The sequence below is a fragment of the Akebia trifoliata genome, chromosome 4 (assembly GCF_017979445.1).
Source record: "Akebia trifoliata isolate Shusen 1 chromosome 4, ASM1797944v1, whole genome shotgun sequence".
NCBI classification, from domain to species: domain Eukaryota; kingdom Viridiplantae; phylum Streptophyta; class Magnoliopsida; order Ranunculales; family Lardizabalaceae; genus Akebia; species Akebia trifoliata.
The window spans coordinates 158,801-274,019 of record NC_141378.1 but is presented as its reverse complement, the minus strand read 5'-3'; the positions used below and the strand labels follow the sequence as shown (position 1 = coordinate 274,019).

The window sequence follows — 115,219 nt, the reverse complement described above, 5'->3', positions numbered from 1 at the left end:
TAAGAAGAGTCAAAGATAAGGTCGAGTAAGGTTAAAAGTGATGTGAAAAATCTTCATTCTCTCTCCTCTATCTTCCCTCTACTATCTTTCATACTGCTCTTATTTTATTTTCATTTAGAATAGTTATAAGATGTATTTCTAACCATCCCCATCCAAAGTGGATGCTCCCATCATTGGCCAAATGGGCATCAAATGAGCCGACAAGGAACCTAACAATTTTCAGATAGGATAACTAGTAGGATCAAGTAATTGATTTAGGATGACTTCAAGTGGTTGTTCCAATAGGTTTTAAATTCAAATGATTCATCCAATGGTTAAGCTCCTAATTAGTTTCCCAATCCATTTATTAATAGACATATCCTTTTGGATGATTTTTCCTCTCTTTTAACTCTATCTATCCCTATTTAGCAGGAGCAGAGCCAGAATTTAACTCATGTGAGGGCAATGTAAGAATGTAAGTTTTTTTGTGAGGTCAACGAAGTTTGTAATTTTTTTTGTGGGGGCAATATAACAATGGAAACTGTTTTGTGGGGGCAATTAAGAGTGTAAAACAAATTGGGATACAATAGTTCATTATTCCAAAGAAGGTTTGAAAATTCTTATGGGGGCAAGTGCCCCCATTGCCCCCACTCTAAATCCGCCCCTGCTATTTAGTGTGATGTTTCTTTTAATTTAATTTGAATCTAAGACGCATTATGTATCTTCAAATAAATTGAATAACTCTTAAGAGAATATACAATTTTTTTATTGATCAAAATTAGATTATGTTGTAGTTGTATGATAAGGTTAAATTGAGTATAAATCTAATTATGCATTTAGTTTTTTTCCTCATGTAAACTGGGGAAGGTTGGGGTTGCTATGTATAAGGCAACATAATTATCTGTGTGCCATGGTAGTCCTAATTCATAATTCTAACCTCTCATATTTAATTATCTTCTGCACTTTCCCCCATGGTTTTCATCAATGCCAATTTATTTTACTTTAATATTATCAACCAATCAGATAAATTAATGAGCTTAATATGTTGGGGGGACCCATTAACTAGACGTTATGAAGGATGATATGGTATACTTCTTTTTGCTAAGCAGTAAGTAAGCACGAGCAGCACTACTATCTCGTGTATTTCAAATTACAAACCAAGTGCTTAGATGGAAATATTTCAATCGATTAACCAGACGAGAAAACGCCAAATTAAATGATCTCTCAGTCTCAGGCGCTGCAGGTCGGTGACCATAACGTGGCATGGCTGTTGACCTGCTAGTATTTTGTACTAACTGCCACCTGCCGGTCACCAAGTTAGCTTTTAGGTTACCTTTTCAAAATATATAATATAAATATAGTTCATCGAAACCTTTCTCAGATAGATGATATAGAGTCCAAGTGGAGTGTGGAGAGGAAAGACTCGAAACGCTAGATCCCAAGAGAAAGAGAAAGAGAGAGAACTTTCTTCTCTTTTAATTATTTTTTTCTTGCAGAAGCAGAACTGAGCTTTCGTTTGCAGTAATCTTTTGGGGCTATCCTATCGACAGAGAAAAAAGAGACAGTGAGTGAGAGAGAGAGAGAGAAAGAGGAGAGAGGGATCCATATTTTCCTTCTCGTTCAAACCTGATTCTTCCCTTTTGTCTTCTGTGGGAGCAGAGAGAAAGAGAATCAAAACGAGAGAGAGAAGAAGAAGAAGAAGAAGAAAGCGAAGAAACAGTAGAGTTTTTCGTTGTCTCTGAAAATGGGTACGGGTTGGAGGAGAGCCTTCTGTACGTCGATCCCTAGAGACCCAGAAACCACACTAACAGAGAAGCAGCAACACGAACAACCAAGTCCAAGCCCAAGCCCCAGAAGCTTTACCAAAATTGGATTTTTCTCTGGAAGCAGTAACCCTTCAACGCCAAGGTTGCAGTCTCAATCAATCTGTAGCCCTAGCTTACGGTGCAGAACGACAGCAACTGCGCCCACAACACCTTCAGCGCACGACAGCGTAAAACTCCATTGCAGCACCATAAGCCCCAGATTGTTCCAGAGTTCGAACCCATCTTCGCCCAAATCACCTTCCAGATTTTCTCTCTTCAAATCCGGTTTATGCTTATCCAGGGTAAGAATCCGAATTCATCTCTCTCAGTACGGTCTGAATTCATGAACTATTTGTTCCTCTTTTGCTGTGTTTTTCGCTTTATTGTACGCATTGGGTCGTTGGTAAGCGTTCGTGCGTGTAGATTACAAGAATGATGAAAGAATTTGACTTTATCGCTTATTTTCTTCGCTTTTTTTTTTTTTAATTTTTTGCAGAGTAGCTGTGGACTCTGTTTACAGAGCGTGAAAACGGGTCAGGGAACCGCCATTTTCACGGCTGAGTGTTCTCACTCGTTTCACTTCCCCTGCATAGCTGCGCACGTTAGAAAGCCTGGTAGCCTCATTTGCCCTGTTTGTGGCACCAACTGGAGAGAAGTACCTTTGCTTTCCGTTAACAAGAATCAGCAATCAAACCCGGGAATTGAAAATTCCAAATCGGACGGTTGGAAGAAAGAGATAGAAAACAAGAGAGAATCATCTCTTAGAGATGTTAAATCCAAGCAGGAGAAGAAATCAAAGCCGTCCGATCCAAGAGTCTATGATGATGATGAACCTCTTTTGTCTCCTACAGCAAGAGCTAGGTTCAATCCAATACCGGAAGCCGATGAGAATGGAGAGGAAGAGGAGATTGAAGAGTTTCAAGGGTTCTTTGTAAACCAAAATTCTTCATCATCGATCAAATCTGATGATCCATCCGAAATCAACTACCAGGATTCAAGAAATGTTCAAGTGAGAATAGTTCCAGAAGTTGCTGTAGTCTCTGTTGGACGAAGCCATGAGATCTACGCAGTGGCACTGAAGGTGAAGGCTCCTCCGCCACCAGCGCGTAATAGCACAACGTCGCCACTACTCGATCCGGCGCGCCGTGCTCCGATCGATCTCGTTACTGTGCTTGACGTTAGTGGGAGCATGACCGGCGCGAAGCTACATATGTTAAAACGAGCCATGCGGCTTGTGATATCTTCTCTTGGCTCCTCCGATCGACTCTCCATTGTTGCCTTCTCTGCGAATCCAAAGAGGTTGCTACCTTTAAGAAGAATGTCAGCTCACGGCCAGCGCTTGGCTCGGCGTATCATCGATCGGCTCGTTTGTGGCCAAGGAACTAGTGTTGGCGACGCATTGAGAAAGGCAACTAAAATTCTTGAAGATCGACGAGAGAGAAACCCTGTTGCTAGCATCATGCTTCTATCTGACGGTCAGGATGAGCGGGTCTCGAACAAATCAGATAATCGAAGGCGTCCATCGTCCCATGTGTCCTCTACTCGTTTCGCTCACCTCGAGATCCCTGTACATGCATTTGGCTTCAGCGAAAACGGCGGCTACAGCCACGAGCCAGTTGAAGATGCATTCGCCAAGTGCGTTGGAGGTTTATTGAGTGTGGTCGTCCAAGATCTTCGGCTACAAATCGTTGTTTCTTCCGGCTCAGCTTCAGCTGAGATCTCAGCCGTTTATTCTTGTAACGGGCGACCCACAGTGCTAGGATCCGGCCCGGTCAAGCTAGGCGATCTCTACGCGGAGGAGGAGAGAGAATTACTTATCGAGTTGAGAGTTCCTGCGTCTGCCATTGGAGCCCACCATCTCATGACCGTTGGATCCTGCTACAAAGATCCTGCAAGTCAAGAGCTTATTTACGGGAAGGAACAAACACTTCTCGTACCTCGTCCACAGTCCGTTCGATCATCTATACCGAAAATCGAACGGTTGAGGAACCTCTTTGTTACGACTCGAGCCATAGCCGAGTCTCGCCGATTGATGGAGCACAACGACCTAACCAGCGCGTTCAATTTGCTCTCTTCAGCTCGCGCGCTGTTGTTGCAATCAAGCTCAATTTCGGCTGATGAATACCTCTACCGCTTAGAAACTGAGTTAGCTGAACTTAATAGGCGCAGACAACATGAACAGCAGCCGAATTTACGAAGAAGAGCACCTGATCGTGAATCGACTTTTCTAGACGAGAATGTAGAGCCGCTTACGCCAACTTCGGCTTGGAGAGCAGCTGAGCAGCTCGCTAAAGTTGCCATCATGAGGAAGTCGTTGAATAGAGTCAGCGATTTGCACGGCTTCGAGAACGCGAGATTCTAATGTTTATTTTATTATTTTTTTTAACAGTAAAAAAAATGGAAAGGTTATACAGTGGCCCCAGCGCATAATAGCGACAAGCAGTACTCGACGCTTGGGACCTTTCCGCAGAGGAAAAATGACGGAAGGAGCAAAATAATTGAGAGATCTCATGATCAGGAGGGGGGGCTTTTCCTGTCTTTTTTCCAGTCCCCACATTTAATCTTTCAATTATAGTTTTATTTATTAAAAAAAAAAAAAAATTAAGAGGGGATTTGAAATCTGTAAATGGGTGTTATTGGAGAGTGGATAATAGAGTTTTCTTGTGTTTATTATACTTCTATCTTTTTTTGTTTCCACATTCGTGGGTTTGTTTTATATATAGATAGAGATAGAGCTTAAAGAGAGGGGAAAAGTAGATTGTGACGAGTGATGCTTTCTCTCACTTTCTTCTCTCTTCGTTAATTTTTTTTTTCTTCATCAAAACTGTCTCTTTCTTATCTCATTCCATTTGGGGATAGTTTGGTGCCATTTATCACTTAGTCTCTTATTTTCATCAAAATTTTATTCTAAAAATCTATAGTATTAAATAACAAATCTTATTTAATTCAATTCTATTTAATATAAACTTCAAATCCGTTCACATTCACACTACTTAAATTCACATTTTTTTAGGATGAATTACTATTTCATGAGCTGAAAACGATTTTGGCGTGTTGCTCATTTTTAATTATCAAAACGTGAACAATCACATTTTTATTTTTAAAAAAATCAGAAGGAAGTGACTATTTTGCAGGTTTAAAGTGAAAATTTCATTTTAAACCTACAAAGTAGTTACTTTAAAAACCTCTAAAGTTGTTATTGTTCGTGTTTAGGTAATTGTAATGAACATTGAGTCAAAATCGTAAATTTATCAAGAGTTGATCAATTTTTTGTAAATACCTTTTTTTTTAATCTTCTATTGAAAAATGCAGATGCAAAAATATACAATCAACTCATTATTTATTTACATATCAATTCAACATCAAGGTTATAAGAAGAGGAGAGAAATCCTTTTAAAATATTTTATAATGCCAACTATAACCCTAGATCTCTTTTAAGACATTTTAAAATTTCAAAGTTATCCAAGTTCTCCCTTGTCAATTCAAATATTATGAAGAGAAATTGAGTTTCTCTTCTCTTTCTCTTAAGCTTGAAGAGAAACTCAATTTCTCTCCACCATGTTTGGATAGACATGAGAGAACTTGGGACAATTTTGAAAATTTAAAATATCTTAAAAGAGATTTAGGGGTAGAGTTGAAATTATAAAATATTTTCTCTCCTTTTCCCTCCACTTTTGGAGAGAAAGAAAACTTACATTTTTATCTCTCATTTTTCCCTCCAATTCTTTTCTCTTTTCTCCTCACTTAACAATCCAAACAAGAGAAATAAATAGAAACTCATTTATTTTCTCTTCTCTCCACTTCTCTCAATCTAAACATAGCCTAAGGGCTTCAACCATAATTTATGAGTGAGACGATGGGATTTTGATCCATTTGTGATATTATCACATACAAACTTTATTGAAAACTAGGTATTGATTTCTATGAAAGATAGAGAAGAAGGTTGAAAAAGTTCCTGACTTCGAAATTAGATGTAGTAGAAAATATTTAACCATAAATTAGAGGTTGAGGAATGCAAGAAGTATTGTCTTAAAATGAATTTCGCCCTTGCTACGGTACCACAGTTTGTAGGTGTTCGCTCTCCAAGATACAACAACCCATGTTCCAAGGGGGTACTCCAATCGGAACGTAACTTCAAATTCTTTATGTAAGATCATCTTGGTGAGATGAATAAAATCATGCCTAAGGAAGCAAAGGTCTTGAGTTTGACTTCTCATCAAGTACATCATAAGGGAAATAAACGTGCCTCGAGGATTAGTTGAGTGCTCTAAGAGGACCATATACCTCAACAGTAGGGATCTAGAATGATGTTTCGTTTCTAACCAAGGTCAAGTGGCACTCCATTTTATGCCACATGGCATTTTTGGTAATTCACTAAGCGTATGGATATGTGGTCCACCCCTTGTTTAATCTACACACAAAAGATCGGTTTCATTGGTGATGTGCATCCATTGATTAGAGCATTGACTTAAGAATGATTTCTAATCGTTGGATTTAATTTCTTTTTCAAGAGATTAGATCTATTGGATACAAATTATCAAACACTATGATTTTTGGTATGTAAGCTCACTAAGGGATGGATCACATATCTATACGATCAGTGAGTCCTCAAAAATTCCACATGGCTTAAAATGGGGTGCCACCTAACCTTGGTCAGGAACGGGACACCTGACTGGATCCCAACTCCACCCCCTTCCCCCTTCCAAAAAAAAAAAAAAGGTTATATTAAGAGGAGCATATTGGGATTGGATTCCTTTTAAATTTCAGATTCATGCATATCATCCACAACAAAATATCATGAAGTCGGGTTGCGATTTGAGCGGTCAGGAGACTTTTTCTCTTTTTGGCTAGATGTTTCTTAGGCTTTTCCTTGAGTGCCTGCACCAATAATATTGTCTAAGTTGAGATAAGACATATCCTTGTTCACTACTAAATCAGTAAATGGAACTCATGTTTCAGTAATCAATTCGGTCTTCGAGGGTAGGGCCTATTTTCCCTTTCACTTTTGGTGCTAATGATTCCCTTAAAATGGGCATTATTAGGCTCTACTGGTCCTTTGGTGTTATTTAAATGGTACTCTTACTTAGAACCTTCTCATAGGTTTTGGTGACAAAAAAAAAAAGAAGACAAGATAATTACTAAACATGTTATATGTTTTGGAGGAAGTGAAAGTGATTTTTCATCTGAAAGCAAAGGCAGGAATGTAAGAAAAAAGTGAAGTAATTGCTATCCTTATGTAAAATAGGGGTCCACATAACGAAAATCACCTCATTTTAAATTTGATACATTTTACATTAATAATTGGCTAAATGATGACAAAAAGAATTATTAAACTGATTTTTTTTACAAGAAGGATTAATTTCATGAAGAAACTAACTTAACTTGTTTCAAATATTATCTTTAAATGAATAGACTTGTTGTGCCTAATGAAAAATAGATAGAGGTGTTTTGATTACATTTAGTATTAAGTTTAGATAGAAATTAAGGAAACAGATCTCAACTTTCCCAAAAGAGTTGTGATAATATGACTTGCCTGGTGGCATACACAAATGACTCCATGATGTGACAAGTTTGGGTATTGGAGATTTGAACACCTTAGGATACATGATTACACTTTCCTATATATAAAAAATGTATCCCAAGACGTACAGATCTTTGGTTTTCGAACTTGTCCACGTCATGGAGTCATTTGAGTATGCCACCTGACGAGTCATATTATCAAGACTCTTCCCAAAAATATGAAAATAACATTTTTAAGTCTTTTTTTCTGATATCACATTTATTTAACTCATTATCTCTAATCGAAAAATATTAAACAAACACCCAATGCAAAGCTAGATGAATGAAGGAGAATACTAGCTAAAGACTTTAGATATTGGGGATGTCTCCGATGGCAAGAACTTTGCTTTTTTTTTTTTTGTCTTCTCTAGGTCTATATATGGATGGTCCAAACATTGCTTTGAAATAACATATAATACCTTAACTAAATTAAGAGAGGTATAAACCAAATCGAGAGTGTCATTGACAAATTAAAGATGGGAGAGATCATTAGACTACATCAACTTTCCCAAAGCCTCCATCAATATTTAGAAAGATAAAGGAGATAGATTCCACAAAACTTTCTATTTGCATGGCCATAAGTGTTTTTCCATGAGTTTAGATCGTATGCACCCAATGTGGAGGATTGGAATTTGGAACCCTCCTCCCACACCTCAAGACATGTCACATAAGCCATAACTCAAGGAAATATTAAAAAGGAGATATTTTAGGCATTGATTCCTTGTATTGTAACTTACATGGCATGTATTGACGTGTGGAAGGATGTTTTCAATCATCCACTCAGGGTGCATAAGCTCCGGACTCTCAATTTTTGCACACTATCCTTGGATTGTCGATCCATATCTTTGAATTGATACATCTGTTAACTACTAAGGCACCATCAAGAAGTTGCTTCCCTTTTACAGAACTCTTTGATATAGAGCAATGATTGAAAGAAGAGCCGCCTAAAACTAATGTGTTGATGCTTTGACATAGACTAAGGATAAACTAACTCGAAAAAGCCACTCGAAATGCACTTGTTGATGTGGATGTGTGTATGGAACCATAAATCTTTTTTCTTGTATATCTCGGAGAAAAAATATCTATGGTTCTATGCACATGCCACGTCAACAAGTGAATTTCAAGCATTTTTTTTTTTTGAGACAGTTTATCACAACTCTTTGACATATTCTCTACATGAGTCCGACTTTGAAGCGGGCAGCCCGCTTCAACATTTTGAAGAAACCTTCTTTGCACTGTGACATGTGATTTTTTGTATTTAATTCATATCTCTACTTTTTCATCAATATTTGGGATACCTCCTTTAAGATGCCATGTGTCGTAGTGCGAAAAGAGTTCTTTCAAAATTTTGAAGCGGGCTGCCTGTCTCAAAGTTTTTTCCTCCTCCACGTGCAACTTCTTGGGAATCATAATTAAAAAGCACTTTTAATTAAGAAAAAAAGTCTTGACAATCTGACTCTCCTTTTTGTACGCTCCCTTTAAAGAATCATAGATCCTTTGCTTCGAGATACACACAAACAAAAATTTATGATTATGTGATTTGACATGTCAAATAGTGTATGAAAAAGAACGTCAGATTATTATGATTCTAAAAAAAATTTAAAATAAGGATTTCTCAAAAATGCTAAATTACCCTCATGAAATCCTCATTAATAGTTCTCAACATGATTAACCTCTCAAAAGATGTTTCGACTAGGGCTTTGCTCCCGCAACTGTCCCTTTGAGGCTCCCATACCTCTTTTCCATCAAAAGGTCTTTTGAAAGGGAGCGGATCCTATGTAGTACGTGTTTCATGTAATTCTCTGTAAGGATAAATATTTATATGTTGAAAAGAAAATCTAAGGCCTAGCTCTGTAAGGATCAAAGTGTAGGCGAGGTTTAAAAAAAATAGAAAAGATAATGATTTTTTAAGCCCAATAAAGGCTTTGAAATTGGACGATCCTTGAACTCCAGTTTTCTAACGAATGAGATTTTGAGTATATGTGACGTGGAGCTCCCTCAACCGTTAAATGCCACTACAAACAACTGTAAGTAACACAAACTACAGAGGATCTGCTCCCCTCTTGAAACATGTCCCTCCAATCGGGTCAAGATTACAACTTATGAGTTGACTTGGAGGGGGTCATATAAAAATATATTAAATTTAGAGAGCTGCTATTGGCGTCCCAACTTTTACTTATTATACCCCAATTTATTAACTTATTTATCCCACGCATATTAATTATTAAAACACACCATTCGAAACATCAACATTATAAAACATTAAACAATTTCAGTAGTTGGCTACAAGTGTGATTAGGCTAAAACAAAATCTAACAGAGAGAGAGAGAGAGAGATTTTATTGGCACCCCAACTTATTCTTTATTTTTAATTGGGGTGTAATAATTAAAAGTTTGGATGCCAATAGCAACTATATAAATTTATAATAATTATATATATTTTTAAAGGGAATGCTAACTTGCGATAAATGATTTGGCAATCGATGCATACAAGCATTTATTGTATAAAAGACCAAAATACCCTTATTTAATTTTACTAAAATATAAAATGAATAGGAGTGTTATTAGAAAAATAAAGTATTGGAGAATGTTAAGGTCCTCGTAAGGTCTTGAACATTAGCATTCCTCATTTTTAAATAGTTTAAAATTTTAATTTTTTTATAAAAACAACTTTTTTAGTTGAATAACTCTTGCCTATTATCTGACCCTACTTAACGCATTAAGTTGATGAATAGGCTCAATGATTTGCCAAATATACTCAGTTAAATAGTTTCATCAAGTTTGAGGGCTTGACTTCAAAATCCAACAAGGCCTAACAACTATTGAAATTATAACTTGGGCCCAAAATTAGTGCTAAAAATTTGGACCATCAACGGCTGAGATGAAAAATACTTGATTCTCAAATATAACGTGAAAATACTTGATTCTCAAATATAATGTGAAAATGCTTGATTCTCAAGCTTCTAGATCAATCTAACGTTTGGGCAGAAAAAATCGGAGGATTAGTAATATATATTGGATCCACCGTCCAAAGCAAATATTTCTTTAGACTTCGAGTGAGAAAGGTAACTATGTATTTCAGTTATTTATTTTTATTTTTAATTTAGTAATAGTAATTAGTATTTGCTTAAGGTTGAGAAAAAAAAGATTTCAATAAAATTATTTTTTATTGAACAATGGATATTAACCCCTAATAAACCAATATTGATCTCGAGAAAATCAAAAGGTTGAGAAGATAGAAATTAGGGTTGCCAATGATCCGAAATATATACCAGATGTCCGAATCAAATCGATCTAGAAAAATATGAAAAGTTGGAAATATTAGATCCAAAATAATTTTTATTATTATTCTTAATTTCATATACATACAAATAGATAAAATGTTGTTAATATTTTATATTTTGATAGGAAAGTAGATTTTTTTAAAATTTTATATATATTTTTAATTTTTTGAACATTGATAATTTGAAAATAAGGCATGTGTTCATATTGGATCACAGATCAGATTTGGTTAAGAACCGGGTACATCTTAAAAAAAAAAAAAAAAACATTGGATCGGGTACCATATCAATCTATTGGCAGCACCCACCCTAATTGAGATTTCAAAGAAAATAATATTTCTGGAACAATCGGTATTAATTCCTATAAAGTTTATACTGATCTGGAGGAAGATAGGGATTTCAAAGAAAATTAAAAATTAATCCCTAGTGAAGAAATATTGATACGGAGGAAATTTGTACAGGGTGTTTAGAGTTTGGCAAAATGGAGGGAAAAAGAAGGGAAATGATTGAGAATCCAGAGAGTTGTAAGGTTTCTGGTTCTAAACCACCGGTTCTAGATTGCATTAATGCTCCCACTCGGATTCGGATAAGATTGAGAAGGATTACATTTTAGGCTCTGAAATAGGACGTGGTTATTTCGGTTCAGTTCGAGTTTGTCGAAATAGAATTAGTGGAGAGGAATTTGCTTGCAAAACTTTGAGCAAAACGGATAATCAAGAGATAAAGATAATGCAATATTGGTATGGTTAATCTCAAAGCGGTTTATGAAGATTTTAAATGTTCCCATCTTGTCATGGAATTGTGTTCTGGTGGATCTTTGATAGATCATATGATTAAGAAGGGACAATATTCAGAGTTTGAAGCAGCTAATATAATTAAGGAATTGATGTTGGTAATTAGATACTGTCATGTAATGGGAGTGGTTCATCTAGACATAAAACCTGACAACATCCTTCTCACCAAATCAGGCAACATCAAATTGGCGGATTTTGGATTGTCCAAGAGAATTTCAAATGGTAATGATATAGTTTTTTTTTTATTATCTTGAATTAATTTATTTTAGAAATTTTCTTTTAGAAGAAATTTTTTTTTTATGCATTCATTCAAATCATGCATATTTTATGATAGCTTTTAGTTTCTAATACATTTGCTTTTGGTTTTAGGCTTTTTTTTTTTGTACGAAAAATAAAAATAAAAAGTCAGTTATGATAGCTATTAGTTTCTAATGCATTTTCTTTTGGTTTTAGTCTTTTTACCAAAAAGAAAAAAAGGAAAAAAAAAAGGTCTGTTATGACAGCTTTTAGTTTCGAATGCATTTGCTTTTGGTTTTAGATTTTTTACAAAAAAAAAAAAAAGTCTGTCTGTTTTGGTTTGCATATTAGGATCTCTGATTATATTTCACACACCTTCATCCCAAAATTCAACCTTAAGACTCTAGATGATCTATGGTTTAGAGCTCTTTGAATTTCAATTGATAGTCTATTTATTAATCTTCAGTTAGAGGTTGATTCTTGCAATTATTCCTTGATGAATTCTTGTGCACCCCTGACTATAACTAGAAAAGAGAAGATTGTGACAATGATGCAATTTACTAGAACTTGGACTATCTTGTGTTTGATAAATCCTACCTTATTCCTTATAGGTCAGGTCATGTGAAAATGGCTACCAATGATTGGTGTGAAGCTGCTTAGTATGTGCTAGAGCGAAGGCTGCCCGATCCATGAAAGTTGCATGAAAGCCGTCACTTGATAGTGGCTGAGAAGTCAAAATTCTAATCCCTTAAAAAAAAAAAAAAAAAAAAAAAAAAAAGGAAGAAAAAAACCAAAAGGCACAAAGTAAAAAAATCTAGAAGATCAAGGAGAAAAAGGCTGTCAATGATTAATGATTGGTGTGAAGCTGCTTTGGTATGTTCTGAAGAGAAGGCTGCCCAATCCTTGAAAGCTTGTGTGTTACATCTTTATCGAGGATTTTAATATCATTTTCCTAAGTCATTGTTTGGGGGGGGGGGGGGGGGGAGTTCTTTTAGAAAAAGAAAAAATTGAGTCTAGGGTAAGGGTAGAATAGGGTAACTCCGCCTATGTAATGTTTTCTTTACACTACATTGCCGGTTCCAAGGCCGGATAAAGGAGGAGGGCCTGTTGCATTAGGGGGTAACCTTAGAAGATGCGTTTGATGTTTAATTTACATGCATTAGAAATGCTTGCATAATTTAGATGTTTCTTCATCATCTTACTTGAAGATAATGAATCTGCTTGTCCTTGTCCATTTCTGTCAGAAATTTTACTCATCATTCTTGCCCGATAGAACTGCTCTGTTATTTTATTTCATGGTGATCTTCACTGCTGATGACAATGGTGGCTTAGTTGTCTTAGGATTAGATAGGAACTATTCTCAAGACATCAATTGACCTGTTAAGTAATCAAGTGATCGTTAAACTGGTATTCTGTCTCTGTATGATACATATCTGTATGTTAACATATTTAACAATTAACAATGTTGTTATAATGGGGGTGTTGTGAGTAGTTGACTGGTAGTGGTAGATGAGAAAATTTTAGAAAACAGATAACTAAAACATGTATAAATATGATTTTTTTTAAATCAAATGTAATGGCATTTCATTCAATCTCGGAAGAAAAATGTAGGCTATGAAGACCTAACAGGAAAGAAAATTACTTAGGAAGCCTTCAAACACGACCCCATTAAGGACCCTTGAAATGCTTGTGAGCTCAAGCCAAATAAACAAGTTAGTTTTAGTTTCCACAATTCCCTTAAGACTCTTATATTTTATTCTTTTAAGTGGTAGAACAAATTGTAAAAGTAAGCATCCCTAAAGAATCTTAGCTTTCTCACAAAAGGAAAAATGAGTTCAACTTTGAAACATGCACAAAGTTAATTTTTTTGCTTCTCACAATGGTTGGGCATCTTATCTAGCTATAAGCGATGCAAAAGTGGTTGTTGTCAAAAATAATTTGTAAAAGAAAAACACAGGTTTACAATGGATCGATACAAGTTTCTTTGGGATCCTTTTTGTGAGGGGATTTCTAGAAAGTATCTTCACAAATAATGTTGTAGACTAGAATTTTCCTGTAATATTTTGGGTTTGTGAAGTTTAACTTGCTATTCCTTTTCCAACATGTTGTGAAATTAAGAAGGAAAATAGACACTTGAGATGTTAAAAGGGAAAAGTAAAGACTGTTTTTGCTCTCAAGGAAACTGTTTAAGAAGGAAAGTTGAAGTTAAAGAAAAGAAAACATTTTGATTTAAGAAAATATTTTTTTTCTGAAAATAATCAATGGCAGCAACTTTTTTTTTATTTGCTTTTTTAAGTTCTTTTCACCTCTTAGATATGTAAGGGAAGTGAAACTAAGATGCATCATAAACTAGAAAACAAGTATGGAGGTAATGGAGAGTGAGCATGTCAAATTAGCACATTGTGGAGTACAGAATGACTCAAAATATAATAGTTACTAGTTAGAGATCACCAATCAAGCTTATTTGTCGGTATCGACACCACTAATGGTGGGCTAAGTTCATGGATTAATAGGTTAAAAGATTTTGCTATATGAAACTTTTGGTTTGCTTTCATGCCCAGGCTTGTGAGTGGCATCATCAACCCACAAATGCTTGGAAATCTGACCTCCTGTACTCAAATTCTAGCCATTAAATCATTTTTAGATGGGGCTTGGAACCTATTCATCCTAGTGGTCATAAAAGCCTGTATAAAGAAAAAAAACATTCATACATCCAGTAAGATCAATATTTACATCTACTACCTTGTATCCAAAGGTAGAATCATCAAATTCTCAAAAATACTTTTCAAGCAAGGTGGGGATGCTTACTATCTAATTCAGTTTAGTAATCTATTGTACCTCTTTTCCTTCTTTTTTTTTGAACTGTGGTATCCGAGCGTCAAACTTGGAGCATGTGCAGTCCCCTTACCCCAGTTACCCCACACATTAGATAATTTATGGTCTTGGCCATCTCAATGAAGTCTCCCTCTTCATCAATTTCTCATCTACATCTTTCCATTTACTTCACAAAAGCCCAGAGATAAAAAATGATTATAGGCAATTTTTTAATTATGATTTTTGCTACAATCCAGAAGTACAACGTGACAAACAAGATCTTGATACCCATAAGTGCTTTTTATGGATGAGAAGCTCAAATCTGCCGCACCAAAATAATAATAAAAACTGTCAATGAGATATTTGTAACTTATAGTTCTAAAGTAAAAGAAGATAAAAGAAAATCAGAATGAATACTAAAAGGCCAAATAAATCGAGGTCGTAAGAAATGATCTTAAAAAAGAAAAGAAGAACCATTATAAAACACATAGGGAAGAAATATATAATTTCATGCTAGCAATTTCTCCCAAATCACGAGATAGCTGTAATTAAACTATCATAAATGAGTCGTGTTGGGGTAACACAAACGGAGACACAAAAGTGACAAAATGATGTGGTGTCGCACACATTACCGTAGATGCTTTTCTGCGATATACAAGTAATAAGCATCTAAATTATGTGTGCGCCACCACATCATTTTTGCCACCTTTGTGTCTCCATTTATATCATTCCAGCATTTTCCGTCATAAATATCAAAGGAAAATACATTACTAGAATCAAAAAGAGGTTAGACACTCTCCATCAAATCAAATGTTGATACAGGGGATACTTCCTAGGGATTTCCAACAGTAATGAATCTTGACTCTTTAGAAACCAGGAAACACCTGTTTTATCGTCCATCTCTATCTATGAGTGTGGGATTAATTCGTTAACCCACGTTAAAAAAAAAAAGTGGTCAAATTGTAAGAAAAATTTGATTCTTGATGACAACGCGACCAATAGATTAGAGAAAGTACAGCTACTCAACAACCATTCGGACGAAGACTTCTTATATGCAGAAGAAGAACCGCCAAAGCCTCATCCTGCCTTCTGGTGTACGTTCTATCTATGCACACTGAAATGGCGATCGCAGACTCAACTTCGAGTCCCTCGTGGTTCACGCCGAAGAGGTGCTGTTCTTCCTCCTTTCTATATTCCCCATATGTCTCAAGGAAATCTTCGACACAATTCGAGATCCTAGCTTGTCAGCTACTGGTCAATTTCTAGGGTTCCATGGATGTGTGCTATTCTGGCTTGTTTGTTTCTGATTTGATGCAGCATCCACTGTTTGAGATAGAGGAGAGTAATCGGTTTTAGATGACTATGATTGTAGATTTTTGTAATTTTTTAGTTTTAGGTGTTTTTTTTCGAAGTTTAATGATCTCGTTTTCACTGGATAGGTAGATGGATTGAAGAGAGTGGATTGGGTAAGGGATCTCAATGAAGTTGAGACAATTAACTTGAGAACATAAGAAAAATAAAGCTGAGCGAGAGAGCCAGAGAGGATTTTATTTAAAATCACGATAGTTTAGAGTTCTGCACAGATGTATGTGCTGGAATTGGTTAAGATGCGTTATTCAATCTTAAACCTATTAATGAAAACTTCAAAATGGATAAACTTAGGGAGCTCAATGAAGACAAGGAACTGAAGAATTTGATCAGATAGGAAGAATTTGAGCTATATATATAGCTGGAGACGATTGTAGTGATCTATTGAAAAATTAGGATGACTTAGATCTTTTACGGATTGTAGGTGTTGGAATTAGCTGAGATGCATTTTTCAATCTCTAAACCTTGTAATGATAACGTCTTTTATTCTTTATGTTGTCAGTCATTTGTTTGTACCCTAAGTTGATTCTTAAGTGTTTACTGTTGGCATATTTTGTTGAAGGCTACATGCCTTTCCAATCTTTTCAAGTTGTACTCATAAGAGGAAAAAAAAAAAAACCAATTTTGTTTGCAGGTTACTCATAATCTTTTGCATGATTAACATGTTAAATTATGTTGATCGAGGAGCAATAGCAAGCAATGGTGTGAACGGTAGTCTCCAGACATGCACAGATAGTGGTATATGCACCGCTGGCAGCGGAATTCAGTAAGTTATATTTGGAGGTTTTTATTTGATCATTTTTAATGTTTTTATTCTTGTTTCTATGAAGTTCGATCCAGCTAAGCATTTTCTTTGGTTACTGTCAGTTTCCAGTGTTTGGTACTTTTATAAAATAAAATAAATATCTTTTGCAATTGATCACAGATATATTGGGGGATTATTACAACCTGTGTAATAATGCAGGATTGAAAATGGAAAATTTCTGGAAATTCCATTTTTGTATGAATATCTCTTCGGTTCAACTTCATATCATTTTACTCTTACTTACAGGGGAGATTTTAACTTGAATTATTTTCAAGATGGCCTTTTATCATCTGCTTTCATGGTTGGACTTTTGGTGGCTTCTCCAATATTTGCATCCTTAGCAAAGAGGTATTTACCAGTTATAAGTGCATGATCGGCAAAGATTTTTTTTTTCCATTTCAGAAGTAATTTGGTTTGAAGATATTTGGCACAAGTTATACAACTGTTGCTAATCTGATGACCCTGCGTCATGTGATCTCCAAGGCATTTGGTTTGGATAGAAGTGAAGAAAATTGACCATTTTTAACTCTTTATTTATCAGAAATTGTAGTCATTGCATGGAAATGTGAATTTAGTTCTTTCTCCTTCATCTACTTTTGTTTGTTATTTCTCATACGTTGCCTTTCTCAGTCACAACCCGTTTAGGCTTATTGGCGTTGGATTGTCAGTCTGGACTTTCGCTACGGCTGGTTGTGGTTGTTCATTTGATTTTTGGTCCATTACAATATGCCGCATGTAAGTGTACCAATGTCTGTACCTTAAAAGTCTGTGTATCCTGATTTTATATTTCTTACAATGGTGATAATGCTCCTGTTGTTCTTTTAGGTTGGTTGGTGTTGGCGAGGCTTCGTTCATAAGTCTTGCAGCTCCATTTATTGATGACAATGCCCCCATTGCTCAGGTTTTTTTTTTCTCAACTCAATGGTGTTCATAATTAAGATTTGTATCGAGTACTTAATGTCCTTGCTTTGAGTACCCTATAAGATTCTTTACCATTATATTTCTAAACTTCTGTTCTACATGTGTTTGGCATAAAATGCACTCATTCTATAATCTAGCTTGTCACGTCATTCATTTTATTTTAAATTTTGATAGTTATGCGTAACCTTCTTAGTTTGTCACATCTCTCTTCCTGATGCAATTTGCTTCCAAAGCATGCGATTTTAATCTTGGAGATTAGTTTTATTTAATATATGTGCAAGTATTAAAGGCTAGATACTTATTAAAGAAAATGCATACCTATGCTACTTCATGACTTTCTCACTTGTTTGAGTTTTTTTTTTTTCCTTTTCTTTTTAAAATGATACTTGTAAAAAATGTATACCAATGATACTTAATAAAAAAAAATGCATACTTATCTTAGCCTAGTCAGAGATTTTGAATAGCATCTTTTCTCAAGCACATCTAGTTTTACCCTATTTACTTACATATGTTATTCAATACCCATATCTATATGCTTGTTTACTTTAATTGAATTTATAGTTAGGTTTTGTAACTATTTTTTTGGTATTTGATTTCATGGTATCAGAAAACAGCATGGCTTGCAACCTTTTACATGTGTATACCTACTGGAATTGCATTTGGCTATATCTATGGCGGATTGGTAAGTCTATCTTCTTTGATGGTAGAGTTTTTGAGGTTCATTTGTCAAACATATTTCTTCATCTAATGGGTCCAATGGAGACTTGGGGTCTTATTTGGTTGAACATACACAATTCTACTTTTATCTTTAATAAAATCCACCTGGTCAAAAGAAATATGTATTTCCCTTGCTATTGTTCACATGATGGGATTGCTTTGGTGCTACATAGTGTGTAGCTTAGGATTTTTAATTTTGTTAAGACAGAGAATATAATTGCTTCACTAATGGGTTTATTAGGTGTATATGGTGAAGAGTTGCCTATGGAGTGGGCATGTTTCTTGGATCCTGTGTGGTGCCGGACAGACCGTGGGTCGCCAAGTGTATGCCAATCAGGTTCATGCATCTGCCACATGGCACCATGTGTATGCCAATTAGACACCACATGCTTTCATCAAATCATCTGTGTGCCAACAAAGTGCTAGGCAACTGTCACTTGGCGGCACCAAATTTACCCACACTACATGTGGAACACGAAATGGCAAAGACATAGTGGGTTCACTATGTGGTGTGGCAAATCAAAGATGATTGGCCATATGATGGAGACACCCTCGCACAAATAGTAACAAAATTCAGATTTGGCTATTATTCAACGAGGGGTCATTTCGGTTAATTTGGAAAGAAAAAATTGGGAAAATTTCAGATACTATAAAAATGGTATTTTTAGTGTTTTTCAAAATAGGTGCATTTTCAAATACAATACAAATTAAATCCAGATTAATGAATGTATCATAATAATAAAATAATTTTTCTATTGATAAATTGTAAGGTATTGATCGTTAGAGTTAGAAGTATGGCCATTTGAATGGTTCATCTCAACAATATGAATTGTCGATCTTAACATTTGAGTTTGCACGTTTTATGCGGTGAGAGGGCATTAAGGAAGAAAATTTTGTATGGTGTAAGGGGCCATTAAGATAGAAAGATTTTTTTTTGAAAAGTATAATATATTGATAAAGAAGAAAACAAAATACAAGGAGGCCGAGAAAGCCTCCAAAAGAGAAAGAAAGAAAAAAACTTAAGCTACATTAATCACAAAAAGATTGCCATCTAAAAACGAAATCATCAAAAGTTATCCCCGCGAACTGAATGTTCTGTTTAGACCACATGTATAAAAAGCCCAATATCTCCAAGAAGCATGCATGAGAGCTACTAGTCTTATTATTGAACACTGTTATTTCTCTCCTTCCATACCCCCCAAGCAATAGCTGTCGGTAGCATATCCCACAAGATCCGTTTTTTGGTGTGAAAAACATTACTGGTCCATTCTACTAACAAAAGAAGAGAACTCACGCGGGGGAACCCAAAAAACATGGAAAAGCTCGAGGAAATTTGACCAAATATTATACGCAAAAGAAGAGTGGATTAAAATATGATTAACCAATTCCCCGTCTCTCAGGCAAAGGGGACAACAATTGGGGGTGATCCATCCCCGCACAATCAGATTATCTTACGTAAGAATCTTACCGAGGGAGGCCAACCAAACAAAGAAGGATATTTTAGAGGGGACTAACCTTGACCAAATGATGGGCATTGAAAGTGATCGCTCTGCACAAGGAGTGAGCCACTTGTAGAAGGATCTGACCGAGAATCTCAAGTCTTTAGCCCTTATCCACTCCCATTTATCCTGATCGCTGTCGTTGATGTGAACCGTATGCAGGAGATCAAGGAAAGATGTCACTTCAGTTAGTTCCCAGTCATTAAAGTTCCTTCTAAACCCCAAATCCCAAGTAGGACCAGACTCGTTGCCAATCAAACACTGCTGGATAGAACAGTTCTTCTTAATAGAACAAGCGTACAAAGATGGATATTGAGAAGCCAGAGGCAAAGTGCCACACCAAATATCCTCCCAAAATCTAATTCTGTCTCCCAATCCTGCTTTGAACCTAATCCCTGTTTGAAAATCCTCGCTCACCTTAAGAATTCATTTCCAAACACTACATCCGTACGAACCTTTCGACTCACCACTATACCATCCTAACATTCTCTCCTCGTATTTGGCCATCATAACCTTCCTCCACAAACTACCCCTCTCCTCACCGAATCTCCACAGCCATTTTCCTAAAAGAGCTCTATTAGCTATTCTAAGACCCCTTATGCCTAAACCCCCGTTCTTCTTAGGTGTGCAAATAATTTTCCATCTGACTAAATGATACTTCCTCCTGCCTTTCCTATCATTCCACAAGAAGTTCCTCATAAGCTTTTCCAATCTACCTTCAACAGACCTTGGGAGCGTAAACAAAGAGAGGAAGTAAACCGGGATACTTGATAAAGTACTTTTGATCAAAGTTACCTTCCCTCCTTTCGACAAATAATTTGCCTTCCACATGCTCAACCTTTTCTCCATTCTCTCGATCACTCCATCCCAGATTCTAATACTATTATATGGAGCTCCCAACGGTAGACCCAAATAAGACGTGGGCAAGGTATCGTACCCACAACCCAACGTTGTGGCCATCAAATGAATATTCTGAACCTCTCCTACCCCGAACAATTTACTTTTCTGCAAATTAATGTGCAGACCTGACATAGCCTCAAAACAGCACAATAAAACCCGAAGTACCCTCACCTGATCTCTCGAATGATCCAAAAAAACTATTGTGTCGTCCGCAAATTGAAGATGAGAAATCAATGGTCCATCTTTAACCCTAAACCCCGACAGCTTACCTAAATCGACCGCTCTTGCAAACAATCTACCCAAGGCTTCAGCTATATGATAAGAAACAAGAACGGAGATAAGGGATCCCCTTGTCTCAAACCTCTCGTACCTCTAAAAAAACCAGCTGGGCTCCCATTGAAATTTTTATGGGGTGAGAGGGCATTAAGTAAATTTTCCTTTTTATTCGTGGGGAGATGGGGTACAATAATTTTAGAAACCAGCTTTCAATGTTAAAAAGTGACGAATCATCGATTTAATAAGCGATTCAAATTCAACTTCCTGTGCGATTAATTGCCGATTAAAGTGTTGGACTCTCAAATCTCCAAATTTGTCTGAAAATTTGGCGAATTTTGTGACTAGGTGGCCACATCACTTGAGGATGCTTATCAGGTAAAGCAAAATTGGCAAGCCTACCAAGTTGTTAGAGTGGTGTTAACATGATTATGATTATATGTGTTTTGATAGGTTACATGATTATGAATAAATAAATGAATATGTAAATTTTCTTGTGAGAGCAAGGTAATCATCAAAGCTCAATCCCAGATTGGCTGAACGTATCTTGTTTCTCCATTTTGCTTAATGTCACGTCTTTTGCTAATTCAAACCATATCCGGTCTCACTGTTTTAATCCACATCCTTTTGGTGTCCATCTTGTTTTTAGAACCCTCAACTTACTCGTTCCTTCTAATTGGGGCTGCTATCCATCTTCGTTACACATGACCGAACCCATAGTCACCAAAGTCACCGACTTTTTCAAAAAATCGTGTTTAAATCTCAATTTTAAAGACCGACGATTAAATCACGACTTTTTGAAAAAGTCGCGATTTAAACAACAAAAAAATGTGTTTTTTTTTTTTTTTTGCTAAACAAACTATTTTAAAAGGATTTTTTCAAAGGCCATTTATTCTTAAGTTTAAAATAGGATTTGATGATATAAATGATAACATCACTTAGTAGAAAAAAATATACTGTCTTAACACTATTTTGATTTTTTCCTGATTTTTTCATTCTTTTTTACTTTTCCCCTTGCCGACTTATTCCCGAACCCCGACTTGGTGACTATGACCGAAACTCTCAATAGATTTTCATTTTGTTTACTACTTATTGGGACCTATCTTACATTTTCATGGATGTAAGGATTTCTAATTTTATCTTTCGTAGTTCTCCCACTCATCCATTTCAACATGTACTAGCACTAGTTATATTGTTTTCCATATTGCAAATGGTTGTTGATTGTAGTATTATGAGTTACTAGTGTATTTTTGCGTGTGTGTGTTTTTATTTATTTATTTATTTTTTATATTGTTAAATGTTTGGTTAGTACAAGAATATTGTTAATTGTTAATAGTTAGCATAAGAAGTATGGGTTCAAGGAGTTTGAACCTAGGACCTGGGAACAACCTCCGCAAGTCTTACCACTTAGTTAAGTGGCACTTCTTGTGTTTGTTTTTTTATTTCCTAAAACTTCAAAGCATGTTTTCTATGAATTCTATAATATTTTCATATTTTTAGAAATTCTAAAGTACCACGCTTACCGAAATATTTCCTTTGCCTAGCTGACTAAAATGTAAATGAAATCGAAATTTGCAACCTCGCTTGTTTGCCCTTAAGGAAAATGCTAATATGTGTGTGTGCCATATGCCATGAACTGCATAACTTTGATTTCCTCTGTTAATAATCAAGTAATGGTTTTCTTGTGAGTGTCAGGTTGGAGGTACTTTTAATTGGCGTTATGCATTTTTTGGGGAGGCTATCCTGATGCTTCCATTTGCTGTGCTGGGATTTGTTATGAAACCTTTGCAATTGAAAGGTGGATGGTTTGTCATATATTTTATCCTCTCATTTCTGATTTTTTATCTTGTTGCTAATATTTTTAGATCTTGTTAACAATTTGTAATTGCAGGTTTTGTTTCCATTGAACCAAAAGAAGCATCTTTAGAGACAGTTGCGTATGAAGTTGAAGGTACTACACATGCCATTACTTTGGACTGTTGCTACACTAAATTAACTTTTATAATATGTACCTATGTTTCACTTTTCTGATGAAGCCCCACGCACCAATGCTGAATGACCTAACACATGTCGTGGTTGCATAAATACGCTTAGAATTTCATTGAATTCAGTGGGCCCATAATGCTGCATGTATAAAATACCCAAATGAAAAGTTCACTAGATAAAATGGAGTTTTGAAGTTAAGGAAGTTTTTTAATGAATGCTTATAACATTGATATTAATGAAATTATACAATCTAATCATTGGAATTCAAATGGCATTTCTTAGATAAATTCTTGAATTATAATCTTTATAAAAAGATTGAAAATCTTCTTTATTGCAAAAGTTATATTGATATTATCAGTGCTCTTTTACAGTTTGAATCCTATTTTAGTAGATGTTAAATATGACAATAAAAAATGTATACGAGTCACCTAATATCACCTAACATAACACGGATGACAAGAAATTTATGTTCATGCATGTAGTTTGAATATTGAGAATTGAGTGAGTAAATGAGTGATGGAAACTTGTTCAATTTAACAATGAAGTAATGATACATGATTCTTATTTTTCATTCCTCTATGAGCCTAGAATAGTGTTTCGATTAAAAAAAAAATACTGAGATCATTCAATTCATAAAGATTTTTCTTTTGAGAGCTAATTTATTTATTAAAAAAAATCAGGAAAATCAAATAAATATATGCCACTTGAGTTGTTTTTGCAAGCTTTTGTATAAAAGCTTATCACTATATGTTGGGTTAGGGTGTGGTTCGGAGTGCACATACATAATCATAGCATATATTTATTTAATTTTCTTGATTTTTTATTTTTAGCTCTTAAAAGAATTTTTTTTATGAATTGAATGCTCTCAATATTTGAATCCTACTAATTAGTGAGATTCACCCATGACAACTTAGATATAACAACTGCTCATTTCCTCAAGCAGGACCATTGTAGCCCCATGCTTGCACTCATGCTTTTCTCCTTTTGGACAAGTACACAATCAAATTTCCTTGCATGTAATTGATAAAATCTGAGCTACATAAGGTTGGCTATTTGTTGATTCCTGCCTTGTTTGATATGAATTTCTTTCTTGGTGTTCAATGGTCACATTATAATTGCAGACGCACAGGTTTCAAATAGTAAAGGTGTTGTCTTGGTTGGAAATGAAGAATTCAATGACGTCACCTCAAAAAAAACTTCCTTGTGAGGATCTCATCCAAGCTCTTCTCTATTTCTATTCTTCCCCCCCCCCCCCAACACACACACACTTTTTATATATATTTTTGGTAGGTTACAAAATAATATATCAACATATAAGAATATAGAAAATATACTGTTTAGGTAAGATAGTTCTATGCAATAAGTTTGTATCAAAACCACTCTTGGCCAATGGGTCTGCTAGGTCATAGCATCTGTTAAATTGATTCCTGCACGAGTAGCTGCAGCGATTATCATCATCTGATCTTGCAAAAAAACAAAGAGATTAGACGGGTTATTTGTCCAAAGAGGACCATGAATTATTGAAGTCTATAGCAGGAGAATGAGGAGTGGAAAGACCAAGAGACCTGCATGAGAGTTCTGTTTTCCAAGGAGGCTAAAGTGGCTATATGTTCGAAGCAAGTGCTATTTTTCTAAAACATCCTCTGTTTGTATGGTTTTATTTAACTTAATGAAATCTATACTTAACAAAATGAATAAATAAACAATCCTTTCCTTCCAGAACCCTAGCAGATTGCAGAAGGTGAAAAAAAAACTCTCCAAATTAGCTTGCCTCTAGGTGAATCAGTGGTGGTGTGCCAACTTTTAAATAGATCTAACATTGAACATGACAATGGCAAGAAATGATTAACACAACTATTTTTAAACATCTCCTAGAATATCAAATTAAAATTTCAAAAGTATTGTGCGTGTCTTCACTTATGTGTCTGACACTGTAATGATATATATCCCTGAAACTGTGTTGAAAAGGAAATCACCTTTTTCCTAGTTGTCCAAACAATGTTTGAGGCTGTTTGTGGGGATGATGGTGCAAATTTTTAGCAGTGTGTAGTGGTACCCAAAATGCTGTTATCACAAAATAAAAATTAGCACTTACTGTTGGTTATAACTTTTTTATTCTTCCACCATTGATGTTAATTGGTGAACTTAACAATTCCAAATACTAAGGCCTTGTGTGTGTGGAGGGTGAGATTGGTATACACAATTAGTATGGGTGTGCATTGTTTTTTATGTACAAAACAGACCTTAAAAGCCTTGGATCTCCAAAACTCAGCTGACTCCAATAACTGTGCTAGATGTGTTTTGGCGTCTGTCCAAAGGGACCCTAAATTTTAGCTTGTGGCTTATTCTGTTGGTTCCTTTCATCTATGGCAGATCAAAGTGCGCATCAAAGATTTTGGACCAATTTTCAAGATTTTGGGAAGATATGAAAGTGCTCATGTTTGACAAGGTTTATGTTGTAAACATTCTAGGTATTTTGACACCCATCTTTAACCCATGCTTTCTTGCAAATTTCTTATGTTTAAAGGATAATAAAGAAGTTACATTTTGAACTTCAAGGAGTTTCCATATGCTCATGATCATGTATGTCGTAGCTAGGTTCCTTCTTCAATTTAATTTATTGTAGAACTGTAGATGATTGGATCAAGGTTGGGTACTTGTTGAACTTATGTCCATTTATTTAGTTTTTCATTCTGGAATACTTGTATTTTTATATGATCATTTCGATATAAATGTTTACAGTTTCCCTTTTAATATAGAAACTATCTGCATTCAGGTTACATATCATACAACTTCGTCATAGGAGCTTATTCATATTGGGGACCAAAGGCTGGTTATGCCATCTATCAAATGGTATGTTCTCATTGACCTTCTGTATGCTTATTATAATTTGATATCATGCCGTATGTCTAAACTCTGTCCTACTTACAAGTTACAACCATGACTGTGTAAGAGAAGTGACTAAGTATTTTTCATGTTTCGTGAACTAGGAAGTGACAAGAACTCTACTGATAGATAGTGTAGTACCGTCAGGTGTAGTGTAGTCAGGCTTCTCTATTCCGATTCTTTGATTGAGAAGGAGCCGGCGTATAAAATGCCGTAGGAGGTGAGTTCTTTGGAGGCGGGAGCTCCACCTTGACTGGGGTCTTGCCATAGATTACTCGAGGGGTAGTTTTGACGTAACTCACCTATCGGGATGTCGCTTCTGACTTAGATGATGTGCTCACTCCAGATAACATGAAAAACACTGAGTTAACCTTGTAATCTTATGGTATTCCCATGTATTCCAGCTCCCCAATTGCATGGTGCTTGTTTGTTCAGTCCAAATTCTTCCAGATATCATCTTACTTAAAATTGAGATGATGAAGATCTAAGTTGGCAACATAATTGGCGAACTTACACCTGCTTCCTGGTTGTTAAATATGTATTGAAGGTTGTGTACCTACCTAATCTTTGATTGCCTTTCTGACGAGAGGAAAAGCAATAAATAAGTAATCTTGGGATTGCCTTGTTACTCGCCTAATATTTTGTGTTGTTCAATTGCTTTGTCTTTGTTGTTTATTGAACCTGGGATTCTTGTCCTTGCCCTCTCTGTATGATGGGTGATAGTGCATTTTATGTGTTTCTCACTTTATGCGTCAACATTTTTCTTGCATTTTGTAGAATGCAAGTGAAGCTTGGTCCCATTTTTTTTTTTTTGGTTGAGTTTTTGACAAGTATGAAGCTTTGTTTTCACATTTCTATTTCTCCAAAACTACCGATTCTGTGAACTCGTTATCTATAGTGTATGTTCCACATTATGTACCAATGACACAGATTTAGTGATTTTAATTATTTTGAAATGGTTCAACATAGTTTTTTTGGGGGTAATGTGGTGTAGTCGTGTTCTGAATTACTGTATAGGGGTACGCTCCCTGGAGTTTTCAGCAGGATTATAAAATCTACCCAGGTTTTCTGTTTTATAGTAGGTGGTCCGTGCTATTAGGGTGTATTCCATCTTATAGTAGGTGGTCCAAATCCCTTATCTCTGTCATTCACTGGATTATAGATAGAGAGGGTTCCTTACCCCTTATCCTAGTTCTTTCATGAATGGGTAGGTGACTCCCTATCCATCGTGCTCTCTCCTCTATGCAGTAATATATAATATAAAGACAACGAAACTCAATTCTAGGTCTGTGTACAAAAATAGCTCTAGTCAAAGCTTCATGTGGCAAATGCTTAGGCCAACAATTTCATTTGGTCAGGACCCCCAAAGCCTGAAGCATGGCATAGGCAATCACTCTAGCTGAGGTTGATTCTGTTTGAGATTTTTATTTCTTGTTGTAGTTTGGGATTTGTAGTTAAATTGGATAATTTCATATAAAAAATAACATATCTTTAATATTTATACTTATGTAGTTTAGGGTATAGATGTTTACTTTCTCTTTGTTTCCGGGGTTGTACTCGTTGTCCATGAGAAAAACAATGTCTGTCTCTACCTTCTTGGTTCAAAATGAGAGGGGCAAGTCTTGGAATCTTTGTCTAAGAAGAAGGCTCAATGATTGGGAGATTGGGACGCAACTTCAATCATGGATTTGCTGGCCTCCTTGGGCCTTTCCCTAGATAGGGCGGATCGCTGGATTTGGAAAGGTACTAGTGGCAGTCATTTCTCTGTCAAGTCTTTCTATTCTTTATTGGTAGAAAAGCATGAGTCTTGCTTTCCTTCAACTTTTGTTTGGGCTTCTAAAGTGCCGACCAGAGTACCTTTCTTCATGTGGTTGGCAACTTTAAACAAGCTTCTTGTGATTGATCTTCTTAGACGGAAGAGTGTTTTTAGTTGATTATTGTTGTATGTGTAAAGCAAGTGGGGAGCCTTTGGAGCATCTCCTAATTCATTGTGATTTGGCTTTTGGGGTTTGGTCCCATTTCCTTTCGTTGTTTAAGGTCTCTTGGTGTCTTCCCAACTTGGTTATTTCTTTTATTTCCAGTTGGAAGTCTCCTTTTCCTATCAGGAAGAAGATTCTGTGGAAGTTCACTCCCTTTGCAATTTGTTTGGGGCTTGTGGAAAGAAAGGAACGGGTGCACTTTTGATGGCAAGGAAAGCTCGACGTAGGAGATAACTTTTAGCATTCTTTGTTTTTTTATGTTTTTTTAGGAGATTTCTTGTTTGGATGGGACACTTAGTAGGGGGAGATTGTAATCTTTTTCTTCTTTTTGGGGACTCCTTGTCCTCTTATCAATAAAATTTTCACTTCTAAAAAAAATGTTGGTTGGTCAATGAATAACATGATCATAAAATGAGTGTAGTGAAAGGATTTTGAGATGGATGAGTGAAAAGACTAGGAAAAGTAAAATGAGTATAGTGAAGTAATTTAGAAAATAACCTTGATAAGAGATAAAATAATGGGAATTCGATTAAGATGGTTTGGGCTTGTAGAAGGAATACCAATGATGAGGAGTGTTTTGGTGCATGTTGAAGGGTCTTAAAAAAGGAGAGAAAAGTCAAAAATGACATAGAAGAATATGGTAATAAAGGCATTCTATGCTTTTCTAATGTTTAGTGATGTGTCCTTGTGCAGTTTTTGACAATTGCTAAAAGGGCTTACAACATCCACGTATGTCTAGGTCAATAAAAATACATTTCAATGCCTTTTTTTCCCCTTAGTTTAGCCAATCTATTATGAAAGGTAAAAAAAAAATTTGGTGAAGTAATCCTGTTTTTATCGTCCTCTAAATGGATATCCTGTTCTTCCACATGTAGAATTCTACATGAGCATCAATGTTGTTACCTTGTCTTCTTTTGGCAGCTCTTTTTCTGTGCAATAACATTTTCTCTGCTATTTTAAATGTCTAATTATTCACAATGTTTTCTATTGTTTACTTTATGGTATGCCTGCTATTATTTAAATTTGTTATTGTTAGTTATGCTGTTATCACTTCTTTCATAATCATTTGTGTCCATTAACAACTCCAAAGCTTTTCATGTTTACACTGTACATGCAAATTCATTTAACATTTAATCTGCTATCAAGTATTATTACACTTTTGTTTTCATTTTCTGGTAATTGAGAAGAACTTCCATTAGTAATCATAATGTATACACCCCCAAAAAATAATGTAAGCAGCTTATAATGTTTCATTGAATCAAGTCCTGTTTGCTATAGCTTAGGGAATCTAAGGAATGATATCCCAAGTCCATAATCACAAATGCATCAACCACATGGTGCCTATGTCAAGTTCCCAGCTGTAGACTGTTGAAACGTCTTCAGAAAGAATCCGTGGCCAAGTTCCCTCGAGGGGGATGCTGGAGGTGCCCATGTTTTTGTCCACTTTGGGGGTGTGATCTGTTGAGTTATGCAGATGAAGACATGAAGTTAGAGAAGAAGCACGCTCCATGTGTGAACTTTAGTCTGGCTTTGCCTATATGAAGGAGTGGGTTGTCAGTCCAAGAACTGGTGTAAACTATGTACAATATGAGCTATGCTTGTTTTGCAAGTCTCAAGCTTAGATGAAGGATTGGGTTGCATCAGGTTGATAACCAACATAAAGTTCTGTATATCTCTGCACATGGTTCACAAAGTTAATAGGCTCCCTGTTTACTGACCCATGGCTTTTGATATAGGATACAAGATGATGAAGAATAATAAAACCAGCTAATTTAAATGCTACAGCTAGAAACGAAAGATGACTTAAATGAAATGTAGGGCTGTCTCTCATCCGCATTCCCTCCTCTCAGCCTTTGCAGTTATTTCTGGTGTACATCGATGGAAAAGATGTTGATTAGATATATTTAAAGCATGTTGATCAAGATAGTCCCCCACCGATTGATTTCTGGGCCATCATTTTACCGTTTCTTTCCCTTTTGGAGAATGATTCTTTGTGTTTGTGATGTTCTTTCTTTTTCATCATATAGATTCGACCATCTCTCCTATGTTTCTATCCACTCATTTTAGAATCTTACAATGGAGATGCTCTATTCGATTAATTGAGGATAATGTGCTATAAGACCCTCATGAATATCATTCGGACAATCCAACTGCACAAAGATTTGTCCATGCTATGTAGCCAACTTCAACAAAAATTAGTCCATTATGACATTCCTAACCTCTTGAAAAGATAACTTGGATGTTCCTTCTAATTGGAGCTGATGTTTGTAGATCATTCTTGTTGCCAATATATAAATTCCTCATCTGTTTGTAAATATTAGATTCTGCTTGGGGTAATTTGATATTTCATTTTGTTGGTACTTTTTTATAATTTCCAAATACCACTTTACATTTATTGAGTTATTGTGTTGTTCACTTAGTTATCATTTTCAAATTGCCATTTTTCTTTTGTTTATTTTTGTGGTTGTAATCTTTACTAAATCAGGGCTTGTTGGCAGAGTAATGCAGATCTGATGTTTGGAGGGGTTACCGTCGTATGTGGAATTTTTGGAACACTAGCTGGAGGCTATACTCTTGATTGGATGAACTCCACAATATCCAATGCTTTTAAGGTAGATGGAATTGAATTATAAAGATGGGTTTTTGGATTTCCTTCTTTTGATTCTTTAGCATATATTGGTTATTTTCCTACTTCAATTTATCCCTTTTGAGTATACAACAATGGGCAATTGTACCAAATCAATTTGCTGCCTAGACACAATTTTAAATAATGATTTTGTGAACAAATAACTAAGTTATCATCACTATCATGATCAAACTCTACTTTTTGAAAAATAAAGTCCCAAGTGGAAGTTCGTTCTCACACCAGACACCTCTAATTTCCTATGCTATTATTCACAACTTTTGTCTTACCATCAGTTGAGAATGATAGTAGTCACCAGAGTGCTTTAAGTTTCGTCCCAATCATTGTCCACATCTTCTAGAAGTAATAGAAAATTTTCAAATCTCAATTGATGTTTTAAATATTGGTATTTGAGGAAAAAACATGGCAATATTAAAGAGCATCCAGTGACTTCATACATGGGATGGAATGAGCCATCCCGGGAATTCATTCCACCACCAACACGAAAATAAAGATGGAATATTGATTGAAATCTCAGTAATCTATGCTTTTCTCCTCCCACTCATGGATTTAAATCTCATCCAGTCATCTCAGTCTCGTTCAACAACGATACAGATATATACTGTGTCTCAACATTTGCATCATCTTGCAAGATAAACGAGATTTCTCAGACAATATTTTGAAAATCTCGGCCGAGTCAACCTGGATTTTGTAGATTTTGATTAAAATAATTAAAAAAATTTAGCATTTAAATATTTATTATATACATAAAAGATTTTATTGACTAAACATCTTCTAATGTACCTTGTTTTATTAAAAAATCATATCTACTTTAATTTAAATATACGTAAATCAATTAATATAAACCAAGTCAAATGGTTTGTCTCATCCGAGACAAGTTGACTTGTTCGAGACAACTCGGTCTCGTCCATGGACGAGACGAGATGTCAAACTGAGTTTTGAAACCATGCTCCCAATGTGCATGTTGAACCAATATCCAATATTTGCATATGAAGTCTTATTTTTGTGTTTGGTCTTTTCCCAATTGACAAGCCTAGCTTTGCTTGTTGATTTTCCTTGCGCCTTGTTTCAAACTTAAGACACTGACAACAGTACTCAAGAAGGGCAATAGCTTGTGTCATGTCTAAAATGTCCTAATTCTCTGGCATGCAACTATTTTATTGATAGGTGTAAAAAGTAGCAAATGAAAGGATGTTGAGAGAACCTAGCTATTATAGAGAAAAGAAAACGAAACAGCATTGATCACACGTTGCAGTCTACCCTTGCATACCAAGTCCTACTTAAACATGAAGTCTTCGGAAAAGATGCCCTTACTCAACAATTGAGACACTCCTCACAACGACGTAGATCATCCCAACACTATCATTACAACTCGGTAGTTTTCGGTTGAGTTCATACAGTTTAGTTTGCTGAGCATTATTGTGTCAAACATTTAACTTGAAAAACTTTGTAGACCATGTGTTGATTATATGTCATTAAATAAATCCCATAATTTTCTTGCAGTTTCTTTCTGGAGCAACATTTCTTGGTGCAATATTTTGCTTTGGTGCCTTTTGTACAAGGAACTTGTATGTCTTCCTAGCTCTTTTCTCAATTGGTGAATTGCTCGTCTTTGCCACACAGGTACCTTTCTAATTGAGCCAAAAAATAAAAATAAAAAATCTTGGCTTAGCTGCAAGTTCAGTTGTCCATATTTGCACCAGTTGTTGCAGTCCTTTCCTGGCATAGTTTTTTTTTTTTTTTTTTTTCCGTAACATATTGTGGAACTTTACCTTATGATTTTTAATAAAATAATGGGCACTTCCTATACCATGGTATTTAAACAAGCTTGATGAATTGATTGGTCTAAAGCAATTGCATTTTGAATTCAAGACTCATGTATGAGAAGTGCCAACTAACCCCCAACTCACATTGATGTTATCTTTAAGCCATAACATACTCGCTAAACAAATATGTTCAAACTTTAAACTTTGTATGCTTGGTCAGTCTAAAACAATAGCATTTCGACTTCAAGACCTGTGTATGAGAAGTGCCAACTAGACCCCTAGCTGACACTGGTGCTATGTTCAAGCGTAACATTAAACCTAGGTTACCTGGTTTGCTCGATTCGATTCGGGTTTGCCGTTCGCCAGTCTAGAACAAACCTGGCTTGTATGGATAGGAAGAAACAGGGGTGGAGCCAGGATTTTCTTGTAGTGGGGGAAAACTACTGTCAGTGCTAAGGTTGAAGAACTTGAAGATGAATGATTTTGGAGAAAAAATTGAAGGTTTTTGTCAGTGGTTGAAGAAAAGGGTATTTAGATCATTCCCAATTAGTCTATGAGAGAAGGCCCGAGTCAAGAGGGGGGGGGGTGAGGAATTGGAGGGAGGTAAGATAGTCGGGGCAATTGACCCCACTAACTCCTTACTAGCTCCACCCCTGGGAAGAAATAATTTGTTTCTTGGTTCTCTAGTTTGGTTCACTTATATATATATCTATATATAGGGTCCTGTTTGGCAGCCAACACGGAGCTAACGCCTTTGTCCTATATGGGTTAGAAGTTTCAGAATGGGCTGATTTTTTGTGAGGATGATCTCTATGGTGGGGAGATCACCCTCACAAAAAAACAGCCCAATCTGAAACTTCTAACCCCATCAAAAGTGGTTTAGAATTGTGGACCTTCAAAATTTTACCGTTAATTTGTAAACCATTTTTGATGGGGTTAGAAGTTTCAGAGTGAGCTGATTTTTTGTGAGGATGATCTCTATGGTGGGGAGATCACCCTCACAAAAAAACAGCCCAATCTGAAACTTCTAACCCCATCAAAAGTGGTTTAGAATTGTGGACCTTCAAAATTTTACCGTTAATTTGTAAACCATTTTTGATGGGGTTAGAAGTTTCAGAGTGAGCTGATTTTTTGTGAGGATGATCTCCTCACCTTAGAAATCATCCTCACAAAAAACCAGCCCAATCCGAAACTAATAAGCCATATAGGACAAATTTTGGTTCTCAACATTGGCTGTCGAATGCTACCCACATCTACATATATATATATATATATATATATATATATATATATATATATATATATATAATATATATATATATATATATATATGGGAAATGTTCAGCAACAAACATTTTGGCAAAACATTTTTTAAAACATGGGTTAGAAGTTTTGGAATGGGCTGATTTTTGGTGAGGATGATTTCTACATCCTCACCAAAAATCAGCCCATTCCAAAACTTCTAACCCCATCAAAAATGGTTTACAAAAAATGGACGGTCCACGACTTTTCAACTTGTAAACATGGGGCTAGAAGTTTTGGAATGGGCTGATTTTTGGTGAGGATGATCTCCTCACCGTAGAGATCATCCTCACCAAAAATCAGCCCATTCCAAAACTTCTATCCCGTGTTTTGAAAAATGTTTTGCCAAAATGTTTGTTGCTGAACGGGACCCTATATATATATATATATGTAGATGGCGTTCGGAGGCCCTTAAGAGAGCCAAACATTTTTTCAATGTATGGGTTAGAAGTTTTGGAATGGGTTGATTTTTGATGAGGATGATCTCTATAACAAAGAGCTCATCCTCACCAAAAATCAGCCCATTTTGAAACTTCTAATCCCATCAAAAGCGGTTTACAAAAATTGGACGGTTCACGATTCTTCAACTTTTAAACTAGGGTTAGAAGTTTCGAAATGAGCTGATTTTTTGTGAGGATGATCTCTTTGAAGAGATCATCCTCACAAAAAATCAACCCATTCCGAAACTTCTAACCCCTATTTTGAAAAATGCTTGGCTCTCTTTAGGGCCTCCAAATGCTTCCCTATATATAAATTGAGTGTTAAGCAAGTTACAAGTACAACCATTGTGTTAGAAAATTTTAAGTTAACTGAAACAAAATACATATAATGATCCAAATTTTAAATGTAAATTGTATAAAAGATTATTAAAATACATAATATATATTCCATATTGAAATAACAAAATCTTTGGGATATGGCATTGTTTTTGTTATTGATCTTGAAATAACAAAATGAAACTAAATATCCTTATGTCCAAAAATGTATCACATAAAAAATCCATTGCCTTATCAAGTTTAAGTACCATATTAATCAAGCTATAGTCATCAAGCATTCATATTCTAAAAAACATGCAAAAAAGTATACTCATATGGCGGTTGACTAGAAGAGGCAAAAAGAATCAAATAACTCTTCGTCAATGAAAGAGAAACTGAAGTTTATGGAGAGATTGAAGATGTCTTTGAGGAGGGACGTAATAGGAAGTCTCTTTATTCGCATCTCTCTTCAAGGTTTTATATTCTAAAAATCATGCAAAAAAGTAAATGATCACTTCATGGAAGCTAGAAGATGACTAAAAGAATCAAATAACCTTTTATCGATGATGACTCTTGCATTAGGATGCAATTGAATTTCTCAAGATAGTACTTATTCATATAGCTGTGCCAGTCCCTAAATAATCGTACAAGGCTCTAAATTGCTCCATGTACTACTATTGTGTAACATAATTTGCTTTGGCTTTTAGCTACCCTTCATGTAGTATAAACCCATACGGAATGGTTTATGATATGTCCATGTGGCACTGATGTGGATGTAACCTGCATCTACTGCTAAACCCAGTAGCCCCTGTTATGCTTGTGAACAAAATCCTGTTCGCCATTTAGTTATGATTTTGGTACAGTTTGTATTCATTAAATGATCTATAAGATTCCTTCTTCTTTTTTTTTTTTGGGGGGGGGGGGCAACATATTTTGATCATGTGCTTATTGACTAGAAATTCCAGTGCATTGATTCCATATTGATTACTACTTTGTAGATCATCTTTTAGTAATTTTGGAAGATCACACACATTTATTTTAGAGAAGCTGAGAACTCTTTTTGTATTGTTTTGAAATCAACCAGTTCTGTTCTGCTAGTATTATCACGAGAAATAAGTATCTTGACTAGGAAAAATTGTATCAATATTGACAATCTGAATATGTGTTTGCAGGGACCTGTAAATTATATATGTCTCCACACTGTTAAACCGAGTATGAGACCAATATCTATGGCTATGTCTACTGTTTCGATCCACATCTTCGGTGACGTCCCATCTTCACCACTTGTTGGTGTTCTCCAGGTCTGCTTAGCAGTTTTGTACTACTTATATTTTTTTGAATTGTATATACTGAGTTGCTTTTATCTTTACATCAATATATGTTGAGTTGAATAGTCCTGAATGAATATATTGACATAATTATGGACATGTCTGAAAGGATTGTGACTAGTGTAAGAGTAAATGGAGAGGAGATTAATGAGTTCCTTGTTACAATTGGTTTTCATTAGGGATCAACTTTGAGTTCAAATTTGTTTGTGTTAGTTATGGATGAAGTAATTATACATATTCAAAGCACTTATCTTAGTGTATGTTATTTTCAAATAATGTAATCTTAGTTGATGAGACTAGAGAGAGAGAGTCAACCTAAACTAGAATTATGGAGAAAGGTAGTCAAGCCAAGGGCCTCAGAATTAGTTGAATCACAACTGAATGTTCAGAAAAATTGATGGTCTAGAGATACCACAAAGCAACAATTTCATTACTTCACATTTATTTTTTTATTTTTTTGAAAAGTATAATATATTGATAAAAGAGGAAAAACAAAGTATAAGGAGGCCGAGAAAAAGAGATTTTAGAGGGAATAGGCTTGGACCAAATGATGGACCCCAAGAGGGATCACTCAGCAAAGGAATTGAGGTTCTCATAGAAGGACTTGACAGAGAATCTCAAATCCTTTGCCCTCTTCCATTCCCACCTATCCTGTTCACTATCGTTGAGATGAACTGAATACAGGAGATCAAGGAAAGATATCACCTCATTTAGCTCCCAATCATTAAAGTTTCTCCTGAACCCTAAATCTCACGTGGGACTGGACTCGTTGCGTATCAAACACTGCTGGATAGAGCAATTATTTTTAATAGAACAGGCGTACAATGACGAAAATTGAGTTGTTAGAGGCGATGTACCACACCAACAATCCTCCCAGAATCTGATTTTGTCCCCCATCCCCACTTTGAACCTAATATCTCTTTCGAAATCCTCTACCACTTTAAGAACCCCTTTCCAAACACTACACCCATAAGAATCATTAGCCTCACCACTATACCAACCTAACCTCCTCTTCCCATACTTAGCTATAATGACCTTCCTCCAAAGACTCCCCCTCTCCTCTTTGAACCACTAAAGCCATTTGCCTAAAAGCGCTCTGTTGGCCAATCTAAGCCCCCTTATCCCCAATCCCCCGTTCTTCTTGGGCATGCAAAACACCTTCCATCTGACCAGGTGATACTTCCTCCTACCACTCTTATCGTTCCACAAAAAGTTCCCCATGAGCCTTTCCAATCTAATTTCTACGGATACTCGTCAATGTGCTTTTAATCAAAATTACTTTCCCTCCCTTCGAAAGATACTTGGCCTTCCACGTGCTCAACCTTTTCTCTAATCTCTCAATCACACCATCCCAAATTTTGATACTATTGTAGGGAGCTCCCAACAGTAAACCCAAATAAGACGTGGGTAAGGTATCATGCCCACAACCCAAAGTTGCAGCCATCAAATGAATAGCAATCACCTCTCCTACTCCAAAAAACTTACTTTTTTGCAAATTAATATGTAATCCTGATATAGCCTCAAAACAGCATAATAAAACACGGAGAACCCTCACCTGGTCCCTCAAATGCTCCAAAAAAACTAGTGTGTCATCCGCAAATTGAAGGTGAGAGATCAATGGTCCGTTGTTCACTTTAAACTCCAAGAGCTTATTTAAATCGACTGCTCTTCTAAACAATCTACCCAGGGCTTCAGCTATGATAAGAAACAAGAATGGAAATAAAGGGTCACCTTGCCTCAGTCTTCTCGAACTCCTAAAAAAGCCCGCCGGACTCCGGTTAACAAGAATCGAATAAGACACTGTCGTAACACATTTCATAATCCAACTTATCCACATTGTTCCAAAACCCATCCTCCCCATTATATATTTTAAGAAATCCCAACTCACGTGATCATAAGCCTTTTGCAAGTCTATTTTCCCTATCAACCCCTTCTTCTTATTCTTAATCCTAGAATCAAGATATTCATTTGCCATCAAAACACGATCAAGAATTTGTCTTCCCCAATCAAATTAAGGAAAATTTTATTAGACAACAATAAGACCAACTATGCTTTATGGAGTTGAATGTTGAGCAGTCAAAAAGCATCATGTTAATAGATTAAGTGCAGTCTGGTGAGGATGTCGAATTGGATGAGTGGAAAAATTAAGAACTACAAAATTAGAAATGATGATGATATACTTGATTGAGAACCTAATAATTAATATCTCTCTGCATTATTATTGATGGTTTCACAACACATCGCTATTTGTAGTTCTCTCAAGTGAAGCATTCTTCTTTTGGTACCTACCAAAAATATGTTACATTCTAGAAGGCAGACAGACTTCAGAGATGCTGGAGTTATTTCTTTCATAATATTTCTTGTCCCTTGTACTGTCCCTTAGCGCAGCTTATTAAATATTATCATTAGCAAGCAAAAAACTGTAGAAGAGTTGCATGCAAACAACTTGAGGGAATAACTTGAAGCAGAAAGGTGGACAAAATAAAACTGTTTGGAACCAATTTTTTTTGTTTAGAGTAATGTTTATATGCCTTATATCAATGTTATAAAGTAGCATCAACTGACTACACATAAGAGGATTTTTTCTTATATAAGCTACAAATAACTGAACAGTGCAGATAACTGTATATTATTTTTAACATGATATTCAATACAAGTAATAAGATTCACTCAAATGTTATTTCCTATAAATTCCTTAGGAATTCTTAGAGGTGACCTCTATGAAAATATCCCAACATTATTTCTAAGGGCACATGTAGTGTGTCTGATTGTTCCCATCGTAATAGAATCTATATTCACCTATCATATCACTATGACTAACAGTTTTGTTTGTTATTTACTTATTTATTTAGATCGATGCTTCGTTTATTAAGTTATTTCATTCGTTCTTACCTTTTTTCTGTTGAAGTTATTGGTTATTTGATTTACTACATCTTTACGAGCTATCAGATCTATTCTCATAGTTTCCTTTCAAATCTGTTTAGATCTGGTCTTGTAATTGTCTCATTTTGCAAAACTTCATGCAGGATTATGTCAACAACTGGAGGGAGACTTCTCTGATTCTCACATCTGTATTTTTTCTGGCAGCTGTAATATGGTTTATAGGTAAGTTTTAACCAGTCCCTACTATGATTGTGTACCTATATTCAACTTCATTCTTCTCCTCTCTCAAATTCACTGCAAAATTCACAAGGTTCGGTGCTTGAAAACCTCAGATATGGAATTAGGAACTATTTAAGTCCATAAATTGTGGAAGGTGCGAGCTTGTTGATACCAAGCCCTGGGTTCAAAACCCGCCTTGACATACTAATTACTAACCACTAACCCACTTACTTAAAAAAGAAAAAAAAAATTGTGGAACCTGAAGTGAGGAGAACACACAGAAACAGGGACCTGACAAAATGACATTCAAGATTTATTGATTTCAGTAACGTCCATCCTTATTTGGTTGAGATTTTTTTATATGTGAATCAAAGAGTGATCATACCTGTGTTCCTCGTATCCTGGTTGTTGCCATCTTAATGTTGGAATAATCAAAAGTGGTGAACCAAGTCTTTCTGAAATTCAAAGCATTTAATTCCCACCATTGGGTTGAAAGCAAAATGTTGCAGCTGTAAGTTTGATCCCATGAGAGGCAAACAATGGAAACATATGAAGTTCTCCAGTTTATTTAGATTTGATATAAGAGTAGGGATGGATGGTGAAAGATTGCAAAGTAGATTAAGATGGTTTGATCATGTGTGTGAAGAAGACTAAAATTGGCACCTATGACAAGCACAATGGTGTAGGTTGAAGATTCTAATTGAGGAAAGCCAAAGAAGGATGTGGATGGAACTGGTGACTGTAAACTCTCAAAGAGCGTTCTCTTCTAATTTCCTCTTCTGTTTTTGACCTTTTAAATGTATAGCTGGGATTGAACCGTGAATTTATTTATTTCGAACCGTGAATTTTCTACCACCAAAAAAATGAATTACTCTAACATGGGCTCAAGGGCATGGTTAAGTGGGTCAATTATTTTTTGCAGGGATTTTTCTACACAGTGTGGACAGATTTAATGAAGATAGTGAGCATCGCGCAACTACTATTGAGAGATCAGACCTAAGACCATTGCTTCAAGAAAGCACTGGAAATGCCGGAGGAATCTGCTGAACTTTTACAACAAAAGTTACAAGTTGATTGATGCATGTGCGTTCCATGATGCTTTTCTCCAATGTGAAATTTTTTTTTTTTCCAAAATGTAATTATAACGTGTTCTAAATTGTTAAAAACTAGGAAGAACATTGTAGGACAGGAAAAAAAATCAAGAAAACATTAGTCTTTACTTTGCATGTGTATAAAGATATGATCAACTACGTGAACAGTTGAAAAATCTACACACTCTATTTGTGCTTCCGCTTGTGAGTCCCTCTCTCCCATGTGGATATTATAGGATGCTCAAATTGTAGGGGTATGTTTGATTGCATGGAAAGTCACTTTCCATAGAATTTGAAATCTATGGAAAATTAGTTGTGGAAAATAGGTAGGGTTAGAAAATCAAATTCCATTGTTTGATTTCACTTGGATAAAATCATGGAAAAAATATGAGAAAAAAGAAGAAGAGGAGAAAGAGGAAGAAGATGAGAGGAGAGGGAGAGGAAGAGGGAGGGGGGAGGATGTGGCGACGGTGGCGGCAACTGAGGTAAGTGAGGAAGATGGGGGGAGAACGTCATGGTGGTGGTGGTGGTGGTGGTGGTGGCAGAGGAGGTGAGGGATAGAGAAGAAGAAGAAGAAGAAGAGAGAGAGAGAGAGAGAGAGAGAGAAGGTGGTCGGAGACGGAGCCGACGTCGACGACGACGGGGACAGCAATGACGACGACGACGACGACGACGAGGTTAGTGTAATGGTGGTGGTGGTGGTGATAGGGAAGAATTGATGATGGAAAATATGGGTGGATTTCATTTTCCCACCCATATGGGTGGAAAAGTGAAATACATGATTTAGTGGACTTTTTGAATGGAGTGGAAAATGAATTTTCATTTTCATGTACAATCAAACACTTGAAAAATGTCATTTTCCATGGAAATTGATTTTCCACCCTATTTTTCATGTGCAATCAGACATACCCTAAGTTCTTCTCAACATCATGATTATTGTTCTATTCTAAAATTATTAACTTGGTAAAAAGATGCCTAAAATGAGGATTTAAGTAAATAATTCAAAATTATCAAATTATATTAACTGTTTGAGATCTTGTATGTTAGGCATTCCACAGACAGGTATGGAGTATCAATTCAACTCCAATCACGGATGGCCAAAACCACTTGATATGGTGAATCTTTGTCGAAAGTATCATAATCCAAGGGTGCAAATTGGATCAGTTTGGGGCCAAATCAAAATCGAATTGACCTAGGCTAGTTTCACTAGAGTCAAACTATGGTCGTTTGGTTCTTGGGTTACCAATATCCTATAAACTTGCTTCCAAACAACATATGTTTTGATGAAAAAAATAATTAAATAACAAAAAAAAATATTTTATATAATAAGTCATCAAAGTCTATATTAATTGGGGGTGTTGTGTATGAAAACGGGGATAAAATCTAGTATGTATAAATATTTATTTTATAAGGGGTCGAATCTCTATTTGGTTTGGTTATGTACCAACCCTAAATTGAGAGTCGAACCAAAACTTATTCCGAACCAACTCTAACCTAAAGGTTTGTTCTCATTTTGAACCGAACCAAGTTTCACCCCTTTTGTAAGCATGGTGACAATTCTCCAGACTTTTTATAAAGTCACAATTTATTCACCATTCTTTGAATCAAAGATTTTATCCCAACAAATTCACAAAGTTTTGAAAATTATATTTTTATATTATATTTATAATTTTATTTAATAATATGTTAGGTAATAGTATGATTTTTATATTTCCCGATATTTCATTTTTGCCTTTTGCCAATTTTTTGCAATCTTTTGTCTTGCTGAATTTTCTTGAATCCAAACATTTGGTACTATGATCATGAGCATTGGACTTGTGCTACTCGCATCCATCATATACATTCTCGGCGTCCTTTATTTGTTTCTCCCACCTAAATTATCATAACACTCTTTACGCACGCTTACTAAAATTCTTAGAAGTCACTGAATAAACATTAGTAGAATCAAAATTGAACTTGTTTTAGCTGATTCAGTAAGTACCAACCGAGCATTACAGAATCAATTCAATAAATACTGGCATACCAAACACAAAGATTTACACGAGAGTTATGTTCGGTAGGTATCTATCAAACGGATTCGATAAGTACCTATCAAACATAACTTTCTCATGTAAATCTCCAATTCGATATGTCAGTGTCAAATCAGTGTATAGGATTGGTAAGTACCTACTGAACCTTACAATAATGATTTGGTACTAATATACCAAATTGGAGATTTAACACAAATTTTCTCATATGAATAACTTCAAACTCATTAATTTTTTAGGTGTTAAAGATGTAATAAAAATAACGTAAGATTAAAGAAGAAAGAGGGAGGTGGATGGTGGATGGTGGAGAAGGAGAGTAGATAAAGAAGATGGTGAGATGGTTAATGTAGAGGTGGAGTCGAGTTTTACCTTGATCGACCTTGCCCTACTGGTTTGAGGAGCCTAATTTGAAGTAGTTCCTCAGTCCCTCTTGTAAGCACTGATGTGGTACCTACTAATAATCCTTCAACGTCCATGTTAGAGCTGTAGAGAAAAATAATATTTCAATCAAATAATAATTTCAATCATTTCTCTCTCGACTAAAACGATCTCCTCGCCTCTATTGATTCCCTTATTTATAGGTCTCCCTTCAAATCAAGGTTTCCCCTTTAATCGGAATGTGATCACAGTGAATCCCCTTATTGCAAGGATCCTAAACAGAACTGAGATCTCTAAGATTGATTCTAAAATTTTTAGGAGATCTCTTCCGAGATCTCCGAACTTGATATGTGTGATCCATAATCATGTAAATATTCAGACTAAACATGCCTTACTAAACATAGCAGATTTATCCTTAAACTATCCTGCCCCATCAATGAGACCAAGTGTAACTAACTTGATCTGCCCTACTATTGGACAGAACTGACTCGTTTCAAGTACAACTTACTCTGCTAGGACACATGTACGGTCTAAATAACGTACAAATGTTAACTTTTACCGTTAGGATTTCATTCTAAAAAATAGATGGCAAAGATGATGGGTATGTAGAGTAATCCGTCAAATGTGTAAGTGTAATTTCTCTCTTCTTTTTTGAAGATTTTTTTATTTTTAAGATTTCATATGGTGGACTCTAAGCATCGCTCTATTCGGGAGAGCTAATGATGTAAATTTCGAGGACTGCTTATATCCCAACGGTCAGGATCTTGGGAGGACGTCATCCTTTTGTATTGGTCAATCTAGTCCTAAATTTCCTGACCAAACCAGCCGAACACACGTTTAAACCGCAGTACCGGGGGTGGGAATGTGGAGTGGACAAAAATAAAATAAAATAACCCAACACGCCCACTGATTCACACGCGCGCGCACAGAAATTCTCTCTCTCTCTCTCTCTCGACCTTGTTTGCCAAATGTCGATTGGTTTTGAAACCCAAACATTTCAAGCACCCATAGTTTTCTTCAAGTGTCGGTCTCTCCATTTATAAAAGGATAGAGATGGCCTACTGAATCCACATCTCTCTCTCTCTCTCTCTCTCTCTGTGTGACTCAAAACCAAAGGAATAAAAGGAATGGCTCCAACTGCTGCAATGCTCATTCTCACCCACCCCTGCAAATCCAGTCCTACCCCTGCTTCACCTTCTCAAGCCTCTTTTCAGGTCAATGCCTCAGGTAACTGGTTTTCGGGTCTCTTCCCACGACCCGAAACCAAAACCCACATCCAGCACTCCGCACAACACCATGCTTCATCTTCCTCTGTGCCTTCCGTGGAAGAAAAATTTCAAGAAGCTGTTGAACTGAGCAGCTGGTCTTCCTAAAGAAACTCTCTCTCTCTCTCTCTCTCTCATCTATTTGTTCTATGTTTATGGTACATATTTCTTCTATTGTAAGTAGTTATGTTAATGCATTAATGCATTAAATCTGTAAATCTGGATGTTCTTCTTCTATGATACTTTCTCTCACAAATTTAATTATGATGGATGCCCAATTCGTAAGACCATCTTCGTTGGTACTACGTGAAATTGTTATGTTGTGAGTACTTGCCAACTGGGTACAAAACATAATATGCAGATTCACCTCCAATTCTCTCCACACAATCTGTTTTTCAAAGTTCTCATCAACATGTTCTCAAATACCATTTCAATTTAAATATAAGAATTTTTATTTTTTTTCATTTTATCTAATAATATTAATATAACTTATAATAGATAGTAAAATCATGGATGAAAATTTTGATACCATTATTATAGCAGATACCATTAGCATTTTAACCATAAATAACAGTATCTTGGATTCTTACTACAACCATTGCCAAACATGGTTTCAAAACTTGTCCAAGACCGAGTCGTCTCGGTATCACCCAGGAATGAGACAGACAAATCTATGCATGGGACGAGATTTAAAACTCACATTCAGTTTTCAGTTTTCTCATTGTTGAAGGAGATGTCTCGGACGAGATGTCAAAACGAGTTTTAAAACCATGTTGCCATACCAAGTTGAGAAAAACTAGAAAGCTAAGTGAAATAACCACTTGGCAACCTTCTTATTTAGGGATAAGTTGCTTAATTTCCTCATAGACTACACAATACAAAGCAAACCAAATTAAAAGATGCCACCCCAAGATCATGCTCAACAATTATAAATAATTATTCCGTTGTCAACAAATAAATATCATTGGGGCTTGCCAAAAAAATAAAAAACAGAAACCTCAGCCGCATAGACGTTTCGCTGTGTTGACGATCTGAATCTACACAAGTGAAAGCTCCCCAGAAGGAATTGATCTCTTAACAAGTTTGGCCCAAGACTCGTTGGTCTCATTGATGACTTTTAGAGCGTAGTCCTGTACCATCAGAAAGGAGAGCACATCTTGACACTTACAGATTAAGAAAAATAAAAAACACAGGCCATTCGATTCTACTGTGACTGATAATAATGGTGACACAAGCAAATCAAAAACCAGCCAGTCCATTGCTTGCAGACAGTACTCCATTGATACATTAACATCAGTAACTTCAGTGTACATATAAAAAAAAATATTTGCAGGCACACAATACTACAACTATTTAGGTATATTTCAATATAATGATACTTTCCACACTAGATGTAATGTGTTACATACATTCACCTTGTGACTTGTGAGCCACCACGAATTGAAGATCTACTGTATTAACATTAGAGCCCCTGAGACCATTTAAAAAATCATGGCCAAAAAGCTACTAAACTGGGAAATTAGCTTGTTAAAGATATGGGTGTTAACGTGCTATTCTTATTAATTTTACCCATAAGGGTGAGAGTACGTTACTTTAGTTTTATACATTGCTTTAGTGTTAGATAGATCATCTGTACCTGTTTACTGTAATCTTTTAATTTCCTTTAAGACCCTCATGTTTTCTTTTTTTCTTTTTAGTTACCGTTCTCATTAAAAACAAGCATTCGTGGAGGCAACATCAAACATGTTGACACAATGGCTTTGTGGGTATTTTGATTTTTGAATACCAAGGATGCTAACCTTGTTCAAGTAGGCAAAAATACAAGAATCATCCATTGCTAAAAAAAAAAGATAGCCAATTTGTTTATCTTGTAAACATAGCACTCATAAGAAAAACTAGACATGATAAGGAAACAAACTACCTTGCTAGCTGCCTTGTTGCCCAGACCAAAATTATTAGCAGGTTTTCCATCTGGGATCTTGTAGTCCCTAAACCAATCCCTAATTGCAGTGAGGGTGCCCTGGAGAAAATTGCTGGATTAGACCAAAAGCTAATTGCAGAATGTGACTGCATTTATATTTATTTATTTTTGATCAATGTGACTGCATTTATAGATCAAACACGCTTCAACCATAAAATAATAATAATAACGTTTCTGATCTATGCCATATCTCAACCATGATGAAATTTCTGAAGATTCTAAATTCCATATAAATTATGTCACATTATTCTTTCATACTGAAGGAGACAATGTCAATCAGAGTTCCGAAAACCTGACAACACTTATTATACGATAAATCTAGAATCTGAGAGTCTGAATATATAGGAATTGCCAAATAAAATGGGACCATCTCACCATCATAAATTGTGGCATGCATGCAATTCAATGGACCTGAAAGTTTTTTCCCCAGTTCTCTCAACACTAATTCACATTATCGTGTAATCTGAGTGTGACCCCGGAGTTTGGTTAGAAGCTTTATAGTTGTTCCAGTTGAATTGGAAATATTGTTTACTAACAGAAACATTATATAGAAAAGTGATTATCACAAAGACTTCATTATAATGCTGAAATTATAGAGTGTTTCTATCATGAAAATAGAACAAAAAGGAGTGTGGTGCAATAATGAGTCCAGCAAATGTGGAAAACATGATTTGTGCTTAGTGAGAGTATAAGATTATACCGGAAAATGTTTTTCAACATCATCAACATCGTTCACAAGTGAAGCTTTTGGGTCATCCAATGAAATTGCAACTATTTTCCAGTCAAGCTCCCCTTCATCAATCATAGCTAAAGCAGCTAAGGGCTTGATTTTGAGAATCTGGCCAATCTTTCCCTGGCGTTCACCAATCTCAACAACATCAACTGCAAATTAGAGAAAACATCAAGTGATTAAACTGACCCCGAATTTTCGCAATAAGGCTTTGATGACGATGATGATGAAGAGATTTAAAATCTGACAAAAAAAAAAAAAATTTGAAATAACATGCTGCAACAATCTGCAGAACATTAGGGTAAGTAGGCTAAAGTTCAAAAGGATAAGAAAAGAAAGTGATGACATACCTGGATCATTATCTCCTAATGCCCCATCAACTTCAGGGTTTGCAAAAGATGGGTCTTCCCATGTCTGCGGAAGCAATCCATAATTCCAGTTTATGTTGTAGCTGAAAGATAGAATTAAAATGATTTAGAAAAATGTTTTGTAAAGAAACAAAATTGAAGATAACTTTGCTGAAGAATAAAAGGATGGTGAAAAGAAGTGGTGGATTCCATTGTTCAAAAAACATTGTAACTTGGCCCAGAACTTAGCCCACTTTTACCGTAATAGGTTACAGGTTATTATTGTTGCCGTATGAATGTCATGTAGATGACAAGCCTAATTGATTGTTTGACAGTTTTCCACAATCGCTGTCTCCCCTGGCCTGGGACTTAAAAAAATGCTAGATGAAGTTACTGAGTTTATTTTTGGGTCTACTTGGTGTAGACTCATCAGTCTTCTTCCATCCCAGCACTGAATCAATTAGAATTTACAAGTATTTGACATTTATTAACGTATTGAGTAAAATTACATATGGTACTTAGATGCAAGAAAGATTTATGAATTACAGCATGTTAAAACCTTAAATAAATAAAGATTGTAAAATATGTGAATTTAATAGCAAGCACTTTCATAAAATGAAGGGTTGTTTCTAAAGAAGACTGAAAAAGATTTCACTTATCAGGAAAAAAAAAAGAGCTTGAAAAGGAGATGCATGGTCAAAACATAAGTAAGAAGGTCAAGCTAACTAAGATAAGGCAACAACTAATAACTGTTTAATTTTTCTCAATAAAAAAAATATCTATAGTATTCCAGTCTCCATCAGCTGATTCCACAAAGAGAATGTGGGTAAACCATAAGAATAGTGTTGAATGTATATTTCCCTCCACTCTCAGGTGTGTCATACCCCAATTAACCCTCGTGAACCTCTTATATTCATAGTTCTCCCCCTCTCCAACAGATCGGACTTTTGAAGTAGTTGGTTGTTTAAATGGTATCGAAGCACTAGATTCATATAGGCAACGGGTTCGAATTTTTTCACCCTTGTGGGTGAGGGGGAGCGTTGAGTGTATATTTTCCTCCACTCTCTGGGTGTGTCATACCCCAATTAAGCCACGTAATCCTCTTATATTCATGGTTCTCCCCCTCTCCAGCAGGTCAGTCTTTTGGAGTAGTTGGTTGGTTAACAAATAGTAAGGAATGGAATTCAGTAGCACACAGTGTGCAAAATGTAGGAATGGAACAAGCCATTGATGGCCCACACACAACATATCAACCGACCAATCAGATGATGGGAACCTTCTACTATATAAAGCACTCTTCCAGCAATAAACTGCACAGAATGGTACAGAAAATTTTGATTGATCAAATGGTTACATTATCCAAACAGGTCAATTCCGACTTGCTCATAACTTTAACAAGTATCGCAATATGATTGGTACCTACCAGACAAGAAAACTTGGAAACACTGCCTTTTTTTATAAGTAAAACTTGGAAACACTGTTAATAAACAAGTGCTGATAATTAATCCTGGTACTATAACAAAATAAAGGGGAGGGATGGAAGGGGGTGAGTGTAAATCGTACGGATAGAATCGAAGTTTTCCCTTCTTTGTATCCTGTTTTAAGGGAGTATATGGCTCGTCAGTGGCAACCTCCATCTTTGCACTTGTTTCTTTTGGTATTTCAACAATAAAATTAAAAGTGCCATCACCCAACTGCAATGGTATGTCGTGCCATGGAGAAACCTGCACAGTAAGGAAAGACTTCTAGTAAGGGATCAGTTGAGGGGATTTAAACTCCCCGGCCTTGGGGAAAGAACACAATGCATTATATGATAGAGCAACGAGCCTAACTCAAGTGTACACTCACTGCTTTTTTTTTTCTTTGACCCATAAGAAACACAGACGAAAATCTGACCACGAATTATCGATTGAAACACCAATATTTCACTAGCATCTGGGGTTTAACCATTAGAACAATTGTACGGGACTCAGGGGTGTCGACTTGCAACTCACTAGATGTACTTTTCTTGACCAGGGCCCAAGTTGGAAGGCTTGAGGAAAACAGTAATACAATTCCTCTGTATCCTTGCAGCCCTTTGAGCTAGGTTGTGGGTTCAACCCAATTATAGTTGGTTTTGGTCCCCTGCCTAGCCATTTCACAATCACCCCAAAAGTAGATTAATTGATTAAAACTCTGGGTGGTGCAAATAGCACCCTACATTGCAGAATTTGGTTTCTAGATGTAAGGATTCATTTCGCCATTTTTTCTTAAGCTATGTAATCAGTACTATAACTAGTTGAATTTAAACAATTCAATCCACTTAAGTTCGGATTAGATCTTAAACAACAAAAACAACCTAAAGCGCAGTACATTGAAAGGCGCAAAAATAAAAAACACTTAAAATAATCAAACAGTTCATATGCAATTGCAAAAGACATTAATGCGTAATAACTATAAGAATCAAAACTCCCAGACAAATTAAACCTAAAAAACAATAACAAAATTAAACCTTTTTGCCAGAATTATCGAGAAAGAAAACTCTGTAATCTAGGGTTTTGGGTTGGCCTTCTTCTTTAGTCTGGAACTCGGGCTTGTAGAGAGATTTGCAAGTGAAGAGTCTCTTCGATTGAGCGTTGAGATTGAGATTGAGATGGAGAGGTCTTCTGTTCCTGATAGGGAAGTTGAAGGGCTGTCTGAGGAAGAAGGAAGTGGTGGTGGTGTTGCAATGGTGCAGCGCTCCTCCTGTTGTTGTTGCTGTTGCTGCTATCACACGAGTGGCCGCCATCTTTGCTGCTGCACCAAGAAACCGTTGACAGCCACAGAATGTCCGTTCTCCTCTTCATCTCCTACCTTTTAAGTGAGTGGAGCGGATTCTGTACTCGCGTGATGTTCTTGTAAAAGCTACGTCCTGTCTGAATTTTTGTGCCACGTGTCGTATTCTTAAAAAATCACTCTTGACTTTAACTGATTATTGACCGCATGACGTTTGACACAGTGCTGACGTGGAGGTGCGCACAGACCATCCATGATTTCATTGATAAAAGGCAGTGCGATCGCTACTGTTAGTGATATCGCCGCTTTTATAATCAAACGTGATTTTCACTTTCCAAATAAAAATCAGCAATCTCACAATCTTTTTTCACCGAGATCATCACGTTAAAATCCCTACGATCTTAGTGTTTTATGTTTTGAAAATTAAAATGAATAGTAGGACGAAATCGGCATTTCATCCAAAGTTGAATATGATTTTAAAATTTTAACTAAACATAATCATTTAAGTTGGAAGAGGATAATTAAATCATATCATCTCTAAGGCTATGTTTGGATCGAGAGAAGGGAAGAGAAGAGAAGAAAATTTTAATTTCTCTCTACTATATTTGGATTGACAAGAGAAAATTTGGGCCAATTTTAAAATTTTAAAATACCTTAAAAAGAAATTTAGAGGTAGAGTTAGAATTATAAAATATTTTAAAAAGATTTCTCTTCATTTCTCTCCACTTTTGGAGAGAAAGAAAAGTCACCTTTCTTTCTCTCTAATTCTTTTTTTCTCTCACCCCACTTAACAATCCAAACAAGAGAAATGGAGAGACTCATGTATTCTCTTTCATTCTCTTCTCTTTTCTCCATCATGTTCGAAGAACTTGGGACAATTTTGATATTTTAAAATATCTTAAAAGAGATTTAAGGACAGAACTAAAATTATAAAATATTTAAAAATATTTCTCTCCCTCTCTCTCCAAGTTTTTTCTCTTCTCTCCCCACTTAACAATTCAGGAGAAATGGAGAGAGGCTCGTTTATTTTCTCTTCTCTTCTCTCAATCCAAACATAACATAGAAGTATGAATCGGACTCCTAAATATGATAGGTACTACACATATGTGGATCTAAGATGATGACACTAAAGTCCCAAACATAACCTCTATTGCCAACGCATTAGAACAAAAGTAGGAACAATTGTTGACAACAAGGCTTATGTGTAATAACATTTCGATATCCTGATTTGGAATGGATTGTGGTTCAAAGGAAAATTTTAAGAAAATGATAAACACAAGTAGAAAAACTTTCCCAAAGGGATAAGGAGAAAAATATATAAATAAGTGATCATCCAAGGAAAATGTAATCATACTTAAGACCTTTTTTACACTGTTAAATTCACGAGACAAAGGAGCGATAGCATAGGGGACAATTATTAAAGTTTAAACGACTCCCCTCCCTCTCCTTGCTCGCGTATGACAGCAACTCAATTCTCAACAGGGGATGTACGTGGGACTGGGTCATGCAAGCAATCTATACCCATTGAATATGTCCAGTATCCTGATTTTAAAATTTGTCAAATACTACTCCAATAAGTCATCTTGTTCTTTGAGGCAACTAAGCCAGAAAGTCATTGTGAATTACCGACATTGATCCATCCAAGATTCAATGTTACTCTTAGATATTTTAAAATTCTCAGTCGAGTTTATGAAAATTTGGCTAAATCAACTGAATTTGATATTTTTGATCTATATTAAATTGGATTTTCTAAGTAGAAATCTATTAACTTGTATTAAAATATATATATATATATGAGTAGCGTTCAATGGCCAACAGTTTGGCAAACATTTTGGCAAACACATTTTTCAAAACATGGGTTAGAGGTCTTGGAATGGGCTGATTTTTGGTGAGGATGATCTCTATGGTGAGGAGATCATCATCACCAAAAATCAGCCCATTCCAAAACTTCTAACCTCATCAAAAATAGTTTACAAAAAATGGACGGTTCACGATTTTTCAACTTGTAAAATGGGGCTAGAAGTTTTGGAATGAGCTGATTTTTGGTGAGGATGATCTCCTCACCGTAGAGATCATCCTCACCAAAAATCAGCCCATTCCAAGACCTCTAACCCATGTTTTGAAAAAGTGTTTGCCAAAATGTTTGCCAAACTGTTGGCCACGGATAGGGACCCTATATATATATAGGGTCCCGTTCGCCACCCTTAGTTTTACCACACACTTTAACAAACGCGTTTTGTCTTACATGGGTTAGAAGTTTCGGAATAAGCTGATTTTTGGTGAGGATGATCTCTATGGTGAGGAGATCATCCTCACCAAAAATCAGCTCATTCCAAAACTTCTAACCCCATCAAAATTGATTTACAAAAAATGGACGGTCCACGATTTTTCAACGTGTAAACATGGGGCTAAACATTTCGGAATGGGCTGATTTTTGGGGAGGATGATCTTCTAATCATAGAGATCATCCTCACCAAAAATCAGCTCATTCCAAAACTTCTAACCCATGCAGGACAAAAAACGTTTGTTAAAGTGTGTGGTAAAACTTAGGGTGCTGAACATTTCCCATATATATATATATATATATATATATAGAGGGTCCCGTTCGGCACCCTAAGTTTTACCACACACTTTAACAAACGCGTTTTGTCCTGCATGGGTTAGAAGTTTCGGAATGGGCTGATTTTTGGTGAGGATGATCTCTATGGTGAGGAGATCATCCTCACCAAAAATCAGCTCATTCCAAAACTTCTAACCCCATCAAAAATGATTTACAAAAAATGGACGGTCCACAATTTTTCAACTTGTAAACATGGGGCTAAACATTTCGGAATGGGCTGATTTTTGGGGAGGATGATCTTCTAATCATAGAGATCATCCACACCAAAAATCAGCCCATTCCAAAAGTTCTAACCCATGTAAGACAAAAAACGTTTGTTAAAGTGTGTGGTAAAACTTAGGGTGCTGAACATTTCCCATATATATATATATATAGGGAGGCGTTCGGCGCAAAACATTTTGACAAACATTTTGGCAAACATTTGTAAGCCGTCAGATTTAACGCAAATGAACGGATCAGATTCAATTTCTTCGATTTAACGCATAATTTATCCATTTTCAATTAATTACAGCGCCATCCTTATAATTTTGATTATTTAGCGTTACCTCCCTCTCTCATTAAACAAAAAAAACAGAGAGTGAGACTCTCTCCCTCTCTCTCGACAGAACTCTCCCTCTCGACAGAACTCGACGGAGAGTGAGACTCTCATTCTCTCTCTCTCGAATGATCTCTCTCTCTCTCTCAAACCCTCTCGCTCTCGACAGATTACGATAGATTACGATAGAACTCTCCTCTTTCAAATCGATCGAACGAAATAAGGTTAACTGAATCCTTTCTCCTCTGTCGAACCCTTTCTCATTCTCACTCTCGCTCTCGCTCGACCTCTCTCATTCTCGCAAACCCTCTCTCTCGCGAACTCTCTCGGTTTGATCTCGCTCTCGTTCTCACTCTCATCATCGCTCGCACGAACGACGAAGACTCCATCTCCCTCGCAGACAGGTACTCTCTCTCTCTCTCTCTCTCTCTCTCTCTCTGTTTAAGCTTTATCTCCTTGGATTAATTTGAGTTTCGATTTGGTGAAGACAAAAAATCCGAAATTATTTAGGGCTTTTTTATTCTAATTTGAGAATATTTCATCTGTGAAATATTTCATATAAAAAATTATAAGGATTTGTTGTTGTGTTTCTTGATTTTAATCTCGTGAGCAAGGCTAGTATAAAAAATTCCGGCTTTTTTATTCTTCACTTGGTAAAGTAACAATAGACTGTGAACCTGATTGAATAACAATTTAGGTATTAATTTGAGTTTCTGTTCTTTGATTTGAGAACATTTCATCTGTGAAATATTTCACATAAAAAATTCTGATTAGTTGTTGTGTTTCTTGATTTTAATCTCGTGAGCAAGTAAAATTTTTTAAGTTCTCTATTGGTCCCAAGTAACCAACCAACAATATCACAAACCCACAAACATAAATTTGAATTTAGTTTATCTACTGTTATTTACGCATGTTTATTTTAATTACACTTCTCAAGATCAGGCAATAAAATTAAGCTAATTTACTATTGTGATTTTCAATTAGTGTATACAATTCTTGCTTGGCATGACTAGATGACTTGTTTCAAATATAGCTCATTCTTTGGAAAACTGAGCAACTATAGCTCATTTTGATTAGGTCTCAACTTTAGAAAGCTTGCTTTGTGGCCCAAACTTTTTTCATTTTCCAACTACTTTGAGTTTATCGAGTATTTGGCTGAATGGGGTTTAGTGCACACTGAATGGTTTAGTTTATCGAGTATAATTCTTCTTACAGACTGCTTTGAAGTTATTAGTGGGAGAGGATCAAGATTTGATACACGTAATTCTCATTCTCCTTCGCAGCCATGAAGAATATATTTCTGAAGGAGTATTTGGCTGCCAAGGAATTATTAATATCAATGGGATCAATAATATGTTTGTCCTTGGGACTTGTATTTGGAATTCATATCCACGGAAGGAGTGAAGTATTTGATGTCTAGTTCTCCTACTCTTGCAGCAAATACAAGGATGAGCAGCAAAAGAAGAAGAGAGAACAACAGAAGAAAAGTGCTGGTTTCCCTTTGATATTTTTGGTATATGCAATTGCACTTGTTTGGGTGTTTAAGTTTTATCTGTGCCATGAGCATGGCTTATATGTGCTTTCGGTTATGCAGCCAATCGTGTGGATATAAAGGAGCTCAAAATGGGGTATTATTCTGTTCCTGTACCATTTTCCTAGATATCCTAACTTTATCTTTGGCTTTGGTTTTCAGACTCAAGTTTAAATCTTAAATGTCATATTATATTTTGGAAAAGCTCGAGCACCTCCTTTAATAATATTATTTTTAAATTGGAAGAACATTACTAAGTGACATGAGTACTTGAATAAGGTGTTATTTGACATGGAATGGGTAGCTAAAGGACATGCATGTTTATGCTTGTTCAAGCAAGTATGAGCAATGTGATTCTCTTGAATAAAAGTTACACTTCAACTGACTTCATCCGTTGCACTTCAACTCACTTCATCTGTCACTGGCCAATACCATTATGACCGACTTTTCACCCGTTAGTATTTTCATTCTTTACATCTACACTAGATCAGTCATTGTATACCTTGTCCATGGCATGATTATCTTTAAAACAGATATGTGTTAGATATCTAAATCTGACCTGATCCATTTCATATGTGTTGGAAAGCTTGCTTTGTGGCCCAAACTTTTTTCATTTTCCAACTACTTTGAGTTTATCAAGTATTTGGCTGAATGGGGTTTAGTGTACACTGAATGGTTTAGTTTATCGAGTTTATAACTCTTCTTACAGACTGCTTTGAAGTTATTAGTGGGAGAGGATCAAGATTTGATACACGTAATTCCCATTCTCCTTGGCTGCCATGAAGAAAATATTTCTGAAGCAGGAATCAAAGCACCCAAGAAACCTCGGAGATGCTCTCAAAGTTAATAAAGCAGGAACCAAAGCACCCAAGAAACTTCGACTCAGGATCGGACAAAGGTAAAATTTTAAGAAAACATGCTCAATTCAATCTAAGTTACTATTATACATCAATTTTGTACCTTTCATGGAAATCGAACTTCATAGTATCGAACCTTGATTTAATTGTTTCATGGTTAATCATCGATAGGTTCCATCTGTTGAAACTTGGGGTTGGAGCTTTTCTCTTCTTTTGCGCTTGCTATGACGTTGCATTTGGGAAGAACCATTACTTCATATACCTTTACCTACAAGTCATGGCATTCTTCATCGTGGGGTTTGGTTACGTTGGCACCTTCGTCCTCAGCTCTTAGCAAGACCCGTGTCTGTGGTGGTATCTCTCTCTTCGACAACGTATATTAATGATATTTTAGAAACATTTATGCCGAGGGGACGCACTCATCTCGTGCCTCAAAGAATTCTGTGAATACTCGAGAACTCAAGAAGATACACAAACTTAAGAAAGAACACATCATATAGAAGCAAAGAAAGAAGCATGCATAAGCAGCATATGGGTTTTGACCCCCAAGTGGATGTGACATCTTTGAATGGATTGCTTGTAATTGTTGGATTTGTAGTTTTTTTTTTTTTTTTTTTTTTTTTTTCTTTTTTCAATCCCTTTTGTTGGGTTTTGTTTTGGAGGGATTCAATAAGCTGAAATTGTCTTTCCTTCCCTTTACACTCTGTACACATTAAAGTAAATGGAAAATGAAGTTCACTGCAAAGTTGTTGATTTGCCTTGACAATGTATTAATTAGAAAGCTATTATGGAGATCTTTCCAATGCTATCTTTTCTTAACTATTTCTATCATTATATATGCATATTTCATTTTAAGTTGCAATTTTGCATTTCTTAACATGCAGTTCCATTTATATAACTTCAAGAGCATCATGCATGCCCTCGGGTGGTTTATGTGTGGTATGCGTTTGTATCTAGTTTTGGCAAAGGCATGGGTATAATGAAAGCACTGCATATCGATATATGCAACACTTCACAACCTTTAGAGAGATGATTTTGGATTCAAGAACTCAAAAAAAAAATTGATAGATTGAATTCATAGGTTCATTTTGAACATTTTTATTTGATTCAGTAGGTACCTAAAAAAACATTACAAAAATGATTCAATATACAAAAAGAGTTGCCTGTACATACAATATGTCTCATTTACAATTCTTGTTCAATACATAAGGCATGTTTTACTCCTGTAATGGCCAAAAGAACACAAGACTTCACACAATTGCAAACATTTGATCTGGATGACATGTACCACACTCCTGTTCTAATATCCCCCTTGTTTCTTCAAACAACTCAACAGCCTCATCAATCTTGTACACTTGTACACAAGCCAATCCCATCTGATTCAATATAACCCCAAAGAATGTTGATTTCCTCTCTCCACTAGCTCTAAGCGTTGCTACACACACTCTCAAAAGAGCTCCGAGCCTCTCCATATCGTCCAACCATGTAAAACATCACACCCATCTGTGCTTCTATCCTTGCAATCGTGCTTCGCTGCCCCAGTATGTCTTCCAACAATTTCATCGCCTTTTGTAAGAGCTTCAATGCTTCCTTGGGCTCATTCACAGATTCGTAGATGACGCAAAAAAAAGGGTGGGTTAAGTAGAAATCCTAACCACGTAAGAGGCCAAGATTAAAGCATTTTGTTTCATCCTCTCTAGTAATACAAAGCATGTTAAAGTGTGGGATATCTTTTACTTTGGGGCCAGTCTGATTGGACAGATGGAAAATGTAATACATCGAATTGTATTTTTAACCACAAAATGGAGGTGCTTAACATACTCCAGTTTGAAACAACCAAATTAGCTTTAAGAGCTGTATCTACAGCTTCTTGGCCCTTTGCAAAAACGACCTAACAATGCAAAAAAACCAGTAATTAGAAGGGTATATAGCATATTGACAAAGCAAAAAATCATGTAAACTTATGGGAAGAGAGACTAAATTTGAAAAATAAAATAGGAATAAAATAAAAAAAACAAACTCATCATGGAAAAGCTAATTAATGTCAACTACATTAGATTAATGAAATTTGTTTATATATATGTTCACTCAATTGGTCTCTTTATACAAGTCTTGTTTGGGAAAAAATGTGGAGAAAAAAAAAATAGTATTTGTAAAGGAATTGAGAGAGAAACATACCTCACCATACAAGACATTAGGTTGAGGATGAGCTTTAATGAAGTAATCAGTCCCCCATTTAACAGTCCAAGAACATTGTAGGCTCCACCTCTTAACAAGTCCATGTTGCTAATAAAGAACTAAAGAAAATTCTGTAAGCAAATAAAAACAGGACCGTCATCATCTAGAAAAGCATTGTACAACAGATTGCTCTATTATGTTAATGAGGTTATCCAATCTCCTAAATTTTACAAGACTGACATGATCCAATCTTAAACCTCAGCCTCAAATGTTTGTGAGAGAAACCTACCTCACATACAAGACATTAGGTTGAAGATGAGCTTTAATGAGGTAATCAGTCCCCCATTTAACAGCTTCCATGCAATTACTCAGCTCACCACTTGCAGCCATTTGTTTTCTAAACTCAACTATACTCCATGATATCATGGTTATAGTGAAGGCCATGGGTAGTCCAAACTTCACATTGTCCCCTGCATCATGGTATCCTCCCCACTAAATCCACCTAAATCACAAACAATCAAAATAATTCAGATCCCCTTAAGGAACAAATTTAAATAAAAAACAAATGAGAAATAAAAATAACTCAAGAACTGAGAAATAAACAAAGAAATAAGGGATCTTTGAAACTTCTCCATTACTAATCCAACTCAAGAATAGAGGAATAAACAAAGAAAAACATTTTATCTTCCTTCTCCATGCAGACCTGGCCACTGAACTCCACCTTCCCCATGCAAACTAACATACTCAGTAAGCAATTTATCTTCCTTCTCCATCATTGTTCTGGACCTCCCAAACCTGACAACCCAACCATTATAGCACTTAAAAGAGTTACTAAGAATGTTTACTAATTGTGTGACATAAGTGCATAATGCCTGATCTTTATATATATGTAATATTATCTACCCCCATCGAATCACTTTGATGTTCCTATCAAATACCTCACACTCCATCTTTACATATATGTCGTGGAAGTGTGTAGGAACCATTATATGGAGGAAAAAAGAGAAGCAGGAAAAATAATCCAACTCACCAATATGTCCAAATCAGACCAATAAAAAAAAAATTAAGTCAAAATCAGAAAAACAGACATCAAAGAAATAAAGGGCAGTAAATAGGAATCCAATTTCAGTTAGAAAATTTCAAAGAATTGAAGTAAAAGAGACAAAGAACATGACAGACAACAACAAACATGGCATACCCACACAAACACATGTAATATCCTATTAATGAAGCATACATGAATCTCCCAGACCGTAAAAATATGCCCGATGTTGCACTAAAGAACAACAAATACCGATATATCCGATGATCATAAACCTGTAAATTAGTAACTCCACTTCAGTAAACGATGATAAAACAACAACGCAAGAAAAATAGTTATTGTCATGGACCGTGTGACTGTTGAAGGTAATGGCAAGGACAAGTACGTTAAGGGATCAAAAGTTATTGGAAACACCAAAAACCTCCATAGCACTGGAAAAAGACTTGAATATGAACTTAAGGAAGAAATATTTGTTAAAAGGATAAACATATAAATGGGATGAACTTAAAGGAAGAAATATTAGGTACCAAATCAACTCGAAAAATAGGAATTTTTTCGATTTCGAATCAATTCGTCAGAAAAATATGATTTTTTTAGCTACCCAATTTTAAATAGACTTCAAATAGGATTTTTTTAGCTACCCAAATCAAAAATCAGAATTTTCTGAAATAGGTATCTAGGTTTGAAACAAATGCATTTGTATTAATAAAAATCATAACATGATCATAATCATAAAATAAATAACCCAAAAAAATTAAATCAAAAAAAAAAAAAACCGAAATAATTCCAGATTTTTTGTCTTCATAAAATCGGAAATCAAATCACAAATATACAATTATTTCGCAGAATAATTCTATGACAGTGTTTGTGATTTCATAAATTTCAAAAAAAATAAAATAACTTACAACTCTGTCAACTACGAAGAGGGAGATGGAGTTGCAGCCGTTCGTGCGAGGGTTTCAGAGTGAGAGCGAGAGGGTTTCGTGAAAGAGAGGGTTTCGTGAGAGAGAGAATGAGATCGTGAGAGAGAATGAAAGAGAGTGAGATCGAACGGACGATTGAGAATGAGAGAGTGCGAGAGAGTTCTATCGTAATCTGTCGAGAGAGAGAGGGGATTGATAGAGAGAGAGAGAGAGAGTTCATTCGAGAGAGAGAATGAGAGTCTCACTCTCTGTCGAGAGCGAGAGAGTTCATTCGAAAGAGAGGGAGAGAGTCTCACTCTCTGTTTTTTTCTGTTTAATGAGAGAGGGAGGTAACACTAAATAATCAAAATTAGAAGGATGGCGCTGTAATTAATTGAAAACGGATAAGTTATACGTTAAATCGAGGAGATTGAATCTGAACCGTTCATTTGCGTTAAATCTGACGGCTTACAAATGTTTGCCAAAATGTTTGTCAAAATGTTTTGCGCCGAACGCCTCCCCTATATATATATATATATATGGGAAATGTTCAGCACCCTAAGTTTTACCACACACTTTAACAAACGTTTTTTGTCCTACATGGGTTAGAAGTATTGGAATGAGCTGATTTTTTGTGAGGATGATCTCTATGATTAGAAGATCATCCTCCCCAAAAATCAGCCCATTCCGAAAGTTTAGCCCCATGTTTACACGTTGAAAAATCGTGGACCGTCCATTTTTTATAAATCAATTTTGATGGGGTTAGAAGTTTTGGAATGAGCTGATTTTTGGTGAGGATGATCTCCTCACCATAGAGATCATCCTCACCAAAAATCAGCTCATTCCGAAACTTCTAACTCATGTAAGACAAAACGCGTTTTTTAAAGTGTGTGGTAAAACTAAGGGTGGCGAACGGGACCCTATATATATATATATATAGGTCCCGTTCGGCACCCTAAGTTTTACCACACACTTTAACAAACGCGTTTTGTCTTACATGGGTTAGAAGTTTCGGAATGAGCTGATTTTTGGTGAGGATGATCTCTATGGTGAGGAGATCATCCTCACCAAAAATCAGCTCATTCCAAAACTTCTAACCCCATCAAAATTGATTTAAAAAAAATGGACGGTCCACGATTTTTCAACGTGTAAACATGGGGCTAAACATTTCGGAATGGGCTGATTTTTGGGGATGATGATCTTCTAATCATAGAGATCATCCTCACCAAAAATCAGCTCATTCCAAAACTTCTAACCCATGTAGGACAAAAAACGTTTGTTAAAGTGTGTGGTAAAACTTAGGGTGCTGAACATTTCCCATATATATATATAGAGTAGCGTTCAATGGCCAACAGTTTGGCAAACATTTTGGCAAACACATTTTTCAAAACATGGGTTAGAGGTCTTGAAATGGGCTGATTTTTGGTGAGGATGATCTCTATGGTGAGGAGATCATCATCACCAAAAATCAGCCCATTCCAAAACTTCTAACCTCATCAAAAATGGTTTACAAAAAATGGACGGTTCACGATTTTTCAACTTGTAAAATGGGGCTAGAAGTTTTGGAATGAGCTGATTTTTGGTGAGGATGATCTCCTCACCGTAGAGATCATCCTCACCAAAAATCTGCCCATTCCATGACCTCTAACCCATGTTTTGAAAAAGTGTTTGCCAAAATGTTTGCCAAACTGTTGGCCACGGATAGGGACCCATATATATATGGGTCCCGTTCAGCACCCTAAGTTTTACCACACATATATATATGGGTCCCGTTCAGCACCCTAAGTTTTACCACACACTTTAACAAACGTTTTTTGTCCTACATGGGTTAGAAGTTTTGGAATGAGCTGATTTTTGGTGAGGATGATCTCTATGATTAGAAGATCATCCTCACCAAAAATCAGCTCATTCCAAAACTTCTAACCCCATCAAAAATGGTTTACAAAAAATGGACGGTCCACGATTATATATATATATATATAGGGAAATGTTCAGCACCCTAAGTTTTACCACACACTTTAACAAACGTTTTTTGTCCTACATGGGTTAGAAGTTTTGGAATGGGCTGATTTTTGGTGAGGATGATCTCTATGATTAGAAGATCATCCTCCCCAAAAATCAGCCCATTCCGAAATGTTTAGCCCCATGTTTACACGTTGAAAAATCGTGGACCGTCCATTTTTTGTAAATCAATTTTGATGGGGTTAGAAGTTTTGGAATGAGCTGATTTTTGGTGAGGATGATCTCCTCACCATAGAGATCATCCTCACCAAAAATCAGCTCATTCCGAAACTTCTAACCCATGTAAGACAAAACGCGTTTGTTAAAGTGTGTGGTAAAACTAAGGGTGGCGAACGGGACCCATATATATATATATATATATATATATATGGGTCAGGATCGAGGGAAATGAAAAAACATATGTAAAAATAATGTAACATTAATAAATTTTCAAAATATGAGTTAGACATTTCGGATTGAGCTGATTTTTTGTGAGGATGATCTCTATGATGGGAAGATTATCTCGAGAAAAAAAAATCAGTCCAATCTGAAACTTCTAACCCCATTAAAAGTGATTTAGAATGTGGATCGTCGGTTTTTTGTCAATTTTTATCAATAATTTGTAAATCACTTTTGATGGATTTAGAAGTTTCCGATTGAACTGATTTTTTGTGAGGATGATCTTCTCATTATAGTGACCATTCTCGCAAAAAATCAACTCAATCCAAAACCTCTAACCCATATTTTGAAAAATCATTGTTGTTACATATGTTTTTACATATGTCCCTAGAACCGTCCCTATATATATATATATATATAAATATGTAAAAGAAAATTAAACCAATTTTTAAGGATTTGAAAGATGATTTGAACAAGTCAACTCGGTCTATATGATATTGAGACCAAAGTAAACACGATACCAGGTTTGAAAACCATGACCATAATGTAATGTATAACCCCTATAGGTTTTATAAAATGCTTGAATCAATGCCTTTGTGTGTAAGAATGTCGGGATCCAACGGTAAAAATCAACAACCCAGCTAATCATCGATACATAGCTCCATATAATGGTGGGCTAAATATTATTATGTTAATATGACCAAAATGGTATGACATGGATTTATGCCATAAATTATAGGAAAATGGCCCTGCAAATTAAGTTCACATGAGTTGGATTGCATGTTCCAAATAAATCATGGGAAAGTTGACGGAGATGCAATCAAGGATAATGAACATTGATAACAATCCAACTAAAATAGCATGCAACTTGACTTTTCTAAACAAGTAAAATATATAAGAGAAACATTAATTATGTAAATAAAGAGAAATGTGATTTATGGTAATGGAAACAAATATAAATAAATTTGAATTATTAAAAGATTACTTTGAACTGAATTCGATTAGTGTCCCTACCAAGTGTTGAACGTCTAATTTTGTTATTTGGGTTAGTCAATTATAGTTTTCTAACTTGAGATGTTGGTCCCCAATACCTAACTCAAAATAGTTGGTGTAACTCACGAAGAATAGGTATTTGTGATTGACATCTCAAGTTTATGACGTTAATGATTTGTGATTATTTGGTTTAAATAATTCTCATCAATATCTTGAGGTTTTTTTACCCACTTCACAATTATGGGAGTAAAAGTCTTGTCGATCTCTATTATTCCCTTTCAATCAGTCGATGGTACCTTTATATTCTTTTATTTTTATCAAAAAAGAGACTTGTAAACAATCTTATGATCCCTCTATATAACTCTCTTCATCAGGAATATGTATCTCGATAATTGAGACATCTATAATATTTTATTGGTAAGGTAAGTAACAAGGAAGTTATTAAATAATAAAATCGCACTTCAAATTAATAGTCCTAATATGAATGAATAAACAAATTAATCTATTATAGATAATGTAGATTTTTAAATAAGTAATAAAAACGAATAACACTCGAAAAATATTAATTTTTAATAAAATAGTAACAAAATATTTTCATCTCATAATAAAATAAAATAAACATAAACATGAAATAAGAATATCAATCTTGGTGATATGAGTGACGATGTACACGATCGATATAAAAGTATTGATCTGTATATCAATGCTCCGATACTTAACCAGTGTGGAACTCGTCGATAGTTCTTGATTTTATGATCGGTCTAACAATTTATCATAATTGGTTGACCGTGTTTTTTGGTTCAGGTTGACTGTTGATCCCTAATAGAAATCAATCTTTTGACTACTATAAACTGTAAATGATTATTTGACAAGTCAATTTCATTGTACTTTTATGGTATACATATATCATTGATTTCAAATTGAAACTTAAACAATTTATTTTTTTAATAGATTATCACCAAATAAAAATACACTTTCAAAATAAGGCTTATTAATCATTTTTTGTAAATGAACACTCTACGAAAATTATTATGAAAATTAATTTGTTAAACAATTTGATTTTCTGGTTACACTCACTCAAATTCATTTATAATTATTTCATAATATTAAAATGTCATAAAAAAATATAAAACGAATTATTATACAATTTAATGCATAAAATTTTAATTTAAATCATAATAAATTTGAAACTAATTATCAAAATTGAAATAAAATAGATTTCATTGAAAATTATACTACGAATTTGAAATTATAAGTTTCTTATATTCGTAGTTGGATTTTACGCGTCCGTACGATATTAAAATGATTTTTTTAACTAATTTTCTTAGCGATTCAACAAAATAATCCAGTGACTAATTAAATCTCGACATCGTTGATATTTTGTTATGTAGTATCAGATCTTAATTCACGTCCGAAATATATTTAAATCCCGATCAAATATAACGTACATAAATCAAATCCACTATCAAAACTCACTCGTTTCTGTTTCTATTTCTCTTCTCGTAGGTATGAATGAATATCGGTTTATATTATAATATATAAAAGCAATACAACTATTATCTAATCTGGTAACACATTTATAACTTATAATATATTATAATGTTATATAATATAACATAATAATATTTATATTTATATTAATTACACCTCACCTTTTTAACTCTTTAATAATTTCAGATCAATCTCTCTTATATAAATAATTGTACTTAAACTCAATTTGTATAAAAATAATTTATTTTAATATTTTAATAATATAAAAATAATAATTAAATAATATTTTTCATATATTTTTTTTCTCCGTTATGTTCATCATATTACATAAATTCGAACTGTGTATCTTGGATTTTCAAATTTTATTATCGATTTTTCTCTATTGACCAAAATAACTCTTACGTCGTAAGTTTTTTTGATAAAATTAATATTTTCATAATTTATTATATTAAACTCAAATTTAAGCATGTTAACAATATAAACTATGTTTTTCAATGCTTTTGAACTTAACGGTAACGTTCGTTTGACCAAAGAGCTTCATATAAAATTTCGAGTTTTATCTATTTTGACTAAATATTTTAATTCTTCAATCATAATCATGATAAAGTTTTTCAATTTGTATATTTTATTTATCAAACTCTCCTTATAACAAATTCTTATTTTAGATTGACAATGTTACAAATTGTTTTAATATTTTTATTATAAATAAAATACGAATGCAGATCAATATAATTGACTTAATTTTTCAATATACATAATAAAATTTCACGACGTTGCAATAGTGATGTGTGTGCACATAATATATGCATACAATGGATTTAGAAAGTGAATATTATCTTGAAAGAATGACTACTCTTTTACTTTTAAGTCATTAGGAAAGAAAATATAAAAATCTCTATTCTAAGAATTTAAACTTGTAATGAAAGTGAATAAACACGAACCAACTTAGTACTTTCATAAAACTTATTGAGGACTTACAGGAGGAGATTACTTTTATGAAGTTTTATCCTTTACCCCTAAGCCTTGAGTTAAAAAGGACTAAGATCTACATTGCTAAAAAAAAATAAAGAAAACTTAAAAATAAACTTGTTTAAATGTAAAAATAGGAATATATAGAATATGGAAGTTTAGAGGAGGATTACATAGGAAAATTAAAAAGTTACAACTACACCCCACATTGATTTATTATTATTATTATTATTATTATTATTTCTTATTATTTCTTTTTATTCTTATTGGTTAAAGCTTCTTAGGAGTTTGAAAAATGATTTGGACAATGTTTTTGTAGGTTAGAGGACTTTAAGAAGAGACTTTGACAAAATGTTTGATCATTTAAACTCATTTTTTTGTCTTGGATGGGAATTCTATTTATAGGATTTTCAGAGATCCTTGGGGGATAAACTTGTCATAAATCTTAAGGTTTCCAATATTTTTAATAAAATATCAGTGGGAAACACTAAATTACACCTCTTCTATTTGGTTTTAATAGTCTTTCACTCACCTATAAGTCTCACAAATCATGGCGATCAAGAATATATGATAATAAAATGCCATAATTTATAGAGAATTCCTTGAGGGGATAGAAAGGTCATAAGTCATTAGCTTTGGGTTAATCAATAAGGAATTAAGTTAGATTGCATGCAAATGTATATTAGGATTTTGGACATTAAGGTCATCTAATTTACTTAATTCTCTAACAACCTAGGGTTAAGAATGTCTTTACTCACAAATTTTAGAAAATTCTAAAGATTTGGCAAAATTATCACAAATCATAAAACTTAGTCAAATTAAAAAAAACCTTATAGGATTGCGGATGAGTTTAAGGGGCACAATGGTAATCTATTTAACTTTAGTCTTAACATGATGAGATTAAGGTAGTAATTACATTCATACGAGGATCAATTTAAACAAAGGTCTTTGTTGGAAGAATATGAAAATTATAAGAAGACCAAAATAGTAGAATTATTGAAGAATTTAAGGAAGAAATAAAAGAATAAAATGGGAAAAAGTCATTAAGAATGAGGTTTAAAGAGTAATTATTTCTAACAAAATCCAGGTTCAAATGGACTTGTAACTATCCAATATAATTGACCTTACGTGGATCAAGGCCCGAACAAAAATAAGTATGTCCTTGGATCACCCTTGGACTGGGCACAAATTACTCCTGGCCATGGATCACCTTTGACTAGGACAAAAATAAACTTGACCATGATTGAGGTGCAGACAGGCTTAACAGTAAGCTTGGCTAAAGGTAAGGTATGACCAGGCTTAATTTCAAAATTAAAATCTCGTGATTATTTGAAAATGAGATTTTTAAACCTTTTTAAAATACACCTTAAATCAAAATCCCATTTTTAAAAGGTTTTTAGTGCTCTCAGGCTCGGCCTAGGTAAAAAATGGGTGTCTACATCTCCCACAACACTAATCATTATACAATTAGAGTAAATTTTTTACTTATCATTCCATGTGACTTTTTTTTATTTATTTATAAAAATATATTTACTATTATAATGAGAGAAGGCAGAGTAAAAGTGGTTCCACACAAAAATTTGAATAGTCATAAATATCCCCACTTTTATATTTAAATTTAATATACAATCAAAGTCATTTTAGTAAAAAAAAATTAAAAAAATTACAACTCATGACCTAACAATCATGTTGCTTGATTTCGAGAATTAAAAAAGACATCATTTTTTACTATAAAATCTACAAAAATTCTTTAATTAATATTGTAAATTATAAATAAATTCCTTTGGTATAATGCATTTGCATACGTCACCTTTTAATAAATCTTAAGAGTTGTGTGATCTTGAAATTTGACAGATGTAACAAGGGCACAAAGTTGCGCATCTTTTACATGTGTATCCCATAAAAAAGATCTATGATTATGTGCCCTTACCACGTCAGCCACGTGTCAAGACCCATGCATTCATCGCGACTCAAATCCCAAAAGAGTGGTGATTTCCGGATGCCCCTCTGACATATATTCTGACGTGGCATAGTCTAAAATCGTAGATTTTCCCCTCGGGATGCATCTAATGAAAGTGCCAGTTGGTCAACGGGGACCACTATATATCAGGCTTTCTCATCTTTGCCATACGACACTCTTAAGTTAAAAGTTTCTGGTTAAGTTTAATGCCCGTATAATGACAAAAATACCCTCGCATTTCACGATCGAGTGCAGAGGATGGTTTTAAAACTCGTTTTGACGCCTCGTGTCGGTCTCGGACGAGATTTAAAACCATGACTATAGTATAGAGGCCTGATGAAAGAGAGCGAGACGAACGTGACCGAAGCGTCTTAGTTTAGTCCAATCCTCAACGCGAAGAGATCCTCCATTCCAATCCAGGATTCCAGGTACGTACGAAAAACCCTAACCCTAGCTCCGATAAACCCTAATAATCAAATTCTCGAGCTCAAAAAGCAATCCTTTCGTTTTCAGATTTCTCGCATGTGTTAGGTAAGGTAATGGCTTCTTCAGAGATCGAAGTCGTTTCAGACTCCCAAAACCAACACGACTCTACAAGATCAAACGGAAACCCTAATGAAATTAGTATAGTTGATGTTTTCTCTGCATCTGCTTATGGTGATTTGGAAAAATTGCGGAAATTCGTTGAGGAAGATGGTTCCTGTCTGTCGAAACCAGACGGCAATGGTTATTACGTTCTTCAATGGGCCTCGCTAAACAACTTCCCCGACGTCGCCCAGTACATTATTGAGGTGCAATTGATCTCTGCTTCTCCCTCCCTCTACAAATATCGATTTCATGATTGATTACTTAATTGTGGGATGAATTTTTTTGATAATTTATTTCCATTTGTGTTCTTAAAGCACGGTGGCGATGTTAATGCTACAGACAATGCTCAGCAGACGGCTTTACATTGGGCAGCAGTTCGAGGCTCGATTCCTGTGGCAGATGTGCTCTTGCAGAGTGGAGCACGTGTTGAGGCTGCTGATGTTAATGGGTATCGGGTAAATTTTCTGAAACTTTGGAATTATGAGACTTAGAATGTATTTTTATCCTTTTGATTGATATCTGTTGATGTTCTTGTTGTTTAGAATTATATTATTTAATGGAATGAATCTTCTATGTGCCAGGCAGTTCATGTTGCAGCTCAATATGGACAAACGGGATTCCTAAACCACATTATTACAAAGTATGGTGCTGATTTTGACATACCTGATAATGAGGGGAGGAGCCCTCTTCATTGGTATGTGAAGCTTGACGTGTCATTCTAGATCTTATAAATTCTGTTGTTATCTAAGCTTAAGTTAGGTGGTGGGGCGCGGGGGGGTTGAACTTAGGATGTGGGAACAACACTCCATACGTCTTATCACTTTAGCTAGGTCGACACTTCTACAATATGGTGATAGTTTTGATAATTGAATGTGTCCATATGTAGCTTATCCTAGGATATATTGTTTTGTACTATACAAGAGCACTTTATGAATATATGTTGGCAAAGGGGGCGCATTTAGGAATATTTGGTAAATAGGCAGTTATCTGACAATGTTTTGCAGAATCATAACAGTAAGTAAGAATGGAAAAGAGTCATGCCTCTGATCTTCATTTAAGAGGTTACACTTAAATGAGGATTCTTTGCGCTTTTATACCACCTTCTTATAAGATTCTCCCTGCATATTGTTGTACGTTTTAATACCATCCCCGTTTTTATCTTGTTAAAGTGGTTTTAAAATTTTGGTCATTGTAATATCATTCACATGTAAATATTCTTTGAATTTGATGGGCTTGAATCTTGTCATTTGCGGCAGCATTCCATTTGAAAAATTGTGGTACATTCTTTAGTTTCTGGTTCCATTGCTAGCACAATAACAAATCATAAACATCTACTGTTGTCAACTAGGGCTGCTTATAAGGGCTTTGCAGATACCATAAGGTTACTTCTGTTTAGAGATGCATACCAAGGGAGACAAGATAAAGAAGGTAATCTACCCAGGCATTTTGTCTCATCTAAATATTGTAACTTTTCCTTTTAGTAGTTCAATTTGTATTGAATACTTTTTTTTGTTTTTTCTTGGTAAGTGTACTAATTTTATTAGAGGAAAGAAATACAAAGAAAGGCGGCTGAGATAGCCCCCAAACAGTGAAACAAAAGAAATACCAAAAAAAAAAACCCAAGAAGAACAACAAAACTAACAAACTGTATTATGAATCACAAAGGTAATCCGATCTGAACACAAAATCCTCAAAGAATATCCCCAAAGATCCTTACTTAACTTTGACCAAAGGGACAACAATCCCAAAATCTTTTAGTTGCACAGTTTGAGAGGTACTTTCCTTGCCCTCGAATACCTTGTTGTTTTTCTCTTTCTAAAGATCCCAAGAAATGGCCGAAGGAAGAATAACTCATTGGTATCTTTTTCTATGAGAGTAGATATTTAAGGTCCAACCTTCCAAGAGCAAAAAGAACGTTTGAGGTAAAACCCAATCACATGAAAAAGGGAGATAAAGAAAGACCAAATACCCCGGGGATAACAAGCAATGAATTAAGGTATGATTAACAGATTCCCCATTAACTCATACAAAGAGGGAATTTTTTTTGAGTAATCCATCTACGAGATATCAAATTATCCAAGGTAAGAATCCTCCCAAGAGAAGCTAGCCACACAAAGATTGACACCTTAGATGAAACAAGAGCAAATCGGATGATTGATTCAGAGAAAGAGGTTTCATATGATGGAAGAAGGGCTTTGTAGAAAGATCGAATTGAGAATTTCTTATCCTTTTCCTTGAAACATTCCCTCCTATCCTGAGCCTTCTTCTTGACTCGTATGGAATACAAAAAATCTAGAAGAGATGTTACCTTAGTTATCTTCCAGTAATTGAAATTCCTCCTGAGACCTTAATCCCAGGAGGTAGTAATTCCATTGTGAGTCAAACAATGCTGAACTGAATAGTTCCTTTTTCAGTGAACAAGTTTACAAAGTTAGGTATTGAGCTGACATATTAGAATTACCGCACCATCTATTGAATACTCATACTCTTTTATAGAGATATGGAGATATTAGTGAGGATCTGTTCTTGTGGTCAAAGATGAATAAAGCTTTTGAGGAAGTGCGCTTCCAAGATTTCTTATTTAATTGGGAAGCCATTTGTGATTAGTTTCCATCCGTGTAATTTTTTTTCTTTTTGGTGCGCTTGTAGTGTTGTTTGGGGGCTATCTCAGCCTCCCTCTTTTTCATTCCTCATTTATAAAATTTTATACTTATCAAAAAAAAAAATATTAGTGAGGATCTGACTGACCCATAGAATGCTGGGTGGCTAAAGTGGAGGACACTTTCTAAGTATTATTTGATTGACAAGTATTGGTCTTTACTAAAATGAAGATTATATAAGATTACGATAAGACCAACCATTCTTTATGGAGCTGGATGTTGGAATTAAAAAACTAAAAGTTCATACAATGATACTCAAAAAAAAAAAAAAAAAGTTTATACAATGAGCGTGGCAGAGATGAGGATGTAAGGTGGAGGAGTGATAAATCAAAATTAGGACTGATTAAATTTGACGGAATTTGGAATAGATCCCACAGGATGTTAAAGAACAGAAAGTCAGTTATGCCCAGAGTTTAAAGGGGTATTTTTTGAGGATTTTGCCTTTAAATGGGACACTCTTTGTAACTTTTAGCTTTTCTTGTGGTTGGTCATCTTGACTGCCAGCTGTATTCGCGTTTCTCCCTCTCTTAATAAATTTATAAGTATCAAAAAAAAAAAAAAACAAAGACCAATGATGACATAAGTGGGAGTGCTTTGGTGAAAAGTGAAGGCTCTTAAAAGGTCAGAGGAAGCCTGAATTTATTTTGAGGGGTAGTAAGATAACATTTGGAGACTCATGCCTTGACTGAACATATGATTCAAGATAGAGTTGAGTGTGTGGTGGAATTGGATTCATGTTGCTGACTCCAATAGTTGGGAAATGATGATGACAGCGATGCAAGGTTGGTGAACATGAGAAACTAGGGATACCTTGGTGGGCATAAGGTGAATATCCTTTTGGTTGAGACAGAAATGATTTCCCCTCTACGGATGTATGAATATACTGTATATAAATAAAGATTGTTTGAACATTATACAACTTTTAGTGAACTGAAATAGAAAATGACTTTATCATGCGAATTTTCTTGCCTTCACCAGTTGGCTTTTCTGAATGAAGGTTGACTCAAAACAATCCATGTGTCATATATGGTTCGAAAATACCATATCTGTCATGAGTGAACTGCAGATGATTTGGTTAGGTGGTGGAAATAGATAGCTATGCTAATGTGAGAAGAAAGCTAGGTTTCTTACATAATCATGGCAATATTAAATTACTCCCTTTGTCTATGATAGTTGCCAAGTGGTAGTTTATTTGGCTGGTTAACTAATTCTTTTATTACTAAATAATGTTTAAAATATCATTGTACTAGGTTGTACACCTTTGCATTGGGCTGCAATTAGAGGAAATGCGGAGGCATGCACTATTCTTGTACACGCAGGCACAAAACAGGAACTTATAGTGAAAGACAATGCTGGATTTACTCCTGCTCAGCTTGCTTCTGATAAAGGTCATCGGCATGTGGCCTTTCTCCTTGTACGTACTTAATGTATGATATTGCAATTGTTAACATGTTTTGAACTAATAATGATTTTTGCCAAGGCTTGCTAACTTGAATTGTAATAGAAGCTGAGGTCTCTTGTAAATAAAATTCCATTTGGTTTCCGTAAGATATTTTGATGGAAGGAGCATTTTTTAGTTAAGGACTGTGCATGATGTAAGATGCTTAGTTCTCTCATTGACTGTGCAGACTTCGTCCACACTTTTTTTCTTTATAATAAGTCCTTTGTTTCTTATCATCCTTATTGTTATTATTATCATTATTATGTATTTTTTTTTCCATTGTCATGCTTAACTATTGCAAAATAAAGGCTCTAGTTAGAAGCAAGACATAGTTCATCTTGGCCGGAAACAAGTCCTGGTTTTGCTTGTTATCAAACTGATTACTGTAAATTTTAAGGTAAAATAGGAGAATAACATATTTATACAGAATTGACATTTATTGGATAGAATGCCTCAGCTCATAGAGTATTTGATGTGGAAATATTTGCAAATGTGTGAGAAAATGATGAGGTTATATTTTCTATAATTCTATGCTTTGATCAATAGAGAAGGGTCCGTTTGGCATAAATGGTATCTGTGAAGATCATAAGAGTGATTTTAAGCTAGCTTATTCAAGTTCAATCAGACTCGAGGGTTCTAGTGAGCAAAAAAAAATGCGAGCTATGGTTTTGGGTCTCTTGGTATTTCCAACTATTCTAGAAGTCTTTATCAAGCCATTCTTCATGGTTTTAAGAGGTGTTAAATTTTATTCCTAGTCCTTGGAGAATCAGTTTCTACAATGTGATTAGAAAGAGGGTAGAAGATCTTGTTGTTCATTTGGACTCTTTAGACAAACTAAGTTCCGACTTCCATGGTCAAAGAGTTGTATCATTTGTCCTTGTAACTTGAGGGTTCCCCTCTCCTTTTTTATTTTGTTCTACATGGTGTTTACTTCTATTTTTGTTTGTTAACTTTCTCGAAATTTCGCCATTCTTTCCTAATAAAATAATTATTACAAATATATGGTTCAGGGCAAACATTACTTCTATATTTATTTTCATCCTTAACCGATTTCTCTACCCTGTGCTCTTGGTCCAGTTTGAGTGTATTTTCTTCATGTTTCCAAAGATCATCTTATATGAATTTCTTAGAAGCTAATTTTCCAACATCTTTTTAGCTTTGTAAACGATAACGTTGTTCTTTCAATTGTGTCTAGTCTAATGCACAGCGGGCACACGGTAATCATTGTGACGACAAAGTTTGCTTTGGGAAGATAAAATTTATAGGATACGCTCCTATTCTATTGTTTACTATAATCATTCTTGCAATCCTCTTCATCAACTCAGTTCTTGCAGGTGGGCAGCTCTATGTTCAAAATCTTCGCTTCAATAAGTGTATGGTCTAACTGATGATTTACAAGATTGAATCACTAACTGCTTACTGCTCATGCTAGCTCCTAATCTGCCAAAAATTACTGCTGTTGTTGGACTTTGGGGATGGACTGCTGTTTCTCTTGCTGTTGGTGCACTTCTAATGTTCTATAGATGTAGCAGGTAACTCTTCAAGATTGGTATATCATGCGTTCTTTGTTCTCTTTTTCGTTAGTAAAAATAATTTGATTGCTAAGAGGATGAAGAACCCAAAAGAATACAAAACAGAATTTCTATAGAGGAGACCTCATAGAGCCCCAGCAAAACAAAACAAAGATTACAAGGGGAGCCTACAAAATCTTCAACACTAAACACTTGAAAGTCTTGAAGGATGGATGACCATAAACATTAGAGCTTCTGAATTTAGAATTACCGAAATCAAACTTCCTGATTGTTGAAAACATGATTGTTCCTGTCCTTGCAAATGGCCCCTAAGATTATGAAATTTAAAAGCTTCCAGAAGACCTTACCATCATAAAGCTTTGACCAGCCATTCTGTGACAAGGTCCAAGGCGTTTCTTGGAATTGAGCAAAGAAAGCCTAGCAAATAAACAATGAATGAAAAAGATGATCTACCGTCTCTTTTACCCATTTGCACAAATAACCCATGTTGGGATTCTGAATCCCATACTGATTTGATTGTAAGAATCTTGTCATACATGGCAATCCAAACAAAAGATGACTCCAATTTGGAAAGGACGGAGGTTCCCTGCATATTTTGATGAGAAGGATCCATTAAGAATCCAATTTCAAGTGGTAGAATCAGCTCGGACAGGGGGGAAATAACTGTACCAAGCCTTTCCAGAAGAGCTGACGTAGGATTAATTTCCTCGTCATTTGGGTTTCTTTTCATACACAAGTTCCACAATGCCACATTCTGATCCCTAGAATACACATCATTTGATGGGGCTTTGCTCTATCACTCAGGTTTCTTCATATTAATAGCTTTACAGAGAATTGATTCCGATATTAACAATTAAATGCCCATATTTCTTTGTTATATTTATCAATATTTTTAGACTCTAATGCATGAGGTGAGGCACTTGGCTAGCTATCATCTTGAGGTGTATGCCTCACATGCATGGTTTTTAAAATAAAAATAATATAACAAGATATTTTTTATTATATAATTTCCATGTTAAACTGAAGGGAAGAAGATTAAATTGACGAGAAATTAAAAGTAGGTTTTCCCATATATAAATCTGTTATTTTCTTGCATAGGATATTTCCACTTGGAAAAGAAAGGGCTTTTCCCTCCGTTGCATCTTTGTCATTGATCCTAGTTTTTGCTGATTGGCCCTTGAAGTTCTCACTAGGAAGATGCACATGCACTATATCTTTGAGTGTAGATTGTTTGCTTTTGGTTTGCGATAGTATCTGTGAATGATATCTATGCAGGAGTCATTTATTTCAGTACCACTTCTGTTAATCATAATTTTTGCCTTTTGATTTTTAGTTATATGGAACAAAATTTCTTCTCGTAGATCCAGCTGGGTGCTGCTTCATTTTGCTTGTGTCTAATGATATTTATTATTTCCTTGCAGTAAGGATCCAGGTTTCGTGGAAATAAGATCACGAGGGATGGCTAATCATACAGATACAGAGGTGTGCATGGCTTCTCATTTTCTTGGAATTATTAAAAGTTCTTGCTGTTCGTCATCAAAATAAAATGTGATTTTACCATCATCCAAATTCCTTTGTTTTAAATATTTATCTGTAGATCACAGACCTAATGAGGCTTCAAATAAAATACTTATATTTCTTTCTTATAAATTAGTTAATGTGTCAGTGACTTCGACATTGACTGCAATAGAGGAAGTTCTTGCAGTAAATAACCCAACTAAAATGTCCAAGTTCATTTGTTTTAATTTTTAAAATGCATCCTTGTACGTCTATACAAAAAGCACAATGGTCTCTTACTGAAATATGTTGTTCTTATAAGGGAACATAGTTGGGGCAGAACTTACCCCTTGAACAATTCCTGGAAGGTAATCTTTTCATTTGGAAGTTGGTGTCTTTTATTTGGAAAATCCTAAATAGCACGAGAGTTTCTAATGACATCAGAAATTATTCTACAAGGTGTTTCCATATCAAATCAATCCTCACATAGGTGAAGCATCGATAAAAAAAGAAACATAGGTGAAGAATTTGTACCATATGATTCATATAAGTACAAGAAAGAAGTACATTAATAATTCAATATATAGGACTACTGTCTATATTTATTGACAGAGGGGGGGGGGGGGGTTGTCTTTTCCTACTTGTGAAGATATCTGATATCTATTGGCGAAGTAGAATTTAATAAAACTGAAGTGGGGAAACAATGTGAAGGCTTTTTTTTTGCTAAAATTGGAAGTGATGGAATCTAGAATACCAACCTTTCAGATGTTGATTCAGCGGATTCAACCAACATAATGAGGAAACAGTAGAATTATAGAAGTTTGGTGATTTAATTCTCATTTTTACCATGAACAGATATGGTGTTGCAAATTATGTTTTGATAACCAGAATTATTTAATGTTAATCCAATTTGTGTTTGTTATCTTGCTTTCCTGGCTGATTTATTTTCTTGTTTGTCTCTTTCATTCTTTTTTGTTAAAATATTTTCCATGTGAGTGTTTGATTTTTATGGAACTTTCTGTAATCAAACCTGAGTTGTGTTTTAGTATTTGGCATGGTTTGTTGTTTTAGCTGGTTATGAACGCGGTTATGTACACTTTTTCGTTCAGACGACACACTTGAATGACTTTCTGACAATTGAATCTTTCAGGACCCCTTGTTGGACGTTGATATGAACAATTCCTCTACTTGGATGGGAAATTGGTCTCAACTTTGCCCTACCTGCAAGGTTTTCTTAAATTCACTCTTGACTTTTGATGAAATCGCTGATAGATAGAACAATATTGTCCTTCTGTCCTCTTTGTGCTCTTCAATGTTTTAGAATTATATCTCAAACAAAATCCCGTGTATTCCTTGCTTCCTTATCAGATAATCCGACCTGTTCGCTCTAAGCACTGTCCCACTTGTAAGCGCTGTGTGGAGCAGTTTGACCATCACTGCCCATGGATATCTAATTGCGTCGGGAAGGTGAGAAATTGGTCTATTACAACTCATTAGAAAATGCAATCTGAACTTAACATGGTGTTGCAAGATTTTATTTTCTTAAAGCATGGTTTTTATATGTAGAAGGTAATCAGGCACATTATGAATGCAACTGTTAGCAGCTTGCCAGGAGACAAGTGCCTATTCATTCATCTCACTAAATTATGGAGTGAGAGCTCTTTGTAGGATGCCCCCTTTTTTTTTTATAAAAGCCTACATTAAGGCCCTTTTACAATCAGCTGGTCAATTACCTGTTCTCCTGTTGGAGAACATTGTTACTATTGAAATAAAATATGTATTTGTATTATTATTTTTTGGTGGTATCTTGTATTTTTAGTCTCCCTCTTTACTATCCTTTTCCATACGTTCGTGCATTGATCATCTTTTCTTGAATGGGATAATGAGTAAATTTTCATGTACTTTGTAATTTAATATCAAATAAGCGATGAATAATTTTATGCCTTGTATGATGCTCAGTTTTCCCTAGTTTTTTCATCAGTATTTTTTTTTCTTTCCTCTCTTCGACTTGATCCTTTGTTATTTGGATAAATCGCAGAGGAATAAGTGGGATTTCTTTTTGCTGCTTTGCATGGGAAATGCGACTTCATTTGTCAGTGCTGTCGTTACAATTCAAAGTATGTCCACTGGAAAAACTAAACTATATTTTTGTTGACACTGAAATTGTCCTATTTTAGACTAAATGATTACAAACTTGTATAATATGATAGGGATTTGGACAGACATGTCAACACTGCCGACATCAGGAACATGGGCCCGTCATGTGTTAGTTCAACATCCCGGTGCTGTTACATTTCTGTTCATGGACATTGTCATACTGATTAGTGTTGCCACTCTGATGATAGCTCAGGCATCACAGGTAATAGGTCCGATCATGTTTTTGCTTTTAATCGTATTCAAAGTAGGCTGCCACCAAGTTGATTATTGTAGATGATGCAAATTAAATGGGTCCACATGGACTGATCATGTATAAGGTGGAAAAATACAGTCAATGGGAGAAGGGTATTTACACCATTACACTTTCATTCTCCATATAAATTAGACATGAGATTCACTTCTTAAAGGATTCCATTCTCTCACAAGGGGGTTCTTCATGTATTGTAAATCATGTAATAGTTTCAAGAATAGTGGAGTGGCTCCTTGTAGTCTGGATTTAGACGAACCTCGTGAACAAATCGTGTATGTCATCTTTTTCTCTTTCATTATTTTTGTACAACTCATACTGGCATAATACCAACATCGAACGGTCATGAAACATGGTTTAGGAGGTGGTGGGACTACCCTAAGTGTCACTCAGCATGTGACTAATGTAAAGACCTTATCCTCCGTGTACAGAATCAAAAGTGGGCATCGACAATTATGATTTTGAAGATCGAAAGAACAAGTTTTGATGAAATGATCATTTGAAACTGGCAAAAATCTGCTGGAACACTTTGACATTTGGTAGAATTTCTTTGATCCAGCATAGGGTAGAATGATCCCAACCGATCTAGCCTTGAACACCTGGGAGGCTTGATAAACATGCGCACTTACTCTGATTAAGAATCACTTCATATTTCTTGAAATTTAGAAAGGTCAGAAGCTTCTTGGTAGATACTATAATTCTTGGGACTATATTTCAACTTAGTCAACAGCAAGTGGAGAATTGTGTACCTATATGCCTTGCACTGGGTATTCTGGACTTGCCAATGTTTTCCAGCTAACTCTGAGTTTACAATGAACCATATTCATGCCATTGATACGTTCTTCCTCCGTATCGTGAATGTACTTGAGGTTGTACATGTATGATCAAATGCTGCCAACTAGTGTCCGTCGTTTGGTGTAAGCCTATTCCCTCTAGAATCTCTTTTTTTTTTATTTGGTTGGCTTCCCTTGGTAGGATACTCACGATGGATAATTTGATTGTTCGGGGTTGGATCACCCTTAATTGTTGTCCACTTTGTTTGAGGGACGAGGAATCTGTGGATCATATTTTAATTCATTGCTCATTCTCTTACAATATTTGGTTATATTTCCTTGGTCTGTTTCGCGTTTATTGGGTCCTTCCTCGTAAATTTTCATCCCTGTTAATTGAATGGACTAATAATGACTTCCATTCCAAAAAAAGACTCCTGTGGGCTATGCTTCCCTTGGCTATTGCTTGGGGAGTTTGGAACGAGAGAAACAACAGGGTGTTCAATAGTAAGATTAGAAGCTCGCATACAGGTTTTTTGGAGATCTTGGGCTCTCTGTATCTTTGGTCAAAACAGTACAAAGAGTTAGCGGGATTTTCCTTCGATGATTTTGTTTTTAGATGGAACGATCTGTGTAATCATTGATTCTTTATTTTCCTTCTTGTTCTTTGTGAGGCTTTCTCGGCCTCCTTGTATTTGGTTTTTTCCTTTATCAATATATTATACTTTTCAAAAAAAAAAAAACTAGGAGCTTGAAGAGTCATAAAAATACATTTTTTGGTATTTTTCATTGAGAATTGTTTTCTTATGACTTTTGTTAAACTAAAGGCCTGCTGAAGTGGTTCTCTTGGTGAATCTTCTTAAAATAAAATCTAGTTTTCATTTTCTGACACAGATAGCACGGAATATCACCACCAATGAGTTAGCAAATGCTGTTCGTTATGGGTATCTTCGAGGTCCAGATGGCAAGTTCCGCAACCCTTACAACCACGGGTGCCGAAAGAATTGCACAGATTTTTTTGTACATGGGCACACAGATGATGATGAAATTGCTTGGCCTACACTACAGCAAGCCACCGATTAGAATCACCCTCTTGACAGGCTATTCCACTTGGCTTTGGTAACATTATTACCTTCCTGACCTCTCTCTCAGTTTGGAGATGGTGGAAAGAATTGGCCCTCACATCCCTATATTATATGCTGTGGAGTTCAGAGATTAAACTGACTTGGAGATTGTTCTATTGCATGATGATATGGGGAGGATGGTTGTACATGCTGATGTTATTTATGCAGTTTTGGATTATTTGTATCCCAGGAATGCTTGGGAACTAGTGTACATGCGATGTCGTTTTCGCAGTCATTCTTAAAATATATACCAACAATCATTTGAAAACTCAATGACTCAAAAGCACTTGTTTTGAGAATCTTCTTCATACATTGTGTACAACTTGCAAGATTAAGCTTCTGTCCATTTTACTGGAGAAAATCCAGAAATCCATATTGTTCTTGCAGATATCAAGACATTTTGTTGTTGGTTCCTGGAAATTTAGAGAAAATGTGCCCCATTCTGAGCTAATAACGTAGCTTGTATTCCATTGAATAAAACTTCCCTCCCTCCAATCTGAAATAGAGACAAATGCACTGGTAGGTAGGCCGTGAAGCTCAGATGGGGCTTTGAAGGTTGGAGTTGTTTTGGTTAAATTAACATACAGTTTCTGAACTTTTGTGATTGATTATTGGAATGAGGATGGGTATTTGTTACAGCACTATCATTTTGTTTGTGTAGTGATCGTTTGGATATATTAACAATCAATCATGAATTGAAACAAGTGTTGCAATGTATGAATTGGCAAAATCAGGGTGTGATGACGGCTGGAATTATCCCTCCAAATTACTTAAACAATTTTGATATACAAAAATAAGAATGAATGAATTTTTTCATATTTTTGGTTGTTGTGCAGATTTTCACGAGCTATCCCTTTAAATATTTGGGTCAAGCCCAACGAAATGGCATTATGATGTTGCAGCAAACACTACTATATACAGTGATTGATGAAAATGATGTTGGGTGCATGTTATAATGATAATACCAATCGCAGCAGCATTATCGTAGTGATCACTACAATTGTTTCTTTAAAAGTAGTACCAAAAATGTTTCATATCTATGGTTTACAGTGTTTTTTTTTTTTTTTTTCAGTTAAAATCAGGAGCATTATTTACTTTCATTGAGATCCAAACCTTCCAATGATCTTTCTTTGTTCCAGGCAATTGTTTTAGGGGCTTGACAGAGACAACATCCATGCTTTCAATGAAAATTGCGCTTCAAACCCATGGTTTTAAATCTGGCCAGAGACCGAGATGACTTGACCGAGTTGTCTCAGTATCGTCCCCGTATTGACAAGTCATGTCTCAAAGACCACTCAAATAAATAGGACATATGTAATCCGAGATGACTTGGTCTCTTTGATGGATGACAGGATGAGACGTGAAAAATGCTTAAAGACTCAAAACAAGAGGATCCTGATAAAAGAAGGTGAAAAAGAAAGAAAATACTAGGGACAAGGAGCGAGAGACCAATTTAATGCCACAAGGCATTGGCAGGGGGACGACATTACATCAAACTTGGAGACAAAGAAAACAGCAAAATCGAGACATGCGACTCACTCGTTCGCTCTCTAGTTCACTTTCCCATGTCCCGCGTCCCTTGTCTTTCTTTCCCTCTTTTTTTTTTTTTCTCGTCCTTGGTTCTTAATTTTCAAAGAAACATACCTTTTGAGTTTTGAGTGTTCTCTGTGATGTATATCTCGTCGGCTCTCTTCTTCTAGGATTTCTTTCAAAGAAAGAAAGAAACCATATCCATATAAAACCTTAGGGTATCTGCCTCTTCTTTTTCACGACTTTTCTCTCCCCATTTATTTTATTTTATTTTATTTTCTAGGTTAGAAGTTTGAACACCGAAAGAGGAACAAATAAGGCACTGGATTTGAAAAACAAATTGAAGTTTTCGTAGACTTTTTAAAGAAAAGATTGGTGTTGGCAATAGACTCCCAGTCCCACTCCCACCACATTGTATCTTCTCTGGAAAGGTAAAGGGAATCGAGTCGCTCAAGCTTCTTACATCAGCTTGTCCGTCGCGTTAATCAAGCAGTCAATAATTTCATCAACATGAGAGTAAGATCTCACTCTTCTACTTGTTCATCGTGATTGTTTTACGTACCTAATTCATTTTAATCTGTATTATTTATTTTATGGATGGGTAAAGATTGCAGTTGAAGGTTGCATGCACGGAGATCTTGACAATGTGTACGCTACTCTCTTACACTTGGAAAAAGTGGAGAACACTAAAATCGACCTTCTCCTCTGCTGCGGTGACTTTCAGGTTTTCAATCCCCTTTTTAGCAAGCACTCTATGTATGTATCTTGTCGTCTCTAGGTCCAGATCGATCCTCATGCTTCACTCTACACGAATCTCGAGGAGACAATCCCATGATTTAGACCCTTAACCCCCCCCCCCCCCCCCCTAAGGACGATTTCAGGAGGATACTAATGATTTCCAAAAACATTTAATTTACGTTGGTTGTTTGTTTAATTAGGCTGTCAGGAACGAAAAAGATTTGGAGAGCTTAAATGTTAAGCCAAAATATCGGAGTATGAACTCATTTTGGAAGTACTACTCCGGGCAACAAGTTGCTCCATTTCCGACAATCTTTATCGGTGGGAATCACGAGGCATCCAATTACTTATGGGATCTGTAAGTGACCTGTCATTCTTAATGCTTTCAGTAATTGTATCTGTATTTAATGATTTTTGTTTGAAAATTGAATAAATTGCGTCAACATATGTGATTACAAATAAAAAATCTAGTTATAGATAGAACATAGAGAATTTAAAGGAATTTATATTTGTTGAGTGAAAGATTGTTCTGCAATGCACATATGTTTTATCTAATTCTCACATCCATTTCATGATTCAAGCTTGTTTTTACTCCAGTTCTATCAACTGCACATGTGGGCACTTATTAGTGGTACTTGTTTGTGTTGATAGGTATTATGGTGGATGGGTAGCGCCTAACATCTATTTCTTGGGGTTTGCTGGTGTGATCAAATTCGGAAACATTCGTATTGGTGGGTTATCTGGAATTTACAATGCACGCCATTACCGTTTAGGTAAGTTACTCAATTAACATTTTTTTAATAAGTATAAACTTATTGCAATTGAGAAGAATGTACACTGGGCAGTCGAGGTGACTGACCTAAAAACAAGAGAGAAAACTAACTGGAGCACAAAGACTCCCACCTAAAAGCAAAGTCTTCAAAAAATACACCCTAAAAATCCCAAAATAATTTGCCCCAAGAAATTATTCTAGTAAACCTCTTGAGGGAGGCTTCCACACTTTCTTCCCTTGGCTTTACGGTCTCCTTGAGGCATTTATGTTGTTGGGTGTTCGATTAGTATTTGGGCGTTAGCTAGCATCTTCTATATATACCATTTCTTTGTAAGGTGTTAATCTTAACCAGAAAAACTTGGGTGATGATTAAATATTCAATATGTGATTCTATAGAATGTTGCATTTAATCATCATCTGATTACACTGTAATTATTATTTGTGATTCAACTTCCAAGCTATTAGATGTTTTATGCGCAGGACACTATGAGAGGCCTCCTTACAATGAGAGTGATATCCGATCTGTGTATCATGTGCGTGAGTACGATGTATTCAAGCTCATGCAAGTTGAAGAACCAATTGATATTTTCCTTTCACATGATTGGCCTGTTGGTATCACTGACTACGGAGATTGGAGGGCACTTGTTCGTCAAAAATCCTTTTTTGAGAAAGAGGTAACTTCATGTATGCTAAGACCATACTTGAGAATGTAGAGTACAAAATAACATGTTCTTGTCAAGAAAAAAAATGTTGGTTCTAGTTAGTTTTCTATAAAACATGTGCATTGTCATGCCAAATATTCTATCATTCTTTGGTATATGTGTGGGAAGACATAGTTCTGATTCCATTATCTGTTTTAATTACCCTAAAATAAAACTAGACTTGAATCTATGTAGAATTAGTGTCATATTGCAATTTTTTTACAAGATATTATAGTTGTATCTAATGAACTGTAAATACCCTCAATTTAAATTCAAAAGGGTGTACAAGAAATAGAAATGCTCTTGCACCTATCTCCTTGAAACAAACAAAATAACTCGGGTAATTTTAAGGTTCCCCTTCTGGTTTGTGTGGGAAATTAGATATACCCTGGCTTCTCAAAATGATGTCATGCCCTGTTTACTTCAATCTTCTATGACAGACTAATAGAAAATGGCTGAAATTCCGTCTGTATAAAACTGATGACATTCTCATTTTGCTTCAATCTTCTTTAACCAAAATTACCAAAATGACAGATAGACAGATAGATAATGACCAAAATGAACGCCCTTATCTTTAACCTCTTCCCAAAAGCCTTTGATTTTTTTTTTCCTGTATAAACCCCACGTGTTCAACCTCTTCACGTGTGACATTTTTTTTAACTCTTCAGCCCATCGTCATCAAGCTCTTCCTAAAACCTTTGATTCTTCTTCCAGAAATCCATTGTCTTCAACCTCCCCTAAGAGCTATCTTGTTCTTGAGGTTTGAAGGTTGGGGGAGATAAAATGAGGTTAGGGATCATGGTAAAAAAATTTACCCTAGAGATTGATGTTGGCGGATTTTTGGGGAAAAATACAAGGTTTTGGGTAAGAGTTTTAGGACGAGGGCTTTTTAGACATTTTTTGTTAGTCTCTAGTGAAAGATTGAAGTCAAGTGGGGCATGTCATCAGTTTGAAAATTGGGGAAGGGCTATCTTTACTTTGCCTCATGGTTGAGGCCCTGGGCCTATGATTTTTCATGCAGGTATAAGGTAGTCAAAAGGGGTAAAGGTGGGCCACTTTGTATTCCCTCCCCAGTTGCCAATTATAAGGACCATGTGTCGGTTGGGTGCCAAGTTCGATGTGACACCTTAGAGTTACCTTTCCCCATGTATAAGATGCTTAATTTTTGTTGGAAATGTAGTGTTGCATCCGTCGTACATCAAGCTGGTTCTGGTTGCACAAGGATTGTTTTTGTTATCTATTTATTATGATTTAATACCTGTTGTACTTTGTTCAGATTCAGGAAAGAACTTTGGGAAGTAAGGCTGCTGCAGAATTACTAGACAAATTAAAACCACCTTACTGGTTCTCTGCTCATCTTCACTGCAAGTTTGCAGCTGCTGTTCAACATGGAGAAGGTGGTCTGGTAACAAAATTTCTTGCACTTGATAAATGCCTCCCAGGGCGCAAATTTTTGCAGGTATTCGTTCTTTTTCATTGTTAAATATAGGACCATTGAGGTAGACATATCTAGAAGCTAATATCTTCAGTTGTTGGCATTGATTTACTCTTTAGATTGTTGAAATTGAATCAGAGCCAGGACCTTATGAGATTCAGTATGATGAAGAATGGCTTGCGATAACAAGGAAATTCAATTCTATCTTCCCTTCAACCAGAAAACCAGCCCAGTTGGGGTGTGTGCATCTTTAGGAGAGGCTTTATACCAAATTTTGTATCAATTTCTTATTTCCTTTATTTATATGTTCCTTTTTTTTTTTTTCACCATTGAAGTTCAAGAAGTTCAGTATGTGTAATTCTTTATGGTCGGGTATAGGGGTCTGCCGTTTCAAATTCAAGATCGTCAGTGGATCAGGAGTAAGCTAAAAACAAGAGGGTCCAAGCCTTTTGATTTTGTGCAGACAGTCCCATCCTACAATCCCTCTCAATCAACCTCTAGTGGTTCCTTTACTGGTAATGCTTCTGAGGTGTAATTAATCTCTTTTCTGCGATTTGATATTATGTGCCTTTTCATTAATTGAAGATCCGTTTGGGTGGGTACACAACATTGTTGTGCGGATGCAAATGGGTTTGTGTTGGTTGCATTCGAAAAACTCCCAAGGTTTCGGTGAAGAAACTGCTTAATATTTAGTTAGCTGGATTATACCTAAAAATGTGATATTGGATAATGGATACACACATACAATTGTAGAAGTGATTGATTTTGTAGCTTTTTATGGTATACTCTTGTGTTATGATGGTGCCTTTGAAGTAGTATTACTTCACATTGATACTTCAAAGAGAACAAAGATAAATGTAACATGGGCTTGTGGACAGTTTTAAAATGTCGTATTATTTTGTGCAGGTTACACTAGAAATCCTCAAACAGAATCGTTGTTGCAGTTACTGGAACTTCCATATCTTCTTGACAATTCAATAGAATCAAGGGAACTAGCATATAGTCCAATGCCATTAATTGGTAGAGGTAAATATGTTATTCTTTGTGGTATTGTGTTGTTTATTAAGTAAATTTATACTTTTTTATGTCTACGGTGTGCTGTACCTTCTAACTTTCTTAAATATTTTGGAAATATTGAAATGCGTAGTGTTGGGTTATGAAGTTTGAATAAAGTTGCGGGGCCCTTTCAATGCTGGCTAATTTTGGTAGATTTTATCTCACATTTTATTTCAACAGAGTACTACAAGGGTTTTCCTCTACCTCAAGGATCATATGCATTTCAATATATTCTATGGTAGAAATCTATGTTTCTCATCACTTCAAAATTGCTGTTGTATCCCTGTTGGATACTTCAATCTTAAGTGGAAAGGTTTTATATATGCTGTGTCTGGACCATATCCATGGGATCTAGGTAATATAGATGGAGACTGCATGAATGGGTTATATATAGTGGCCTTATGTATTGTAGGATCTGAATATTATGTGTATACCATTATAAAACATTATATTGCTTCTGTAGCTTGATTGTGTTTGTGTTCTTAAAAGGTTGTTTTTTGGAGGTTTTTATTTAGTGCAACTTTATAGCATGGGATTTAAAGGAATGAGGGTCTAAACACCCAATTAACTTCTAGTTCAGTTATCTGAGTTAAGTTATCCATAAAGAGAGAAGGATTAGAGTTGGGTGGCTGAAGCTGAGAGGTGCTTCTGGAGTGCTACAGCCTATAGAATTAGAATTGGGTGAGCTGAGAGGCACTTTGGGAGTGCAATATGGTCAATTCATATTTGATCAAACTAAAGGGAAATTTTGTTACCCACTATCATTTGTGAGTCCCCCTGCCCCCACCCAAAAAAAAAGAAGGAGCTATCCTTCTCAGAATTGTCCCAATTAAAAAAAAAAGAATCATATTATCCATCGGGAAAAAAGGATGAGATGAAATTTTCATGTGTACAGTTGGAAAATAAAACCATTTATGTTAGACGAGACTTTCATACATGCTTGTTATCTCACATATTTGCATGCTTTTTCAACGGTGGTTGCGCATGCTTGTACACTGTTGACAGAAACATACATGATTGCAAAAGAAATACAATTACACATACCAAGTTGCCATCATACATGTTGGAGCACATGCATACATTCACACACACACACAAACACACACACACACACACACACAAATGTGCATACCCGCTCAGTATTTAATACTAGAGTAATTGAGTGACAATAATGGGACACAACAAGCACATATTTAAGGAGTTTGCATGTTTATTTAGTTTTTACACTCTTTCCTTGGGTCAACTTTATTTTTTCATGTCTGATTTACTCCTATTAGATGATTTATTTAATTTATTGTCTTCAACTAATCAACAGATACAAATGAAGGGGCTTTTGATGGTGATGATGATGATGATGATGATGATGTGGATGAAATTGAAGAACTTGCTGAAGTTGGTGATGTGTAAACCAACATGATAAATAGAAAGTTTGCATTAGGTAATATTTTCATGAGGATGCGTTTTTTTTTTCTTTTCTCTTGTTCCATTTCTTATAGTAGGTAAAGCAGGGATTGAAGCCGTGATCTTATGAACGTGGGACAAAGTATCAACCAATCTGGTCATGGCCACCCGTTCAAAATTCTCGCTAAACTGGATGTTACTAGCCCTGGCTATGAGTGAGGTGCCTGTACATAGTTGAATTGATAAGATTCAAAATAGTTCTAATAATCCAGAGTTACATGCAGGATACCACTTGTTAGGGTGTATGTCCAAACTGAATGGTTCTGAAAATATTTGATATCTAAAATAGCTCTACTTTCTGCTTTGCAACATGACTTATTTATAAAGCATCCTTGGTAGCATTACTTTAGATTGAGCATTGCCAATGTGTGGTGTTGATATGGATGACTGGAAAGACTCAATGCTATTTGCATTTGATAAGGATTATCAACTAACTTTGTGGAGGGCCGGTTTTGAACTCAGGTCTATGGTATCAAACACCAGTAGACTTTACCAAGCTTGTTGGAATTGGAACACATGCATGCTAATTCCGGAGCATCTATCTATTCTTGGAACACGAGCAAATGGTGGCTATGCTAACTGTCACCTTCTTTTTATACTGTAAGCCATTACAATTATCATTAATCACCCTTGTTGATGAACTAAAAGTGAGTGAAGGGTGGATTTAAGGGTTTCTTCTCTTTTATATAAAAAGAAGCGAATCATCCTAATTGAGGAATGATCCAAGAACTTTTATTAATACATGTTAGAGGGAATAATCTTCTTAATTGCATTTTCCTATTGGTGTTGCCCCAAGATTCATGTGAATTCTTGATTGTACTGAATTGGGGTGTTCTAAGTAAAAGTTGGTGCGGCAGTAAAATTTCTCTAGAGAAATGTTTAGGCCAATATCTGAGATGACTCTCAAACTGGTCTTGTACGAGAGACAGGGAAATGACTCAAAAACAAATTCGTCTTCAGCCTCTTTTGCCAAAATTCTGTCATTTTCCCCAGGAGTCCGTGATTGTTTGACAATCCCATTGTTTACCTTCCCCTCGAAAACTTTTAATCCTCGAGCTTTTATTTGGCAAAATCATCCACAATTAAAATCTTATTTATTTTCTTCCCCCCATTGATTTAGAAGAGAGAACTGCCGAAAGAATCAAATTTTGAGGACAGCTGGGCAATTGTGGGTGCTAGGCGTGTACAGGTGAGACTCTCCCACTGAAACGTATTAATGAGAAATGACTACTGATAAAATGACGTGTTAAACCTTACCTTACGCACCTCGCCAAACCGTATAGTTCTGTGCATTTGCCATGTAGCATACGGTTTTAGTGTGTCATTTTATCACGGCTAAATGAAAATTTATATGAAATTTCGAACTTGGCCCCCTCTTCTTTTTTTTTTTTTTTCCATTCGATCCGTATTTGACTGACGTGACAAGGACACAAAAGCATAGATCATTTTCTTCGGGATACACAAGGAAAAAGATTTATACTTCTGTGCCCTTGCCACATTAGTCAAGTAGAGTACTAACATCATTAGCCAATTTATATTTGAGTAATGATTTTCTGGCACCTTCGTTGACCTACGCCCTCATCATAGAATCATAATAGATCAATTGTCTTGGAATACATATAATTATAAATATTTTTCTTGTATATCTAAAGGTTTTGTCACGGGGGATAATGTTTGAGAGGGGAAGGGGATTGTTATTCAATGATAATAATTTTAACCGTTCTCCTTTGCAAATGCCTCCATCGTATAACTGTAGATCATTTGTCGTAGGATACATAAGAAAATAAAATTTATGATTATGTATCCCGAGGCAAATGATCTATGATTCTACGATATAGGCATTTGTCTTTACACCCCAGTGGCTCAATTATCATTGATCAGTTCAGTCTCCCAAAAACGACGACCTTCCTTGCCATCAGATATCAGCGAACGGTTTAGATGATGAGCTTGCTAATTTTTTTTTTATTTTTTTAGCTTCAGTATATCGCGGATGCAGGGGGTCATGAAATTCTTGTGTTGCTGCGCGTCAGTTATTCGATGAAATTCCCACAAGAGTTGCATCCGAAATATTTGATTCAAAATTTCTCAGAGAAAGAAATTCTGAGTCAGTCTCGTGGTTTTGCTAAGCATGGCAATGACCAAAAAGCTTTTTTCTGGATTTTAATAACTGTATTATGCGCTCGCTAAGCATGGGCAGCCATGTTCATGAAGCATTGAAGTCTTTCCGCCTCATAAATGGCCTTGGAATTATGCCCTCAAAATTCACTCTCTGTACCGTTCTTAATTCTTGCACAAAAACGCTAGATCAGTATTTGGGTTCTCAAATTCATGCTCGGATTATTCAAATTGGATACGAAGGCAATCTCTTTTTAAACAGTGCACTTGTTGATCTATATGCAAAATGTGATGTGATGGTTGATGCTAGGAAGGTTTTTGATGGTATAAAAGAACACGATCAAGTATCGTGGACTTCAATCCTAGCTGGGTATGCTCAAAATGGGTATGGAAGAGAAGCTCTGATGCTATTTAAAGGTATGTTAGGGACCGATATTAGACCCAATTGCGTCACTTTTTCTAGTGTAATTAGCGCATGTACACATTTTGAAGCTGCATTTGATCTAGGTGCATTGTTCCATGCTCTTGTGATAAAACTTGGATTTGAGCTCAACAGCTTTGTGATCAGCTCCCTTGTTGATTGTTATTCGAAAAACGGGAAAATCAATCAGTCTATATTGCTATTTGATGCAACCTTGGAACAAGATATTGTTCTTCTCAATTCCATGATTGTTGGATACTCTCAGAACTTATGGGGCGAAGAAGCCTTGAAACTTTTCATGAAAATGCGAAAAAACGGATTGTGTCCAACTGATTACACCTTCTCTAGCATTTTGAATGCATGTGGGCGCCTCACAGTACTTCAACAAGGAAGACAATTGCATTCTCTGATAACTAAGATGGGTTCGGACAGAAGCATGTTTGTCGCAAGCTCTTTGATAGATATGTATTCTAAGTGCGGGAGCATTAATGAAGCTCGTTTCATCTTTGATCAGCAAGTCAAGAGAAATAATATCTTATGGACCTCCATGATTACGGGGTATGCTCAGAGTGGAAGAGGAGCAGATGGGTTGAAGCTATTTGAGCAGTTTGTGAAGGAAGGCATGACTCCTGACCACATATGCTTTACTGCTGTATTGACCGCTTGCAACCATGCAGGGTTCCTAGATAGGGCGATAGAGTACTTCAACAAAATGAGAAACGAGTATGGTCTTGTTCCTGAAGTAGACCAATATGCATGCATGGTTGACCTCTATGGGAGAAATGGGCATCTAATAAAGGCAAAGGAGATAATGGAGGAAATGCCTTTCAAGCCGAATTCTGTAATATGGAGTTCTTTCTTGGGTTCTTGTAGAGTTTATGGTGAAGTAGATCTTGGAAGGGAGGCTGCATATCAGCTTTTTGAGATGGACCCGTTTAGTGTGGCACCCTATGTGACTCTTGCAAATATTTATGCTGAAGCTGGTATGTGGAGAGAAGAAGCAGATGTTAGGAAAATGATGAGAGAAAAGGGTGTTAAGAAGAGTGTTGGATGGAGTTGGGTTGAGGTGGGAAAGAGGGTACATGTGTTCTTAGTGAGTGATACATCACATCCTCAGATGCGAGAAATCTACAGCGAATTGAATAAGCTGACATTGGAAATGAGGGAGGCTGGGTATGTGCCTATACCAAAATACGTGTCACAAGCTGTTAATAATGAACACCTGTGATAGAGAAAGCATTTAAGTTTGGGGATCTCTTCTAGCTCAAAATGAAGTAAGAATAGTTCTTGGCTGAGATATGATTTTGCTTATTGGAAATCATTAAAAAAATGGTTTCTTTAGCCGAAGGCCCCAAAGATTGTAAAATATTTGTGTGTTCCTACTCCCAAACATTTCAGATCTGAAATGTGTAAGCCACCTCCTATTTATCAAATTTACTCTCTCAAGGGCTTGAGAATTTGTTTCTTCATTATTTGGCTTGATGTTATAAAGTTATTCTTTCTATTAGCACAATTATCAAAAGGTATATATCAAGGGAAACTTGTGATTGCTACCCTCTCTTAGCAGACTAACTCTGCTAACATTAATACTTTGTGACTTTTTCAATCTCCTTTACGGAAGTTTTTACCGTGCCAAGACTGCTTATGGACAATCTATGAGAATTTAAAGGGGAAAAAAAAGGCTCTGAACTCCCATAAAACTGGAGACTTAATGGAATAGCTGAAAGTTTATTCATCAAGTTAACTATTTGGGGTACTGTAAGCAAGTATGATGATTCAAACAAGTAGCTTCTAATCAATTGAAATGAAGTTTGATCTCTATATGATTCTTTCTATTATTATAAAACACTGGATAGAAAGTAATATATTTGTAGTCTTAAGTCTATAAAGCTAACATAGTGTAGCGATTTTACATATTAGTAATATATTTGTCGGATATGAGCATTTTCACTGGGAACTCCATTTCACCCATGAAAAATAAATATTCATTAGGCAATATTTGATTCTGGTTTAGATATGAATGCACCTTCAAAAAAAAAAAAAAAAACATTTGGCTAATGTTTTTTCGTCCCTTTCAAGTGTTTCCTCCAAAGAATTTTTCTTTGCTTCTTGTTTGGACCTTTTATTGTCTCTCCATCATTCATTCACTAATAACAAACCCATGAACTGTTGAACATTATTTTCTTTCTCAATTGAACAAATGCCATGATTGGTCATATGTAACACCAATTCATGTCTTTTGTTGAAGATGTTCAAGAGATTAGGAGTTAAGTAGAATCAATTTTTTTTTCAACTTCAATAAGAGCACACCTTTAAAAAGATTATACAAGTTTCCTAGCAATAATCATCCATGACAATATTTGGTGACATATTTTGAACTTCTTGTACACGGGGGGGAGGGGGGGGGGGGGGGAGACCACGTGTATAAGATTTTTTTTTTTTTGGATAAGTGGGATAAGAATTAAGCTTTGTTCTATGGTATATTGCTCTAACTAGAGTTGAACGGAAAAATACGATCCCAGCATTTGGGAAAAGGTGTAGAATCCTAGACGATGATGATGGGAAAGGGTCACTTGGTAAGTTGTTTATTAGGAATCAAGATCTTCATTTGTGAGAATCCAAAACAAATCTCTCCTAGTAAAATATTTTTTAGTTGGAGAACATGTTTTCCTATCTTATAAAAAGATTCTATGGCTCTTAAAACAAAAAAATCCTTGTTTAAGGGTTCTTTTGTTTTCCTCTCCACCAACCAACAACATTTAAAATAGACAACAAGACAAGGAAAATATAAATAACAGGCTTAGGGTACCCTATAGGGAGAAAAATGGTACCTTGATTGGTGACATGGTAGAAGTGCCAAGTTGGCAAAGAGGATCAGTATGCCTACTAACAACTTGGGGTGGTCTGTGACCCATGATTCCTTCAATTAAAAAAAATAATAATAATAAATCTAATACTTTATTTTCCATGACCAGTCAACTAAACCCTGGTATTTTTCCAACAGATGAAACTGATATGGAGCAAATTATTATGTAAATCAATCATTTTTAATCATCCAATATCACATTTACTGGCAAGGGAAAAGCCTATCTTATGAGTCATTTTAGGGGACCTATGCTGCAATAAACAGATCAGTTGGAACACTGGCCTATGTTGGTAAGCCGATTTTTAAGGATTGTGTCTTCAAACAACAATGACTTATTAGATCCAATTACAAAAATTTCAGACCTACATGTCTGAGGTACCCTTTTGGGTTTTGTTCGAAATTAGGGATACCCCTCAAATTTCTAATTGATGATATATATTGTGTCTTTTGAATGGGTATTTTGGTTATTTTTATTGGCTCCCATGGAAGACTGAGGTCAAGGGGTATGTCATCAATTTGAAATTCCCAAGAAGTACCTCTAATTTTCACCAAAATAAGGAGGGTTACCTCATAATTGCCCCTTTTTATATATAAACAAAGGGAAGGGAATGGTTGAGGGATCTTGGAGGATCTATGGATTATTTTATTATTTCTTATATAACCCATAGTTATTTTATGTGATTTTGAGTAAATATGTTTAATATTATTTTATGGGGGTAAGAGCTGACCCATTTGAGCAGGGCATGGTTGTTATTATGATAAATTTCACATGGGACATTAATTGAGTTTGGTTGAGAGAGAAACACAGGAGAAGGAGGAGGAGGAGGAGATGGGGGAGGTAACCATGTGACATGTGGGGTTTCAATGTACCTTTAGGTATGGTGTGAGTGAGGTGGGTAACTTGGCATTTTTTTACTCCAAAAAATGAAAAATGACACACATACTACTAATGTTTGTTCCTTACGGGAAAAAGCAATCTTGTGTGTCCTTGTATGTAATCACAGTGTCTCCCATATAAAATTCTCATACATAATCTCAGTGATGAGTCAATCTCTCCATAACCATTAAACAACTTTCCAACCTTATCGACAAGGAAATGTGATGGCTTTGAAAATGATACATAGTATATTAATTCCCCATGTTACATGTAGGCCTTTCTAATAGTTCGAGGTGCCTCTGATTGCTTCAGATTCAGATGCTAAGGCATCTGCGACGTCATTATCCTCACAATAAAATAATCAAGTTGTTTTTTAAGATATCCCAACCTTCTTACACATTTATTTTATCAAAAAATAATGAATATTTATTAAAAAGATAAATGAATTTTCATATTCATCATTGTCAAATGTAAAAAAAAAAAATAATTAAAGATGAACTGGTTTATGCAGGTACGTATTATAGTAGAAAATTTAATGTAAATTTTACATTAGAGTAAAAGATCTTCATGAAAGACTTCTCAAACACTACTTTTATGCCTAATTTAACTATATATATATATAATATATATATATATATATATATATATATATATATATATAGGGTAGCGTTCAAGGGCAAACTTTTTAGCAAGCTTTTTGGCAAAACATTTTTCAAAACATGGGTTAGAGGTTTTGGAATGGGCTGATTTTTGGTGAGGATGATCTCTACGGTGAGTAGATTATCCTCACCAAAAATCAGCCCATTCCAAAACTTCTAACCCATGTTTACCAGCTGAAAAATCGTGGACCGTCCATTTTTTGTAAACTGTTTTTGATGGGGTTAGAAGTTTTGGAATGGGCTGATTTTTGGTGATGATGATCTCCTCACCGTAGAGATCATCCTTGCCAAAAATCAGCCCATTCCAAAACCTCTAACTCATGTTTTGAAAAATGTTTTGCCAAAAAGTTTGCTAAAAAGTTGGCCATTGAACGCCCCCCATATATATATATATATATATGGGGCATTCGGAGGCCCTAAAAAGAGTCAAACATTATGCCAAACATTTTTTCAATGTACAGGTTAAAAGTTTGAGATCGGGTTGATTTTTTATGAGGATGATCTCTATGATGAGGAGAACATTCTCACTAAAAATCAGCCCCTTCCAAAACTTCTAACCCCCTCAAAAGTGATTTACAAAAAATGGACGGTTCACGATTCTTTAATTTGTAAATTAGGGTTAGAAGTTTTGGAATGAACTGATTTTTGGTGAGGATGATCTCTTCATCAAAAATCAGTTAAAGAAAATAATGATAACAACCTTTTGAAAAGTTAAAGAAAATAATGATTGTACAAGTCATAATTTTTATTATTAACTTTTCTCACCACATAAGTATCTCAAATATTCACCAAAATGTTGAAAGGTCATGTTTTCGGGCTTTGTGGAGCCTACTTATGTTTGATTCGGTTGACGATCCGACCTAACCCGAATAATGTTTGTGTGATATTTTGATGAGAGATTTTCTAAGGCTTAGTCCATGGAGTGGAGGCTTGGGTCGATAGGCTCAAGCCAGAGCACTCATGGACGTTGCCCCCTGGGAAAAAATTTTAGGCCCATTTTGTAACCTATTGTGAATCCTGTGCGCAATATATAGAAGTCGTTTTTGGTGATTAAGGTTTTGATTGTCGTTTTTGAGATTTGAGCCCCACTCTGTAATTTTTCTCGATAATAGTGAAATCCCTACAACTCCGTGGACGTAGGCAAATTACTGAACCACATAAATATTATTTTGTGCGTGTTATTGCTTTCTTTTTTTTCGACGTGTGTTTTTCTCTATTTTTTGTTTCTCACAGGTTTAATTCCCTACACATGTGTCATATAAAAATACAAAAGAAAGGACTTTTCTAGTCTCAACCTACGTTTGTAGAGGTCATGATATTTACTATGGAATCCCAAGAAAAATGTATCCCAAAAAAAAATGATAATCTCTAGAAGATCTACACTAACCTCTAGGAATTATGTGTTTTTTCACTTATCGTAACTGTCTTGTTCATGGAGGGGTTGATTCTAGTATTTTCCTAAATGAAATGGTTTTTTCAAAGTTTTTAAAAGGGTATTTTAAGTATTTTGTTCAGTAATATTTTAAAAGATCCTTAGGCGGACAATGTTCAGAAAAATAGAGGAACATGTAGGTATGGGCGAAACGATAATGTTTGTTAGTCAAAATTGTAAAGAAAGATTCTATTGACACATCAACTCTTACTTATAGCACAACAATCCTTTTGAAATTCTTAATTGACTGTGTACACGGAGTTAGATAGTCTTATAAGTGAAAAAATAAAATAAAAATTGGTGTGTTAATAAAAATGAAAAACCAACGCATGTGCACATTGAGGGAAAGTCAGAATAATATTTTCTTTTTGCAGTTCTTTACATCCCTACTTGAATTTGGTTGCATGTGGGCATTGAGGGGAAATCACGATAGTATTTTATTTTTAACAAAATAAGAAAATAATAGTCAGTTACTATTTTATCAGGGAAGTAATCCATAGAGATAAGGACATCTTAGATATTAAATTACGTTGGAGATATTGTTTAAAATTAAATTCAATTAACCATCCGAGAGGTAGTCGAGTGGTAGCAATTTGGGGTCAAAGGGTCTGCTCCCCCTATGATTTCATGTTTGACTCCCACTGATTGCTAATATTTGTGACCATGGACCGTAGGATTAAAAGTCCTGTTAGTAAACCTTACTCGGGGAGGAGGGATTATTTGGTGTGCGTAAACTGGTTCAGGCACCCTTCTCTAAAAAAAAAATAAAAATAGATCCAATTATATTCAACTCCAGAGACTACCAACTAATAAATAATCAAATGCACATATCCCGTTGTAATTATCAAGTTAGTGATTTTTCTAAGACTAACAATAAAATGAAGCTCTAAAACGTACGTGGCGTGGAGATGACGTTGCAAGTGCACATAACCTAGCTAGAATTTTTTTCTTGTGTATTACAAAGAAAAAGATCTAAGGCTCTATTGCACTTACCATGTCAACGGTCTACATTTTAACGTGTCAGTTTATCATCACTCTTTTTCTAATGTGGTTGACAGACATATTTAATTTCCGTGACAGTCAACAAACATTGTTAGAGTGACCCACTCCTCTACACTACTGATACTGGTAGAGAGGGAAGGGTAATATTTTTTAATTTCTTTTTTAGACCAATAATTAATTTCATCTGAACTAGAAATAACGAGGGAAGAAGATGAGAGGTTGTCACACGTGGGGGAAAAAGACCTCTTTGACAATTCTTGACTATAAAAGAATAAGGTATTCTGTTGCTGCTTGAAGGAAATTAAGAAATAAACTTTAGTCCTTTTTGAAGCCAAAGAAGGTTAGCTTTCCTTTCTTCTCCTCTTGGCTTTGTTTTTCTCCTTTGTGGCCCTCAATATTTCGAAATTTGTATCATTGTTTTCTATAAAATTATTTGCTCTTGTAGAAGTTTTTTTTTTTTTTAATGTGTTATTTCCTTTTAATTTAATTGGGACATAAAATGGCTTTGAATGTATGCAAGGTGTGAGATCTTTTTCAACAAAAGCTATATATAACTCTTGTTTAATTATATTTGTGCTTCTCAGGATCTTACACCCAAGAGAAATGGAGATTTCTTCGATCCCATGGTTATCTGAACTGGTATGTATATATGAAATTTGTAAATCATCATATATGGATCGGATGAGATTTCAATAATTGGTAGTTTTTTTTTTTTTTTTATATGAAAGAAATCACTATATATGGTTGTTTTTGTTACTTGTATAAGGTACAGGAGATGGAGGATCCAACCTTCATCCATCAATGCCAGCAGCTGAATTCTCTTGATGATTTCAGCACAAAAGAAACAATAAAAAACTCTTTCAGCTCTGAGAGCTACTCATCATCGATATCTTACCCACCACCTAAGGCTAATTGTAACTCAGGAAGCAGCAGCACCATCTCCTTCAGCTCTTCATCCAGCTGGGAAGCTTCTCCAATCGAAACCCTTAAGCCCACAAAGCAGCTCAAAACTGAAACCTGGGATTTTTCCACTGGTGAACACATATCTACACCCAAATCTTCTATTCCCCCTGATCTTGACCTTCCTTCTTTCATCAATTCGGATTCACCATCCAATACTCAACAGTTAGCAGATGCACTACTGTCTCCAGGAAACATGATCTCTGTGTACAAGAATTATGTATCAAAATCAGGTCAGGGTACTAAGAGGCTTAGTATGGAGAGGAATACTAAAGATCACATAATAGCAGAGAGGAGGCGGCGAGAGAAACTGAACCAGCAGTTCATAGCTCTTTCAGCCATTGTCCCCGGCCTAAAGAAGGTTCCTCTTTGCTTAATCATAAATGATTTTTTCTTTTGGAAAGTAATGGTGAAGTTGGGTTTAAGGGATTTGAACCTAAGAAGTGGGAACTCTTTTCCAAGTACTAGGGAGAAAGAAGAAGAATGTTGAAGTGCTCATTGCTTACATTTTGAACATTCAGAGATCTATAATGAGAAAATCCGCAATAGTGTTTAAATGTGAAAGACTTGGAATGATAACCATAACTTAACTTATATAAATCTCTATTAGATCATATTAAGTTTCTATTACACATACACATTGTATATCTTAACACCACTGAACTATTACATTTGTAGAGAAACATCATAGATAACACCAATTTATGAAAACATGTGCCTATATTAAAGAATCTATCTCAAATGGCAAGTTATGGTCATCATTATCCCAGCCCCATCTATACCTCGTAAAAAAAATATTGGGTCCGCGGCTTGCATATTTTTTTTTGCATTCGAATTGATCTAGAGATAAAGAAAATCCTTTTACGAAGAGAGAGACTTTTCAATAATGCTCAAACATGAGCCAAAAACAAACAATTCACATCATGGTTGAACATTTTTATCTTTATTGTAGATGGACAAGATTTCTCTTCTTGGAGATGCTACAAAGTACTTGAAACAACTACAAGAGAAGGTAAAGACACTAGAAGAGCAGATGGCCAAAAAGACTCTGGAGTCAGTGATCTTTGTTAAGAACAAATCTCAATTATTGGCCAACGAAGATTCCTATTCTTTGGATGAAAACTTTGATGGCCAATCCCAAGAGAAGCTCCTTGAGATTGAGGCCAGAGTTTCAGACAAGAACGTCTTAATAAGAATTCACTGCGAGAAACACAAAGGAATGACAGTGAAAATAATTGCTGAAATAGAGAAGTGCCATCTAACTATTTTCAGTTGCAATGTCATGCCATTTGGTGATTCTGCTGTTGACATAACGGTAATTGCTCAGGTAATTTTTGCTCTTTTTTCTCTGTTTTTCTATAGCTAGATCAAAGAGATGACAATGTGCCTCTGCCAATGTCTGTGAAACATAAGTGTTACTGTGTAAAATTCAATCCCTTTTTTTTTTTTTTAAATTCCCTTTCTTAAGAAATTTAGGCTGGGCTTGTACTTCAGGATGACCCTTAAAGCCACCTTCAGTTTTCATATCACCAGATTTTTCATTGTCAGTCTTTTAGCAAATATAAGATAATATAAAGATTTTGGAAAATGATATGGAGAGGACTAACTTGAGACCAATCACTCTGTATATAGAACTAAATTCCAAGATTGCCCAAAGGGCTTCACTCCTGCAATTAAACTGACCTTGTTCCTAGTTGGCTCATAGCCTAAATAGGCTTAATTTGAAAGCCCAAGGTTGGGTTGAATAGTGATCACCTTGGGTTGGGCTTGTGGTTGATCATCTAATTCTACAACTTGGGGAGACGTGGGGATTCCATTGTGGGCTTTTTTAATTTTGGGTGTAGTATTCAGCTCTATAAAACTCCGGTTGGGCTCAGGTTAGACCCAAACTTGACCCAACACACCCAAATTATCCCTTTCCAAGATCAACTAGAAACATTAAAATATCGTTATACTTCATTTCATTGTTTTTAAAAAAAAAAAAAAAAAACGAATTATTTTTTTATTTTTAATCTGAGTTTTTCCATGAAATCTAGAAGGCTGTGGTGTTGGATTACCTCGAATTTGGTAATCCATGTGAGCAGGATGACCCTTAATAAGATTTGGAATCTTACTAAGTCAGGCCAGGCTAAATTATCTTTATAATTAAATGATAAAAGTTGTAAAAATTAAGGTTGACTTGTCTAAATATGACTCAATTTGTTTCAGATGGAGAAAGAATTCTGCATGACAGTGAAGGATGTTGTGAGAAATTTACAATCGGCCTTGGTCGAGTTGACTTGAAGAAAAGAAGAAGCCACTTTGGGGTGGGTGTGTTGAAGTGGAGAGTCCCTTTTTGGGGATACTTCACCTTAATTTACGTAGAAGCTATGGAAAGGCAGAGGAATAATATTCTCTCATTCATTGGAATTTTCCTGAAACACACTCATTGCTTGTTTCACTGAGAGGTTAGCGTTGCAGGATGGTTTTTATTCTCTACACCTTAATTTCCATGTTTCTTGTAATATAATCCTTAGAGAATTTTGGACGTGCTTTGAGCCTAGTGTTTTTTTTTTTACTATATTGTGCAATGCGAGAGAACTAACAAAAAGTAGAAAAAAAAAAATGTGCCAGTTGAAATCAGAACATTTGATATTGCAGGATCTAAGGGCCTTTTAATATGAACCAGTATATTTAGGTTAGTGGGCCAAAATTAGTCACATATGGGCTGCTAAAGGTTAAGTGTGAAGTGAACATTTGGTTGGTTTGGTTTGTACTTTGTAGGTGTACTTATGTGTCAATGGATACAAAGAGTTTGGTGAGATGGCCAAAATCATGCCTCAAGAACCGGGGAGGTCTTGAATTGGAATCCCCCTTAGGGACCACTCTTAAGGGATTTATCTCAGAAATTGCCTGGTGCATACAGGGTAGGGGATTGTACTTCCCCAAGGATTAGTCCGATACTCTTAAGAGGTCCGGATACCTCAGCTTCAAAAAATAAAATAAAATAAAATAAAATGGGGGCCCAACTATTATGCCACGACTTGCAATTGCATAGGATTTCTCTGCTCATCGACCCGGGAGGGGCTTAATTATTTAGGGAAACATCCAAAAAAAAACTTTTATTTTCTTTCTAACACATTTAAGAAGAAATTTTATTGATAATTCATGGATGATTATTTGTTAGATAAACCCTAAAAAGAGCATTTATACTTTTTTATTTTTTTTATTTTTATGAATAGTATTTATAGATATGACATCAACCAAGGCAAGAAAATTAATGTAATAGCAAAAATTCTAATTATTAATTTTTCCTAATGCATCATTCTCTATCACAACCTTCGATTTGTGGTGGAGAAAAGAATAATGGTGGTGGTCACTCAAGCACGACTCATGCATCTCAATACGATGCATGTTATAATTTTAGAGATTTTTTTGTTCACTCTTTTTCCTATTTCACTGGCTCTCCACTATGTCAATGGCAAAACACGCCGGCTTGGCTCATGACTCATAATGAGATTGATGGATCTCAGGATCTGTGACAAAAAAACAATCATTGAGCAATTTGTTTTTTTTTTTCAATAGTCTCTAATTACCCATTTCTCTTTGGACATCAGAAAGCAAATAAAGACGCATTCTCAGCGTTCATTTTAGGCAAGAGTAAGATTTTGGTGGAGGCAACTTTAACTGTTCTTAATTCAAGGAGGCATGTCTAACATTGGTCATATGAACAGGCCCATGAGTTGGTTATTGGGCTGGGCCGAAAGTGAGAAAAAAAGGGTTGAATAGTTGGAGATCCTCATCTCACTCAGTAATACCCGTTCTTCCATATTCCACTGCCAGTGCAGTGCAGGGAATATCTCACGATCTCCTCCTATTCAGGAGATCTCTCTGAATGTAACTTAACACGAGAGAGAGAGAGAGAGAGAGAGAGAGAGATGAGGAGACAATTGTTGGTTGCAGTGGTGGTAACAACATCAGTGTTGGTGGTGGGGTTTGGGTTGGGGTTGAGGCGATGGCAGCGTAGTAATAAGCGAAGGTGTAAACAGAGACAACGTATTATGAGGAAATTAGGGGAGGAGTGCGTCACTCCTGTCAAGAAGCTTTGGGAGGTGGCGGACGCTTTGGTGGTCGATATGAAAGCAGGACTTGCTTCCCACGGAAGAAGCAAACTCCAGATGCTCGTCTCCTTCCAAGATTCCCTCCCCACTGGGTCTGTCTTTGACCACATGTATAACAAAAATTAAATTAGGATTTTAAAAAAAAAATTGTAATTAATTTTAAATTTTATTTTTGAAATTTAAAATAAACAATCTAGTTTGATATGATATTTTATCATTTAAAATATTAACAAATGAATTTTTTTATTTAAATTAACTAATATATGATTATGAGATTCGTTTAATAATAATAAATTTAGAGAGATTCTCTTGCCACACCAACTTTTTTTTTTGCTAGCGCCATCCCAATTCATATACAAATCACCAAAGAATTGTAACACATCTTGGGGTGGCGTTAGCAAAAGTTGGTGTAGCAATAGAAGCTCTCTAAATTTAAATGGTATGTTTTGGAATTTAAAATTTTGGTCATGGCTACGCTCATTTACTTATTATACTAATAATAATATTTGTTTTGTTTTAGTGAATTTTTTTACAACAATTTATGTATTGCAGTGATGAGAAAGGAATATACTATGGATTGAATCTAAGTGGAACTAACTTTCGGGTCTCTCGTGTTCAACTTGGAGGAAAGAATGCTCGTGTCGTTAAGCAGGAATCCAAAATCTTTCCCATTCCATCCAATTTAATTGATTGCTCTTCCATAGTGAGTCTGTCGCGGCATTGGTTTTTTAAGTTCACTTGGTTCATAAACTGCAGTTTAAATTTATTTATTTAAAAAAAAAAAAAAATGTACCATGTGATTATTGTAGGAATTGCTCAACTATATTGCCGTGGAACTAGCAAAATTTGTTTTGACAGAGAGCGAAAGTTTCAATGTTGTAGTTGAAGGACAAAAGAAACTTGGGTTTACTTACTCTTTTCCTTTGGAACAAGATTCAATATCGTCTGATGCCACCATTAAGTGGAAGACTTTTTCTGTCGATGATACAGTTGAGTTTATCTCAATTCTTTACTTGTTTACATGTTGTTTTACTTGCTTTGTACTAGCAAGATATGTCATTAGTGAAATCTTGTTCTAAACTTAGAATTTGGATAACTTGAATATGCCTAAATGTGTTCGATCTTGATGGCCATGGGCATGGTCTAGACTTTAGATGCAACAATGTGATAACCTGATTTTCATCTTCAAGCTTAGATTTTATGAATCTTTTCTTTTTATCAGGTTGGAAGAGGAATGGTGAACGACATTAATCAGGCCTTGGAGAGACATGGTGTGGATATGCATGTTTCTGCCTTGGTAATTGCATCTTGACATATTCATATTCGGATTGTTTTATCTTTCAAAAAAATCAGATTGTCCTGTTTATTGGTCTCAAGCCATGTTGCTATTGTGTGCCTGTATATTTCGTCTTGATCTCACTACTTACCCGTCTATCTAACAATGGACTAATTAATTCAACCAAATTGGATCAGATCCGTTGGGTATCAAGTTACCGAATTATGACCTGAAAAGGTTAAGATCCGGACCTTACTTGGAAAAGTCTCAATTGCTTCAGATTAAGCATATATTGGCATTTATAATGTTGGTTTGATATTTGCTTATAGTTGATACCTCAAAGTTCCTTTAGCTGTCCCTTTAAGCAGGTAGATGAAACTGTTGGAAATTTGGCTGGAGATAGATACTACAGCAGCGATGTTGTGGCTGCAGTCACTCTGGGAATGGGTACTAATGCTGCTTATGTTGAGCGTGAACACGCGATTTCAAAATGGAACGGCCCACCACCTAAGTCTGGAGAGATGGTTAGTTGATAATCCAATATTGATTTTGCATTTATTCAGTCAAGGGAACAAGAGAAACATATGCAATTCGTTTCACAGGTTATCAACATGGAATGGGGCAACTTCAGTTGTTCTCATCTTCCAATAACAGAATTCGATGTTTGTTTAGATGCTGAAAGTTCTAATCCTGGTGATCAGGTAGTTGCAACTTGCTGATCTAATATTTCCATTCTTTAAGAATAGTAGCAAAGTAACAAACCAATTTTGGTCTATTATCCTTCCTTCTGAATCTTGTTTTATCTCAGATTTTTGAAAAGCTCATCTCAGGAATGTATTTGGGAGAGATTGTGAGAAGGGTCTTACTGAAAATGGCTAAGGTAACAGCTCTATTCGGGGAAAGCGTCCCACCTAAACTAAGAAGTCCATATGTGTTGAGGTATCATGTGTTTCTCTTCCTTTTATATATGCTAGTTTCTCTTTTATGTTGTTGTGTTGTGGTTCATTAAGCAAGATAGGACTTCATGATGATCTTTCATGTTAGATCTAAGATTTCATGTATTCTTCAAAAGACATCTATCTAGGCAAAGAGAGCAGAAAAGAAGTTGAAATGCAAACAAAATAAAATAAATTAAGGTTTGGTGTATCTGTGTCAGTTACATGATTTAGTCTAAATCCTAAAGCTGAACTAGGCCCTTGAGATGAATCACATGAAATGAGTTATTTTAAGAATTCAATTAATATACTGTCAGGTTTGAGATCATGGATGTAATCCTTAATTAGATATGAAAATCTTTGTAGAAAAAACTCAAAGAAATACTAACTTCTTGATGGAAACTATAACATGTATAATCTATTCGGTCATGGATAATAAGAGGAACGATCTGCTATTCAGAATCCTTCTAACCAGGTTTTTGATGATCAATGGACAGGTTCAACCATAGTAGTATTACAGGAGAGATTGTTCTGTTAATGAAATGTACTTTCGATGGGTCAGACTGTTTTACAGTCTTAGAAATGTTGCAAGTAGAATTTCTCTGTGAAGAAAGATGTTTGTAGTGGTAAATATTTGAATTATAAGGTCATAGAGTATAAGAATTAAGATACATATTGCATGGGAAATAAATGTCTGAAGTTTTGGTTTCTGCAGGTCTCCTGATATGGCTGCCATGCATCAAGATACATCAGAGGACCGTGAAGTGGTTGGTGAGAAACTGAAAGAAATTTTTGGGGTATGATACAGATATAGTGGATTTGTAGGAAATTTTGAAAATATTATTATTATTTCAAGTTGACCAGAAAATAATCATAGTTCGCTTCGTTTCAATTTTTATGCATAGGTATGATAGTACTAGATTGTGTAAAATTCACTACCTAATGGATGTGGATTCCCAAAAAATACTTAAGACTTTGTGAAATTCTTATATTCCTTCAATCACAGATTGCAGATTCTACTCCAATGATGAGAGAAGTGGTGGCTGAGGTGTGTGACATTGTTGTAGAACGTGGGGGTCGTCTTGCTGGAGCTGGCATAGTTGCTATTTTGAAGAAGTTAGGAAGAATTGATTCAAAGCAGAGAAGTGTAGTGACGGTAGAGGGTGGGGTTTATCAACACTATCGACTTTTCAGAAACTATTTGCATAGCGGCGTATGGGAGATGCTTGGGAGTGACTTCTCAGACAATGTGGTCATTGAGAATTCAAATGGTGGGTCTGGAATGGGAGCTGTGTTTCTCGCTGCTTCACACTCAAACTCAACAATTACTTAAGAGTTAAACCTTCAGACCATATATATGGTTGCCATTTTTTTCCAAATATTCAGATGGAATTCATCTCATTCGCTTGCAGAACAAGACATGGATATCAGTGCTTACTTGCATAAGTAAACAATATCTTGAAATTATTTTTGGATTTTTCAAGTGAGAATGGTTACTGGTTTATATGGATTTTCTGGTTGATATTTTTACTTGGGGTATTTAGTCCTGTTTTCCTTCTGGGCTTACTGCTAGTCCAAATAAGTATCTCAAATACATTTTAAAAACCAGAACACAAGTAACATGAAATATCTCAACCTTGACAAGGACCATTAGCAACAAAGGATATAGACTCGGGGACAGACAGGCCAGATTTGAGCTGTAGCAAGGCATCAAATGGTGGGTAACTCCTAGCCCACTGCATGGCATAAGGTCCATCCCTCCGTGCACTTGCGAAGCCTAGCCTGCTCAAGCCCATGAAGTTACTTGGGCTAACCTAAACCCGCAACAAGGAAGAAAACATTGAAGTATATCAAGAAATTTAGCTAGCACTGGTGTGCCTTGGTATATATATTTCAAACCCGTTGAACCCACCTTCATCGCTGCTGAGCACTTAACCCATGCTTGCCTTGCGAAAAAAAAAATGCTGATTAGCTACTCAACTCCCTGAAGTAACTGGATGTTAGACACACACACAAAAAAAAAAAAAAAATCATCTACCATTTAATATAGGAAATACCCCAAATGATAAGAAAATCAAAATGGATAAGAAAAGATTTTTAAGATCACAAATAGAATCTTTGTAAGTTAAGGATGGAAACATGGAATGCAGTTATCCAATAGAGAGAAGGGAGGAGGATCCCTACAATTAGAGAAAGACTGATAAGTGAAAGGAGCTTTTGAATTAATTGAAATTATTCATTTGTTAATTATTATTTTTTCTAACTTAAGCATTGGAGGTTCTTTGGTAAGTACCACAATAACGATGCCTTAACAATAAAGAAATCATCAATCAAAAAGGAGAGGAGTTAGATTTCCTAAACCAAATATTAATCTCAAGGTATGTGTTATTGAGGAGTTGGAAATCGTCACTACACTAAGTTTATATATATAAGACACTATTATTTACAAAGCAAAAAAATAAAAATAAAATACAGAGGTTGCTGCTAGCGCTTTCCATTAAGAAAGTGCAACCCAATGATAGCCCAAGTTGAATTAGAAGAATACGGTTAAAAGAGAATAGCATATGATATGCCATTGAAGTGCTAAAAACGAGGTCGACAATAAGTTTGGTTCTTGGGATGAATGTCAAAAGATCATTTTCACAAGTTCCAATTTTAATAAATTTATACCTTGTTAGTTTTAAGTCATTTGAGTATTGATATTCTATTTCCTTAGAAATACCGCTTCGTTGAACTTGTTTTTTTTTTTTTACCTTGTATTTTATTTTAATATTATTTACATATTTATTATTCTAAAAAAAATATGGCATGGCAAAAGATAAGATATAATTAACCTATGTTTCATGATTTAAATAGGTTATGGGTTTTAGGACACACGTTACAAGTGCAATAAATACACATTGGAAATAAGCATCAGGATTTTTTAGTAACAAAAAAAGGATTATTTTGTAGGTATTTTTTTGGTTAAAAATTCAATTTTCAAGTGTATTTAATGCACTTTAACGTGTGCCTGAGGGCACATGTTAAGAATGTTGTGTATGTGAATACCTTTATAAAGATCACTTAGTAATTTGATCAATAATCTATTGGGTATTTCACCAAACACTTTGTATGCCACATCTTCCAAGACCTTATTTGATAATGACAATGGAGGATAACTCAAATAATAGTAGTAAATGTAAAAAAGATGAACAATCACACAAAGAAAATAATAATAACACAATCTCACAACACAAGATTTTACCGTGATTCATTCAAAGGCTACGTTCATGGAGGTATGAGAGTTGGAGTTCAATTTCACTATAAAGAAAACGAGACAAATCGATACAAAGAGTCACCTCTATCACTTAACTTCATCTTCTTCTAGATCTCAATCTTCACAAATCTCTTAACCTCTCATCTCTTAGGTTTTCTCTCTTTTTCTATTATCTTCTATAGAAAAAACTTAGGCTTGAAATTAGATTTTTTCAATAAAAGAAAAGAAATTAAAAAAAAAAATTACAAAATAAAATATTTACATAAGTTACAAGTTCAACCCAAATTATCTTAGATCACCCTAAAAATACATATACTTACGACCCCCTTTGCGACACACCATTTTGTCTATATATGGGCAAAAATGTTTGGAATGAGCTGATTTTTTGTGAGGATGATCTCTATGGTGAGGAGATCATCCTTGCCAAAAATCAGCTCATTATGAAATTTCTAGCCCCATGTTTTCAAGTTGAAAAATTTTAGACCGTCCAATTTTTGTAAATCAATTTTGATAGGGTTAGAAGTTTTGGAATGGGATGATTTTTTGCCAAGATGATCCCCTCATCATAGAGATCATCCTCATAAAAAATCAGTCCATTCCAAACATTTTTGCCCATATAAGATAAAATGGTGTGTTGCAAAGGAGGTCGTAATAACGTCATCCAAACTTAAATTAGACCTAATTGATTTTGAATCATACTTCAACAAACAAGACACTAAGGGTCTATTCTTTACAGAAGCTAGCTCCAGCTCCAGAAGCTGGCTTCTGGAAGAAGCAGAAGCTTGGAGCCTGAAAAGCCACATCCAGCAGAAGCTTGTTCATTACAGAAGCACATAAGCCAGAAACTGATGTTCGTTTGACAGCTTTTTATTGCTGGATTCTGATAAAATGACTAGAATACCCTTAATGTTGATAATGCACCAAAAATGATCAGAATACCTTAATAAATATATAGTTACACTAAATATATATATATATATAATAAATTTATCTTAAAAAATTATAAAAATAATATTTTTAATTTAAATAAATTTATAAATTTTATAATTTTATTGAAATTTCGGCAGCATCTCCTCTTAAAAATGGACATATGAAATTTTCCTGATAAAGAAAATACCTGCATACATAGCCCTTTTACAAGAAAAACTCCTTTTTATAAACTATAACAACTACCTATAACTTACTTTTAATTTCTTATAAGCTAACATAAATACCTTCTTAAAATACCCCTCCACAAATGTGGAAACACCCATCATCCCTTTGAAACAAAAGATGTGATTTTAAATCACCAAGCCCAACAGAAACTTCCACTATATCAGATTGGACGATATGTGGTCATAGAACAAGTTATACTATACGGGGAAAAACTATAATTTTTCCGTTCAAGTGGTCATGAACAAATGCACGTTAGAGATTTCTTCAAACAATCTTAAGATCTAAACTAACATACTATCAAAATTCTCATAAAATCATCAAAAACTACAAAGAATAATGTCTTTAGCTTCACACAACCAACCAACTTCACAAATTGTAACTTCATTTACTGGACGAAATATTAGCATAAAAAAGATAAAATCTTTTAAGACCCAAACTAACAAAATATCAAAATTCAGATAACACCATAAAAGCAACAAAGAACATTGTCTATAGTTTCACATAACAAAAAAATTAGAACTTTACAAACAGTAACTTCATCTACTTAACAAAATGTTAGCGTAGAAAAATAAAATCTTTCGTTAGAGAGCTGCTATCAGCACCCAAAATATTTTGTTTATTATTTTTTTAAATTATATATCACACCCCAATTAAAGATTAAAACACACACTTACAACATTACAAGATTTTAGCTAAAATTATAATCTCAACATAACAAAACATATAACACTCTTTGAAATAATTTCAGTAGTTGTTTACAATTATGATTAGGCTCATACAAAATCCTAAACCCAAAAAATAGCAATCTAGCTATAAAAAAATTGATCTATTGGCATCGCAACTTTTACTTAGTTCGTAGGTTATAAAAATGACGAATGCATGTTTTGGGTTTGAATTGAAAGATTTTACAATTTGAAAACGCTTTTTCTGATTCAACAGAGCCATCCAGTTGCAACTATGTGACATTGCTTTGAAGTAAGACTCCAAATATTAGATAAAACTGTGGGTATCAATAAACATTATGAAGTTGATTTACAGTTATAAAATCAGATTAGGGAACATACTCGACATCTATACCCCAAGTAACATAATATTTTAGTTATGTTCAGAAATTTTTTTGTTTCTTACATAAAAATGACAGACACAAATATTTAAGTAGATCTATAAGATGGAAGTCTATCCTATGATTGCAAAGCTGTGTTTAGCAACTTGATAGTTGGATCAACAAACTCATGAGTTCGTAGGTTAAGATCCCTTCTAATAAACTACCAAAATTCCAATAAAATCATTCAAACTAGCAAAACACACACTATAATTTCACACAACCAACAATTAAAACTTCAAGTGGAAGAAAAATTGAAGAAGGCCAGACCTGAATGGGGAAGAGTTGGGTTATTCCTCGTCGAGAGAGCGCGGAGACAATCTCTTCCGAAATCTCGAGTTTGGAGACGTCAAGAGGGTTACCTTTTGTGGAAGAATAGGGGCCGTTTGTTTCGGTGGTGATGGGGAATCCAACGGAGGAAGAGGAGACATGAAAGGTGGACCTATGAGGGTTGGGGTTGGGGTTGTTGGAGATGGAGATTGAAATTGGGGAGAAATTGGAGAGGAGAGATGGTATGAAATCAGGATTTTTGTAGAGAAATGTTGTTGAAGGTAGAGGAGAGAAGAAGATGAGCATCACCATTAGAAGAGGTTGAAGAAGAGAGAGTGATGATCTTATTTTTATGGATGAAATGAGTTTCTGCAACAACCTGAACCGTTGGAAATTTAACAAAAGAAGAAGGGCATTTAGGTAATTTCATCTGAACCGTTTTACGGTAATGGGCTTCGCGCAAAAGCCATTTGACGAAGCGGGCTAAGGGAGACTTCAATAAAGAGTCGTTTTTGGGTTTTATTTAAAATCTGAGGAGCGAAAGAAGTCCAAACGAACATATTTCGCCGGACTTTTTGAGCTTAAAAGTAAAAAAAGCTGGAAAAGCCAGCTTCAAAAATTCAAACGAACAGGCCCTAAGTTATATATATGGATTATATATTATAAGAGTCAAGAGGACATATTAATTAAATAAATGGGTTGATGTCCCTGACTCGAGCACAACCCATTCAATAATGGGATGGATGGACACGACCCAGAAACAATTGTAGTCGATCCAATTCGAAACTCATTAATTCCGTATTATTTTCATGTGTGATTCACGGGTTGTGTTTAGAACTCCCAATCAGTGACTAATGTGAGTGGACCCACAATGAATGACATGGACAGAAAGAGATACATTGCATTAGACAATCATCATATCATAAGAAAAGAAAATGATAGCTGCTGACGTTGAATCTGTGGTGTAGACAAGGAGAGGGAGGGCAAAGTAAGGACAAAAAGTGTATTGGTGGGAGTCGTCCACGTTACAGTAGTCTCAATGGGTGGGTCCCACTCCCGACTCATGAGTCGCTCATTAATATTTCGTCACTAGTGGGGAAGTCAAAATTACTGTGGGATTTAAAGTTGTTTTTGTGTACCGTTGTTGACTTGACTCCTTTTAAATCAAACTTTATTGTGGTCTTCATTGAAACCAATAATGCCTATAAAATATGAACTCACTCACTCCTTATACTTTCTTCTTTTATCTTCTCATTTTTCTTACTCAACCCAAGCGTCGAGTTGAGTCTTACTGGCTCGTTTGTAGAATTGAATTGACACGCCGGAGAATGACTAACCAAGTTCATCAAACGAATTCAGAAGGTGAATAATGATATTCGAACTAGAAAAGTCTTTCACGACTGACGTGTTATGGACACAGAATCATAAATCTATTTTCTCATAATATACAAATGCAAATCACCATAAATATGTGTATTTGTATAGCCCAAGGAAAAAAGATCTATGATGTCATGTCTGAAACACATCAGCAAGCAGTCGAGTATGGACCGAGTGAAGACTTTCTAATTCAAATTTCATCACTCTTCAAAAATGAGTTGTGCAGGAATAACATTGAAATTGCCATCATTTCACATGTTGATGTGCACATAACCAGCCATAGATGCTTCTCATTATTTTCCTTAGAAAATCTCGTCATTCACTTTTCATTGGACATATTTATAAGACACCCTTTAATTTGTTAAGATAAAATAATAAATAAATAAATTTCCTAAAGATCAATGATCTTTCAAGGAGTAGTATAGTTTTATTTAGAGATACTTTTCCTTGGAATCCCTAGCTTCTCAATTGTCTATTTGATGGAGAGCCTCAATTATGAGTTGAGGTTAATTTTTACTAAATTCGTTGACTACATAGACTCCATGGGAGCCATATCACTATAATTCAAAGAAAAAATTAATTACATATCTTTCTTCTCTCAATCCACCACCCCACTTGACCATGAATCACACATTCTTTTTATAAATAAAAGACAATCATAAAAGGATTCCTAATCCTTTGAAAAATGAAGGTAAATAGATACATGTTTATCTAGAATAGTAACTTTTGTTTATCTAAATAAGATTATGCCACATGACATTATAAATGATTTTATGTAATTATGTATATTTTATTTATATAAAATTAATATATAAAAAAAATTAACATTAGGATTGTAATTGTAATTTGCTTACATACTTGAATTTTATTTAAATGAACCAAATTAATAAATTTAAGCAAATAAGATAAATAAATTTATCTTCCTCCTTCAAACTGGGGTTGTTAACCGATCTGAATTTCAATCAAGCAAATTGACGATCCAAGTAACATAGGAATGTCATGTGCAATGTTTGGCATGACCAACGCATGGAAAAAGAATTTATGACCAACATATTCCTGAAAAAATTAACTTATGGTAACTTGGAAAATTCTTAGATGTTCTAGGAAAGAGTCATGATAATCTTATGCTCCGTTCCACTTATGCCCCCCATAACATAACTGTAGATCATTTGCCTCGGGATACATTAAAAAAAAAAAAAAGATTTATGATTCTATGCAGTCCAAGGCAAATGATCTACGGTTATGTGATGGGGGCCCAAAAAATCATCATTCTATAGGAAATCTAGAAGGTCAATGGCTGTTTAAAAGCATATACTGCTTATCCTCTGAAAACCATGTTCTGTATCTTCTTTAAGGCACCAACGTCATCATTAATGATATAGTAGGGTTTCTAAATTACTTTATTAATTAACATTATGTTGATAAGTTGTTTTTTCTTATAAACAGTGTCACTTGCATTTATAATGGTTATGCCTTAATAAGCTTCTGAGATTTATCTGAAGATAGAGAATATAACGCTAATTAATAAACCCTTTACATGATGGCTACCTTGCAACCTCTATGCAATTTTCTTAGAAAAGTATTAGAAAAATGTTTTGTCCCTTGCTGTTAGCTCTAGAGTTATTTATTTTAATTGAATCGCCTAATTATAATTTATTGTTAACTTACGGTAACTCGGAAAATTCTTAGATGTTAAGGGAAATCTAGAAGGTCAATGCCTCTGCACAAGGATGCCATGGATGTACATCATTTGCATTCATTTTATAACGAGGATGTCGTGGCTTCTGAGATTTATCCAAAGATAGAGAATATAATACCAAGTGATCCTTTTCATGCTTGTTTCCTCGCAACCTCTACTCAAATATTTATATACAAGTATATGGTTTGTCGTTGTCCCTTGCCATGCTGTTAGTTTTATATTTGGTGTGGTAATAAAATTTTTCTCAATAATACCTGTTGATACCCCTAGTACGTAGTGTGGTTATTCTTGGTCATCTTCAAGTGCCTAACTGATAAATAACATGAATTTAGAACTACCGTGGTTGTCTTTGTCTCTTTGGAAGACCATGAATTGTCTTTTATACTATTGAAACTGAAATAATATACAAGAATTAAATAATTAGTATGGTAATAAAGAAGTAAAAGTAAGTTACAGGAACATTTTAGAATGGAATAGATGTGGTATATATATAACTAAGATGACACGCTTCTTCTTGAAACTAGAGAAATTTTAAAACATTAAATTATCTCTTAATAGTTATTACATTAATCCTTCTATTAATGGTAATGTAATACTCTAAGTAAGGTTTGGAAGAAGATGAATCACGCACGCCAGATGTATGGGTTATTTTAGCAACAATTACTCCCTGTTATTGTTCAAGTAGTATCCTCGATGTAATACTTTCTTAATCAAATATGCAGTTGCGAGGCCTACTTCATCGATCTAATATCTCGAGATCTTTCATGTGATGAATCCAACTTCCATTTTCAAGAACCAAATGTGGTGTTATTAAAGATGGTCTGATTCTTAACTTAGATTCACATGATTTTAATTATAAAGTCATGGTTCTTTTTATAAACTCAACAATCTCCATCCTTTAAAGAAGTTTCATTTTGTTTGCTTATTTTCATTGTAGTCACTCTAGAAACGTTTCTACTAATCTCATATGAATATGAGCATCACCTTCCAAGAGTCATGCCATCAATTACGTGTTGACATGGCACTATCGATCAATATATAACCTATTGTGGTTCGATATTTCTATTAGCAAGCCAATATCTATATCTAATTTAAGGTTTGACATTTTTTTTAAATCATGCCACATAGAGAATCCAGTTTTCTTCTTGCGATGGACACTTCTCATAAATCTCAAGACAATGCATATAAGAATAAGATGCGTCCTACTTTTAACTTATAGACAGACTAAGTTATTGATGCAATCAAAAGCGGATCCTCTGTCGTACTTCTTCCATGTAGTCAATTAGGATGGCTGTGTTTTTAACACGTCATCAAAAAAGGGAATACACACCGTTTATATTTGGTGTTTCAATGACCGTCCATCTTCAAACCTTTGATCGTGGTTCAACTTTTTTTACTTTTTTTTTTTTGATATTTTTTTTAAAATCTAAATCTATGTAATGAAATCAAGACGATTGAGGTGTTAATGGCCTTTTAAAGTGACTCTATATGACAGTAGAAAAGCCACTACAGGGAACTATAGAGAAGACGTACGACAGAGGATTTGCTCTCGATGCAATCACCCACAGAATTTAGAGTGTACTTCTTGTATTACAAAATATTCTTCTAGCATAATTTTGTAAGTTGTACAAAAAATCATTTAAATGTTGATAATCTTTCGGAATCATTCAACTTTGAGCCTTACTTATCGTTATTGTACTCATTGAAACATGTGCCCTATAATAGCAATATTCCAAATTAGGTGGTAACAAGAATTAAAGTGTTCAAGTTACACATTTCATGTTATTAATGTCATTGAGGCAGAAATTCTTGGGTATCGTGTGTGTGTGTGCCAGAGAGAGAGAGAGAGAGTTTTCAATTTAGGGTTTGATGATTTTTTTTTTTTCTTTTGATTGCTCTGTGAGATATTTGGTGGCTGAGAGAGTTGTAGAGATTTGAGACTTATAACCTTTAATGTTGATAACAAATTGATCTCCCTCTCCTCTGTGGACATAGGTGATTTGTCGAACAATACAAATCTTGTGTGATTATATTTGTAGAGGGTAAAATCGATAACTCATCGAAACCTTACACGTGTCTAATTGAGAACATGAATTGGAAAGTAGAGGAGATTTTGAAAAGCAAGTAGTACATAGGATGAGCCAATAGTCCAGCTCTACTCATCAGAAGAGCAAGGCATGAATCGAAGTCTGCCCTGACTAGTAGGATAGTCCAAATCTGAGTTTTCGTACAATTATTTACCTCGCTCACCAAGATCCAAAATTCTAAGAAGAATCCTATGATTCCTGGAATACGTTAAGGAAGGTTCCATTTATTAAGTAAGATCCTCATGATCGTGGAATCTTACAATATTAGATCCTGAATAAAGGGGAAACCTTGATCTTAAGGGTGAGATATATAATAAAGGTAGGATCGAGGGAGGGGATCTTTATGAATCCCTGGAGATTAAAAGAGAAAGATGAGTAATATCTTTTTAAAAATTCTAACTTGATCGTCGAAGAATCATTAACAGATACCACACCGGTACTAGCAAGATCAAAGAACATCTTTAAAATAAAAAATAGAGTAGATCGAGATAAGCTCAAATCAACTACTACAATTTCATTTTATCTTTTACTCTTGTCATACTTTTGCACAAATACTTTTAATAGGTTCTTATTGCTTCGATCATGTGAACATAAACCTTAGACTACCGATTCACATCAATATAAAGATGGAGGATTAAAATTGTAACTTGGGCAATCTGACTTGAACTCAACCCAATTGATAGGCGTGCATGAACTGAGTTATGTAGAAGATGAGTTGAGCATGAGTTAAAATATCTCAACATGACCTCAAGCTTTTATTTGTTAGAAAAAAATAATTACAATAAATTGTAAACATAGATGAATTTTTTAAGTTCTCTCAAATATTATAAAATGCAGGCCCATTACCCGTTTTCTACAAGCTTTTTTTACTGGTTCACAAAGGGACTTCCTAAAGTTTTCTTTTATAAACGAACGTGTCGTTCTAAATTGAATTACTAGGACACTGCGCTCAACACTGCACTGACGTGGCAGTGTGCACATAACTATAATGTTTTCCTTCTCACGTCACCGAAGTGTTGAACGCAGTCTCTCAGTAAGTCAGGTTAGGATTTTCCAAACTTAACTCATCCCAACTACTTCCTATTCCACACACATTTACTAAACTTATCCATAAAGAGCAGGAAAGACATTAAAAAAGGATAATAACGTCATCACACGTGATTCATTGCCG

The 115,219-nt window shown here is 35.2% G+C and overlaps 8 protein-coding genes, 2 long non-coding RNA genes and 1 pseudogene across 25 annotated transcripts; 8 read left to right on the top strand and 3 right to left on the bottom strand.

Moving 5' to 3' along the window:
• The first annotated feature begins 1,358 nt into the window (after nucleotides 1-1,358).
• Nucleotides 1,359-4,608, top strand: LOC147402679 (E3 ubiquitin-protein ligase WAV3-like). The gene is made up of 2 exons (XM_086438008.1): nucleotides 1,359-2,086; nucleotides 2,281-4,608. Exons 1-2 carry the CDS (start codon nucleotides 1,724-1,726, stop codon nucleotides 4,144-4,146), a joined length of 2,229 nt encoding a protein of 742 aa, XP_086294134.1. The 5' UTR covers nucleotides 1,359-1,723; the 3' UTR covers nucleotides 4,147-4,608.
• Nucleotides 4,609-15,330: 10,722 nt separating this feature from the next.
• Nucleotides 15,331-39,989, top strand: LOC147402678 (putative sphingolipid transporter spinster homolog 2). Its single transcript, XM_086438006.1, has 16 exons — nucleotides 15,331-15,637; nucleotides 16,471-16,602; nucleotides 16,888-16,989; nucleotides 17,272-17,376; nucleotides 17,467-17,542; nucleotides 18,170-18,244; nucleotides 22,647-22,749; nucleotides 22,843-22,902; nucleotides 24,059-24,140; nucleotides 25,311-25,408; nucleotides 25,714-25,790; nucleotides 30,301-30,414; nucleotides 31,950-32,069; nucleotides 35,442-35,570; nucleotides 38,624-38,702; nucleotides 39,622-39,989. The coding sequence occupies exons 1-16, from the start codon at nucleotides 15,576-15,578 to the stop codon at nucleotides 39,744-39,746; spliced, it is 1,539 nt and encodes a 512-aa protein (XP_086294132.1). The 5' UTR covers nucleotides 15,331-15,575; the 3' UTR covers nucleotides 39,747-39,989.
• A 4,276-nt stretch (nucleotides 39,990-44,265) lies between these two features.
• On the bottom strand, nucleotides 44,266-49,336 carry LOC147402677 (soluble inorganic pyrophosphatase 6, chloroplastic-like). The gene is made up of 6 exons (XM_086438007.1): nucleotides 49,010-49,336; nucleotides 48,082-48,242; nucleotides 46,522-46,622; nucleotides 46,142-46,323; nucleotides 45,382-45,480; nucleotides 44,266-44,590 (listed from the first exon to the last, which is right to left on the bottom strand). Exons 1-6 carry the CDS (start codon nucleotides 49,283-49,285, stop codon nucleotides 44,498-44,500), a joined length of 912 nt encoding a protein of 303 aa, XP_086294133.1. The 5' UTR covers nucleotides 49,286-49,336; the 3' UTR covers nucleotides 44,266-44,497.
• Nucleotides 49,337-52,509: 3,173 nt separating this feature from the next.
• LOC147402676 (uncharacterized) lies at nucleotides 52,510-55,602 on the top strand. 3 transcript variants are annotated; one of them, XR_015177314.1, is made up of 5 exons: nucleotides 52,510-52,831; nucleotides 53,711-53,940; nucleotides 54,022-54,055; nucleotides 54,668-54,856; nucleotides 54,987-55,602. It is a non-coding gene; the product is annotated as an uncharacterized LOC147402676 (long non-coding RNA). The 3 variants fall into 3 exon arrangements; XR_015177313.1 differs by having other exon boundaries at nucleotides 53,643-53,940; XR_015177315.1 differs by having other exon boundaries at nucleotides 52,514-52,831; nucleotides 53,865-53,940.
• Nucleotides 55,603-56,262: 660 nt separating this feature from the next.
• Nucleotides 56,263-59,242, bottom strand: LOC147402675 (endoglucanase 15-like). Of its 6 annotated transcripts, XM_086438004.1 has the most exons (6): nucleotides 58,941-59,240; nucleotides 58,231-58,310; nucleotides 57,697-57,788; nucleotides 57,283-57,495; nucleotides 56,994-57,101; nucleotides 56,263-56,706 (listed from the first exon to the last, which is right to left on the bottom strand). In XM_086438004.1, exons 4-6 carry the CDS (start codon nucleotides 57,435-57,437, stop codon nucleotides 56,676-56,678), a joined length of 294 nt encoding a protein of 97 aa, XP_086294130.1. In that variant the 5' UTR covers nucleotides 57,438-57,495; nucleotides 57,697-57,788; nucleotides 58,231-58,310; nucleotides 58,941-59,240; the 3' UTR covers nucleotides 56,263-56,675. The 6 variants fall into 6 exon arrangements, 5 of the variants coding, with proteins under 5 accessions (XP_086294130.1, XP_086294129.1, XP_086294128.1 ...); XM_086438003.1 differs by lacking the exon at nucleotides 58,231-58,310; XM_086438002.1 differs by having other exon boundaries at nucleotides 57,283-57,788; nucleotides 58,941-59,239.
• Nucleotides 59,243-66,965: 7,723 nt separating this feature from the next.
• On the top strand, nucleotides 66,966-79,065 carry LOC147402674 (putative protein S-acyltransferase 23). 2 transcript variants are annotated; one of them, XM_086437996.1, is made up of 14 exons: nucleotides 66,973-67,178; nucleotides 67,264-67,541; nucleotides 67,653-67,793; nucleotides 67,920-68,032; nucleotides 68,687-68,766; nucleotides 71,249-71,412; nucleotides 72,635-72,773; nucleotides 72,872-72,971; nucleotides 74,393-74,453; nucleotides 75,619-75,696; nucleotides 75,837-75,935; nucleotides 76,507-76,585; nucleotides 76,679-76,827; nucleotides 78,537-79,065. In XM_086437996.1, the coding sequence occupies exons 2-14, from the start codon at nucleotides 67,290-67,292 to the stop codon at nucleotides 78,723-78,725; spliced, it is 1,644 nt and encodes a 547-aa protein (XP_086294122.1). In that variant the 5' UTR covers nucleotides 66,973-67,178; nucleotides 67,264-67,289; the 3' UTR covers nucleotides 78,726-79,065. The 2 variants fall into 2 exon arrangements, with proteins under 2 accessions (XP_086294123.1, XP_086294122.1); XM_086437997.1 differs by lacking the exons at nucleotides 76,507-76,585; nucleotides 76,679-76,827 and having other exon boundaries at nucleotides 66,966-67,178.
• Nucleotides 79,066-80,137: 1,072 nt separating this feature from the next.
• Nucleotides 80,138-86,785, top strand: DBR1 (debranching enzyme 1). Of its 3 annotated transcripts, XM_086437999.1 has the most exons (11): nucleotides 80,139-80,812; nucleotides 80,904-81,020; nucleotides 81,235-81,392; nucleotides 81,686-81,807; nucleotides 82,287-82,480; nucleotides 83,784-83,966; nucleotides 84,062-84,180; nucleotides 84,321-84,457; nucleotides 84,849-84,968; nucleotides 86,314-86,436; nucleotides 86,507-86,785. In XM_086437999.1, exons 1-10 carry the CDS (start codon nucleotides 80,807-80,809, stop codon nucleotides 86,403-86,405), a joined length of 1,248 nt encoding a protein of 415 aa, XP_086294125.1. In that variant the 5' UTR covers nucleotides 80,139-80,806; the 3' UTR covers nucleotides 86,406-86,436; nucleotides 86,507-86,785. The 3 variants fall into 3 exon arrangements, with proteins under 3 accessions (XP_086294126.1, XP_086294125.1, XP_086294124.1); XM_086438000.1 differs by having other exon boundaries at nucleotides 80,138-80,812; nucleotides 80,911-81,020; nucleotides 86,314-86,785; XM_086437998.1 differs by having other exon boundaries at nucleotides 86,314-86,785.
• A 147-nt stretch (nucleotides 86,786-86,932) lies between these two features.
• On the top strand, nucleotides 86,933-90,464 carry LOC147402672 (pentatricopeptide repeat-containing protein At2g13600 pseudogene; annotated as a pseudogene). 2 transcript variants are annotated; one of them, XR_015177309.1, is made up of 2 exons: nucleotides 86,933-87,648; nucleotides 88,440-90,464. The product of XR_015177309.1 is annotated as a pentatricopeptide repeat-containing protein At2g13600 pseudogene, transcript variant X1 (transcript). The 2 variants fall into 2 exon arrangements; XR_015177310.1 differs by having other exon boundaries at nucleotides 88,434-90,464.
• Nucleotides 90,465-95,980: 5,516 nt separating this feature from the next.
• LOC147402671 (transcription factor bHLH18-like) lies at nucleotides 95,981-99,417 on the top strand. Of its 4 annotated transcripts, none has more exons than XM_086437995.1 (5): nucleotides 95,981-96,171; nucleotides 96,416-96,470; nucleotides 96,604-97,152; nucleotides 97,744-98,118; nucleotides 99,000-99,417. In XM_086437995.1, the coding sequence occupies exons 2-5, from the start codon at nucleotides 96,435-96,437 to the stop codon at nucleotides 99,072-99,074; spliced, it is 1,035 nt and encodes a 344-aa protein (XP_086294121.1). In that variant the 5' UTR covers nucleotides 95,981-96,171; nucleotides 96,416-96,434; the 3' UTR covers nucleotides 99,075-99,417. The 4 variants fall into 4 exon arrangements, with proteins under 4 accessions (XP_086294121.1, XP_086294120.1, XP_086294119.1 ...); XM_086437994.1 differs by having other exon boundaries at nucleotides 95,982-96,171; nucleotides 96,598-97,152; nucleotides 99,000-99,415; XM_086437993.1 differs by lacking the exon at nucleotides 95,981-96,171 and having other exon boundaries at nucleotides 96,255-96,470.
• Nucleotides 99,418-100,439: 1,022 nt separating this feature from the next.
• LOC147402670 (hexokinase-1-like) lies at nucleotides 100,440-104,605 on the top strand. The gene is made up of 9 exons (XM_086437991.1): nucleotides 100,440-100,983; nucleotides 101,444-101,594; nucleotides 101,701-101,880; nucleotides 102,114-102,188; nucleotides 102,536-102,691; nucleotides 102,770-102,868; nucleotides 102,976-103,106; nucleotides 103,818-103,899; nucleotides 104,109-104,605. Exons 1-9 carry the CDS (start codon nucleotides 100,709-100,711, stop codon nucleotides 104,433-104,435), a joined length of 1,476 nt encoding a protein of 491 aa, XP_086294117.1. The 5' UTR covers nucleotides 100,440-100,708; the 3' UTR covers nucleotides 104,436-104,605.
• Nucleotides 104,606-104,672: 67 nt separating this feature from the next.
• On the bottom strand, nucleotides 104,673-109,494 carry LOC147402669 (uncharacterized). The gene is made up of 2 exons (XR_015177307.1): nucleotides 108,886-109,494; nucleotides 104,673-105,048 (listed from the first exon to the last, which is right to left on the bottom strand). It is a non-coding gene; the product is annotated as an uncharacterized LOC147402669 (long non-coding RNA).
• Nucleotides 109,495-115,219: the final 5,725 nt, after the last annotated feature.

Bases quoted from the DNA above. Each gene is read 5' to 3' on its own strand.
- LOC147402679 (XM_086438008.1), top strand. From the start codon at position 1,724: ATGGGTACGGGTTGGAGGAGAGCCTTCTGTACGTCGATCCCTAGAGAC. The intron at 2,087-2,280 runs GTAAGAATCCGA...AATTTTTTGCAG, and splicing joins CCGGTTTATGCTTATCCAGG to AGTAGCTGTGGACTCTGTTT.
- LOC147402670 (XM_086437991.1), top strand. From the start codon at position 100,709: ATGAGGAGACAATTGTTGGTTGCAGTGGTGGTAACAACATCAGTGTTG. The intron at 101,595-101,700 runs GTGAGTCTGTCG...TGATTATTGTAG, and splicing joins TAATTGATTGCTCTTCCATA to GAATTGCTCAACTATATTGC. The intron at 101,881-102,113 runs GTTGAGTTTATC...TCTTTTTATCAG, and splicing joins CTTTTTCTGTCGATGATACA to GTTGGAAGAGGAATGGTGAA.
- LOC147402671 (XM_086437992.1), top strand. From the start codon at position 96,345: ATGCAAGGTGTGAGATCTTTTTCAACAAAAGCTATATATAACTCTTGT. The intron at 96,471-96,597 runs GTATGTATATAT...TACTTGTATAAG, and splicing joins TCCCATGGTTATCTGAACTG to GTACAGGAGATGGAGGATCC. The intron at 97,153-97,743 runs GTTCCTCTTTGC...TCTTTATTGTAG, and splicing joins TTGTCCCCGGCCTAAAGAAG to ATGGACAAGATTTCTCTTCT.
- LOC147402677 (XM_086438007.1), bottom strand. From the start codon at position 49,285: ATGGCGGCCACTCGTGTGATAGCAGCAACAGCAACAACAACAGGAGGA. The intron at 48,243-49,009 runs GTTTAATTTTGT...CTTACTGTGCAG, and splicing joins TCGATAATTCTGGCAAAAAG to GTTTCTCCATGGCACGACAT. The intron at 44,591-45,381 runs GTAGTTTGTTTC...CTGATGGTACAG, and splicing joins GCAACAAGGCAGCTAGCAAG to GACTACGCTCTAAAAGTCAT.
- DBR1 (XM_086437999.1), top strand. The intron at 81,021-81,234 runs GTTTTCAATCCC...TTGTTTAATTAG, and splicing joins TCTGCTGCGGTGACTTTCAG to GCTGTCAGGAACGAAAAAGA. The intron at 83,967-84,061 runs GTATTCGTTCTT...TTTACTCTTTAG, and splicing joins CAGGGCGCAAATTTTTGCAG to ATTGTTGAAATTGAATCAGA.
- LOC147402675 (XM_086438005.1), bottom strand. From the start codon at position 57,437: ATGGCCTTCACTATAACCATGATATCATGGAGTATAGTTGAGTTTAGA. The intron at 57,102-57,282 runs GTAGGTTTCTCT...GTTCTTTATTAG, and splicing joins CCTAATGTCTTGTATGTGAG to CAACATGGACTTGTTAAGAG. The intron at 56,707-56,993 runs GTATGTTTCTCT...TTGCATTGTTAG, and splicing joins CTAATGTCTTGTATGGTGAG to GTCGTTTTTGCAAAGGGCCA.
- LOC147402678 (XM_086438006.1), top strand. From the start codon at position 15,576: ATGCACACTGAAATGGCGATCGCAGACTCAACTTCGAGTCCCTCGTGG. The intron at 22,750-22,842 runs GTGGATGGTTTG...TTGTAATTGCAG, and splicing joins GAAACCTTTGCAATTGAAAG to GTTTTGTTTCCATTGAACCA. The intron at 22,903-24,058 runs GTACTACACATG...TTATAATTGCAG, and splicing joins AGTTGCGTATGAAGTTGAAG to ACGCACAGGTTTCAAATAGT.
- LOC147402674 (XM_086437996.1), top strand. From the start codon at position 67,290: ATGGCTTCTTCAGAGATCGAAGTCGTTTCAGACTCCCAAAACCAACAC. The intron at 72,972-74,392 runs GTAACTCTTCAA...ATTTCCTTGCAG, and splicing joins ATGTTCTATAGATGTAGCAG to TAAGGATCCAGGTTTCGTGG. The intron at 75,936-76,506 runs GTGAGAAATTGG...GATAAATCGCAG, and splicing joins TATCTAATTGCGTCGGGAAG to AGGAATAAGTGGGATTTCTT.